The sequence below is a fragment of the Phodopus roborovskii genome, unplaced genomic scaffold, assembly GCF_943737965.1.
Source record: "Phodopus roborovskii unplaced genomic scaffold, PHOROB, whole genome shotgun sequence".
Taxonomy (NCBI): domain Eukaryota; kingdom Metazoa; phylum Chordata; class Mammalia; order Rodentia; family Cricetidae; genus Phodopus; species Phodopus roborovskii.
This window is the reverse complement of record NW_026126578.1, coordinates 10,152,154-10,296,332: the sequence shown is the minus strand read 5'-3', so window position 1 is coordinate 10,296,332 and position 144,179 is coordinate 10,152,154. Positions and strand designations below refer to the sequence as shown.

At 45.8% G+C, this 144,179-nt stretch overlaps 2 protein-coding genes across 5 annotated transcripts; one reads left to right on the top strand and one right to left on the bottom strand.

Annotated features, from left to right (window-relative positions):
- Positions 1-13,058: 13,058 nt before the first annotated feature.
- Csgalnact2 (chondroitin sulfate N-acetylgalactosaminyltransferase 2) lies at positions 13,059-33,296 on the top strand. The gene is made up of 7 exons (XM_051203553.1): positions 13,059-13,908; positions 16,319-16,535; positions 18,175-18,276; positions 21,439-21,617; positions 22,829-22,923; positions 26,580-26,661; positions 31,260-33,296. The coding sequence occupies exons 1-7, from the start codon at positions 13,248-13,250 to the stop codon at positions 31,550-31,552; spliced, it is 1,629 nt and encodes a 542-aa protein (XP_051059510.1). The 5' UTR covers positions 13,059-13,247; the 3' UTR covers positions 31,553-33,296.
- A 14,316-nt stretch (positions 33,297-47,612) lies between these two features.
- Rasgef1a (RasGEF domain family member 1A) lies at positions 47,613-129,959 on the bottom strand. 4 transcript variants are annotated; one of them, XM_051203636.1, is made up of 13 exons: positions 129,816-129,959; positions 57,963-58,163; positions 55,594-55,716; positions 54,211-54,348; positions 53,251-53,472; positions 52,813-52,887; positions 52,368-52,460; positions 51,841-51,943; positions 51,683-51,762; positions 50,692-50,883; positions 49,755-49,878; positions 49,444-49,516; positions 47,613-49,263 (listed from the first exon to the last, which is right to left on the bottom strand). In XM_051203636.1, the coding sequence occupies exons 2-13, from the start codon at positions 58,155-58,157 to the stop codon at positions 49,239-49,241; spliced, it is 1,443 nt and encodes a 480-aa protein (XP_051059593.1). In that variant the 5' UTR covers positions 58,158-58,163; positions 129,816-129,959; the 3' UTR covers positions 47,613-49,238. The 4 variants fall into 4 exon arrangements, with proteins under 4 accessions (XP_051059593.1, XP_051059595.1, XP_051059594.1 ...); XM_051203638.1 differs by lacking the exon at positions 129,816-129,959 and adding an exon at positions 129,376-129,499; XM_051203637.1 differs by lacking the exon at positions 129,816-129,959 and adding an exon at positions 129,310-129,473.
- Positions 129,960-144,179: the final 14,220 nt, after the last annotated feature.

Here is a 144,179-nt window from a genome sequence, read left to right as displayed (position 1 = left end):
TAGGCTTAACTAGCTTCCCTGCAGGATGGAATGGTCACCTTTAAAACATCCTGTGTCTTAGGGAGCCTCACTCCAAGATGGAAGGTTTTTATCTTGAAGGAATTTGCTACTTGACGCCATGTACTGGTTCCTTTCTGCTGCTATAATAAAAAACTGAACGAAATTGACTTGGCCAGAAAAGGGTTTGCCTGACTTTCACTTCCACATCGCAGTTCATCACTGAGGGAAGTCAGAGAAGCAACCAGACAGGAACCCAGACTCCCGAACTGAAACTGAGGCCACAGAGGAAGCTAGCTTCTTACTCACTCTCTTTCCATGCTTGCACTGTTTACTTTCATGTACACCCCCAAACCACTTGATCAAGGGTGGTACCACCCACGGTGGTCTGGGAATTCGAACATCAGTGATTAATTTAAAAATAAATGCCGTCACAGATTAGCCCACAGACCCATCTGATGGATGCAACTCCTAAGTTGGGTACTCACACTTGAGTGACAAATAGCATAACACCATGCACTAGGGACACTTTAACCAGATTCACATGTAGCCAATCTTCACACAAGTGCTTACTTACACTGCTAACTGGGAAGAGAGGTGACTAGTGGCAGCCTGCTGACACAGCCAATACGCCTTCTGTTCCAGGAAGGTTGGTACTGAACGGAAAATATCCCCACATGTCTTCATTTTACACAGTTCCGTTTGGGGGTTTAAAGTACTAGGGGGTGAAAAGGCCAGCTTTGATACAGTCAGAATGGCCATTCTGAAGCTGTAGGGTTTGCTTAGGATTTTACTTTCACAAGAAATCTTTTTTCTTTCTCTCTTCTTATGGTTCTTGCTACTTCAAAACCCAGGAAGTTGAATTCACTTATCCATCACGAAAGGGAAAAGATTACAAGCAAACAAACAAACAAACAAACAACTATGATGGAGCTGAAACTAGAAAGGGGGCGGGGCTTTAGATGTCCTTTTCTGTGTCATGTGTCCCCTTGCCTACGCTCCATGTTCCTACTTCTGAATTAATTCAAATAAAGTGACTTTTTAAATTTGCATTTAATCCTCACAGTTTTAGGAAACATGTATTATTGTTATTGGCTGCTAAATAGATAAAAAAAACTCAGAGTCAGAGGAGCTAAGTCCAAGTCGTCTAAGGGCTAAAACAACCCTGCAAAGAAAAAAAGAACCAGAGTTGCCTCTTGGCACCGCCACATTTACCCAGACACACGAAGGCCTTGTGTCTTACCTCTTACCTGCTTATGCTAGTATTCGAGGTGGTCGCAACCTTGAGAATATTCCCCGAGCAATCATTTGCATAGGAGCAAGAGTGGGAGAGGTTTGTTTTTGTTTTTCTAATCACCAAAATCATACAATTTCAGACCTTAAAACCGTTTGTTTACCGGACTGTCTACTTAAACGCCATAATTTAACTTATAAAGAATCTTGGGTCCAGTGAAGTGAAATGGCTAGCCCAAGTGCCATTAGCAGACTAGGGTCATTGACTAGTACTCAGCTCGCCTTGAGAACGCTCAGGAGATGTATGTGTCCCTAACATTGCACCCCAGAACATATAGTCTCTAAGTCTTCTGGAAGGGTTCTACAAAGCCAATCTATCATTTGGTCTGTTACTCTAAGTCCCTGCAGGAGCTTCTTTTTCTTCCTTCCTCCTTTTTGGAGGTCCACAGGCACTCGGTTTTTGTTTGTTTTTAGATGAATCAACACTGTTAATTGTGGAGCTTTCTGGGCCTGGCATAGGACAGAAGGAGGGATGGGCATGTCCTGGCTGTAAAGTGCAAGCCGGGCCCTGGAAGGCGGGACTTGGCAGTGGAAGGCGGGGCCTGGATGTAGAGGGCGGGGCCTTGCCGTGGAAGGCGGGACTTGGTCGTGTAGGGTGAGGCCTGGTCGTGAGGGCGGAGCCTGGACACTGGGGGGGGGGGGACCTGGTTGTGGAGGGCGGGGCCTGACTGTAGGAGGCAGGCGCGCGCGGCTGCGCCACACCCTCGTTTCCCTCATTTCCTCGCGCGCGCCGGAAGTGGCGGTGCTCCGCGGCGGTGCGCCGGGCCGGCCAGCGCAGGGCGCTGGCCAGGTGTGCGGTTCCCCAGGGCGGCGGCGCTGAGCGGCGGGCGCGGTGAGTACCGCCCTCGCCTGCCGCGCCTCTGGGCGGGCGGCCGACCCCTCCGATGAGCCCTCCGGGACGGGACGCGCCCTCCCGAGTCTGGTCCGGTTTCAGGAGACCGCTGCTGCCAGAGACCGTTGGTTCGCACGTCAGTTGTGGGTTTTTTTTTAACCCTTTCGCCATCGTCTCTGCTGAGTGGCTAAACTTTTTACTGTGGGGTTAAAAGCGTGCCCTGGCAGCAGCCCTCCTGGTCCCTTTTAAAGATGCTTTTGAAGTAGGAATCCGTGACCCCCAGAGCCTGGAAAAACGGGGAATTGTCGGAATGAGCAGATAGTTTGGAAAAATTACTGCGTTTTTGAGCAAGTGGCTGTGTAATTTGTCGAGCACCCCGGCGATGCTTGTGTTTGTGGTGATGGTGTTGGCAGCGTGACAGTTAACTTGGCTGCAAATCTAAAGCTTTCCCTCTTAAGCCCTTGTTAAATCTGGAGGTGTCTTTAGCCTGCTTTTGAAATGTGTGTGCAGTGTCTTGACAGTGCGTGTTGTTGAAGGCCCCCTGGGCCCTTACGTCTTTGTAGATGAATGCTGTCTTTTAAAGGTGTATTAAAATAGCACCTTCGGTTTGGGAAGTGCAAAAAAGTGTTTTATGGCAGGAACATTTTGTATTACTATCTGCTACTACTTGCTTAAAAGTATGTGACTAAAAGAATGCAAAAAGGATGTTGGATTTCCGGTATATGTGGCTTAGAGGATTTGAAGCAAAACAACCAGCTTTGGTTTCAGAGAGATCACCTTTTTTCCTTTTTCACCTCTTTTGTGGAAATTTAAAATACACATGAAGTCAGCAAGTATGTAAAAATGAACTGTATAGGCCAGTGACTTTACATGTTCATTACAGCGTTTCCTACCACACACATCAGATTCTAACTGCAGAACATTTCCAGAGTGCTCTGCTTCTTCCAAACCAGTTGTACCCTTGTCTCTCCATCTGTATTCTGACTTCTCTCCTCAGCCTTAGTTTGGTTATTTTGAACTTAACGTTAATGGGAGTTAATATGTAGTATTCTCAGAATATTGCTTGTGGAAGTCACCCTTTTTTTTTTTTTTTTTTGGTATGGTGTCATTCATATCATGGAATGGTTGTTGATAGGTCTTTTGTAGTGTTCCATTGTGTGGTGTGACTGTCCTGTTCATGAGCATGTGTGCTTCCCGTTTTGTGTATCATGTGTTTTAGGTATTAAGAATGTTGTGACATTCTTGTAAATGTCTTAGTGAGCATATGAATACTTTTCTACCAGCTGTAGAATAACTGAGACATGCAATGGGGGGGGATTACATCTTAACTAACACAATGGACTCTTTCTTTTAAAAAGGTAACAGAATCTCTTTAACTATTACAACAGTAAAGGCTGGTTTTAAAAGTTTAGCTATTATGAGTTAAGGCATGGTTGTGCACGCCTTTAATCCCAGCACTCAGGAGGTCGAGAAAGGCAGATCTCTGTTAGCTCCAGGCCAACAAAGAATATACCCTGACACACTGTCTCAAAAAAAAAATATATATATATATATATATGTGTGTGTGTGTGTGTGTGTGTTTGTGTGTGTGTAGTCATTATAGTTATTATTTACACTTTGTATTTACACCAGTGACAGTCTTCTTGAAGACTCATTACATTTAATTATCTTTTACCCACAAGTCAGTTAGAGCAGGTTTGATAACAGTTAGGTAAGAATATATTACTCAAGTTAGTGGTTGTTAGGGGAAATGTGGTAGCTGTCAGAGGAAATGAAGCAGCAAAGGATATAACTAAAAATGGATTGGAGAATCATGAGATTTCAAGACAAAAAAAATATACATATGGTTACTGTCATGCAACACAGGTATTAGGCATAAGTATAAAATTGAATTAAATTAATTATAAGGTTAGTTTAGGATGTGAATTTATTACAGTAGTATAGTTATTTCCATAACAGAACAAAAATCACTAAACATTTGTAGGAAATCAGATCGTGTAATTTGGGAAAAATACAAGAAACAATAGAGAGAGAGGGAGAGAGAGAGATCCATCAGGAGACAAAATATTGGTAAACATCAATCAATCCTTCCCTCTCTAATTTCTGGTTTTTTTCTTCTATGGCAAAAGGATATGAGAGTATGACCTTTCAAAGGACTCTTGGAAAGAAAGTTACTTGTGCTAGCAGATCCTGGTTGCCACTCTCCTACCAACTCACAGAAGAAACAAAAATGTATCAAGAAAATAAGGATATTTCTCAAAGCAGAAGTGTATGAGTTTATGAGTGAATTGATACACCAAAACTCTTAATATTATTGAAGACACACTTAGATACTGCCTAATAAAATTTATGAACTATGGAGATAAATATATAATTTTATAAGCTTCTAAAACAATGTTTTGTGTATTTGTAAAGGAATAGAAATCAAGATTTCCCAACATTGTATGACAGTCGTGTAGTGTACTAAAGAGCCCATGGTAACAGGGCATGGTCATGTATGTGTGTAATCCCAGCACATGGTAAATTTGAGGATCATGAATTCAGGGCCAGCCTTGGCTTTATTAGGAGATTCTGTCCCAGAAACAAAATCAATCAAACAAACAAAAATGCCCAAAGGACTATTTTGAACTTGGAATCTTACCTTTAAACAAAATCATTTCACCCACATTCAGTAGAATATACAGGATATACTGTGTCAAAATTAAAAAAATAGGAAAAAATTATGTATGGAATTCAAAGAAAACAGTGAAACATTTCTTAGCTTCAAGTTGTATATAAATTTAGCTAAGAAATTTAAAGGTAATGTTAAGGATTTTTTAAGTGTTTGGTTTTTTTTGGGATTTTTGTTTTTGTTTTTGTTTGTTTGTTTTTTCATTTCAAGACAGGGTTTCTTTGTGTAGCCCTGGCTGTCCTGGACAGCCAGGCTTCAAACTCAGAGATCTGCCTGCCTCTGCCTCCCAATTGCTGAGATTTAAGGCGTGTACCACCATGCCCAGCCTGAATTTTTAAGTCTTTAATAAACTGAAGCAAAGTTTTAGTGTGGCAGTTAGTCAGCTTTCCATTACTGTGATAAAATATTTGAAGTAGAAGGGTAAGGTTTTTTTTTTCTCGAAGTTTCAGCTTGTGTTCACTTGGCCCTGTTGCTCTGGTTCAGTGGCAGCATTGTCAACGTGGTAGCAGGAATGTGTGGCTCACCTTGGGCCAGAAAGCAAAGAGTGAGGAAGTACACAAACTTCAGTATTCCCTCCAAGAGCACAGTGCCAAACACCCGAATCCCTTAAGTGGTTCGTAATGATTGTGCTACCTCCCAGTAGCATCGTAGGCTTGAAGCCAAGACTTTAACACATGGAGTTTGGTGGCACATTCCATATCTAAGAGGTAGCAATGGGAATGTATAAAGTAGTTAAAGGCACATTAGAAGCTCGTCTTGGGCAAGGAACATTAAAGAAACTGATTACATTCAAGGAAATTGAGGCAGCAGTTCCATTTCAAGGATTTGTGTTCCAAGTTAGGCATGTAAAAGCCATTCATGGCCAAGATGCTTAATAGTGGCAGAAATTTTGGAAGGACACACACAAATTGGTGGGTTGGGTAGAAGAGAGACTTGTCATTCTACACCCCTAATTCACATTTATTTATTTATTTCAAGACAGGGTTTTTCTGTGTAACAGCCTTGGCAGTCCTGGAACTTACTTTGTAGACCAAGCTGGCCCTGAACTCACTGATTCACTTGCTTTTTGCCTCTTGAGTGCTGGGATTAAAGGAGTGCCACCATGCCTGGATACATTTAACCTCTTTTATCCTATTCATTTACTTTATGATATTTTGTAGAACAACTTTAATCCCAGCACTTGGGAGGCAGAGGTGTGTTATGAGTCATTTTTACTGCCGGCCTAGTCCCAGAGCCGCACCAGCCCCAATAACACACTGAGTCACTGTATTTGATATAAAGCTGTTGGCCAGTTACTAGTTTCTCATCAGCTAGCTCTGTCTTAAATATTAACCCATTTCTATTAATCTAAGTATTACCGGAGAGAGGGTCCAGAGTTCTGCCCTCTTTCTGTCCTCCATGTTGACTCTCCTCCCTACTTCTTCCTTTCTCTTCCTTGTCTCCTAGTCCCGCCTATCTTGCTTTCCTATTGGCCAAGAGTGCTTTATTCATTAACCAATACAAGAAAGGTATTTATAGAATGACATCTCCCAACAGAGGTGGGTCTCTGTGAGTTTGAGGCCAGCCTGGACTACAGAGTGAGTTCCAGAACAGCCAGACAGGACTGTTACACAGAGAAACCCTGTCTCAAAAAACAAAACAAGCAAACAAAAAACTGGATGTGGTAATGTACAACTGTAGTTGAGCTCTCTAGGAGGCTGAGGCAGGATGATCATTTGAGTTCAGGAGTTCAAGCCCACCATGAACAACATAGAGTTGAGTCTTACGGAAAACCAAGACATACAAAATATAAAGTTTTAGAATAAGAGTTGCTCTATCCAACTGGTTACCTATTCTAATGTGACTGATGGCCTAAAAGGGGTTTTTACATTTTTAAATACCATGAGGATTATATAAAGTTCAGATTTCAGTGGCCCTTTCTGTAACTTCTGTATTGTTGGTGACTGCTACAAGGCAGAAGTGGCTGGCAGTGACCTAAAGTCTTTGCTTACCTCTGGTTTAGAGGCCAGATACAGAGCTCTCCACACAAAAACATTTTGTGTATGATGAAACTGACATTTCAAAAGGGTTGTAAAAAGAGTAATGAAACTTGCTTATCTGCTTGAGAAAGGAGGTGCTAATGAGTAATAAGGATTACTTCTGGTAGAAAAGCTAAAACTGAAAAGCCATGTAGGAAAAACTTGATAGATTTGACTGTTAAAAAATTTCATAATGGAAAGTAATACTTGGCAGTTATTGTACTTAATGCTTGTTGGGTTTTGCTTGACTGTTATAGTAGTACTCGAAAATAAGTTCTCTAATTATCCCCACTTAGATGAGGAAACTAAAACTGGTAGAAATGGAGGAACTTGTAATGTAGAGCAGATATTGGAATTTTGGCTATCCAACTCTGAAGCCATTTATACAATAAGAACTGAGAAAAATAATTTACAATATATTAATGCCATCTTATAGGTATTATGTGTGTTAGAAAGATCTGCTTCATTTAAATATTCTATTATGTAAATATAGCTTATTTTATCTTTCCTATTCTTTCTTTTCAAAAAATTGCTTTTATTTCATTAAAAAAAAATTTTTAAGTATATGGTATTTTGCCTATATACATGTCTCTGCACCATTAAGACCAGAAAAGGGCATTGGATATCTTGGATCTGGGATTATAGACAGTTGTGAGATGTTATATGAGTGCTAGGAATTGAACCCAGGTCCTTTGGAAAAGCAGCAACTATTCTTAACCACTGAGCCATCCATCTTTCCAGCCCTAAATTGCTTTTTATTTTTATTCTACTGTTACATAAACTTATCTTATGCATGTATTGTGTATTGATAATTGTGTAGTAAAAAAAATCTTAAAAGTAGAATTAGAGATTACTGGAAGAGTGTATGCATGTTCATTTGTTCCACAAAAAAAGGGTGCATAAGCACAGTATATTTAGTTTATCCTTTATTAAAGGGGTCATAACATCTTAGAAGGAAAAGTGTCTATCCAGGGACTGGAGAGATGGCTCATTGATTAATACTGCATCCTATTGTTGGAGAGGACCTAAGTTTGATTCCCAGTAACACACTGGGTAGTTTATAGCTGCTTGGAAGTCCAGTTCCAGGAAGTCTGGCACCTCTTACCTCAGGGGCACGCGCGTGCGTACACACACACACACACACACACACACACACACACACACACACATGCAATTAAAAATAATAATTTTTTAAAAACTTGGCTATCCAGGAAAATGTCCTCATTTTATAGAAATCCAAAGAAGTTAAATATTATGCCCAAGATTACATAACTGTTAAATGGCTGACTAGATTCTCAAACTCATTTTTATTTTACCACAGACTGGCCCTTTTTTTTTTTTTTTGCCATTGTTTGGCCAAATTCAAGTACTATGAGTATGGTTTTCTCCAGAAACCCCTTATCAAAAGGATCCATTTAGTGTTGTTCTTGGTACTCTGAACAGTACTTGTCATACAAGCATTTGTGGAATAAATGCTGCTTTCTGATGATCAATCCCTTTGTTTTTAAGTACTTAACATTTGTTAGTGCTTAAGAAGTAAATGGTTCTAATCTCTTTCTTTCCAGATATAATAGTATTGGGATATTAGTTATGTCTTCAGGTAATTCTGTGACTTTGTTAAGCTGTGTAAAAAGAGAACTCTAAAAAGATAGCTGTTGTTGGGCTGGAGAGATGGCTCAGCCATTAAATGCTAGGCTCACAACCAAAAATATATGAAAAAAATAGCTGTAGTAGCTTATGCACACTTAATCTTGCATTTGAGAGGCTGAGGCTGGAGGATTGCCATGAGTTTGAGGTCAGCCTGGTCTGTATAGTGAGTTCCAGGACAACCGGGCTATGTCGAGACATTCCTATCAAACAAAACAAAACAAAACAAAAAAACCTTAAAATTGTCATGTGAGAGTGTGTGTGTGTGTGTGTGTGTGTGTTGCCCTCAGAAGAGGGCATAGGTCTCCTGGAACTGGAGTTATGGGTGGCTGTGAGCCATGAAGTAGGTGCTGGGAACAGAACCTAGGTCTTCTGTAAGAGCTCTTAACTGCTGACTCATCTCCCTAGCTCCTCCCAGTATTTACAAGATCACTCCTGTATTGTTTCCAAGAGTTCATTTTGTTTCATTAACTTTTTGAGATTTCGTTAACTTTTATTTTCATGTTTGAACGTTGTGTCTGCATATATGTCTGTGTACCACATTTGCCCAGTATCCAAAAGGAAAAGTATTGCTCAGGAAAAATGACAATTTATAAAGGCACAAGAGGAAATCCTGCATTAGAATGAGGTGTTCAGTTTTAATTTGGCAAGCTGGAGGGGGCTTTTGATGGCTGGATTTACTTTGGCAGCTGGACCTTGGTAGTCAGCCTCAGGAGGAGGAAGTGGCCACGTAAGAGAATAGGCCTAGTTTTAGGAATGTAATCGGATGGTTTTTAACCAGGCAAAAGGAGTAGGGGAGAAGGGCAAGCCTGCCAGAGCCCTGCTCTCGAGAAGCCCAGTACCCCTGCAGTACCAGACCAGAAAGAGTGGCAGATCCTCACGGATGGGCAGTTCCAGATGGTTGTAGACCTCCATGCAGGTGCTATGAACAGAACCTGTCTCCTCTAGAAGAGCAAGCAGCCAGCGCTCTTAACCACTGAGCCATCTTCCCAGCCCCACCAGACTGTCACTCCTATATTTATTTCTTATATATGATGCATTTTTTGTATAGCCACTTTTATGGTAGAATAACTTTTATGTGTCAGATATTGTAAATTCTATTTTGTTGTGTGCTGAATATTTTATATTCCTATAAACTTGAAAATTATGGTATCACATGGAAACAATTTAATTCTTTCAGGGTTTATTTTTAGTATTTGTTAGCAGGAATTAGATGAATGTTTATAGTTATTTATTTCCTACTACTGAGGCAAGACTTTTTTGAATACCCAAAGCTCCATGAAGTTAAATCTTTCCAGTCTATCTGCTAGGAGCATAAACTATCCCTGGTTTTATGTGTTGGGGTTTGTATCCTCTAGGTTTTTATAGTCTTTTCCTTGGCTTATTTCGTCATAAGCCTACACTAATGAGCACCCACTCTGCTGAATACCCAGAGGGTACCTCTTTAGTCTCTGAAGTTGTATTCTTTGAATCCTTACTGCCTTGGACTTTTCAGACTATCAGCTTCATTCTGTCAACTCAGGAAATCTGCTGAGCTTTGCTTAGGCTTGCCTTCATGAATTACACACACACACACACACACACACACACACACACACACACACACACACACACTTAATATAAGAAACAAGTAATCACTTGTTTCTCATTTCTCCCAAGGATCACTACTCTTTATTACCTGATGTTCAACATCTGAAAAACTGTTGTTTCATGTTTTGCAGTGTTTGCAGGAGATGGGCTGTATGATTTTGGTGGTTTCAAAGATGTTATTCCATCTTGGGATGAAGTCTCTTAGTCTCTTTTTGAGTTAGAATTGATTACTTTGAAAAATTCTTTCAATTAACTCTAAAAATATTTGATTTTATCCTATATACCTTTAATATCTCATTTTCCTGTCACTACAATATTCTTTATCCCTTTAGGCACTTAACTGTGTTTAGAGGCTGGTTGATTTACCTGCAAGCTGTAAGTTAACATCATATGTGTAACACATAGACAGTGCACTGAAGATGGAATCAAGAGGTGTGTGTGTGTGTGTGTGGTAGGTGTTGAACCTAGGACCTCAAGCATACTTACAAATACTCTACCACTGAATTTAACTCTAGCCCTTCTAAGATTCTTAGTAGCTTAGTACGGTTATAATATGGTCTTGTGGTATGTAGCCAGAGATCCTTTTAGGAACTAGGCAAGTAAGATTTAATAAATACCATAGAGCTATGCAAGTACACTCTAACTAATTACAGCAGCCTTTCTTTTGTTTCATTAGAAAACAGTCAACTGCAACATTAAATCACACATAGGTTATAAAACTTATTGTTTTATTAAAATGGAGAAAGAATAACAGTTTTAATGCTTCCATTTAGTGGTTATATAACGTTATTTAAATCTGTTTACTTCTGAACAATTTTCCTTCTATAAAATGAGGCTAATACTAGCACTATCCTGAAAGGATTGTATGGAATATGTGAAAAATGGATCTTAAACTAGGGTATTTTAGGATTCTTTAATCACACCCAATTTTTACTATATTATGCATGGGAATCTCATATCTATATATCTATATGTACACACATTTAATCACAATGTAAAACTTGCTGCTACACATGATATTTTCTCATTCACTGAAAAATAAACCTTTAGTAGTGACCCATTATGAGTTATAGATCATCATACAAAATATATTATATACATAAAGGAAAAAAAAAACTATGAGATGACCTAATACTAAAAGGTTAATAGAACATATGTTGCTTTAGAGAATATTGTATGGAATGTTTGTTTTCATTTAAATGGACTTGGTTATATAAAATAAGAAAAAAAATAAGAACAGACAGATTGAAAAAAAAGAGAATATTGTATGGTTAAGTATGTCAATCTTTATTAACAGTTTTTGTTGTTGATGTTATTTTTTCTGGGTAGAGTCTTAATATATAGCCCTGGTTATCCTGGAACTCACTATATAGACCAGGCTGGCCCTGAACTCACTGAGACCCAGCTGCCTCTGCCTCCTGAGTTCTGGGATTAAAGGACTACCACCAGGTTTATTAACATTTATGAAATATTATGTTTCTATACTTTCAAATGTAGTTTTTCTTTTCCCTAACAAGTAGGCTAGTAATAATTTAGACATAGTAAAGAAATAACTCTCAGTTTATTTTTCAGTAATGGCACTCAAGTGGTTCTTTTGTTAAAGATTATGTTTCTAAGGAATGGTAAATCCTTAGAACTAGTATGAGCTTTGCATTATCTTTTAATTAGTTTGTTAAAACTTAAAATTCCCCTCTTTTTTACTCCAACATTTAAATAAAATTTAGAATCATCTTGTAAATACTGTCATAATAGAAGACACTTAGTGAATTAAGTTTTTCTGGAAAGTAGTTGTCATTTGGTTTACTAAGGTAACAAATGGCTTAGGGAAGTTAAGCCTATTGTTTGTGGTCTACTGTCATAAAAAGTTTTAATCTTTCCTAATTTTAATGCAAATCGCCACCAAAAAAAAAAAAAATACATAATGCAGACTTTTCTGCAGCAGGCACACAGGTTTTCGGAGTGACTAAGAAAGCAAATAACTAAGACTGATGTCCCTGCTGGTCAGCTGCCAGGGTTGTGCTGCCCTGGAGGAAACATCCCTGTGGAGAGTCCCTGCCCTGTTAAGCTATCCTACTCAGAAACCCTGGGATAGGTAGGTGCAAGTCCTCTTTGCAGCAGAGGCCTTCTTGCCTCCTCTTGCCTGAGTTTAATCTCCTGTTTCTAGAGTTAGTAATCCTTAGTTTAGAGGTAGACTCCAAGAGCTCACACAACTGGTTGGAGAATGAAAGGTAGCATGTGCTTTTGTAAATTTACCGGTTGTCTCAAGGCAGACAAACCATAAATCATTTGTGGTTTTTCTTTATATCAACTCCAAATCTTACAGAATTGTAAGGAATCTTTTGCTTTGTCATCCAGTGGAAAATGATCTAATGCTCAAGTAATCTACCAGAGGACTTTGGAATGTAAAAATGTTTTTAATGTGTTTTCCAGACATCTGTGACCTTATGAAATTGTACCCACCCCGCTTGATTTTTTTTTTTTTTTTTTTTTTTTTTTTTTTAGGCTCCCTAGATTGGTTGAGTTGAGTAATAGAAATTAATGAGCTAGATTGAATATAACTGGAAGAACTTTCTCTTGCAGTAAATCATTACTGTTACAATAGAAACTACTTACAGAAATCCAGTTCCCACATATTACATGCGCTAGTTGGAGAGTGGTGTTAATAAAGAGTTACAAGGAGCATGATTTTAAAATGATTTCATTAGAATCTGTGTTAAAAAAAAAAAAAAACAAAAACATGAATATAATTTTGGTGTTTCTTTGATCCAGGAGGTAATGAGTGTATAAACAAAGTTTTATATATAAGATTTTAGTATCTTAGATTGTATTTTTCCATTTTCTCCCAGTGCTTAGCAGTTAATTTAAACTGTACTAGCTGCCAGTGATTTGATTTACTTAAAAAAGCAAAATCCTGATTGACTCTGATCTGTTTCTTTCAGAAAAGTCACTACCCATATAATGGATTTTATAGATTAGATTGATTAGCGTGGATATCTGTAACAATACAGGAAATATACTTTACTACTCACTTCTGCAAGTAGTCATGACCGCTGAAGAAAGAATCTTTTTAAACTACAATGGAATTCATTTGGATACTTTTATGGAAATGCTAATTTTGTTTTTAAGTCTTGGTAGTTTTTTGCTAACGTTATGAACAAGCAACGAGCTTGTCTTGTTAGGTGGACACACAGTAGTAAGAATGTCTAGAAGAGGACCAGTTCTTCACAGCCGGACCCAGTGGCTGCTGTTGGGCCTTGCTTTGCTCTTCAGTTTGGTGTTGTTTATGTACCTCCTGGAATGTGCCCCCCAGACTGATGGAAATGCATCTCTTCCTGGTGTTGTTAGAGAAAATTATGGTAAAGAATATTACCAGGCCCTCCTGCAGGAGCAAGAAGAACATTACCAAACCAGGGCAACCAGTCTGAAACGCCAAATAGCCCAGCTGAAGCAAGAATTACAAGAAATGAGTGAGAAGATGAGATCTTTGCAAGAGAAAAAGAATATCGGGGCTAATGGCATAGGCTATCAAGGCAACAGAGAACAGACACCTAGTGATCTCTTAGAGTTTCTTCATTCCCAGATCGACAGAGCTGAAGTTAGCATAGGAGCCAAACTACCCAGTGAGTATGGAGTCGTTCCCTTTGAAAGTTTTACTTTAATGAAAGTATTTCAGTTGGAAATGGGTCTCACTCGCCATCCTGAAGAAAAGCCAGTTAGAAAAGACAAACGAGATGAATTGGTAGAAGTTATTGAAGCTGGCTTGGAGGTCATTAATAATCCTGATGAAGATGATGAACAGGAAGATGAGGAGGGCCCTCTTGGAGAGAAACTGATATTTAATGAAAATGACTTCATAGAAGGTAATATGAAAAGCGTGTTGATAAGATCCATGCAAGTTGTCGTCTGACCTCCACCTACATGCTGTGGCATGTGTACATGTGTATGCACACACACACACACACACACACACACACACACACGGCCACACACATGCACACATACACACAAACATATAAAAACAACTTCTACTATTTTGGTAAATTCCTTATGTTAGTATGAGAGAATACTAGTAACATATGCTAATATATCAATTTTTACCATCGTTCTAAAGCATTTACATTGTTATCCATTTAATTTTACCCAAAATTTGAAATGGCTTTTAGAAAAAGTTAAAATGAGATCATAATAAAAACAAGAATAAGAGTTGGGAAAACAGAATAAAACTAAGCCTAAATACAAGAATTTTAAGTTGAAGGGCTCTTGTGGGCCATGTGATTTACATTCCTTTCTTATCTGATGTTGATGTTCCTCTTATGTTTTTAAAAATGTATGAAGTAAGGCTCAAACTTTGAAAACCATTTGATAAGGAAAAAAATCTAATGCTGTAGGTTAATGGTGTTTTTCCATTCTGAGAGAAGCAAATGGTCACAGCATCAAAGGGGATACATAGTTTTACATTTGGAAACATAAAGCAGCACATTTACATGATATAGACTGCAGAGAGGAGCTGCAGTCCTTTATTTCTATTTGTGTGGGTGTTTTGTCTGCATGTGTTGCACCTCATCCTTGCAGTGCTTGCAGAGACCAGAAGGGGTCTGCCATATGAGGACTGGGAGTCAAACTCAGGTTCTCTAGGAGAGCAGCCAGTGGTCTTAACCTCTGACCTATCTCTCCAGCCCCAGGATATGTTTTCTGAGATGGTATAAAACTTAAAGGTCATGTAAATTTTAGATATTTGTTAATTGTTCTAAAAAGAGATAGTTGTATATCACTACCAGTGTCCATTTTAATGCCCACTGCTAGAAACTTAACTGCAATTTCGGATGTAAGTGTTTTTAAAAGTTCTTTGTTTTATTACATAAGCATTCTATCAAACCATTTTGTTTGACTCCAATTATCATAGCTGTCAGTTGTATGGCTTCTGAACCTATCAGGCAAGGCATCATGCTTCGCTGGGGCATTTTAGCTACCTTCTCCCTGTGACGACCTCTTTTTTCCTGCTGTTAAGTCATGCTAATTTTTTTTTCTTTTACTAGTTGTTTCTCTCAAAACTCTTCCAATTTTTTAAAAGGCTTAGTTGGGTTTTTTTCTTTTCTTTCTCTCTCTCATTGCTTTTTGTATTTCATGGTAGAATTGAAAGTTGCAGAGGAAATAGGGTAGTTAAGTGGCATATGACATGTCCTCATACCTACTCTGAACTATGACAGTTGTATTCTGCAGCTTCTGCTTGCAGTTTTCCTTAGCTCCTGTCCCTTTAAGGACTTCTCTTTGCCTGGATTATAGTCTGTCTCTTACTTTTCCTCCACTGTGCCAGGACTGTCCCTCTCCTAAATTAATTACTGGCAGCCACTAAGCAAGCTTCTTCCAGGCCTTGGTGTAAATATCATTCCTTCCAGGAAGTGGCCTCTAGCCTCAAGCCTAAAATAGTGGTGCTTTCTTTCTGTTGCTCTTGCCACCTCTGTAAGTCGTCCTCTGTTACAGGACTTGCTGCAGTAGGCGGTGTTGCTCCTATCCTAGTTGGTTGTTCTTTTTAGACTGTAAGCCTTAGGAGGGTTGGGGTAAGTCTAAACTTTTCGCTCCTGAGGGTTACACTTAAAACTCATATTGCCCAGTCAACCTCCATGCTTTCTTCCTAATTAACCACAGATCGTTATATTGAAATCTATTATTTCTTTGACTTTTTTATATATATGTACATATATATGTGTATGTATATGTGTATATATTTATATGTATATGCATGTGTACATGCATGCGTGTATATAAACATATATGCATACATATATACATAGTATGTTGTCACCGTTTATTTTTCTGTGTTCCTCACTAGACTAGCCCTTCCTTACAACTGAGACCACATGGTCTCTGTATCATAAATGACTAACACGAAGGCACTTGATTCATGTTTGTTGAGTTGAACCAAGTAATAAAAGTTTTGGGCTCAGGATTTAATATTACAGAAGTAATTTGTTTGGCACTATGGTAGTAGGGTCTGGTATTAAGGGGAAAAGTCATATGTAAAAAGGAATAATTATGATTGGATGTTATTTTGTGGATTGAACAATATACCAGAGCGAAAAGCTTCTTTTGTAACCCTTCTCTTACAGAGTGGTTGTTTCTGTCTGTGCATGGGAGTAGGTATTTTCACAACTAAATAAAGTCACTACAGTCTGGTTTAATACTTTTGATCCTTGCCTGAGTGAAGTCTATATTACTGTTGAATTGAAAACTTTGACATAACTTGTTCTTGTTCCAAACTCTTTCCTTTAGGCTATTACCGCACTGAGAGAGATAAAGGCACACAGTATGAGCTCTTTTTTAAGAAAGCAGACCTTATGGAATACAGACATGTGACCCTCTTCCGCCCTTTTGGGCCACTCATGAAAGTGAAGAATGAGATGATTGACATTACGAGATCAGTCATTAATGTCATCGTGCCACTTGCTGAAAGGACAGAAGCTTTTTCACAGTTTATGGGGAACTTCCGGTAACTCTGAACTTGCAGATGTGGCCAAGTTCTTTAATGCCATATTTTGTCCAGGGTTACTTAATCTTCACCAAGTATGATTACTTAGAATTATAGAAAAATTTCATAGGCTTTAAGGGGTATTTTTTAGATTTCTCTTTTTCTTAAAGCATATATAGTACATTATGTTTCTTGAAATAAATTTGAAGGTGCAACTGCTTAGAAACTCAATTTGATGATGTTATGTTTTAATTTAAAATAAGCTGGAGTTTTTGAAGATCTGTTTTACATGTATGAGCGTTTACCTTCATGTATATATGTGTACCACGTGTACAGTGTCCATGGAGGCCAGGAAAAGGCATCAAGTCCCCTAGAAGTAGAGTTCTAGATGGTTGTGAACCTCCATGTGGGTACTGGGAACCCAATCTGGATCCTATGCTAGAGCAATCAGGGATCTTAACCACTGAGCCATCTGTCTAACCCCAGTAAGTAAGCTGAACTTTGAAAAGCCAACTGTATTGAAGCCTAATTTATGTACAATAAAATCCATAGAGTCTGCTGGGCGGTGGTGGCACACTCTAATCCCAGCACTCGGGAGGCAGAGACAGATGGATCTCTGTGAGTTCAAGGTCTACAGAGTGAGTTCCAGGGCAGGCTCCAAAGCAATACAGAGAAACCCTGACTTGAAAAACCATAAAAAAAGAAGGAAAAAAACCCATATAGTCTAAAGATAACATAAAGAATATTTTAAGATTAAGTCATATTTTCATGACTTGAGAAATCTGTAAATGCACAAACCACAACAATGAAAATCCAGAACATTTCCCTCTCACAGTAAAATCTCTTGAGAGCAATTTGAGTTTTAAGATTGAAATGAACTTAAAAATTTAAACATTCAACTAAAAGTAGGAGAGCATTCTATCTTAGGAAGCAGAGAGCTTATTTTGCTGTTTTAAATTGCTAAGTGTTAACGTGAATGGAAAATGCCTTTTTGTTTCAATTTAGCAATTGCCATGTTTTAATATACCAGTTTTAGTTCTTTATGAGCCTAATCTTTATTTTCATACATAAAAATTAGTTCTATGGTAGAATATCCAGGAATCATACTTCAACTGAGTTGTGCCTGTTTGAAAAAGCTCCTGTGAGATATGATTTCCTACAACTTTTAAAAATTGCCTTTCTTGGCATTACTTTAAGAGGCTACATCATCCTCTTTCCTAAGTAACCTACATCGTGACAGTGATTCTTGGTGGCAGGTGTAATCTTCTGAAGTGTTCCATTTGAGAACAGTCTCTTAATCTGAGACATTTATTTGTTTGCTTCTAAACTGATTGAACATACTTCCTTAAATAGTTTTTAATTTGGTACAGAAAGAAATTCCACTGCAAATGTTCCAAAAATGTTTTAAAATATGGAAGTAAAGTAGCCATGGGCCCAGAAAGATTGTTCTCACTGACACAAAGACCATTTGCCTTTGCTGTAATACCTTCAACAATAGGGCAGGATCATCACTTTTATATTTACTTAATGCTACATGTGATTTCATTCAGTATTGATAGTGTCTTATTCACTTTCTTGCCAGAATGCCATGTGATTACTTTGTGAATGAGTTGTGCCTTGTATGTTTTCTTGAACAAACACTATCTTTCCATTCTCTTAGAGATGTTTGTATTCATCAAGACAAGAGGATTCATCTCACAGTTGTGTACTTTGGGAAAGAAGGACTATCCAAAGTAAAGGCTATCCTAGAATCTATCACAAGGTTGGTGAGCCACGAGCATGTTAGCATGTGTACAGATGATGAGAATTCAGGAACTGAGTGTTAGTGATTTTAAATAGGTATGTGAGCAGAGCTCAGTTCATAAAGTACTGTTGAACAAGGCTGAGGACCTGAGCTTGAGTCCTCGGAGCCAACGTGAAGCTGAGCTTGGCAACATGTGTCTGTATGAGGCAGGAGGATATCCAGAAGTTCACAGACAAGCTGACATATGCAGTGGCAACACAGAAACCCTGTGTCAATATGGAAGGCAAAGTAACACCCAAGATTGTTCTCTGACATTCACTTGCACACACACAAATGTGCACACACATGTACACACATACACATCATACACATATATCACACACACACAAAGTTTCCTGAGTGTGTGTGTATAGGTGGATGGTAATGATAGTAAATTTTTCACTTCACATGCGACTCTACAAATCTATCTTCCCTTAATTTCGAAGCAGGCAGCCCAGAATGATCAGGGTGTCCTATGATCTATCCACTTGCTGTATCTTGCAGGTTCTGTCTCCTTTTCTAAATCTAATCTCTGCTTTAACACTGTCTGAACTTACCTCACCTTTCTTCCCTCCTATACCCATGCTTCTGCTCTCCTCAAAATGGTGCTTGAGTCTCCTATGTCTTTACAACCCCCTACCTGAGTCTGCAGTGCACAGTACAGACTGCTTTGTTTCTGTTCTTTTACAGCCAAACTTCATGAAAAAGTAATTCTGTAACTAAGTAGCTCATGTACTACCTAGCACATAGCAGATGCTCAAAGATTTGAATGAATGAACTAGTAATTCTTTAGTAATTTTCCACTCTTTAAAATGAAAATTTTCTCTCCAAATTATGGGCCTGAATGTAAGACTCAGTTGCCAAATTCGACATTTTTCTCTGATACCCCCTTTGATGATTCTTTTACATGTGGTAGCCAGTCCTTCCTTCTGTAGATCTTTTATTGTTGTCTGTTTTTACTGTACCATAGACTGCATATCTTACATGGCTTTTTTTTTTTTTTTTTAAACCTTTCTGCTGATTATGAGCAGCCATTTTTCTTGAATCATTCAGCTAACATCTGTTGAGTCCCACCTACTATGATCCAGGTGTGCTGCTTGGGATTCTAACTCAGGCAGTTGGAAGAGTGGGCATAAACAAGAGTGTAAAGCCCTGTCCTGCGAAGACTCTCACAGCCTTGATGGACAAAACTATGACTTATCTTTCCCTCTCCAAATAATGGTAGCCCTCTTTCAGCTCAGAGGCAGACCATTTTCATAGGCCCTGCCTGGGCCTAGTATCTGAGAGTGAGTCAGTCTACTCTGTACTTCTAATTGTCTCTGCTGAGTTACTTTCTATGTGGGGCCTTTTCTTGTCCCTTCCTTGCCACTGCCACTGCCTAACCCCAGTTCTCACTTCCTTCATGCCCTACTTCCCTCTTTACTGCTTTCAGCCACCTACCAAGTACCAGTCATTTACCCTGGTGTATTCCCAAAATCACCTCCCTGTGCTGCCAGGATTCCTCTGTAGGAAATGGTAAAAACCTTGAGCCTACTTAAGGAGATTATATGCAACACAGAAGAATCCCAGAAATGAAAGGATTATTGCAAATACATTTGGAGAAGAAAGTAATCAAAATAACTTTGGGACCCGAAGGATTGGAATCAGGCACTTAAACACCGCGAAGATTTTCTTGTAGTTTTTGTTGACTTCATTCTCCTGCTGCAGGCTGTCTTTTTCCATATGGTGAAGGATATGGCTGTTGGTGGCTCTGGGCTAACATATTCTCAGCTTTGTCATCAGAGTTTCAGTAGAGAAAATCCCAGGGAAGGACATTTTACCCACCCACTACTCAGTCATTGTGGCTGAGTGGAGTGGTGGCTTCACAGTTGGCCACACACGACTAGAAAATTACTATTATTGGGGTAGGTAGAGTGAGGGATATTTTGTGATAAGTGCATCTAACCTGACAGTGGGCAGTTTCTCAGAGAGAAGGGAGAGATTTATGTACCATAAGATGGAGAAAGAGCCCTGGGTTCCCAGAACTTTTGGAGTCACTGTAAGCACGGCATGAGTCTGCTTCATTTGTCTCCATGATTACCCCTGCTGCACTTCTGTGAGAGCAGGCGTCCTCACATGCAATCCTATTCAGTGGTTTTCTAGCATTAGTACCAGCGGCACCTAGTGGACTCATTAAAGCAGCTAACTCCATCCCTTGCTTCTGAGACAGAGACTCTGGTGTAGCTCTAGAACTTACCATCTGATTGAAGATTGAGGGCTTCATTATAAGAACCACTGTACTAGCAGAAAACCCTGCTGACTCCTCCTTCCTTTGAAGATACTAACAAAGTTGTGTGCCCTGGGATGGATGGTGCTCCTCGGTAGAGCTTACAGTTGCTTAGTGTGAGCCTCTCATTATTTCCGTGTGCGTCATCTGACCCAGCTACTTTTGCTTCTGAGGATTATTTGAAATGACCTTTTAACTTACTTTCTTTGGAATCCCACCAAGGTGTAATTGAAGTTCCCCATCTGACATTCAGTTATTGTAGGCAGAAGCAATCTCTTCCCAGAACCACTGTTCATTCATTCAGCAAGTACGTGTTGAGCTATTACTCTGAGGGACACTGTGTCATAGTAATGAAAACAATCTATTTCGATGGTGTGGGGAGATACCCAAACAAACATGCCGATGATTCTGAGGGACACAGCTGAAGAGGATAGAGGCTAAAGAGCCTGCTTCCTATGTGACATCAGAGGATAGAGCCATCTGACAGAGAGCACTTGTCTGAGGATCTGAAAGAGGCTATAAGAGCATTCTGTGTGTACCATTTATGTGTAATGAATTACTAGTTACCAGAAGCTATGGCTATTTTTCCATGTATATATGTTTCTTTCACAGTACATTTTTAAGACCTCAAAAGGCTGCGTGCCTTTAAGATATCATACCCATTTAGAGTGTTACTTCAAATGTGTGCATTTGGTGACTATCTTTTCCTGATAACGAACAAACATGTGAAGCTTAATATTTCCTTACCCTGTGTGAATATAAAACCAACATAATAAGTTATTTGAAATATAAAATATATTTTGTAAGTTCTGTTGAAGGACATCAGAAAAGTTTTAAATAGAACTTACTGGCTCTTGTATGTGCTTTCGTTATAGTGAGTCTGGTTTTCACAATTACACCTTGATTTCACTGAATGAAGAATTTAATCGTGGACGAGGATTAAATGTGGGTGCCCAAGCTTGGGACAAGGGAGAGGTCTTGATGTTTTTCTGCGATGTTGATATATATTTCTCAGCTGAGTTCCTTAACAGCTGTCGGTTAAATGCTGAGCCAGGTGAGTAAAACTCTGTTAACAGCTGAGCGTGGAGCTTCGAGGAGTACTGATGTCACATTGACTGGAGGGAAAACAAGTTCTTATTAAACCTTAGGATGTTTTAAAAGTTATATTAGGCCTGATTTAATTGAAACAATAAATGGTAAATTGAAATGTTGAGGCTCTGATGTTCAAATCCTGTGTTTCCTTGGAGTCAAATTCCAGGGTTCTTTTGAAGGGAAGTAAAGAAATGCAGAGGGTTGGGTGGGGTGCTTGCCTAGTGTGTGCAGAACCCTAAAGTGGGAACCATGAGTGAAGGAGATACAAAAGAAGGTAAGTCTGGAAATTGATGACAGGGAAGCGGCTCAAGTCAGAAAGAGTCGCACACAAAGGTGGTTTAGAGGGGAGAGTTAGAAGTTCTTAGTCTCAGGAAGATGATGTGCCCCCCCACACACTCGCATGCTCATGCACACATCTAACACAGGCATGCAGAAGTCTGTGTGCAAGTAGTATTCGGTCTCCAGATTATGCATTTTAAAGTACATTGCTTTACATTGTAGATATAAAAGAAGTTTGTAAATGTATAAGCCTAACAAAATAAAGAGGCTGCTGTGTAGGTCCCTTGATCACTGCTGGATATTGATGCTAGCATATCTGTCTGATGCCAGTCATAGCAAGGGTTCCTCTACTGAAGTGCAATGGCCTAGTTAGCTGGTAAGGACCTTGAGTGCCATCAGTTTGAGTGACAAGGTCTCTCAACTTTCCCAGGTTTTGATTTAAATCTGTCTGCAGTTCGGTTTTATTATTCTTTATATAGTTATGCATTGCACAATATTCCAAGTGTTTACTGTTTTATTGACTGAAGAGTGAAAAACAGAAGTGTCTGAATTTTTTGGTGCTTGTCAGAGGTTAATTTATATGTTCCTGCTGAATGGGTGAACACAAAGAGTAATGAAATGGGTCGGCCACCTACTGAGTGCCTGTGAGAACACTTCTGTGTTCCTCCACAGGGTTGAAGGGAATCAGCATGCAACACCCTTAGTATGCTTTTTTACTGTTATTTTGCAGCTCCAGTTTCATAGTTTGACCTGTTAATGTGTTATAAAATAGACAATGATATTCTGTAACTTCAGTATTGATAAAATCACAACAATAAGAGATAAAAGTATACTAATACGAGTCATTCATTTGTAATCTCCTTGCATGAAATAAGCATGTATTTTTATTTATAGGTAAAAAGGTATTTTATCCTGTGGTGTTCAGTCTCTACAACCCCGCCATTGTTTATGCCAACCAGGATGTGCCACCCCCTGTGGAACAGCAGCTGGTGAGATGGTTTTGGTTATGAAAGCCTCAGTGATTTCTTCTGCTTTCCTCTATGTTTGTTGTACCGTAGAAATAAAGCACAGGTCCATAGCCTCTTTTACGTTCCCACCCCTATCAAAAGACTTTCATTTCTATTACTTTAGAAGTAACTGATATTGGCTGGAGAAAACATTTACAATAAAAACCCCCGAGTTCCAGAAGGTAGTGATTGTATAATCACAGTTCTGCCAACTTATTTTAGTAATACTAAAACTAAAATTAATTTTTAAATTCTACTAACTTGAAATTAAAACTGCTTTGCAGAATAACTTTAAGGGAATAGTACACTATTAGAAATTATGTAGAAAGTCATGAAAGGCAATGCTATGCATCAAGGCCTATAGTTATTGCCTAAGCTACACTTAAATAAGTTTTTTTTAATGAAATAAACTCACTGTTTGAGCTGATGTGGTTTACAGGGACATGATAAAGCTAGGATGTAGTCTTCCTGTGATTCATTCACCTGTTTGCAGGGCCAGCACTTTGTGCAACCATGTACAGAGCAAGCGTGAGCACACTCACAGTTCCCTGGATCTTATGTATAGGTCAGTATTGCTTAGGGATGTATGTACAAATGGGACCAAAGTGGCAAATAGATCACTCACATCTACCTAATCTCCTACCCCCAAATCTTTTAAAAGTGAATGGCTAGGGAAGGACAGACACCTTCTTCAGTAGTACAGCCACTGATGGGAAGCCTATGCTCCTGTAAATCTCTCTCCTCTAGAGTCCTATAAACAGCCCTAGTGAAATTTATTGGATTACAGAAAAAGAAAGAGGATGAACAGATGTGGGGTGTGGGGGGAAATTGGGGGTGAATCCAATCAAAACAAATTACATGTGAGAAAATGTCATACTGAAGCCTGTTGTTGTGTATAATTATTATACTGTGAATAAAAATTATTTCAATTAATAATTAAAATGGATACATGAGAATTGCAAAATAAGATAAAGTTAGCAGATACAAGTTTTAAGACGCTTACATATGATGCATAAGAGGGTGGGTAAGCTCACTCAGCAGGTAAGAGCCCTTGTTGTGTAAGCCTGACAACCCAGATTCCATTCCTGGAACCTGTAATAGGAGAAATGGTGAAGGATAGCATCAGCAGCAATCTCAGTATCCCTGATGTGTGTGATACCAGAGACAGGGCACCTCACCTACAGTCTCAGTATAATCACTGGAAAAGTTTCAGACAAACTCACCCTGAGGGGCATCCTGCCAAATACCTGACCATAACTTTTTAAAATTCAGTGTCATTAAAACTCTAAACTCAGTCTCTTTACTTGAGACAGAAACTTGATCTATTTAACATTTAAAGTGATACTAAAAAAAATAATAATAATAACCACATATAATAGAAAAATGAATTAAAAAGTTGACCGTAATTCGCAAATACAATTAGTCAACTTTTACTAGGAATAAAAGAGCTTTGTGAAATTACTTCTTTTAAAAATCACAGCCATGCACGTGAGTGGGACGTAGGCCAGTTGTCAGTGTCCATGATCAAGTTTACTGGAGCACACCCTACTACTCATTTGATTATTATTGTCAATGACTATTTTCACAATGTAAGAACTGTGACAGACTGTATGTTCTTTAGACCCTAAAATATTTATTCCATGGCTTTCTACAAGATATGTTTGTAGACTGTTGGCTACAATACTGCTCCCTAACCTCTACTAATCTTCTTACCAGCAGGCCTTTGTGAATTGTCCTTTTGTCTAAACTCTTCCCTTAGGATATCTTTACCTTGGTTCTCTTGTCAGTCAGATTCCAACTTCTAGCTTCATTTCTGTGGGAAGCTGTCTCAGTGCTCTGCTGTTTAGATGAGATACCTTACTTTAGCTCTCCTTACCATCATGTCCTTACCCAGGCCAGCATCAGTGGACCTAAGTACCATAGGTACTTTCTGTAACCCTCCTCCTTTGACTGCTGTTGTGTACTGTTATCTTGCAGAATCCCAGCCTTGTTACAGATGACTGTCACCCTGGCCCTATGGACTGACTGCATTCCTACTCCACACACATTCTGCCTTAGATGTCTGAGTCCAGGCCTCGACTCCTGGGCTGCGGGGGAGCCATGCATCCTACTTCTAAACCTACTTATAGTCCCTGCCCCCCCCCCAAGCCTTCACCTTCAACTTACTTTGTTTCCTATCTCATTTGGAAAAGATAAGCACCCAGTTCTTCTTACAAGCTCTGTCTGCCTTACTGCCCCAGCCTCTGTCCACTTCTTGTGGAAGAACTACCCCATAGGAGTGAAGACAGGACCAACTTCCTGGGACCAGCTTGCCCTTTTGTGGTAACTAGAGCTGATCCATCCCCCTTAACGAGGACTCCTTCAGCCTTTCTTCCTAACTGGTATCCTAGCATTTTTGCCTCTTCTGAATCACCCTAGGTCCTTGCTTACTGTATTCTTGCCTTCCTTTGTCATTCCTTCCTTTGTTGAACACTCTTTAAACAAAGCTCTATGGATGCTGCCCTCCTGGTGTTCAGTGATGTCTTCCAATTGTTTGCATAGCTTCTCCTCATTTCTTTCAGATCACTGCTCAAAGTTTTAGCTCCTCAAAGTGTTTTGTAAGAAACTATTACCTGGAATAGGCTTTTCCTCTGTTGTGCTTTCCTTTGTCTTGATATATGGCGTGGCCTTTATGAAATGAATATGTATTGTCTTGCTATTTTCTTGCAAATCCCTAATTTTGTGTTTCTCTACTTGGACTTCAACAGGAACAACTTTGTTTTAATACTGGTTTTCCTCATGGCAGAAAAGGATTGGGTAGTTTCAAGTTTCTATTTGTACCCTTCATCAATTGTTGGCACACTCTGTAAAGCCCATGGGAGATATTTTAGGGTTTCCAGACCAAATGGTCTGTAACTATGCAGCTTTCTCTCTGTATGGTGAAAACCCCCATACATCTTTGTCATGATAAAATTATTTATAAAGTGAGTGGCAGGCAGGAGTTAGCAGCCCAGAGCTGTAGCTTGTTGACCTCTTGCTTATGCCACATAAAAAGAACAAATTGTCTTTTCTACAAATTCCTAAGAGTAAGAAGATCTAATGTGCACAACAGCCCTCCCTTTTTAGCTTGTTGGTTTGAATTCTGTCTTAATACCTGTTAGCAATCAACTTATACAAAGTGGGGTGAAACTGTCTCACCGGTACAAAGTATTTATGGCCTGTTGAGAAGCTAAAACTTACAGACTGCATAGGAGCAAATAATTACCAGAACTGAACTACACCAAAGAAGCTGGGGAAATGAGTGCTGGCAAACACCCAAAGGTGTGTGTATAGAAGTGGCCATGGTACACTGTGGTATATGAACGTTTAACTCTTGTTCTGTCGTGAGTCAGGACTGTGCTGTTTTGATATTAGTAACCTCAGACTGAGCTCAGCACAGGGCTTGAGTTCAGTTAAAATGCAAGTGATAAGAACCCTGTGCACATGCAGATTGGAATATTTATTTGTTCTGTAAGGTTTTAACAGAATAAGTACATATGATCCTTTGTCAGTCGCATAAATGATAGAAAGAAATCTTTTGTAAATGGCTTGTTTAATTATTGATTAAAACTTCTAGTTATTAAAGATTAAATTGATTTTTTTTTCTTCTTTAACATAAGGTTCATAAAAAGGATTCTGGCTTTTGGAGAGATTTTGGCTTTGGGATGACTTGTCAGTATCAATCTGATTTCCTGGCTGTTGGTAGGTATCCATTACATCTAAGGATAGAACTTTGTAAGGCCTTTATTCTAGGCCTTATGGCATTTTCCCAAAAGGTATCAGATTTGAGTACTTTTGGTTAAATTGTAAGGATTATATCTGACATATGAAAGGTAAAGTGAAGTTTATAATTAATGTCTTGGATTAGTAAAAGTGTGGTTATAAAGGTAAAAACTAAATTTACTAGTTTCTTTAAAAACAAAACCCACATGTTAAGAAAACACTTGACTGCGTGTTACTGTTTTTGTTGTTTAGCGAGTTCTTCCAGAGCTCTCTAACTTTACCATGTGTCAGTAGGTATCACAGCCACAAGTAATCGTGGAATACCTAGTTAAAGGACTTCCTCTTTTTCATTTAGAGATGAAGCCCTTTTTAGTTTTCTGTTTAAGTTCTATGCAAAATCCCAGTTTTAAGACAAGGGGGAAGGGGCATCTCCAAAGTGGGAGCTGGAGAACTTGTCTAGCCCTAGTCCAAAGAAGTGGTAACGGTCTGGCTTAATCTCCTTCTTCCCCTCAGTTTCAGTCATATTCACACACACGCACACACGCACACACACACAAAGTGTCCAAGAGTAGTTTGGCAAAGAAAAGTAAAATGAATCTTGTTACTCCAGATCATTCAGTGTCTCCATTTCCATAATGTAGTGGGAGCTATAGGACTTATATCTGTGATATTCTTAATCCATAGTAAATTCAATTTATAATTAGCCACTTGTTTTTTTATCATTATAATACTCAAATAATGGAAAAATAAGAAACAGTGATAAAAACAAGTGCCAGTTCCCTGATTTTTTAACATAGTAAAACAGTAACCATTCACTATCTTTCAAGAATAGATTTTTGTACACTGTAACAATATTGTGAATGTTGTGAGGACTATGTTGACTGATAGATCACATGTGAAATTTACCAACTTAAAATGTATAGTTACCTAACTTACATAGTTATCAACAGTCAATTTAGACTGTTATCACCCTTAAAAGAAACCTTATGCCCATTAGTAATTATTTCCCATCAGTTCCCTCACTTCCAAGCCCATTAATCTACTTCTGTTGATTTGTGTCTTCTAAGCACTTAACATAATTGCGGTTGCACGATCCATGGTCTTTTATTCTTTCATAATAATGTTTTCAAGGGTTAGCTGTGTGACATGGGTACTTCATTCCTTTTTTTTTTTTTTTTTTTTTTTTTTTTTAAGCCAAATAATGTTCCACTGAATGATCATATCACATTTCTTCTGTCTGTAGAGAGATACTTGGGTTCTGTGTTTAGGCTATTATGAGTATGTCTGCTATGAACATTTGAATATTTGTGTGTACACTTTTGTGTAGATGTTTTTCATGCTCCTTCCTGTAGTAGAATTGCTGGGTTATATAGCGTGATGTTTCATCTTGAATATCAACTTGAAGAAATTTAGAACCACCAAGGAAACAAAACTCTGGGCATGTCTATGAAGGATTTTCTAGACTGTATTAATTCAGATGGGAAGATGCATACCAAACGTGGGCTGTGCCATTCCATGGGCTAGGGTCCTGACCTGAATAACAAAAACAATCTAAGTACAGGATTCACCACACTCCTGCAGCCATGCCTGCTGGGATGTACCCTTGCTTCATGTCAGGTATTAGTCACAGCAAGAAGAAAAATAATGCATCAGGAATTATATTTCACCTTTTCAGGAACTGCCATGGCACTTTCCAAAAGGCTGTATCTGTTCACATTCTCCTAGCAGTATATGATAGTGCTAATGTCTCTACACCCTATTGTTTATATTGTTATCTTGTTTTTAAGATTGATTTATGTATTTTATGTATATGAACGTGATGTCTGAGTGTATACCTGTGCCCAAGAAGAGGGCACCAGATCTCGTTACAGATGGTTGTGAGCCACCATGTGGTTGCTGGGAATTGAACCCAGGTCCCCTGGAAGAGCAGCCAGTGCTCCTAACCTCTGAACCTTCTCTCCAGCCTGTTATCTTTTTTTTTTTTTTTTTTTTTTTTTTTCATCTGTTACAGAGTTGAGTGTGTGTGAGGTAATATCTTGGGGGTTTTGTTGTTGGGCTGTTGGCTTAGGTCTCAGTGTTCTAGTAAACTTGTAACCTGTACTGAGAACTTGGTGCATCCTTCTTCCCTCTGCTTTTTCCGGACAGGGCAGCTAGAGGGAGGAGAGAGTTAGATGTTGTCTTAGTCCAGGCTCTGATTTAAAGCAACAATAAGAAACCCCAGCAGATCAGTTCTAGTTGAAGTTGCCCCTGATGTCAAGCTTTACAAGAACGGAAAGCTCTAGTATATTTCAGGACGGTTTCCCATCCCACTCTTGTACCTCATTTTGTAGACACCAGGACTTTAAAAATGGAGAGCATTTCTTTTTTCTGTTTTTTGCCCTGAGAACCTGGTGGAACTAGAGGTAACCCCTTTCCCCCTACTGTGAAGCCCTTTGTGGGTAGGTCCCTGGAGTCTAACTTTCAAACATGTCCAGCATGCAATTTGGGAATTGTGGGTTTTCCTGCCGTAGTACTGGCTCCCGAAGACATTTCTTCGGCAGCAACTTGTGATTCTTTGTACCTTCCTGTCTTTCTATCCAAGTTTCACCCCGTGACCTTACTTCTCAGAAGGCTCTAAGAGGAGCCTTTTTATCTGTTAGGACTGAGTATTGTTTCCTAAGTTTCTTGAGTGCCAGACTTAAGAAGCTCCCTTTGCATTTAGATTAAGCATCTATACTATCTTTAATATTTGAACAGCTTATTCCTGTTTGTAAGGAAAAAAGCAGAGTTGCATCACATTTAGCATTTAGTAATGTATGACTTTTAAACTTTATAGAGATTCAAGGTATGAATGTGAAGTTAAATCATATAGCATAATTTGAAAGGAGATATAATTTAAAAGTCTGAGTCTTAAAGAATTTTGTTTTTAGCAATTTTTTTCTAACTGTTCAAAAAACTTCAAGTACTCTTTTGTTTTCCTTCTTTAAAAAGTCAGTTGTTTGGGGCTGGAGAGATGGCTCAGTGGTTAAGAGCACTGGCTGCTCTTACAGAGGTCCTGAGTTCGATTCCCAACTCCCACATTGTAACCCATTACCACCTGATGGGATCTGATGCTCTCTTCTGGCCTGCAGGTATACATGTAGACAGAGTACTCATTAATTAATTAGTTTTTTAAAAATCAGTTGTTTAGCTTGAGCCCCGTTTTAAAAGTGTCTCCATCTCGTTGCCACCCACTACAGTTAGCCTCTACTTTTACTACTTCGTCAGAATTTTGCTAATAAGATTATAACATTTATGCTGCCAGGTCCACTGACACTCTCTTTTCTCTTTAATTCATTCATATGGAGACTGGACCTGGCTGAACCCCGGGCACAGCCTTTATCTTTTTGAGACAGGTTCTTGTAGCTCAGACTGGCCTCAAACTTAAGACCCTCTGCCTCTGCCTCTGCCTCATGAGCGTTGGTATTATAGATGTACACGACCATGCCCAGTGTTCTTTGAATAGTTTTCTTTTTTCTTTCTTTTTTTAAGTCCCTAATTGAGTGACATGAACCTGGCAACTTCTTCCTTGAATAGACTCTTCAATTGGCTTCTGTCTTGGCACCTCTTCCAGAGTTTTCTCCCTTGCCTGAATTTACTTCTCAGCCTCTTGCTGATTTACCTTCTTCTGCCTATGCTTACCTCTGAAACTTGGCATTTATTATTGTTTAAATGTAGGCCTTATTTTTCTTCTGAACTCCTTCAGCTTCCCTAAAGAAGATGTAAGTAATGTTTACTCTTCCTCCACAGACCCAAGGATAAACTGAGGTACAATCCACCACTGCACTCCATTGAATTCCTTAGGCTTACTTATAGGCCAATGGGGGTTGCAGGTCAGAGCACAGAAGACTTTAAAGCAGCCACACTGGAAAGTTTACACCCAGTATATATAGATAGACTCCCCCATGACCAAGTCTTTTCTACACTGTGTATTTCTGTGCCCTCCCAGAGGCCACTTGCAGTTAGGGCAGAATTGTATATCCCTGGTTGGGATACGGAGCTGGATACTGCAGTGAAGGTCCCACAACCATCTCTGTTCCTCCTGTGAGGGAAGGTCAGGAGCCAGCAAGTTGAGCTTTGGTGATCTTTTGGAAACAGGGTCAGCTGAGCTCATGAAAGTGATGGCAATATGACCCAGAGAACAATTCCACATAACAACATCTGTGCACCCAGTCTTTAACTTCTGTCTCCAAGCATCCATTTCTTGTGTTTTTCCCTATGGAAAATTTTCTATAACAAAGAAAACCCTGTTTCTTGAGGCATAGAAAAAAGTATGTTAATGGTGGGGATGTGTTTATATTTCCTTCTCCTTTGACTGTCTGTGGAACTGAGTGATCTTAAATATTTATCATGACGGTGATGTTCTCAGCTGCTGATGTTACTTGTGTAGTCTGAATGCCTGCTGTTACTGGGATTTCCAAACAGGAAGTTATCCTTCTATGCTGTCGTCTTTGTGCTATACCATGCCATCTCATGTGAAGCGCAACATTTAATATGAAGATACTGTCTGTGCTCTCTCTGCCTGTCAGACGCTTGAAGTGTCAGCTTTGTTCCTGCAGGTGGATTCGACTTGGAAGTAAAAGGCTGGGGTGGAGAAGACGTTCATCTTTACCGGAAACACTTACATGGTGATCTCATTGTGATCCGGACTCCAGTTCCTGGTCTTTTCCACCTCTGGCACGAGAAACACTGTGCAGATGAGCTGACGCCTGAGCAATACCGGATGTGCATCCAATCCAAAGCCATGAACGAGGCGTCTCACTCCCACCTAGGAATGATGGTCTTCAGGGAGGAAATAGAGATGCATCTTCGAAAACAGGCGTACAGAACCAACAGTGACACCGCTGGGTAACAGCCACCAACACATGAAAGTCTGAACCACAAGCCAGCATTGTTTATTCAGCCTTAATTCAAACCCCAGATTCTGTGCCTCTTGCAGAGGGGGAAAACTGTTTATTTTTTATGTTCTTTCTGATTTTTTTTTCTTTTTACTTTTTTTTTTTTTTTTTTTTTTTTTTTTTTTTTTGGTTCAGCTTGATATAAGAAGAAAACACAGGTGTTTTGACACAAAGCAGTCTTGTGAGAGTACTGTGGTAGAAACAGTTGACATAATGAAATTTGGAATTTTTCCAAAATAGTTTGAAATAGAGTCTGCCTGGTACCTGTGTTCTGATTGGTTCAGGTATGCTAGGCTGACGTTGGGTTGCTTGGCACGTCTATAGGAAACAGAACATTGGCTCATCATGCTGTATAGGCAGATATCACCTGTGAACCACTAAGTCGATCATTCAACTTCAGTTTTTAAATGAGAGCTTTTGTTGATCACATGTAGAATATTTTTCACAGAGAATAATTGGCACATCTGGAATCTGCAGTCCATTAAGAAGATAGAAATCAAAGCCCCTTAACTTCTTGTTGCTTTACCTCTAAATATCTTCTTTAAGCCAATGACTACAGTAGACATAGTTTAGACTCTACTGCTTGGTGATAAATAAAATATATCATAATGTTATCATCGTGTTCAGAATACATAGTCAAAACTGCAGCAGATGTTTTGAACAAACAAGAAAATACAGAAGCTTTTGAACAAAGCATTTTATTACAATACAGGAGAATACCTACATTTGGGAACATCTTTTTCTATATGCCAGACCTTCCTGAAGAGGCATAGAAGATATGAACATTATAGTGAGGGGTTGGATGGCTTTTGTTTTGCACTGTCTTATTTAGCATGGGTATATATATATATAGATATAGATATATTTATTTTCTAATGCGTTAATATTTGCCACAACTGTATTTGCATTTGTATTATACTTTAAATTGAAGGAGTTTCATTGAAAAAAGTGGTTCAATGCATTATATAGTAAGATCACTCTGATTTTAGAAAAGGGAAGGAAAGTAATCATAGAAATATGGATTATGGAGTACTTTAAATATTATGTACAAATTGAATGTTATTTTAATTGAAGTGTAAATTATATTAATGAGATAAGAAGAATGAGAAATTATATTCTAATGAGACTGTACTATAATATTTATCACATGTGGATACTTTATCATTGGGCCATTTACTGAACAAAGTAAAAGGCATGCGTAATTTTTTAACCCTTGACTTTTAAAAGGGACCTACTATTTGTATATAACCCATGAAAATTCAGAAAAATCTTTTTTTTTTATTCAATAAGTCATACACTTTCAAATGTTACAAATGCCAAACTTCTAGGTGCTAAAGTGAATCCAATTTCATAATAACTAATTGTTGCGAATTCTAGCTTGGATGGTGTTTAGTTTTTTTGTTTTTTTTTTGTTTTTTTGTTTTTTTTTAGATATATAAAGTGCTCTGTACAGAATAAGAAAAGCCAGCATATCCTTTGTACACATTAATTGTGAAGACCATGAACATGGTGTTTGAAATTAGGGAACTGAATTATTTACAAAGGTGGATTTGGGTTGGTTTTGAGATAATCAAATGATTTTTACTTTAACTCCTATTTTTTAAAACTAGCTTTTAACTAAAGATATAAGCTAGGCAATGAGAGCATTACTATATTTTTTACATTAAGTGGTACCAATAAAGTATTTTGTTACCAAAAGTTAAATGAAAATGTGGTAAATTAATTTCTTTCTTATTTAAAATATCATAAGTTCAAAAAGGTACACAGTATGCAGTTGTGACATTAAAGAATAATAGAGCAAACACTCCTGACTAACCCCTTTTGTGGTTTTTTTCCAGTGCTGTACACATCTCACTCAATCTGAGTTTTGTGATGATTTGTCAGTTGATTTTCTTCATAGATTTCCCAACTCTGTATATCTCTACTGTTGAATTTTTGAATTCATATTATTTTGTTATATATTTGCCAACTTTTATAAGGTATTCTTAATGTTCACCCATAGTGATATCCAAATTGGCTCATTTTTATTATTGAGTAGCATTGTATGACTATGCTATGTTGTTGATATGGTACTTCAGGTTTTTATACTGTTGGTAGCTTTTGGTAGTTTATACTTTTTACTGTTTTCTTTTGCTGTTACAGGCAGTGGTATCATGAGAGTGACTGAACATGTCTCCTGTCAGTGTGGCAGAATTTCTGGAGGAGTAACTCCTTGTATCATTAGTTGTATGTATATTGAACTTACTTTCCAAAGTGACCACTTTACAGCGCTGGGTGGAGTTTACTTTGTCTTTTTGGTAGTGCAAGAAATTACTCTGTAAAATCAAAAAGGAAGGATCTTTTTGGAATTCTTTTTACAAAGCCATGTTACCTTGATACCCAGGCAGACAAAGACTCATTTAAAAAAGGAAAAAGAAAAGAATAATTATAGGACAGTCGCCTAGATCAGTAGTTCTTACCTGTGAGTCTCGATGCCTTTGGGTTTATAGGGCCCTTTCATAGGGGTTGCCTTAGGCCATCCTCCTGCATGGCAAATATTTACATTATAATTCCTAACAGTAGCAAAATTACAGTAATGAAGTAGCAGTGAAAATAATTTTATGGTTGGGAGTCAGCACAACATGAGAAACTGTATTAAAGGTCACAGCATTGGGAAGATTGAGAACCACTGTCCTAGATGAACATTGGAGCAAATTTTCTCATTAAAGACTTGAAAACTAATTTTAAAAAATCATCCAAAATGGTCAGGTCAACCTCATCCTAGAAATGCAGAGGTGGCTCAAAATACATAAATCAATAAATGTAATCCACCATATAAATACACTCAAAGATGGAAACCAAATGATCATCTCACTAGTTGCAGAAAAGGCCTTGACACATTCAATATCCCCTTATAGCAAAAGTCCTGAAGAATCTAGAGACACAGGAAACATACCTCAGTCCAATAAAGGCAACAGCAATATGCATCAAGCCCTCAGTTAATATACTAATTGGAGAAAAATTTGAACTATTTCCATTAAAATAAAGAGCAAGACAAAGATGTTCATTCTCTGCACTCTCATTCAAGAATAGGCCTTGAAGTCTTAGCTACAACAATAAGACAACAGAATGAGTTAGGGGATACAGATAGAAAAGGAAAGCATTGAAGTATCCTTATTTGCAGATGGTAAAATTCTGTACATAAAACCCCCTGAAAATGCCACCAAAAAACATCTGCAGCTGATGAACTTATTCATGGAAGAAGCAGTGTACAAAGGTGATGCAAAAAAAAAAAAAAAAAAAAAAAAAAAAAAGCCTTCCTATATACCAACAACAAACATATAGAGGGAAAAGAAAACAATCCCATTCACAATAGATTCCAAAACATTTTGGAATTAGTCCAACCAAGGATGTGAAAGGCTTTTAAGACACTGAAGAAATAGACAATACCAGAAGGCAGAAATAACTCTCATGCTCATGGACTGGCAGGGTAATATTGGAGGTAGCTAGCTGTAGCATGAATAATAAAAACCCAGAGACAGATGGTGGGGGTGGGGGCGGGGGGCTGAAAGATCAGAGAAGCAAAGCAGCCAGGGCACTAGAGAGTTCTCACCTCTACCAGTGCTCAGACCAAAGGGGCCATCCTGTCCTCAGTGGCTGCAGACTGAATACCCTGCTCTCCTATCTTCACCCACCTTATGTTCCTCTCTAGTGCTGGGATTAAAGGGGTGCACCACCGCCACCCAGCTTCTGTGGCTAACTAGTGCGGCTGCTGGGATTAAGGTGTGTGCCACGACTGGCCTCTATGAATGTGACTAGCTTTGCACAGTGATCTTTAGGCAAGTTTTATTAGATCATTAAATATCACTTTCTCCTTTTTGTCCAAATTTTTAAAAAATTATAACTAATATAAGAAAAAGTATATACAATAAGTACAATAACTATATATAATATATACAGGCAATAAGTGCATCAACAGTGGCTAGTCCATTAACAATTGACAAATTCAGAGAAAATACTCCTTATCTGTTCTGTCTTGGTGAGTCCAAAAGGTTATACTTAATTCTCTTTCTATTTTAACTTGCATTACCAAAGCTATCTTTTAATGTCTTTCAACCCTAAACACTTTACACCTCTTTAGTGAATTTCTTTTCTGAATGTAATAACAAGGAAAACTATAACTATAAAGTCTTCAACTCCATCAGAGACCTGAGAAGGAAATAAAAATAACTGAGTAAGCAGGAAGTGAAGCAAGCAGCTTCCAAAAAAATGTGAGAAATGACAGAAGCAGCTAGCAGCTTGGACAGTCACTCCAAGGTTCCTCTGCATCCATTGGGTCAGCCGCCTTCAGCCGATAGGTCTAACATATCTGACAGACTTTTCTATGAAGCAGAATTTTTGATGGACTGTAATGCCTTGTCTTGGCAAGGTATTGTACAGTCACTCTCTTGTGTCCTGCTTGTCTGATTTGGACAGCATACTGTCAGCAGTTGAGGCAAGGGCACATTCTTGCCCACTGGCTTACGTTTGCCACAAAGAAAGTAAACTCCATGTGGAATTTCTTCAGTGCCCATCATCCTCTCTAAAGTATATGGGTGCTGCCAGAACAGACATGTCTCATTGTCACTAAAAAAAAGAACCTGTATTATTAAAACATCTTAAATGACATATTCTGTAGATCTCTGAAGTGTTTGAAGATGATTTCTCTAAAGTATATCTCCCTTGACCTTGTAAACATACTTAATATGACTACAAATTCAATTGTAATAGGTGACTAATTACTAACCTGCATTTCCCTATTATCCTACATAGTTGATATCAATAACTTTCAAGGACTAGAAATTTGTATTACATTGTTAAATAAGCTGTATAGCTACAATACCTTGAACAAGATTAGAAATGTATTACAGTATGTATTAACAAATTTAATCTCAAATTTGTATAGATGTACAAAATTTGAATACAATATACAAAAGTCCAGTCCCATATGAAATATTTAAAGTAGTAGTTGCTTTTTAGAAGTTGATTCAATGATCCTTTTCATCTTACCTAGATCCTCCCTGTTTTCTTTTCAGAATAGGTTCAATAATCTACCATTTTAGCCTATCATAATTGTATCATCTGTTTCTCCCTTTTTTCTTTTCAATACAAGAGTCCTGGATCTAATCTCCTTTGTTTAGCTTTTTTCCTGACCATTACCAATAACAACTTGAAACCATCCCCACAAACAGTAACAAAAATCCAAAACCCATTGAGTGACCAGAAACCACCTATCCCATCTCTTGGGAATGTAGGTGTCATGTTCTTAAATTTACTTTCTGCTGTCTCTGGGGCAATAGCAGCTTTAGGGGATCCTGAAAAGAAAAATTTGGGTTAATTGTCAAGTGCTGGGAGAGGTAGCTGTATCATTTGTTGTCCAGTCTCTGTGTAATAGGAAAGTATGGGTCTTTTCTCAAGTCCTGGCTAGAGAAGTCTGTGAGGCTGGATCATCTCAGCTGGCCTCCTCAAAATTGTTCTGAGCAGTTTGTAGTCCAAAACTGATCTTTAGTTGGTGTTGTTCAGCTTAATGTTGTTAACATAGTACTGGTGAATTGTTGTGGGGTCCCATCCTCCTTTTGGAGGCTTCAAAAGTCACTATTAGGTGTGTTCATGATTCACTGCAGAAAACCGATAGACACACAAACCTGAAATTATGTACAGGAAGGTAGATGAAACCTTTTTCTAGAATTAGTTAGTACTCTGAGAATTTAGAAAGCAAAGCCATCCACAAGCCATAGAAGCCAGGCACATACCTTTAATCCCAGCAGCCAGAAGCTAGGACTCAGGATTAAGAGGTAGACAGATCTCCATGAGTCCAAGAAGTAGATGGATCTGAGTTCAAGGCCACCCAGGGATACAGGAGATTGAAGAGTCTAAAAGAGTAACAGATCACACATCTAAAGGGGTATATGCACTGGAGGGGTATAAAAGACAGAAGCAGGGTCTTCAGTATTCACTAAGAGGCATTCATTCTCCAGCCGCAGTAAAGATAGGAAGGCATAGAGTCTCGGGATTCTCCAGCCACACTGAAGAGAAACAGTCTTGGGTTTGGTGGAGCCGGGATGTCTTTCAGCAGAGGTGACAGATAGTGGCAGCTGCTTTGCTTTTCTGATCTTCATCTTGAAGTTTGAACCCCAATATCAGTCTCTGGGTCTTTTGTTTTTCATGTTACAACTCTGTATGACCATTTATATTATGAGAAAAACTTTAAAATACATATATATTAATCTTATACATTTTAGATAATATTTATACCTCAGGGAAAGCTTCAATGAGTCAAAACCAAAGGATTATGAGATGAGCAGCAATACAATAGTCCCTTAATTTTTGTTTTGTTTTTGTTTTTGTTTTGTTTTTCGAGACAGGGTTTTTTTGTATTGCTTTGGAGCCTGTCCTGGAACTAGCTCTGTAGACCAGGCTGGCCTTGAACTCACAGAGAGCCACTTGCCTCTACCTCCTGAGTGCTGGGACTAAGGGCATGTGCCACCAACACCTAGCTTCTGTTTTTCTCTTGTCCCATATCAGGTGACTCTTCTGACATGAGACAGAGATTTTGGATTTTACTTTAACAAGCATATTTTGGTTTAGAGGAGAGAGCCACACTCTAACTCCAAAGCCAGCTTTAATATTTAATTGGACTGGGACTACAAAATGACCATTTGTATTATATGGCTGTAGAGAATGGCAGAAACAATCATGTGGTAAGATTCATGGAATTGTATCCTGTTGGAGATGTAATATACTAATAGGCCAAATTACTCTTTTTCTTGGGACATTTTTTCTGGATGACTTGTCTGTCCTTTTTCTTTGGATGTCTCATTTGTCCAGTGGTCTTCAGGTTCCTTAGCTGGGTGTCTTTATTCTCCTGAAAAGACAAAAACAAAACCCTTCCCCAACCCTAATTTTGGGGAGGTTGTCTTTTGGCAAGTTATATCTGATAAAATGAAAAACATTTGTTAGTTTTATAGGTTAGTTTATATTAAATGTCAACGCTGCTTAATTAAGTAACATCTCTTCTAATTCAGAGGTCTCTCTTGTTCAAGTCAAATCTTTATCGATTTTGTATCCATAGCTTTTCTTCAGGAGACAGGCGCTCAGTTTCTTTTTAGCTGAGAAGTTGAGTAGGTAAGGTGACTGTGGTTTTGCTCCTTCATCTCTCTGATCTCTCAGCATTTTCCCCTGTATCTGACTCTGGGCTTTTATCATTGAGACCTATTAGAACTCATGTTACAGCTATCCAGCCAAAGCAATACACAGATTTAGTGCCATCCCAATCAGAGTTCCAATACAATATATGGATATCTCTATGGAGAAACTGAGAGAAGAACCTTAAATTTCATAAGGGATCACAAAAGACCCCAAATAACCAAAACAGCCCTGAAAAATAAAAATAATGCCAGAATTATCACCCAACTTTATTTTATTTATTATTTTTTTAATTTCATTTTACAAGCTTTCAGCGTCAGACTGTGACGCTGAGACATCTAGCTTCATGGACTGAGCAACAACCATAGTATTCCCCTCTTCAGTGTGAGACAGCCGATACTGTACTACCTGAACCACATGTTATAACCCAATCTATATTTATAGCTACTCTGTCAGTTCTGTTCCATTACAAAACTGACTAATATAGGCACAGTAGTGGCATAAATGTTATGGGGATAACAAACCACTTTCCAGCTGGGATTAAGGCTTGCTCCACAGGGGGAAACACATGCCTAGTACTGAAAACCTGGCCAAGAACGCTGTGCTGGGGAGCTCACACACCTCAAGGGTGAAACTAGTACCATTATTTTGCTAAATAGAAATATTGTCAAACTGCCCTCTAAATCTGTAACTCTCTGCACATAGATTAGTCCAAATTCCATCAGAGAAATTTCTTCATGCCGGGAATGGTGATTAATGCAGAAACTCACACTGGTCCAAGGGAAGAGAAAAGGTGACTGTGGATACTCAGCCACATGTGGGGCATCTTTGCCACACCCCCTTCCCAAGGAACCATCATGGAAGAAGGGGTGCAAGGTTGTAAGGTGACATGACAGGACCTCTACGGTCTGTGAACTGAGACATCTGAAGTTGCCTTTATAAGGGCAAAGCCAGTCAACATTCTAGCATAGAACAGAAAGGAATTCATGAGCCCCACCCTAGCTTAGGCGCTGCCGTGAACAACTGATGGCTTCTGGGGAAGGGATAGTCAGTTTTCTTTAAGGCTGTGTCTCCTACTATGTTGACCATGCTCCTGAGAATGACTCCAATGTCTAGAATTATATGGACAGAACCAATGGAATCAATGGGTTATTAAACTTAAAAAAATAGAAGATATAAATTTAAAATGGAGCAGGGAGGTACGCAGGGTGCAAACTTAAGCATGGCCAGCAGAGGCTTCTGGTATGCAAAAGAAGGAAGCTACTGTAAGGCAAACAGAGCCAGAAGGCACCAAACACTTGTCCAGTACAGACTCATGGGGCAATGGCACACACCAGGATCTCAAAGCCATCCTCATATGGACAGCAGATTGGAGACCAGCCTGGAACATATGAGACCCTACCTTCAAATAAATGAGCAAGAAGTCAGAAAGGCCTTAAATCACCCAATGAAACACTCCAAAGTCTTAGAAGAAGACTTAGAAGAAGAGAGAGGGAGGGAGAGAAGGAGAAATGGAGGGAGGAAGAGAGGGAGGGAGGGAGGGAAGGTAGGTCAGAAAAGAAATTAATGAAATGCAACCTAAAAGAACAGTACATATACTCAGTCAAAAGTTCTAAAGACTGTACCGGAAAATTTTTAGAACTAATCAGTTTTCTTTTTATTGTAAAAAAAAATTCATACAACATTCTGATCAGTTTCTCCTCCCTCAAGTCCTCAAAGATCATCCCCATCTCCCTAACCACCCAACGCCATGCCCTCCCTCTCTTTAGAAAACAAAAAAAAACAGATTTTTTAAAATGAAGAATTAACAAGAAATGCAAACAAAACCCATAAAAACACAAAATGATTATCATTTTCAGAAAAGTGGTAAAATACAAAATTTTCCTACAAAGATCCATAGTTTTTCTTTTTTATCTTTTTTTAAAATTTTAAAACAGTCTTTTCTCATTTTACATACCAATCCTAGTTCCCACTCCCTCCTCTCCTCCTGCTCCCCCCACCTTCCCCATACACCACCCCCATCCACTCCACAGAGAGGATAAGGCTTCCAATGGGGAGTCAACAAAGTCTGGCATGTCACTTTGGGGGAGGACCTTAGATCCATAGCTTTTCTATATGACCAAAAAAAAAAAAAAAAAAAAAACTTTCAGAAAAAAAGAATTTGGGGGTGGGGGAATCCTATTCAAATAGTTTAAAAAGAAAAGCCTAGGAATGACTCTAATAATAAAGGGTGGAAGTCTTCTGAATGAAAACTGGAAGATGCTGAAGAAAGAAATTGGAAAGGACACGGCAGTCAGCAACCCCCCATGTAGGAGAGACTGCCGCCAGCCTACCCAGCGCCCAGGTGCCCAGACCAGCCCTCATGAGCATGCCCAGCAGGTGCTTCCTCCCTGAGCCAAGCCCGCCTCTATGCCTGGAGACTGATGATGAAGAGACACCTGACCAGAGACTCCAATGAGAAAAGGACAGCACAGCAGCAGAGTCAGCGCCTGAGCCAATGGGACCTCGGGAGGGGGTATAAAGGCAGGCCTACCTTCCTTAATAAACGAGTCTGCAGCACACTCTGCTACTCACTGACTCTGGTGTTGCATCTTCTCACCCCCTCCCCCAAGGGGCGTCCGAGCAGAGTCTGGGCTTGTGGCTCTCATGCTGGCTGGCATGGGCCTCGACCCCACTTGAATCAGGGTGTATTCTTTTGTTCACTCACTATGGCTGTGTTTTGGACCCTGGATCTTCTTGCCTTTGTTGCTGGCGGTACATTGGTGGAGCCTACACCGGTGCATTTTGCTTTTTCTGTCAGCACCCTTTCGGACTCTGTGCTTCAGCTCACCCTCTTTGGTGACTTGTGAGGTGAGTTAGCCCCGAAATGTTTCCTGTCCTTGGTCCTCACACGGTGGTCACGGGGAGCCTTCTTTTCTGTCTTTTTCTTTGTGTCTGTCTGGTATCCCTGGTGCATTAGGGGGAACATCACTACACTTAGGTACGACACACTTCCTGTTTTTGTTCGAGTCTGTGTCTCCTGCTATTAAGAGAGTGGGAGCTCACCCTGGCACTGTAAGAAGCTTCAGGTGAGGGCATTAAAATCAGTATTAGTCACCAGGTGCCTAAGGTTAAGAGGGCAGATCTGGAGGGTTTTGGGGATAAGGCCATGGTGCTGGCCCCCTGGATTTCTCCCAAAAACATGTGGGAGCCTAACCTCTGGATGTGTGTGCTCTTTCTTGCCGAAAAGCATGAGGTTGACTCAGGAGTGACCCCCGTTTTCCTATGCTTAGATTTGGGTTATTGTCTTACTACTAATCATTCTCTTTAAGCGTTTCCTACGGTGTATTTCCACTTCAACACCCAGAACGTGGCCCTCCTTGGGAGGTCTCTTGGGCCTGGCTCATAGGAACTCCTGAGGCATCAGTTTGACAGGCACCCTGGTGTGCTTCCCAGAGCTGTCATCCTTCCAGGGCCGGCAGTCACTGGGCAGTCAGTGACGGCTGTGCCCAGATCCTTTGACTCTTACAATCTTCCCGCCACCGCTTCTTTCATGGTATTTCCTGAGAGTTAGAAGTGGGGGTTGCGTTGTAGAGGTGCCTGTTGAGGTGGTCCCTCATGGCCATTTATTCTGTGCATTTTGACCTGCTGTAGGACTCTGTGGTTGCCTCAGTCAGCTACAGAGAAGCAGAGGCTTTGGTGAGGTGTGAGACCTACACTTACCTGTGGGTAGAAGGGTGAGCATTTAGAATGCAGTTAGATATATTGCTGTAGGAAAGTGACAACAGTCGGCTCTCCTCTAGGGTCAATGACCTCTCCAGCCACAGGTGGCTTGGTTTACAGTGCAACCTGTGGAGTAAGCCTTAAGTCTAATTAGATAACCATTGGTTACCCCAAGATATAAGTGCTCCTAACAAACCTCTGGAGATCTTGCCAGGCTAGTCATTGTCATGGTTACAATTTTTACAGCTGAATAAAGACTATTAATTGTTTTCTACCTCAGCAGCTGCATAGCGCCTTCAGATTCTGTGAGAGCTAGTTCTCAAGGAGGAAGTTTCCAGGGCAGTTCATAGTTCAGTTCCTCTAAGTCCTGTATCCAAAGTATGTCGTGTCTTCAACAGTAGGGTCTTACAGCCAAGTTCTGGGAGGCAACCAAAGGCAATGGCAATAGCCTGTAGTGTTTCAGCAGTTTCTTGGACCCTCTGACCAACAACTGGAAGGGGCCTCCTTTGCCTGGTAGTGGAGATTTTATTAATCTATGATTTTGTTTAAATTTTCACTTATTTTACACGTATGAGTGTTTTGGCTACATGAATGTCTATGCACTGCATGCAGATAGTATCTGCACAGACCAGAAGAGGACGTAGGGTCCTCTGCAAAAGGAGTCACAGATAGTTGCGAGCCATCATGTGGGCTCTGGAAATCAAACCCTGGTCCTGCAAGAGCAGCCAGTGCTTTTAACTGCGGAGCCATCTCTCCAGCCATGGTCTGTAACTCTCAGGAGCATTGTCGCCCAGCGTGGTGTAACTCCACTGAAATGGGGGTGCACACACATACACACTTGCACATTATATGTGTATTTTAAAGATTATAAAAGCCTGTTTTCCTGTGGCTTTTTCAGACTTCCTTAGTGACATTTGTCTCTCCTCCCTCCCTTTCCTTTTGTGTATTAATCTCCCTTCTCTCCAGTTAAGCTCCTCCCCCATTTTCCTCTTCCATCCTTCCTAGCATCTATGCCCTATTTTTTCCCTCTGTAGAGCTGCTGCCTCTCATTACTTTCTACTTTGCTGTAGACAGAATTTTCCATCCTGCCTGGTCCTGTAGCCATTCAGTCCCAAATAAACACACAGAGGCTTATATTAACTATAAACTGTTTGGCCTAATGCTCAGGCTTATTACTAACAAACTCTTACAACTTAAATTAACCCATAATTTATTTACCTATGTTTAGCCACATGACTTGGTACCTTTCCTCAGTGAGGCAGTCTCATCTTGCTTCCTCTGCATCTGGCTGCAACTCTGTCTCTGCCTTTGCTTTTCCCAGAATCCTTCTAATCTGGTAGCACCACCGATACTTCCTGCCTGGCTACTGGCCATCAGCATTTTATTAAACCGGTAGGAGTGACAAATCTTCACAGTGTGCAGGAGCATTGTCCCACATCGTTTCCTGACTTCCTTGTTTGCTTCCAGTCATGTATTTCAATCTAAAACTTCAGAGGTCGGGCCCACGAGTAAGAGACAAGATGTGACTTTTGTCTCTTTGGGTCTGGGTTACTTTGCTCAGTATAATATCTTCCAGTTCCATCCATTTACCTGCACATTGCATGATTTTGCTTTTCTTTACCTCATAGAATTCCATTACATATATGTACTATATTTTCATTATTCATTTGCCAATTGAGGACATTTAAGTTGTTTCTGTTTCCTGGCTAACACTATGAGTAGCGTAATAATGAACACAGCCGAGTAAGTAACTGTGCAGTAAGTTCGTCCTTTGTACATATGCCAAGAAGTGGAACATCTGGGTCCCATGTTAAACTGTATTTATGGCCAGTACTTGGATAACTCGCCACACCAGTTTTCAATCCCACCAACAGTGATGAGGGCTCCCCTTTGCCTACAGCCTCACCAACATTTGCTGTCATTCCAGCTAGGGTAAAATAAAACTTCAAAGTAGTTTTAATTTGCATTTCCCTGATTGCTAAGGATGCTGAATGCTTTTTACGGTATTTCTTGACCATTTTTATTTCCTATTTTAAGTACTCCCTGTTCATGTTTATCACCCATTTTTTCTGATTGGACCATTTGTTTACTTGATTCCTTGTTTTTGAGCCTTGCATATTTCCGGATATTGTATTCAGTGTTTTGCATATACAGTTACTATTGCGGTAAATAAGGATCAGGATAAACAAATAGACCAAATAGATGTTTATTCAGGGAGAAATAACTTACAACCTAGACAGATGAACACCAGGAAATTCAACCCGATCCTCTCCTGTCCGAGTCACGCCAGAAAGACAGCGCCTTCCTGGCCCCCTCCGACCTTCCTCCTCAGGTCACCTCCGCCCATCGCTCCACCCCCCCAATGGGCGTGGTCAGTGCTACAGAAGGACTATCTCACTACAAGTTACTAATCTGAATGTCTAATTTAAGGAACGTTTTCCTCTTCCAAAATATAAAAGAATTTTTTATGTCTTCTTTTAGACTATTGTAATGACGTTCAAGCTTTCATGTGTAGTCCATCTGGAAATTACTTTTACATGTAATGTTAAAGGTTAAGAGCCCTTTGGAGTTTCTTTTGATGAAGACCTACTGATAGCAAACCCCATTTTAGTTTGTATCTTATTTTCTCTGGTTTAAAAATAATACAGTTTTAAAGGAGAGACAGTTCTAGGCTTCTTTTTCTTCAGCCATGTGACTTTCGCTGTCTGGGTGTGGGTTTCAGGTCCCCTCTGCTGTCAACTGTCAACGATGTCCCTGGCTCCAACACTCACCAGCTTCCCTGGCCATCTCCAGATCTCCATCTCTAGTCTCGCCATCTCTATTCTCTAGCTTTCTCATCTTCTACCCATAGATGTGCTTTTCCTGACCCTGTGTGAGCTTCTTTTGGCTCCTTGGATTTTTGTCTTTTATTAGTTGTGAAAAATTCAAACACGATCTTTGCCCGATTCTCTCCTCTGATAATTCTGCTAGCCTGTTCTAAAAATAGCCTCCATGTCCCATGACCTTATTTTCCAACTTTGTCCTTAGTTGGATTCTACTAATTCCCTCAAAGTTATGGCCAAGCTAGTTTGAAAAATAACCAAATGGAGCATCTAGGCGTGTGGCTGCTGCTCAGTGATGGGCACCTGTGTAGCATGTGTATAGCTTTGGGTTCAGCCTCCAGTGCTGCAGGGTAAACCCAAACAAGGCATCCCTCACTGATGCCACAGTAACCAATAATCAATCATGCAACGTGCAACGTAATCAAAGTACATTTAGCAGAAGTTTAAATGAAGGTTAAAAGCCAGTTTAAAAATTGGAGTATATGTCAATGGTTTGGTTCTTTGGGATGGTGCCATTTGAGGGCCATATTAAAACCACATTCTCAGTTGTAGTGATATACTATTTATTATTTATTAAAACTTGCCTGAAAATTCAGAAAGCAAAATCAGCCACAAGCCATAGAAGCCAGGCACACACCTTTAATCCCAGCAGTCAGAAGCTAGGAGGTGGTGGTACACACCGTTAATCCTAGGACTCAGGATTAAGAGATAGAAGGATCTCTGTGAGTTCAAGGCCACCCAAATCTACACAAGATTGAATCAGTCTGAAAGAGAAGTATAGCTCATGCCTTTAATCCCAGCACTAGAGGGGTCTAAAAGATAGAAACAAGGATTCAGTAGGAGGCATACTGAAGCCACACTGAAAATAGGAACATTCATTCTCCAGCCACGCTGAGAAGAGGCAGCAGTTTGAGGTTTGGAGAAGAACTCATGCATGCATCATCCCTTTCAGCCTGAGCTTGAGGTGAGAGCTAGTGGCCGGCTGTTCTGCTTCCCTGATCTTCAGCTTGAACCCCAATATCTGTCTCTGGGTCATTTATATTTCCTGTTACACTCAGTTGCAATTTTGTTGGACTGGTGTGATTTGTGCTCCAGACCTTGGGAAAGGTCATTGATGTGTAGTTATAAATTATCAGCAGAAAGTTTCCCTGTCTCAGTTCAGTGACAAGCCTCAAAATAGTTTTCCTTGACTCCCTTACTCAAGGCAGAGCATTGCATTTCAAGGCCACTGTTACACAGCATGGTGTTTCTGTTTGTTTTGGCATGCCAGTGATATGGGCTGAGGTCACATGTGTCTTGGGTTTTCTTCCTTCTCCCACAAACCTGAGCGTGTGATTCCTATCTTTAAGGGAAAATCTGGCTTCCACATCGTCCTGTCTTCTGAATCCACTTGTATTTATGGTGCTTATATAACTTTATTAGTCACTTTCAGCAGGCAAGAACTTCACTTTCCATGGTGCCAGAAATAGAAAAGGACATAATTTGCCTCCTTACCCCCTTGATAGAATTGTTTACCCAACCATGCTGAGTGTCCTGGTTATATTGGGGTTGATACTTCTGGAAATTTTTTCTTGTTGGTGGGGTGGGGAAGGTTTCCTCACCTTACTTATATTATCATGACTTCATTTTTTGAGAACAATGATAGAAATTATGTTAACATGATCTAAACCAATCTGTAGATGAGTTAGAGAAACGTATTTTAAATTCTCCCGTATAGGAGATATAGTGGTCTGATTTAACAATAGAGTGAATCCTCCATAGTGTGTCTTTCTGTTGGTCTTGTGGAAATGAGCAGAGTTGGTACTGAAGGTGAGCGTGAGGTTCTTTGAGAGCTGTGGAGAGGCCCTCGTCCAGCCTGGGTTGTGTTCTCAGTGGGAGGAGGAGGCTGAAGACACAGGGGTTTGGCTTCCCACTCAGGACCCAGGTTTTCTGTCAACTGACCAAGCATTGAGTGCCCTACAGTGTAATAACTACAACAAATGGTCCAATCTGAGCTATGCCTGGCAGGCTGCTTTACAGGGAGGTATGGCAGGTAGGTGCCTGCAGGACACAGACAAAAGATATGATTGACATTATTAATGAGAAGTCCCTAACTTATATGATCATACACTGCTTCCTTGGGTGTAATCTTGGAGAAAAGCAGGATTTCAACACTCATCCTGTACATCCTTTCCTCATCTCACATGAATCCATTTGTCACCATGTGATTCAGCGGCAAACAAAACTTTCTGCCTCTCCCCCCGTCCCCCCTGCTTACAGTGGGTCCCTGCAGTACCCCCCAACACCCCAACTCCAGTCTCCTTAACGCACACACACAGGCAAGGGAGAAGAGCAACATGTTCTTTTATTGATGCAAGTACATCCAGTCACACCACAACTGACATCCTGCATATGGTACAGCTTTATACTCAGAGATCAGCTCCAAATACCAAAACATCAAATGAAGGGTGCATCAAATTGGGGCAATGAAATAGCAATGTAGACACTTTCTCAAGAAGGTACTAGAACCAGTGACCCCTGAAGCACACACATGGACTGAGGCTCTTAACACATGTACAGAAAATGTTCTAACATTATATTCCAAATATATATTCTCAAGTGTCCAGCCTTTATCTCAAAGACATAAACAAATCAATATGTACTATCAATATACAATCTGTACTAGCTAGAAGGTCTGAAAAGTGCAAACACACTGTGACAATACAGTGTAACTACTCGGCTCCCCAAGGCTGAGGGTGGCCACCTAGCCCACATCGCTATGGCCTGGCTGGCCATCTCCAGGCTGTCCTCAGGACCTCTGGGAATGGGACTAACCATTCCATATTGGGCTTCTTGACAGGCAGCTCCCATCCAAGCCAAACAAATCAGTGTAGATATCTCCAGCTGTCTGAGGGACAGAGTCACCCCACCCATGATCAGTAAGATACAGGGTTCATGCCAGGAAATCAGACATGAAAGATGAACCATACTCCCCTGCTTGGATCAGAAATACATCACTCCATGTTGGACAGTTTGCTCTCCAGCGTGGGGGCGCTCCCTGGCTAACCCACAGGGGACCCCCTGCTGGAGGGAGGGGGGCTATCTGCCACACACCCACTCTGCTTTCTTTGCCTTTGCACTCCAGCGTCAGATGCCACCTTCTGTCACTGTGGCGCCATGGCTCAGGTGCAGCCCAGAAGCCTGACAGTGCCCTTCCTATGTTGCCTTAGATTTTTCTCTCTTCTAAAACACAATTGAAGAACAATTTGCCAAACATATTCTCACAGAAAATATGTTGTCCGGCCTCCCCTTGCCCCTCCCAACCCCATAAATCCCTGATAAAGGAAAATGAAAATGTAAACTTTGGAAAGCCCATATGTGAAGGTTCCTTTCCAGAAGTGTGCACACGAGACCTCCTGGCCACTCCAGCCCTTCCTGTGGGAACCTGGTGGCCCAGGCTGCTGAGGGTGGGCTCCTGCGGCACAGGACAGAGCTGGCTGCAGCTCCAACAATGGAACAGGAAGACTGGACCCCCAGTACCCTCTAAGGCACTAACCCCAACATCAGAGACACTGGCTGGAGAGGCGTCCGAGCAGGCAGGGCTCACATTGGTTTTGGTTGGGTTATTTTAAATTTTTTTTCATAGGATGTTAATCATCAAAAGTAGAAAATAAAAATCTACATTTCATTAGAATAAGATGTTACCATGGTTACCATCTCCCATGATACTCTTTCCCGCCCCTCCCCAAAACAGGGCCCTGCCCTGTTTAAAATAAATAACAACAACAACAAAAAAAAAACTTTGTAAGTGCCAAAGGCTGATGCATGGAATAATTACCATTTTCTTTTTCATAAAAGTTATATACAAAATGGACCCCAACCAGTGAGGTCTCCTACTCTCTCATCCCACATCTGCCACCTTCTGAACCCGGTTCGCTCCTTGTGTTTCCTCCGGCATCTGCAGGCTGCATCCTTAGGCTCTGTTAAGGAGAGTGGTCCTGAAGATGGACAGAAGGAGCTGCATCAGGCTCCCTGAGCAGGCCCGGGAGGCCCACATCTCTGTGAGAAGAACGCCCATGTCCAGCCCAGTCTTCAGCATCCTACCAAACCGTCCAATGGGAAGGCTGGCTCTGATCTTGCCACACCTCCCCCAGCCTGGATGTGCCTGGCATTCCTACCTGAGTGCCTTCCAGCTGTCCTTCTCCATGTGGTTCTCAGGCCCTTCGCTTTCAAAGGAGGCGATGAAGAGAGCTGTGGAATGGAGGTCCCCTGAGAGCCAGCATCCCCGCAGGTGGGTTATAACAAGCTTCCCCCTCCAAGTCAACGCGAGGCCCAGGAAAATGGGACTAGGAACTCTAACCGAACCCTGACTGTTTCCAAGGGCCACCTTAAGAGGTCAGTGGGCCCGGGTGGGTATGAGAGTAATTGCTGTGTACCTGGGGAAATGGGTACTTGGGGAGGCAGTGTGCTATCAAAGAGATAGCCTTACCTTCTTCGCTGTAGATGGGCGCCGTGAGCAGGTAACTCTGAATCTTCTTGTCCTTCTCGAAAGGACACTCTACCTGTGTCCATGTCATGAACTCATGGATCTGTCTGGAAATTTCCCAAAATTTCTAAGGGACAAAAATACCAACAGGATGTTCTAACTGTCCCCTGAAAGAACTTAAAGCCAACTATCAGAGCCAGAGATATGGCTCCCTTATCTGTCTACTGCCTTTGTTATTAGTCCCAGCAGAAGGAAGAGGACAGTGCCAGCCTGGCTGACACCATGGCAGCTTGTACAACATCAGAGATGGCAGAGGTCCCTGAGACCACTCTGCCTTGCCCTTTGCATAGGCCATCAGGCTGCAGCCGGGACCTAGAAGACTCCAACCTGAGCCATCCCCTAGCCATACCTGGCACAGGGCACCAGCAGGAGAAGCTTCTTCTTACGACGGCATTGGTATGGATGCACAGGACCCAAGTACCTTACTTAACGTACCTTACACTTCCCCAGGTACCTCCTGTTCTGCTCCTTCCCATGGCTAGCTACCCTCACCTCAGCCCACCAGGCTGGTTCCTCACTTCCTCTGGAATTCTGCTCAAGTCCCTTCTTACCTAAGTCCCTCTTTACCCCCAAGTCCCTAGGGATGGCTGCTCCTCTGCACCTTAGTAGAGTCGGCACTGGTACCAGGACCCTGTGGCAATAAGCTCCGAGATCTGCTATTCCCCCCCCCCCAAAAAAAAAGACAGGAGCTGCACCTCAAACCTTAAGGCTGAAGAGCAGCCCTAACCCACCTGGTGCACCGAGCACAGAAGAACCTTCTAGACCTCAGGCAAGGCCTGGACACCAGCCCCTGCTACAAAGCCACTGCCTGGTAGCTGTAGTAGCACAGGAAGGCTATGCCTACCCCACCCATGCTGGGACCTCAAGGGGCCGGGCTCACTTTGAAGTTAATATGCCCATTAGGCAGGTGGTTGGTGTGGATTTTGTGCAGAAAGTAGATGTCCTTCACAAAGAGATTGAACACGGGGATGACAATCTTCTCACGACTGCTGTTGGCTGTCTGGGACCTCTGTGTCGCCCCCTGCAGGGCTGTACGATAGTTGCAGAAGTTGCTGGAGGGGTCCATGTGATGCTGCAGGCACAGAGAAGACAGAGTGAGCCCCTCAAACCGGTGCGGGAGACCCCTCTGTAGAGTATGAGGTGACAAGTGGAGAAGGCCTGGGGACCCAGCAATCGACATGAGGGGGGAAGGCCAGAAGTAGCCCTCAGCCCCCAGGCCTTGGGTGGCCACACAGGAGGGTCACAACCCTGCTTGCCCAGCCGGTTCTGTGTTCCTTCCATTAGAGCAGTGCTTTTCAACCTGTGGGTCACGACCACTTTAGGGGGTCAAAGACCCTTTCACAGGGGTTGCATAAGACCCTCAGAAGAAAACAGATATTTACATTGCAAATCACAACAGTAGCAAAATTACAGTTATGAAGTAGCAACGGAAATAGTTTTATGTCTGGGGGGTCACCGCAGCACAAGGAAGTGTATTAAAGGTCACAGCACTAGGAAGGTTGAGAACCGATGCTTTAAAGCCTGCCTTTGCTCTACTACACAATGGACACCGCTCCATGAGGCACAAAGATTAAGCTGCCTAAACACAAAGTAGACTCTGACCAAGTGCATCTATGTAGAGCTTCAGATGACTTGTCAGCCAGCCTCCGGGGACTGAGGTGGCCCAGGGTCAGGAGAGGCTGGCTGCTCAGTGGTCAGTGTCACTTGGGTGTCACTCTCACTCTTCGGGGCTCTGACTCCACCCAAAGCAACGAGGCCAAGGAGAGTTCAAGTGCCCACCACCGCCAAGGCCGGACCCAGGAAAGGCGCCGCCCCCTGCTGCTGAGGACCCTCTGGACAACACGAGATGAGAGAGGATCGGATGCCAGTACCTCCAAGACATCAAACTTGGCTGTCTTGACTTTGGACCAGGTTTTCTTCAGCCGTGCCACCGGACTGAGGTTCATGCCGGCTGGAGGGACATGGAGCAGAGGTCAGGGCATGGAGAAGCAGGTGGCACAAGCAAGCCCACCTGTACCTAGACACTCACATATGATGGCCATCATGGAGTTGAAGTTCCCGATGTTGAAGCATTCTCTGGCCACATCAATGAAGAACTCCAGCATGCGGGTCCGGTGTTTCTTCTTTACCACCTGGAAACAGTGAGTCTGCCTCGGCGTGGAGCCACCGAGGGATCACTGGGCAATGATTCAGGGAGTGCCTCGGACGGACTTAACTGCCCCGGACCTACGGCTGCATCTCCGGAGGCTAGTTCTATGTCTTAGCACTGCTGCATCCTCACCCACAAAAGGAATGATGTCACCTGCCTCAAAGGCCGAGGAAGATGAAACCCACTGTAATTGGCTTTAGCTCTGGGTACAGGCAGAGCACTCCAGGGATAGGGTCGTTTTGTAAAAGAACCATTGTTGTATGTGCGCTTCTGCTGGCAGGGGCAGGCTGAGGTCCTGGCAGTGGGCACCATGTGTATTTCCTTGAGACTGAGGGTAGGAGTCAGTCAGCCTTGCAGAGATGGTGGGCGGGGCCATCTTACCCAGATCCGCTTTGGTACAAACTTACCCGGCACACCTCTGTAGCCACCAGCATGCTCAAGCAGTTGAACCAGTTGTCATAGGCCTCTAGACTGTAGGTCTTAGTCATGTCTCCTCGGCACTAGAGGGACAAAGCATATCATAGGGAGCCCTGGGGACACTGCTTGGACAAGTCTGTCATTGTGGCTGGTGAGGTCCCAAGGTCAAGGCATGACCTGGTCCATGCCTGCCTGTTCCTTAGCTGTTCTGACAGGCTAACCCACCAGTTCAATGACACAGCACTCTGTAGTCACCACTAACCCCCATGAAAGGCCACAGCCACACCTATTGGGTGGCATGATTCAGCAGCCAAAGTGCATACCACATACTTAAGTGAGAGCTGCACCCAACCTGTGTGTGTGTGAGCAGGGGTGCAAATGCCAGACTCAACTAGGCCAACTACCAGCCATAGCTCCTAGATTGCGCCCACTCACCCTGTGATTGTCCAAGGAGTCCATGTGGCTGATGATCTGCATCAGGTCCTCAGGGCGGATGCTGCTGACCCTCTCCTTCGGCAGGGGACAAGGAGAGAGAGGGTCAGAGCTTCAGGGGACTGTGAAAGAGACTGCAGGAGCAGAAAGCCTGCCCGGGGCAGACACTATCTCCTCCCAGGCCTCTCCTGTATCCTGGGGCCACCACAGGCCAGTGTAACTGTCCCCCTCCTCCTCATACAAGGATGCTACACTCTTACAGACCCAACACCAGGCATAGACATACCCATTGCTCTAGTAGATGCACAGCTAGACTATGGCAGTAGTATCACAGCCCAGACTGACCAGCAGGGAGGTATCCTTACAGCACTGTGTTTAAGCAATGCACGTGTGGCCCAACCCCACCCTATACCATGCAACAGAGCATGCAGCAGTACTGACCAGTTCGACGTGAGTCAGCTGCTGGGCCAGCACCAGGGGGTCACTGCACACGCCCAGGATGTCTTTCTGGGCGGCTGGTGGCTTGGCCTTAAGGATAGGCCCTTTGTCCACAACTGGTGACCGGAGCTTCTCCCGAAGCTCCTGGAGCTGGCTTCGGGCAGCCAGGGACAGCAGCAAGCTTTGTATCATTTGGGCAATGGCTTTCTTCACTGTGCCGTTCTCCTGTGGGGGTGAGGGGCTTCATCAAGGAGCTGAGTGCATTGGCAGCACGGCCACCGCCACAGAGAGCCCCGCCTCAGTTATGTCTGACCTTCAGTTCCCATCCTATCGAAGCCTGCATGTACCTTAGGCCCCTTGATGGCAACGTGGGCTACAGAGTGACTCCCAGGGACTGCAGGGACTTAGTGGACTGTCCTGCTAGGGGAGGAGCAGAAGGTAGGGCTAGGGCTTGGTTTGTGGGTCTGAAAAGAACTTTCCCAGAGGTTGCCAGCACAGCTCTCACTCCCTGCCTCCATAGCGGGATGAACTCAGAAGGCGCCAGAAAGGGTTTTGTCCCTAGGCAGGGTGTCCCTAGGCTCACTGGTTTCAGGAGTCTCTTCCCAGGCTTCTCCACCCGGCAAACAGGAGCTGCTAAACAAAGGGTTCTCCATCCTGGGGAGAGGCCCTACAACTCCTCAGCTCTGTCTCTACCAAGACCAAGACATCTGGGAGCCAGGAAGAGCAGACTGGGTCCTAGAATTGCCCATAGATTCCCACCCAGATGTGCGGATGCTGAAGGCCAGGGTGGAGTCAGGCAACTATAATGCAGGTCTATCTAGCCCATTGCTGACCCGCTAAGTCTGTGGGTGCTACCCTCTTGGAGGAAAGGGGACACATATGAGGATATTCTTGTAAAGATATCCCACACTCACACCAAAAATAACCCAAGAAGCCTGGCAAATGACCAAGGGAGGACCTCACCTCATCACACTGAGTGACACGGTGTGCGATGGCCTTCAGCTCAGCCATGGCCTTTTCATCCTGGAAGTCATAAGGGAAGGCCTCTGTCCACTCCTTCAACAACTGCACAATCTTGGTAGAGAAGGACTTCAGTTTGGCCTGGGGCAGTGGGGGATATGTAAGACTCCCAAGTCAGAAGGAACCATAGGAGGCAATGGCACAAGTTACCCTTTGCCTTAGGGCCATGCCCCTCCCCAAGGCCTGTGCTGGGCATGCCTTCCCTGTATGCACCCACGGTTTTGCCAGAGCCACACTACAATATGTGGCTGTCATTTGTTATTTCTCTGATTCACCTTTAAGAAACAAAACGCACCACTACCATGACAGATGAGTTCTGCTTGCTATATAGTACAACATTAGCCATAAAAATGCACACAACCAAGGAGAATCACATTAGATGCAGAACGGCTCTGCCCCTCTCTAAGTACTGGGAGGAGGTCCTGCCCTGAGCAGAAGCCAAGGGGGACCTTACATCCAGCACTGAGATGGAGGGTGGTGCTGGTGGGCTGGACAAGGCTGATTATTCTGTTCAAAGTGTCTGTGTACCCTCTTCCCCAGGGAGGAGACCAGAGAGTGCCCACACTGGACAACACCCCTGGCACACCCAGGCCCACGTTGTCTTATCATCACCACTGTCCAAAACAACCCATAGTATTGGCTTCAAGTTCCCTATTGCTATTAGGCCTCGCTCTCCTCAGCCCCAGCTGCAGACTCTAGGCTGCACATTCCAGACTATGACAAGACTGATGGGGTATAGTGTGTCCCATAAACCTCCAGCAGAAAAAGGCTGGGCCACAGGGCATGGATCAGACTGCTCTCTGATACAGACCTGCCAGCTCCCGCACAACAAACACACCACCCTTTCTGCTATACCAGACCCTGAATGGGCATCAGAGTGATGGTGGCTTCCTGATGATCAGTGTCTCAATCCAGAAGGGCCAAACAGTCCTACTGTGATTACTGAATGTTCCCATGTGGGTAGTTACTATCCTGAGGACATAACCACCTGATGCCCACAGAGATGGCAGTGACTAAGACCCCCTCTGGTGTTTTTGTTATAAGACCTCATTTCATGGAATCGGGTACTGACAAGGAGGCCAGGTATCTACGGGGCCCGCCCCAGGAGGGTGCAAGCAGCCATTAGTCCCAGCAGCTTGGAAAGGTTCTTAGCTCTAGGTTACACCTTTAGACCTGAGGAGCCACTCCTCCAGGCTGCAGTAGGACCAAGCTGCTCTGCCCACACTGGGCTCCGGGCTGATCCATACCATGCCCTGCCCACTTTCTCTATTTGCTGCCTCTCCCCAAGCTAGGAGACAGAGGTCCATCATCCCTTTGGTGGCTTACCTTCTCAGGCCCAGCCTCTAGCTGTTGCCTCTGCTCCAGGCAGATCTGCCCTACTCGAGCCAGGAGGTCATGAGGGGGCATGAAGACTCGAGAACTCAGGAGAAACGTGAAGATGTATGTCCTCTGAAGGAAGGAGGGGGCGAATGATAATTAGATTGCTTCTGCAGGCATGCTCAATTGCGCTTGGCCTGGCCTCTCCCAGGCCATCACTCTGTCCCCTTTGCTCACATGGTTTCCTTTTGCTTGCACAACTCTGCTTCTTTCTACTTCTATGTCTACACACGTAGGAGACTCAGCTCTTCTGGAATTCTCCACTACTCTCTGTCCTACTCCAAGATGGGGATTCCCCGGGTTCATGATGTCTGGTCCAAGCCAGACTGAAAGACTTAGGTGACACAGCCTGTGGCCAATGGTTCTCATAGCTTGTGTCCCATGGGTCAGTTGCTGTAGGATCTTCATAGACGCATTCCTGTCTGTGGGCAGGTGGGTTGGGATCCTCTGTGGGCCTCTAACCCACTTGGGCATTGGTCCATTCCCATTTGGTTGGTATAGGTTGGACTGTCTAGGTCCTTAGGCCCCAACTCCAAGCCCATAAGATGGGAATTTACTGGCTCTAGCCTGAGGCCAGCTGGGCTCAGTCAGCAGGGAGTACAGCAGCCTGAAGCAGCACATGCTCATGCCATGGGGGCATGCAAGGCTACTCGAGGGACACTGGGTGTTCCTCTGACCCTGTAACCTTCTTGTGACCTGTCCCAGGCTGTCCCAGGCATGGCTGCACAGGTACCCAAGCAACAGGTAAGACTCTCAGGGTCCAGCTTTCAGGCAGATGACTCAGACATGTAAGGAAAGCATAGTGTGGTCACACCAGGGGCTCCTAGCCATCTCCAAGGAGTGGGGATCTTGTGGTGTGTTTTCATGGTATGCATGTGTTCAGCATGTACCTGGGGACAGAAGATCAGGCACTCTGAAGAGCAGCTAATGCACTGTGAGACTCCCACCTCTACTTCCTGACCTGCTACGCCCTTCCTGGGAACCTGTAGGGTGAGCATCCCAGAGCATCCTAAGAACGGGGCGACAGCATGCTGAGATCCTCCCTTGGTTTGGCACAAGATCATGGCTCCATAGCATAGTCAGGGTTGAGGGGCTGTGGCCCTAGCCCAGGCTGCTTCAGGACCTAGGATTCCTCCTCCCAGTCTCTGTCCCAGTCTCGCAGCAGCCATTTCTGTACCGCCATCAGCCCTAAAGAGTCTCTGACAGGGCTTACAAGACAGATGGAAAGAAGGACAGGGAAGGTTTGTCTTCACAGAGTCCAGAGAGGGTGAGGATGGCCTTGCAGGTGGAGAAGTCAAGCTGGCCCTTCAGAGGCAAGTAGAGGGGCTGGAGAGATGGCCCAGCAGAGCCCTGGCTGCTCTTCCAGAGGACCCATGTTCAATTCCCAGCACCTACCTGGCAGCCCCTAACTGTCTCTAACTCCAGTATCAGGAGTTCCAGACACGCACAGGCAAAATTCCCATATATATACAAAATGTTAAAAAGGTAACTGGGCATAGCAGCACACGCCTTTAGTCCCAGCACTCAGGAGGCAGAGGCAGGTAGATCTCTGTGGGTTTGAGGCCAGCCTGGTCTACATAGTGAGTTCCAGGACAGCCAGACTCACATAATGAGACCCTGTCTCAAGAAACCAAAAACAGAAAAGGCAATGAGGGAACAGCCATTCCACCTACTGTGTATCTGACCACCAGGAGCCTGAGTGTCTGCCCTGGGACAGATGGACAGGGGCTGCTCAGCTGGGACTAGCCTGCAGAACCCCTCTTGCTAAGAGATGTCACCCATCAGAGGTGGAAGGAAAGCCAGACATGATGAGACACTGTCTTCTCTGTTCCCAGAATGCTCGACGTCACCTCAAATTGGTGAGGAAGAAGGCTTTGAACTATTGATATCAGGGAAAGGGCTTTGGCGTTCACATGCCTCAGAGAAGGGTGGGTCTTCTTCCTTTGCAACTCCTGCTTCGGCTCAGGGTTGGGCTCTAGGAAGTAGTCTGGCCTACCAGGTCACAGGACCCCCATGCTGGCCTTACCCTTCAAACTTTCTTCCTACAGGGTAGGCCCTTTGTATATCTCTGCCTCCTCTGTGCCCTCCTTCATGTTCCCCTGCTTGGGAGCAGCAGAGAAGTCACTGTCTTCCTCTCGATGAGACCTTCGTTGCAGAGCAGGTGATGAAGGCCCAAGAGGCAGGGTTAGTCCTGCTGCTCTCTCAAACTCTACAGCCCATCTGGGAGTCCCTCTCCTCCTAGAAGCAGCCTTCCTTGGATCCCAGGGTAACCCTCCCTGTTACTTGCCACACAGCTCCCCCAGAACCAAGCCACTCACATCAGGATAATAGTCCACCGTTGGGACCAGATGCTCCATCAGGGCCTCCAAAGATCCAGAAGTGAGGCGTCCATCTTGGAAAATGAGGTCCCTGGAGCCGCTGCTGGCCCCACCTCTTTCCCCCATGCTGGGCTGCACCTGTCTGTTACAGTTGGGCCCAAGGATGCTCGAGAAGACCACAGATGTCTGGGGCATAGCTTCCTGGGGAAGAAGAACAAGGGTGAGCGCTCTGTCCTAGGTGGCTGGCAGCCTATACACATCTATCCAGTCTAAGTGCACGCATGGCTGACTGGAAGCCCCAAGGAGAGGTTGTTGGGCAGCTTGGTGGTCTCCCAGGCTCTGCAGATCTGACGAGAATTCTTTTAACACCCACTCTGTGCACACCATATCTCACTCCAGGGACCCTGACTCAGTGTAGATTCCCTGAGTCCTAATCATGGGCCTCCTGAGATTATATCCAGGAGGAGAATAAACTCTAGAGCAAGTACAGGGAGCCTGTGGTCAAAACAGCCTGAGTGATGAAGTGTGAATGATGGATGTGGCTTGACTGTTGGTCGTTAGCTATACAACGCCTGAGGATAACCAAGGAGTATCCTTAGGGCAGCAGATGCCAACTTCTGGGGTTGATGCATGGTGAGGCTAAAGGATTAGTAGGGACAGTGGTCTGAGGACTGGGCTAATTCATGTGTGCCAGGGTACCACATGCTGCTGCTGCTGCTGCTGCTGCTGTGCGGCTGCTAGAGCTGGCAATCTGCTCTGAGAGGGCAGCTAAGGGATATTGCAAGAGAGGATTGTGGAAGCTGATTGTCTGGTTTTGCTGGAACACTGGGAGGGCTTGTCTGGTCGAGTAGCAGCAGAGAGGAGGGGAATGGAACTGACCTTGGATATTGTAAAGAACTATCAAGCCTGAGCCTTTTACCAGCACAACACAGAGCAACAGACAGGGCCTGGGGAAACGCCTGGAACTTGATTTTGGACATGTGAAAGACAGTGATGCAGGCAGGGCAGCATCCTGGTGGGATTGCTGTGTCCTTGGACTGCTTGCTATGGATGGCCTGCCCTATGAGACCCCTACCTCACAAGCAGCTAAGTCTCTGCTGAGGCAGTGGCAAATCAAAAGCCTCCTGAACTTCATTCTCCCAGCTGCCTCAAGTAGCCAGCTGTGACGGTTTGAATGAAAATGGCCTCCATGGGCTCATATGTTTGAATACTCGAACCCCATATGGTGGAACTGTCTGGTGAGGACTAGGAGGCGTGGCCTTGTTAGAGGAGGAGTGTCACTGGGAGTGGGCTTTGAGATTTCGAAAGCCCACACCATTCCCAGTTAGCTTTCTTTGCCTTGCGGTTGAATCTCAGCATGTGAGCTCTCAACTGCTCCATGTCTGTCTGCCTGCTGCCAAGCTCCTCACCATGGCAGTCATGGACTCCCCCTCTGAAACCGTAAGCCTCACATAAACTCTTCTGTAAGTTGCCTTGGTCATGGTGTCTTATCATAGCAATAGACTAGTATTAGACACACCAGCCAACTAGAGATCGGGACAGGGCAGTATTTGCCTGGGAGGTGCTTGTGAAACCTGATCCTGAGTGCCTATCCTCCCCACGTCCACTAGATGGTGCTATCTATACTGCTAGCCTCTTGTCTCATCCCCCGGGAGCAGGTGGGCACAGGGCACTGGCAGCTGTGGGCAGATGGAGGAGTCAAACCATCCAGCCATAACGGAAACTACAGGCAGAACCTGCAGAGTTTGGGGGTGTGGCTTCCCTCCAGCACAGCACCCACCTCACAGGCCCAAAGCCTTCCCTTAATCAGAGAAGCCTCATGCTGAGAGGGAACCTGTTCAGAAAGCATATTTCCCCTGGCTCTGTGACCCTTGAATAGTCCAAACACAGGGCTTAGCGCCAGCAGTGTGAACCCACCACACGGCAGAGCCACACCTGCCTCAGTTTCTCCACTATGCAAAACAGATGATAACCATCACTGCTGATTTTCATTAAACTATTGGCTTTACAAAGGGCTACCGCCCCCCCCACACACACACACAACACTGTATGGCAATGACCTCTCCCAAGGGGTGGTAAGAAGTAGGCAAAGACCCCAGCTTACCTGGAAACCTAAGGAATTCTTGGGGGCAAAAATGTTTTGCCACACACGAGTGCAGGAACTCGAGCAAAGGGGAGAAGCCCACGAGAATGCACCCCTTAAAGTTCAGGCAGTCAGCTGCCCCATGGCTGGGGGCCTCACATGTTAGGGGCACATTATTTTCTGGCCTAGCCTGCCTCTACTGCATCAGAAACAGAGAAGGGGAGGGGAGGAAAGCACGTGGGACTAGGAAGATTAAGTCAGGGGAGGAATAGAAGATGAGAGAGAGAGAAAGAAAGAGAGAGAGAGAGAACATAAAAGAGGGAACCGTTATAAGATTGAAGAGAAAACTGAACCTAAACAAATGTCCAGAGACCTACAAGAGTGACTCCAACTAACAGTTTCAGCAACAGTGGAAAGGCTACCATAAGTGCCCTTCCCTGATAATGAGATCTGAGACTAACTTATCCACCATCATGGAGCCCTCACCTAGTACCTGTTGGTAACAGAAGCAAGCACCCACAACTAAACAGAGCTGAACTAGAATCCAGATGCAGAGAGGGAGGACAAGACCAGGCAGCAGAAACACACAGAGACAGCTGACCTGAACAAGGAGCAGCTAACGGGCCCCCAGACTGATAGCTGGGAATCCAGCATGGGACTGACTCAGACCCCCTGAACATGGGTCTCAGCTAGAAGGACTGAGCAGCCTAAGGGACCGCAGACAGTGGAACCAGGATGTATTCCTGGTGCACAAAAGGACCTTGCGGGCACATACCCCATGGAGGGATACTGCCTTAACCTAGAGACAGGAGAGAAGTCCTAGTCCCTACATGTGGAGTTGGGGTGGGTGGGAGGGGAGGGTGGTGGGAGGGCATGTGAGGGTGGGGAGACAGGGAAAGAGGAAGGGAGGGAGGGAGGTGGAGGGAACTGCGATTGATATGTAAAATAAAACTTAAAAAAAAAGAAACACAGGGCAAGCTACATGTTGTATCCCAGTAAGCTTGCCAGGGACCCCAGGGTCAAGTCTGTGAACCCTGACTTGAGAAAAGCCTTCAGTTTTCAGATCACAGAACTGAGGCCAACGGAGCTAGCATGCGGTAAAGAAATCCTAAGATCTCCAAGTGCAGCCGGACGGCTCCTCCAGGAAGTCTGCCTGCCTTCTTCCCCATGAGGCCAGGATAGGCTGGATGTTGGCTTTTTTAGCTCTACAGAGGCTGCAGGGGCTTGGGGCCGGAGGTGTTATTGAGGGTGGGGCTTAGGGTGGTATAAGCTCTACCTCCCCCCTCACCCACGCGGCTCCCGTTGCGTCCCCTGTGGCAAGGTTCCTGCCGGGGGAACCAGAGCTGAGGCCTGGGTCTCCATATACTGTGAGTCCTCTGTTACAGAGGCCACAGTGAGATTGCTGCCTTTAAAGAGAGAAGCCTGAGGAACTGGTAGGAGTCCCTGGAGCACCCACAGTTCCCAAAGGGATGAGACATCCAGCGCTGGGAATCTGAAGTCTGAAGGAATTGCTTGGGGAAAACACATCGAAGAAGCTAATACTCAACTTCGTAAATGACTGTAAGGGGTGGCACCAAGTCGTCTCATTTATTCTGCACTGTCATACCACTCTTCCCTAAATGCTCAAGTCACAGCCACAGGATCCCACAGACAAGTGAAGGAGGCCAGGATGCAGCGACAGTAAATGCAGGAGGGATCCTCAGCTTTTGGGAGCCTCGGGGCAGAGGAAGCGCGCTTCTGGGTCTGCTAGTAAGTCAAAGATCCCCTTACAGGATGCCTGCACCAAGCCCCCATCACCTGCATCACAGCTGTCAGTGATTGGGATCACTAGCGGGTCAATGACACCAATGACACACCGAGCCCGCCCATCCTGCATGGATTCTCTATAACGGCAAGCAGGGTCCTCCACAGCAGCAAGGGCACCTGATCTGTGGGCTGAATCTGTCTCTGATCAAGACACAAGGGTGACTTTTGTGTGGGTGAACAGAAGGTCTCTACCCCCTGCACATTCTAGCCTCCAATGCCTTGGGCCAGCTAAGTGAGGTTCCTGCCATGGTGGCAATAACTAGCACTGTGCAGGAGCTGTCACACCATTTGGGGGCAAGCTTGGCCCAGGCATTTCCTGGGGGTTTCCTGGTACAAATGAGTATCAGTAAGTTCCTAGCTGCATCCAGACCCTGTGAGGCTGAAGCCATTAACGAGGGCCCAAGAAGCCCACAGGCCAATCAGAGGGATCCTAGATAGCCCTGGACTGGGCTGGCCTCTGAAGCTCACCTTTGCCTCTACCCCTAGTCCAAAGAAGTCAGCTTGGGCCACACTGCAGTCCCCATATGCATAGGGAACAGACTGTACCCAGCTGTCTTTACCATTCCTCACCCCTTCTCCATTCGAGCAAGAAAACAAGCACCTCCTAATTACAGACCTAATCAACCCAGTAAAGCAAGCGCCTCGTAGCCAGACAGAGCAAGTGACTCACTGTCTCCTTGCAGACAGCCCTTGAAAGCTTCTTGATTCCCACATAAGCCAGGTGGTGTGAGGGCAGGTCCTAGGATCCAGGCTGCAAGTCTACTGGAAGGCTCGCTCCTGCCCAGAGGTGAGAGAACTGTTCCCATGCCTGGGTTACCTGGCTCTGTGGAACAACCACTGGGGTGTCCTCCTAGCCTGAAAGGAATTGAAGTTGCGGGAGCAGACCATACCCACTACCCACTGCCTTCAGAGCCGCAGAGACCTTCAGTCTGGGGTGGGCATGGAGGGCTGCCTGGCAGAGGTGAACCTGAGAACCCTTTGCTAGCCACTGAAATGGATGAGTTTCAGGATAGCCAAAGTGATCACGTCTAGGGACTCCCTTCACTACAGCCTTACCCTTCCCTCGAGGCTCAGCCACGGTGCCCACTCAGCATCCTTCTGTTTCTGATCAGGAAGTGGTCCCTGGGCCTTGCTGCCAGACTCAGCTGTCCCTCCCGGGACCAGCACAGATGGCACATGCCTAGGGTGTCCCCACCTACGCCCATCCGGGCCCCATTTCCCTACGTCCTCTCCCATGACCACAGGTCCTATGGCCAGGACGTGGGAGACAGCTTGGGATGTGGGTTCAAGAATATGCCCTGTCTCCATATCTGTGATAAAGCTTCTAGGCTTCTCTGAGCCTATTCCCTCAGCCGTAACCAGGTGGGTTTCTCATCCCTCCTCCCTGGAAGGCTAAGATAGACGAAAACTGATATGTCTGCATTCCTGGAGCAGTCAGATATGACCATGTGACTTGTGATGTACCCTGTTCAGTGGTTGTTCCTGATTCTGACCATGGCTGCTAACCGGAGGCTGCAGAGCCCTCAGCACACACCACAGCTCTTGCCCAGGTGTGGTGGCACAAGCAGCCCCATTCTGGTGACGTACATCTGGGCTGCGGAGGTGACACCTTGCAACTTTTACACCTGTGTGCACATTTCAATCTGCGGGTGGGGGCATAGAGACCGGTAAGAAAATTCCACCCCCTCACTCAACTACTCAAACACTTCACAGAGCTCTGCCAAAGACATGGTGTGGTGTGCGAACACATTCCTCTATCTCTCCCCTGGGACCACACTCCCCCCACCCCATGAAGTGTTCACACATAGGCTTCCACTTCAGCTCTGATCTCTGGGGAATCTGGGCCCAGAGGAGAGCAGTCATTGCTTTGTTTCTGTGCCCCTTCAACATCCAGAATATGCTCATGTTGACAGCTCCAAAGCGTCAGGACAGAGGGGTGAGGAGCCCCACACCTAGCCAAGAGCCAGCTTCCCTCTTGGCAAGCCTCAGGACCACACCTGCAGACTGCAACATGGACACCTGACTGTAGGAAACGTAGTAGGGGGTAGCATGGAGGACGGCTTCAAACTCAGAACAAGCATGTGGAGACATGAGCCAGGTGGGCTGCAGAACAGAAAATGGTAATGGCCCCAGATGTGGAGATACCTAGCGCAAGCGTGTGCTGGGGTTCGGCCCCAGCACAGCACATCAGCAGCGGGCACCCTGAGAGAGGACAAGGGCAAGATTCGGCAGGTGGCCATGAAGAAGGCCCCCTGTGCCAGTCTCCGCAGAGTTTAGTGTCACTTTGCGCATAGGGAGCATAGAAAGTGCTGGCTCTTGCCACTGGTGTCCTGGCTACCTTCCCTGCCCGTCGGCTGATAAAAGGCCTGAGAAAGGGCTTTTTTGGCTTGCAGTCGGAGCACACAATCCATCATGGCAGGGAATGGCCGCAGGAGCTTGAAGCAACAGGTCACATCACATCCACAGCAGAGAGGCAGAGCTTGCAGAATACTGCCCCCACTTACGGACTCTAGATGCGATGCGCTAAGCCTCTGCCCCCACCCTGCAGCCCTGGGACTGAGAAGAGATGCGGCTATGGAGAGAGGGTCCAGACCAGCGGCGCTGCCTGATAGCACTCTACAGGCTGTGGGGCATCTTCACGACCACTCCTGTACTTGTCCAGGCCTGGGCCATTGCTCTGTGCCTCTCCTGCTTCCGGTGCTGGGGTGCCCAGGCAGGGCAAGAGCTAGTGGAGAAGCTGGGTGCAGTTTGGTCTGTCAGTGGTCTCAGTAAAGACTCAGCCCCTTGCTGCCAACAGTCAGCCTAGTTGGACCCCAGTATGGGATAGATGCTGACTATAGAGCAGGGTCAAGTCACTGTGCTACCCACGAGCAGCTGCTGGCCTCACACCCGTCCTGGAGCCTGCACCCAATCCTGTGGCTGCACCCACGCTTTGGGCATATTGTCAGGAAACACACCCCCATCATTTTCCTGTCAGTCTCTAAACTTGATGCCTCAGAGGCCTAGAGCAAGGCATGGGGGAGGGGAGGGTCCCAATTGGTCAGCTGGGACAGAAGGCTTATCCTTCAGGATCTCGAGGGGAACAGTGAAGCATGTTCCTGTTACCAGATTCAGAAAAGAAATTCACTAAAGAAATATACAGTGTATAAGGTGAGAGACATAAAAAGATAGTTTCGGGTTGGTAATGTAAAGTTAAGGTAGAAAGTGAATTTCAACCTTTTGGACTCACCAAGATAGGACAGATAATTGAATATTTCCTCCGAATTTGTCATTTGCTAAAAGACTAGACATTGTTGATGTATTTATTGCCCTATATGTTATAGTTATTGTATTTACTGTATATAGTTTTTATTATATTAGTTATAACCTTATTTTAGACAGAAAAGGGGAAATGTGATATTTTGTTTGTGCACTAACAAATAAAGCTTGCCTGAGGATCAAAGGGCAGAGCTAGCCATTGGTTAACCACAGCAGTCTGTGCAGACAGACAGGAAGTGATATGGCTGGGTAGAGAGAGAAATATAAAGTGGGAGGAGGCAGGAGCTCAGCCCCTTTCAGGCGGAGTTGGCGAGGTAAGGTGTGGCTGTGGCTGCTCCTTTGTCTCTCTGGCCTTTCAGCATTTACCCCTATATCTGACTCTGGGTTTTTATTATTAAGACCAATTAGAACTCATGCTGCATGTTCCAATGGACAGATCTGGATCCTCAGACTTCTGAGGTCCAGCTGCCTGCTCCTGGCACCAGCTCTCTAGGGCATGTTCCTACCCAAGGAAGAGGCTGGGGTCAGCAGTATTTGTCTTCCCAGTACACCTGACCCAAAGTGAATACAAAGTGTAACTCTCCATCCCAGAGACACCAAGGGGACAGCTTGGATGGCAGCACAGAGGGACAGCTGGCTATCAGGCTGACCAACCCCTTCCCAGCAGAGAATAAGATAACACCTTAAGAAAGGGACAATCTCATGCACAGCTGGGAAGCAAAGAGCTTCTGGGGCAGGATTGCCAAGCACAGAATTACAGGGCCCTCCCCAGATTCTAAGAAATTTCTAAGAAATGTGAAAGTAGCTTTTGCCTAATCTTGTTGAACTTTAAATGTCTGTTATTAGAAATTAGAGGAAGCCATGAGCTAGGCATTGGTGTAACTTGACTCACATAAGTGTGATCCTCCTATAATGCGGAATGCTCCTTTCTCAGATGAGGACACCAGGTCCTGGTCCCCAGGACTTGCATGCAACTGCTCAGGCTGGCAGTGATGTGCAGGTAAGCCTAGATCTGCCTCCCTGGCCAGCCCTCCAACATCCCCTCTAAGTGTCGTAACAGGAACAAGACCTCCTCAAGAGCATGAAGGCCCAGATGAAGGCTGACCCTCTGCCCAGATGGATGAGTGGGCAAATGTATATTCCTGTAGCAATGGTTTTAGAGGCTCAGGCGCTCCCAGAAGGTTGTCCATGGGCCCCAAGACTTCTGAAAAACTAGGACAAAAAATGGCCCTGAGGGTGCATTTTGCATAAGGACCCAGGGTTCTGTCAGAAGGTGCAGGGGAGGCATCAGCCAGCTCCTTGCCTCTGCCAGTTTGGGGAGGGGGTCTGCTTGCTGAGCAGTGCCAGGCTTCTATTTTTTAACCTACTCAACAAAAACGGAGACTATTTTTAGCTCAGCAAGCTGCAGGACATCACAATTAGCAACTGAAAATTACACATCCTGCCTGTCTCTCCTCTGCTGGCTGGGCAGGGGTGCTCCAAGATGGAGCTAGGGCCCAGCCCTGTGCCCCTACCTTCAAGGGCACAAAGCCAAAAGGGCAGAGTCAGACACCACAACCGAGTCTATGTTGGCTGCTTGGACTTAGGTAGAGGCCACATGAGCCCAGCTCTGCCAGTGACCCTACAAAATGGCTCCTAATCAGTCTTCCCAGAAATCATTTGCACTGGGCTGGGGCAGTGAGTGAGGTACCAGAGCTTTTACTCCTTGCTCATTAATGAAATGTGTGTTTGGATGCTCACGGCATACACAGCCAGCTTCCTGGTGCCAGTACAAACCTTTCTGTAAGCCTTCAGTGGGCCAGAGAATTTGCATCAGAGGTTTTGGGTCCCTGTCACATCTCCCGGAAGGCTGCCCTCGGGTTGTTGACAGGGCCACCACTCTCTAGACTACAGAGATTCTAAATTGTAACTAGGGGGAAGCACAAGGCTTGGTGTGTTGGGTGAGGCAAGGAGCACAGCTCCCCTACAGACTCTGCCACTCCGCCTTGAAGGGAGAGGCAAAAGAGCCAGGCATCTCCTGGTTTGGAAACTACTGGGCACTCACTGGGGGCAGTCATCCCCCAGCAAGCACACACCCTTCCCCACCTTCTGTCTATCTTTAGGGTCAGTGCCTTCTTGCCAACAGGAGGCAAAAATGAACCTTACACTGCTGGGCAGTGGTGGGGCACACCTTTAATCCCAGCACTTGGGAGACAGAAGCAGGTGGATCTCAGTGAAAAAGAGAGAGAGAGAGAGAGAGAGAGAGAGAGAGAGAGAGAGAGAACCTCATACCTCCTCTCCAGCCAAAGTTCCCCCAGGACAGTGCAGAGGCAGGGACCTCCCCATCATCTCACCTGGCCCTCTTCGTCATCTACTACTTCCTGACTGGGTTCACAAACCAGAAAAATTGGAGAAAGGAGACACTGGTCGCCATCGCCCCAGCCTCTCCCTCAATAAGATAGGATCTTGCCGGGCATTGATGGTGCATGCCTCTAATTCCCCGCACTCAGGAAGAGGCAGGCGGATCTCTGTAAGTTGGAGGCCAGCCTGGTCTACAGAGCAAGTTCCAGGACAACCTCAAAAGCAATACATGGAAACCCTGCTTCAAACAAAACAAAACAAGACAAAAGATAGGATCTTATAGGTCCTAACTGCTGGAGCCACACACAGCATATGGGCAAGGCTTACAAGTACAGCCTGGATCTGAGCTGGCTAGGAGAAATCAAACACACCATTCTGCAGAGAGACAGAACCTGCTCTGTGACATGTGACAGTGAATTGAAGCACCTGGCTGTTTTGACAAGCAGGACACAGACATGGCTGCCATGCTACACAGACTGAGAGCTGATAGTCACTTCTCCCGGCCACACCTCTGGGCCCTTCTTAACACCATGCGTGTAAGGCAGCCTGTTGGCCTATGGGGCAGATGTAGACACAGAGGTTGCCTCCAATTCCAGGCAGGTGGATCCCTTGACCTGTTATACACTCTGTCCCAGGCACGGGGGCTCAGACTGGCTGTGACCTAGGGTGACCACTTGGTTCCTGATCATATTAGGGGTATAGAAATAGCATACCTCCTTCTCTGCACATAGGCCCCTCAAACTGTCACCTTCTCACTTTGACACCCTGTGGTCTCTACAGCAAGGAAGTTCTTGGGAGAACAAGGCTGTCCCTCAATCCAGTGACTGGGCTGTGGGAGCTCCAAGTCCAAGGGACATGGGATAAGGCAATGGACCAGACATTGGTCTCCACGTAAGCCAAGCTTCAAGAAGTCATGTTCACAATGCCATAAAGAAAAGTGACATTAGGGGCTGGTGAGATGGCTTAGCAGGTAAAGGCACTTGTGCCAAGCCCAAAGATCTGAGTTTCATCAGTTTGATCCCTGGGACCCACACCGTAGAAATAGAGAACAGACTCTTGCTAGTGTCTGACCTCTGCATACATGCCGTAACACATGAGCCCCACACGTGCACACACACAAAAATAAATATCATTCATTTAGGAATAAAAGGTTACATTTGCCTTCATGTGCTCTTAGGACAGGCCAGGGCCTGGCGCAGGGTAGCAGGCTGGGTTCCTACAAGGAGGCGGCTGCCATGGGAACCTGAGTGCCAACCGCAGCACCTCCTCCGGTGCCTTCTCCACACAGGCAGGGCCTGAGCACACCCTGATAATTAAAGCTGTTACAGTCCCATGGTTTGTTTTCCCTTCCGAAACCCTTTCTATTACCATATGTACTATGAATTAACTAGAGGAATCTTGCCATCGCCACACTCCTAACCATGTATTCTGCTACGTCAGAGATTCCTCCTTGCTTTCCACTCCCCCACTTGCTCTTTTAGTCCATCAGCTTCTTCTGGTGGCTGCTCGGGGGACAGAATGTCATTGTCCACAAATGACTACCCCATTATTAAGGTTTGAGAGGCGTGGGGTGGGAGCAGGTGGGATTTCAGAGAATCCCTGGCCTTTCCCGGCAGGCAGGGAGGCTGCAAGCTTGCCTCCCACTGACCCAGGGCTTGGGCAGTTGCAGCTCGTGGCCTCTGACTTTATCCCTTCTTCAGCTGGGTCTGTAGGGTTTAACTGCCTCCCCTGCATGCAGTTTGGCTTCCGGGTCTTGGCCTTTTAGAGCCAAACTGGCCACAGACATGGACAACATGGGTATCTTAACAACTGGTTGTTCTCTCTCTAGGATTTTTCCCAGAGCTAAGGAAGAGGGGGAGAAACGGTGTGGCAAGCCATTCTTACCGGGTCCTCTTTCCTAAACAGTGTCCCCTGAGGGATGCTGGAATAGGGTGCCCTGCTGCTGGTCAGCGCCTAGTGTGGTGGCCAGGCCTCTTGCCTGGATGCTATAGGAGGATGCCTGTGCACACTACTGACAGCTTGGTCCAGGCCACAGCCCTACACAGGGATCATGGCATAAGAGGCAACAAGCTGGCTGGGTCCGAGGTGAGAGTCCTAGGGAAGCTGGGCCAGAAGGATGGATGGGATGAGGATGGGATGGTAGGGCCAGTGCTTCTGGGAGCTGTCAGCCACCCTCCATGGCTGCCTGTGAATGCTGAATATAGAAGAGAAACAGGGGTCCTTTCAATTTTAAATGACACATAATTAGACTGAGGAAAGTTTTTTTTTCCCCCTTTGTGTTCAAAAACAAATCATTCCACTCACTTGAGTTTTCATCTTGGCAGGTGTCCAGAGACACATCCCTGAGACCCATATGGCTTGGGAACAAGGAGCGTTCTGTGTGTCAGTGAGTGGGAAAGGTCCGCCAGGCCCTAGTTCAGTGGCTATAGACCCTGAAACATGTCCAGAACACATGTCTAAGTGTCCCCATGCTGCATACACAGTAGCATTCCTGTGTGTCCAGGCCCTGGGGGGGGGTCTGTCTGAGGCTGGTGGCACAGCCACCTCTGCCCGTCCCTAGGGCAGCTGGCATCACTACACCCTGTTTTCCAGGGGGGAAAAAAAAGCACAAATGTCCAAAGGGCTGAAGCCATCAACCCAGGACTTACAGCTCATAGGTGATGCCAGGGTGTCTAAGACCTGTGAGTGTGACCACCATCATCAGGGACCCCTCACCTGGCCAACAGTTAGGGACTCTTGGAAAGGGCGGGGCAGCCTGAGGTGAAAGCAAGATGAAGTGGGCGGTTCCCGGGAGACCAAACCAGGTTGGACAGCCCTCACAGAAATTCTAAATAAAACGTGATTATGGCAAAGGAAACCGAAGGAAGGATTTGCCAAAAGGTGAATAAATAGATTTAATTGAAGGGAGTAGAACTTCTTAAAGGCCCAGGGCTGAAGCAGGAGAGTCATGAGTTCCAGGTCAGCCTGGGCCACACAGTAAGACTCAAGTCACACAACAACACCACTTTCCCGGGACCGGGGTGGAGGTATGGCTCCGTGGCCAGTACTTCCCTAGATGTACATGGCCCTGGATAGGGAGGGAGAGATCTCCACCCTCTGAAAATTCTAATAAACAAAAGGATGGGAAGATGGAGGAAGGGGGAGGAGTGGGAAGAAGCTCTAACTCCACTATGTCACCTTAAATGATCTAGAGCACTTTGAACTGGAATCTTTCTAGAAAATACAAATAACCAAAGGAGACTAACCACGTTTAGAATGAATAGGCCAATAGCTGCAGAACACATTAGTAAGTCGACAGCCAACTGAACCTCAGGAGGAAACGAGACCAGGTCCTGGCTGGGAGTTTCTAAAATGAAGAGTTTTGTGTGATATTTAAACTACGTGGAGCCAGATGTGGTGATGCAAGCTTTTAATCCCAATAGTCTAGAGGCAGAGGCAGGTAGATCTCTGTGAGTTCAAGGCCAGCCTGACCTACACTGTAAGTCCAGAACAATAAGGACTAAATAGAGAGACAATTTCTAAAAAAAAAAATAAAAAAGGAAGGAAGGGAGGGAGGAAAGAAAAGAAAAGAGAAAAGCAAGGCTAAATAAATAAACTACTTCAGCTACATACCATACAGAAAAGCTTTGCTGTTCATCGTATGAAGCTAATATAGCGAAGACCTCCAGATGTGACCAACATCTGTAGAATGGAAGTGTGAAACGCCCATAAATAGAGGTGAAAAATACACCAGGAAACAGCACAAATCGATAAATGAACTCAGTAACATTTTAAAACACAACAGAGCCTGACCCAGCAGGACTTATTCAGGAAGGTAAACCAACACCTTAACACGCTCAGGAGGCAAGACAGCTGATGGCTGTGCTAGCTGAACCACCCAGATGTAATGGAACTGCACATCTGTTCTCACTGAGTCCATCACCAGTGAATGCAGGATTGGGCAATGACAAGTGGCTGCATGCATTACAGGGCCAATGGCAGACTTAGGGGAACACTGCAGTCCTCAGTGCAGAGAGGGCAGAGCAGGGATGACCCACCCACCGCCACAAGAAAATGTTGCTTTGGATCTTTTGAGAAACAAAACTAAAAATCAAAATTAGAAGGCACATTAGAATGGAGAAGTGATTCTTCCTTATGGAGATAATATTAATTTCTTTGTTTTAGGAAACTAACTTAAGAATTTATTCAAGATAAAACCAGAGAACACCTCTAATCCCAGCACTCAGAAGCAGAGGCAGCTGGATCTCTGAGTTCAAGGCCAACCTAGTCTACAGAGTGAGTTCCTGGACAATGAGGGCTACACAGAGAAATCCTGAAAAACCAAGAACAAATTAAAGATAAAAATAACGAGTTTGGTGATCAGTTTTCTAGTATATATTCATTAAAAATCAAGAGCTTGCCCATTTCCAGTTCCCCTGAGTGCAGGTCTTCTCTCTCCTTCTCTCTCTCTCTCTCTCTCTCTCTCTCTCTCTCTCTCTCTCTCTCTCTCTCTCTCACACACACACACACACACACACACACACACACACAAAGTAGGACAGGTACCCGATGCCCTTCTAGCGGCAGTGGGATGAGGGTGGTATGTATATTGGCATGATTCTGTGTTACAGTTTGTCTTTAAGTAACTATGTTTGTTTGTATGTACATCTGGGTTTACCTCTGTGTGTACCTATGTGTCTGTATATCTGTCCCTGGCTGTATGTCTCTCTGTATCTATCTCCATGCCTCTGGTGCATCTCTCTGTGTATCTAGGAATATGTATCTGTGTCTGTGTCCTGGTTTGTATATTTCTGTGTCTTTGTGTATCGATCTCTATGTAACTATGTATGTGTATATTTCTCTTTATCTGTGCATCATTGTCTGTATATTATGAGTCTGTGTCTGTCTGCCATCTGCATACTGCTATGTGTCTCCCTCTGTTTATCTATCTATATACCTCTGTGTGTGTCCTGTGTGCTTATCTCTGTGCTTGTGTATCTCTGTGCATGTGTCTTTGTGTATCTACATGTGTGTTTCTCTCTTGTCTCTATTCATGTGTGTATCTGTGTTTTTCTCTTGTGTTTCCATATATATATATATATATATATATATATATATATATCACTATATCTGTATGTCTGTATACATATCAGTGTGCACGTGTCTCTTTAACTGTGTGCATCTTTCCCCAGACCTCCCAGTTTCTTCGGGCTCCACAGCTCAGAGACCCACTGTGTCCAGTAGGCCTGCACTGTTACCTGCTCAGCTACCCCTGGACATGGACAGACAGACACACACACATACACACAAAGAGGGGGCACAGAAACATACAAACATAGAGAGAGAGAGAGAGAGAGAGAGAGAGAGATGACCACCCTAGCCCACCTGGCTGGGCTCCAGCCTCCTCTGAATGAGGTTGGCTCCTCCTCTATGGCATATGGTGGGGAGCCAGGGAGGGCATAGGGCTCCTCTTGCTGCAGTTTGTGTCTCGGCAGCCTTGATTTCATCAATCAATAGCTGTCCTTGGGGAGAGAAGCTGAGAGGACCCCATGAGACCCCTCACTGGCAGCCCTACTCTTTGGAGCTTCTCAACCACAGAATTCCTCTGACTCACACTTGCAGGCCCCATGCAGACAGGGGCAGTATTCCAGGCAGTCACACTGACATTTGGGAAATGCCGGAATCCAGTCCCAGCAGGAAGGCACACTGCATCTGGGGCAGGGCTGTTTCCCCAAAGTCTATTAACCAAGAGCCAAGAGGCCACGGGCCAGGGGCCTGCAGAAGTTCCATCTTCTGTCCTCCCCCAGCCCTACATCCTCATACTTCCCCCATCACTCACCCCAGGGTCACTTGGGGTTTTCTAGTGTCCTTAAACAGTTCTGCCTCTGGGCTTCCCTTGCCTGGGGACCTCAGATAGGTCTCAGAGACACAGACAGCCTAGAACCTGATACAGCAGAGGAACCCTGGAATCAGCCAGCTCTGACTCCTGACCTTCTGATTAAACTTAGGCAAGCTTTGAGTTCTCTGGGCCTCAGTTTCTCTGGATGTAAAAGCGGGACACAGGACTAGACCATTTCTACTCCTTGTGTACTCTCCCCCCCCCCACTCAGCTAACGAGCCCATTTGTTTCTCAGACTATGCTGCCGGAGAGACCTCAGTGTCTGCCACCAAAGCAGACTTTGTGACAAATCTCCTCAAAGCTAAGGGTCAGTGCTGGGTGCCAGGGAGGCCCAAGGGTCAGAAGCAAATGCAGGGAGAGGTCGGGGTTTCCTGGAGATGGGTTTTGAGGTGAGTTTCCAGGGATGATCAGGGGTTTCCAGTGAGGACAGGAAAGCGGGGAGACTCCTTATTGTCCCTGCAGTCCAGACAGACCCGGGCTGCCCTGGTCACCCTCAGCAGCTCCTGGAAAGGGTGATACCCAGAGTGTGGACAGCTTCCACAGGCAGACCCTGCACATGCACATGACTCTTTCCCAAGCAGCTCCCGGACTGCCCCTCCCTGTTGTCTCCATGAGTCTTGGGCTTGTGATCCAACAGAGGTGCTGTACCCCTGCTCCTGGACCTGCCAATCTTGGGCTCCAGCACTCACGGGGGCAGCTGACAGGAGAGCTGTGCCCACTTTCTCCCAGCCCTGGGCACCCCAGGGACACCACAACCAAAGGCTGTAATCCTCAGCTGCCTCTGATGAGAAGCACACACACAGGGTCACAGTGGCTTGGGTCCGCAGGATAGGGGCAGCAAGCACAGCTGGAGGGCACGGGGATGGAGCAAGCAAGCCCTTCAAGCAAGCCCTTCAGACTTCCCTGAACTCCAGAACGCACACCCTCCAGCTACATTTCATGCCACCCACACCATCCCTGCAGGATTGTGGAGTTTCTGGTCTCTGCTGAGGCTAATGACCCCTACACCCCAGCCCAGCCCCTAACGCCACAATGCTATCACCTGCAAGGCCTCTTCGTTGTTACATCAAAACACGCTGAATCACCCCTGTCTCATCTACTGTCTCTGTTACTAGAGTCTAGGCTCCCTGATCTGTCTCCTGGATAGTCCTGTTATAGTCATCTCTGTCCTTAGCCCCCATGAAGCATCTAATGATGGCCTAGTGGCCCCAGACATAGGTATCCCTTCTAGGACCATAGGGCCATAGCCTGTCATGCTGGTCTGCAGTACTCCCAAAAGCCCAACCTCGCCCACAGGTGGCTTTCCCACCTGGGCCTGCCCTGCCTTTCTTGGATGCTCCCTTCCCTTCCACTTAGCTCTTCCCTGCTCTTCTCCAGCAGGGTCCCTCTACACAGAACATCTCGGTGGCCTCCCCTGGCCACCCTGCCAAAGACTGGCACAAACATCACCATACACTGTAGTCAGCTCTTGAGCACAAGTGTGCCATGCATCCTTTCCTGGGGAAGCAGGCTGTCATCACCCGTCCTGGAGAGACTGGGTGGGGCACATACATAACCCCCTAGTAGTTAGTAGAATGATGTGTGGCACTGAGCTAGAACACTAAGACGCCACTGCAGGGATGTCTGCTCTCTGTCATATGACCATATCCACCTGCTTCCTTAGCATGGAGTGTGGGGCAGAGCAGAGGCCACCCGGGGTGGATGCCAGTGGAGGAAAAGCACCTGTGCCATGAGCCACTGACACCGAGCGTTTTGTCCCTGCAAAATAACCAGCACCCTCCCTCCTAACGCTCTCCTGGATATACTGATCCTCTCAGAGTCCTCCCTCCTGATGCTCTCCTGGGATGCACTGGTCCTCTCAGAGTCCTCCCTCCTGATGCTCTCCTGGGATACACTGGTCTTCTCAGAGTCCTCCCTCCTGACGCTCTCCTGGGATGCACTGATCCTCTCAGAGTCCTCCCTCCTGACGCTCTCCTGGGATGCACTGACCCTCTCAGAGTCCTCCCTCCTGACGCTCTCCTGGGATGCACTGACCCTCTTGGAGTCCTCCCTCCTGACGCTCTCCTGGGATGCACTGGTCCTCTGCATTCATCTCCCATCCTTATCACCATGTAACATCCCCTGCTTTTTATCTACAACAGTGGTTCTCCACCTTCCTAATGCTGCGACCCTTTAATACAGTTCCTCATGTTGCAGTGACCCTCAACCATAAAATTATCTCGTTGCTACCTCATAACTGGAATTTTGCTACTGTTATGAAGCATAGCACAAATTGCTGATATTCGGGGTATCTGAGTTGTGACCCCTGTGAAAGGGTCATTTGACCCTAAGGGATCGCGACCCACAGGTTGAGAACCACTGACTTAGTGAAACCCAATGAGCTCCATGAGAATAAGGACTGAGGCCTGCTTAGCTCCCAGAAAACCGAAGTGCCAGCACACAGTAGGTGCTTAATGAATGTGTGTTAGATATCCTGCATCTTCAGTCCATTAGTGCTGGCTCCCTAGTCCCACTCTCCCACATCACTACTGGTCTGCATTGGGCCGGGTCTAGCCTCCCCCAAGCTAAGGAGCCCTGAAACACTATATTATCATAGTGCACCTGAATCTCCCTGACCATCATGGCTTCTACGGAACAGCTGTGATGGAACAGCAGCGGTTTAGTCTCAGAATTAATTTTAGGGTAATTTGCTGCCTTGCCCACACTGGGCACTCTTTAAACACATGGCATTTGAGAAGGCACAGGCACAGCCTTGCCCCCACACCTGCCTCTTAACGGCTCTCATTTAAACCTCCCATATATAAACACGTCCTCTCTCCCGCCCACACATCGCACATACAAGCACACACCTCCCACAAGATCAACCACTCCATCCCAGGCCGCCCCCTCTCCAAGCACTTATGGAGTAAACAGTGGTTCTGAGCCCAAGGGTAGGGAAAATTCCAGGGTTATCACTGCTCTTTACAAGTCTGTCCCGTCCTGGGCAGCCTTTGCTTTCTCCTGACCTCCCCCCCACCCCCCACCTCTTAGGTTTTCAAGTGGTGCTTCGCACCAGAGTGTCTGGAGTCAGCACAAATTAAAAGGGCAGCAGCTGCGCCCTGGGCGAGGCCCAAGTGGCGGCAGGTGTCCGGTAGGAACAGAGGAGAGAGTTGCCCTGGCTCTCCTGTGTCAGCCCCCTCCTGATCTGGCCCTGGCTTCCCAAGCTGGAGAACATAGAAACCTTAGCCTTGCGATCCTGCTGTGGTCAAGACACTACCCTGGAGCGCTGCAGACCTGCTGTCCCCCTGTCCCACACTGCCACAGCCCTACCTGAGGCTCCAGAAACATCCTGGCTGCTGCTCCCGCTACCGACCCGCAGGCGGCAAGGAAGCCCGACTCCCAGGTTGAGCCAGCGCCGCCCCTGCGGGGGACTTCCCTCCAGGCCACTCCCGACCAGGGCGGGGCTAGCGAACCGCTTAGACAGGACCTTGGGAGGGGCAGATAGTAAGCGATGCGGCCAGGGTGCTCAGAGCTGGGTTTGGAAGTGGCGTAATGGAAGGGTCGAGGCTCTGTGTGGGGTGGGTTGTGCTGGTGACATCCAGGGAGGACCCTAATCTCCTCTTGCTGGCCTCTTCCTCTTCTCCCTGGAGACCGAACATTACAGAGCTCCCCTGACAGGTGCTCACTCCACACAGCTCTGGTCTGAAGCGCCTTGAATTCTCTGTGCTCCCATCTCCTGAAGCAAACACCAGGGATACAGCAGTGCTTTTGTGGAAGGACTAATCTGAGTGAGCACGAGAGGTGCGCATGGCCTGTGGCACAGTGAATCTCAGTCTGGCCTCGGCACTAAAAGGAATCCTGCCAGGGTGGTCGCTCTCACCTTCGCCTTGTGATGGCCTCCCACAGCTGTCCCAGCTCCGAGAGTTAAATGGCAGAGATGGACTGATCCAAGAACACCCACCCTCTCTGGGGATCTAGTACTACCGAGGCAGAGGTTGGGAGGGCAGGGAGAACTGGGCCAGGTTCTGGGGGGTGGGGGGGTCACAGCTGGTCACTCAGGCCACACTGGGGAGCTGAGGGAGACTCTCAGCTGGAATCCATGGCACCAGAGGATCCCCAGGGGGCGGAGACAACCCCACTCGGGCAGGCACCGTGCCTGATGGACACTGGTGACCCAGGCCGTACCCAGCCCAGTGAAAATGCCTAGTGCTGCCACCCCATCCTGCCTGCTCTCTGCCCAGCAGCCTGGAGAACTGCCCTTCTCTCCCTCCCCTCTTTCTTCATCAGCTCCCTCACCCCACCATCACAGACGTCAGTCAGTAGGCTGCCTCTTGGGTAGTGAGTTCTGTCTGGAGGAATTCGGAATGCTGGGCCCATTTACTGCTCCCCCCCACACACACACACCAAGACACAAAGGCCTGGAGACACCGCTGTCCTCCTGGAGACACAGCTGTCCTCCTGGAGACACAGCTGTCCTCCTGGAGACACCGCTGTCCTCCTGGGCCCTACCTCTCCTACTTCTCTCCCAGCTTGCATGGAGCTGGGCCTCACTTTCCTTCTTAGGGGCGTCAGACCCCATAGTGTTTCTTACATCCTGGACCAGCTCCACAGATGGACTGGGAGGGGGGTCACAGCTTTTACACTTCCCCTCTCTTCCATCTCTCCATCTTGTTGCAGAGGATGCAAAGCTCACAGTGGCCTCTGCTGGTGGTTCCTGGTGTGTTAAGACCCACCTAGACCTTCCGATGCTGGGACCTTGGAGACACTCCATAGCTTCAGATTGCTCTAATACCAACAGGAGTGAAACGGAAGTCCCGTATCTGGGGTAACTGCCTCTGCCTTCTTTAGCCCTTTTCCTTGACCCTACAGCACATGCAGGTCCTCAGAAGACAATGGCATTTCTCACGAAGTCCACATGCACAGTCAACAATCCTGTTGCCACCTGCTCCAAAGCAAGGTTTCCCCTATGAGCAGGACAGTTCTCAGGCTAGAGGAGGGAGGTGATGGTTGTGGGGCCCCTTGATATGTCCCAGTGCTGCCCCAGAGTCATTTCCTGTAGTGCTCACTCACAAATGTCATCAGCGATGTCAAGATGGTCAGTGAGATAGATCCTCCCCAGCCCTGGGAGGGGACAGCCCATCTAGCCCCATCTCTGGCAGACATGGATGGGGCTGTCTTTGTCACAAGTCTGGCCTCAGCATTCGCATATGCACCAATCCACATCCGTTCCAGTGTCCAAGGGGTGAGGGAAGCTGGCAAGCCAAGGGCTGACTCCAGTAAGGCGTCCGGCTTTTAAAGCTGTATGTGAACCTATCCTGCAGCAAGAGCTTGTGGGGCCTGACCCAGGACACCATTGCCCTTACTAAGTTTAGGAAGTGGAGGTGTGATGTGGTCTGAAGGCACCTGCTGGGGTTGTTGACAAGGCACAGAGGAGGAGACATTCTCTTCTTGCTCCAGACAATGGAGGCTGTGTATGAGGCCTGGAACAGTCCTTGTCTATGAGAAACTACCCAGTGGATAATGGGACAAAAGGCAAGGAAGCCTGGTTCTATGATGACAGTGACCTGGGCCATTGTCATATGCCCAGGACAAGATGCTAGGCCCTAGTGTTTTGTCTGTCCTTGCAGATGTTGGGACCCCCATCAACCCAGGTCATGTCTGGGCACTCTGTGTACAACCTGCAATGTCTCGCTGATGGTCATAATGACAGTCTGAGTCCTGGGGCCTTCTGATGCTGTCCCTGCTAAGGACCTCAGCTCCTCTAACCTGGCTTGGCATGGGATGCTCCCCCAGGTGTGGGGCCACTCCCCTTTAAGCAACTAAATGCCATCTCGGCAACATATTTTAAAGGTCAGCTTCCATCCTGGCACTCTTTCCTCATCACTGAATTTCCTCCTTGAGTTACTCAATCTAACGTTGTCTTTCCACTTACTTATTGGTCTGTCTTAAAAAAGAATATGAGTGCCACAAGAGTAAGAGCTTTATCTGCTCACTGCTCAACCAGTAACTAACATGTCTGTGCACAGGAGCATAGGGGAATCCATCTGTGGAACATATATTATGTATGTACTTGTGTGCATGTGGGCACTAATGTGGAGTTGGATGTGGACAGTAAGTGGATATAGTGACCCTGATATATGGATACAAACAGAAGTGGATTTGAACATAGCAATGGGTAGAAATACAGTGAGTACTGAGGATATGGAATAGGGGCGAGGATATAGGATGAGGGATGGGATACAGATGAGGATGTGGGGATAGCCAACACAGAGCTCAGATTCACGCTACGTAAGAACTTGAGTCAAAAGCAGCGGAAGGCCCTGTTTGTGCAAAGGAACAAAATTACGAAGAGTTACTTCATGAGAGGACAGTAAGTGTAAGTCGTTGGAGTTTATTAGTCATCAGACAGAGAGAAACTAAAAAAAAAAAAGCACAGTGTGAGAATCCTACACACCCACAAGACTTGTAAAAATGAAAAGGCAGAAAAATGCCAAATGCTGGCAAGGAGGTAACAAAACCATGACTCTGAGCGGGCAGGGGCAGCATGGCTAGGGCAGCCATGAGAAGGAGAGCCTTGTGGGAGCCGAGCATGTGCGGGTTGTGCGGGTCTAAAAGCTCCACCCTGGGAATACAGACTTGGCAGAAACACTCTCAGACTCACACCTAGAGGCATGTGAGCACTGTCTGTGATGGCTTCCAACTAAAAACAACCCAGGCCTTCTCTGCAGAGGCCTGGATTTACACCTGCTTCCGTGTGGCGTTTCCAAACAACAGACTCAGCGTGACATTGAGAACAGAGACCAACCACCACAGTTGGGTGGGTCTCAGCACCATGTCTTAGAGCAAAGAAAACCAAGCACATACATCCTGAGCTAGAGTCCCAGGCACGTCTAGCATGAACCCGGCAAAGGTCCCTGCTGGGGCAGGAGCGGGGAAGAAAGGGAAGGGACCCTTGGAGCTGGGAGCCCATCACCCAGGTGTTTACCTCACAGGAAGTCAACACGCTGCACTCCCTGACTTAGACATGAACTATTTGTTCCACTTCATCTTGTAAGCTACAGTAAGAGGGCTGGAGGAGGAGAACTGAGAAAGAGCCATGGCACAGCAGGTAGAACTGCCTGAGCCCCAAGGCCCTTCCAGTCTGCTCTTGACCACATCTCCGACAAGAAGGTGACTGACCGGAAGGCAGGATCTCGTTGGGCACTGGGACCCTGGCCGCCTCTCTTTGTCCCCCAACAAGCTAAAGACCTTTCTTCTCTCCATTCCTCCCATCTCCTCACCCCCTTCCTTTATCTCATTCCCTATCTACACACTTCCCCTGAACATTTTCCAACTTCACAGTAGTAGTTTTACCATTTTTAGTTTTACACTCAGTGGTGATGTATTAGTGGCAGCAATGTTTTAAGTGTATATCCATATCCTGCGTGGCTTGATGGTGCTCGTAGAGCCATTTGTTTTCTCCTCTCTGAATTACACTAGGGGTTGAGCCTTCAAGAACAGTTCGTTCAATAAGAAGGTCTTCAAATAAAGCAGGAAGTGATAACAAGACAACACAGACGCAGTTGCAACAGAGAAACTCAAGACATGTAAATAAGCAAGACAGCATGACTCCTCCAAAAGTCACAACTCAGTGATGGAACTCAGGCTTGTAAAATGCTAGATGGAGGTTTCAGAGGCTCAGTGGATGACCTGAGGACAATGAAAACAAGTGGATTAATTCAATCCAGGCCCTGGAGAAGAGAGTCAGCAGCACCGGGGGAAAGTTCAGTATAGTAGAGGAGGAAATTAGCATTATGGGTAGGGAAAAAAAAAAGTCAGCAACATAGGCAGAAAGTCAGCAAGAAAACTGAAGTAGACAGGGGACATCTAAGTTTTGAAGAGTAAAAGCTCCACGAATCAAACAAGGCCAGCAAAAATATGGCCAATAGGCTCAAGCTAGGAAAGGAAATAATGTCGGGGACGGCAGGAAAGCATGAGGAGAAACAGTATATTCAAACATCGAGAGGAGGCTGGGGGTAATCATAATGCCAATGTCTAAGAAATCTGAACGATGACCAAAAGGCCAAACCTGAGGATCTTTAGAACTAAAGGAGAAACTGAAACAGAAAGTACAGTAAATTTATCCAATGGCTATAGCAGAAAATATCCCAAATCCAGAGAACAAATTTCACATAGGAACACATGGCCAGAACCTCTCCATGACATGACAAAGTCAAGATGTCTAAGACACAAAGCAAAAAGATCAGACCAAGAGCTGTGAAGAAGGCCTGCTCTGGTGGTACAGGCTTTAGTCTCAGCAGAGGCAGACAGAGTTCTATCAGTTTTGAAGGCAGCCTGGTCTACACAGTGAGATTCTGCCTAAAACTACATGCATGCATGAATGCATACATACGTACATACATATATACATACATACATACATACAAATGCTATAAGGTACTTTTCACACTGTTAACAATTCCCAACATTCCTATAGTCCACACGAAGGACTCCGATATATCCGGATCAATCCTTAGCAAAAAGGATTATCACAATACCTGATCTCAAACCGTATTGGAGAGCCATAGTGACAAAAAACAGTGCTGTGCCGACCCCAAACCAGACACAGACATACCAACAGAATATAAGACCCAGAAATAAATACATAGCAGCAGCCACTGCGTGTTTGACAAAAGTACTACACAGTGGAGAAAAGATAGCCTCCTGGATGGCAGCGTAGACCGAGGCAGTGAGGACAGCTCTCAGTGCTGGCGGTAAACATACCCTCGTCATTTTGGATAGATGGCGGCTAAAACAGCCGTGGCTTTCATTTCAACAATGTTGATGTTTAACAGATAAAAGACTCATGGCCAGAAAAAGATAAAGATTTACAGTAAAGACACATTCTGGAAAAAAAGAAAGAAAGAAAGAAAACCTCTAAAGTTTTACAATGTGTTTTAAAATATACCTAGCCTTGAGAGCGAGAAAAAAACAGAATAAAGAGGTTTAAAAAAACAGAAAGAGAGTAGCTGGGTGTGATGGCACATGCCTATAACCCCAGCATTTAGGAGGCAGAGGCAAACAAATCTCTGTGATTTCTAAGTGAACCAGGTGTACAGAGTGAATTCCAGGGCAGCCAAAGTTACACGGAGAAACCCAGTCTCAATAAATGAAAAAATAGAAGTAAAAGAAATAGAGTAATAAAGAAAAGCCGCATAAAAATGGAAAATACACAGAGTCTGGATACTGTATGCTATTGTGTTGTCCTTGAATTGCTCAATTGCTAAGGAAGGAACAACAACTGCTAAAATATGCTTGATTATCAATGCTGCTGAATTAATCCAATTTATATATTTAAAAATGCTTTGACTTCAAAATTTAAGTCTAAGGACAGGTTACTGGGAAAAGAATTTCTATTTTTCTATTTTCTATTTTTCTTTCCACAGAAAATAAAAAGCTGTGGATTCCTTCCAGACTAACATGGTTTGATCAAGCAAGACTCCCTGAAACAGTGTCCCAGGTGATCCAACATTCAAAACAGCTGAGACAAGGCAGCCTTGCAGACCACTACAGTCAGGATTTCTGCATCTTCTTAGGATCCCAAAACAGCATGCCCTACCAACAGGAAGCAATTTGGAAAGAACCACACCCAAATTCCCAAATATTGTCTATAAATGTTTGTTTTCATTCAAATGGGGTAAGTTATAAATGGTTAATGATCACAACCAATCTCTTTTTAAAGGCAAAAAGGGGGTTATGGTATAGAAATGAATACTTTTGTTTTGGGATGGATTTTCCTTTATTGATACAAATTTAAGGTCACCTTTGTAATTTCTCCTCTTGTTTAGGTATTGTGTTTATATAGCTCATTTAAAAATGTAATGTGTAATTAAGATGATAGCCATCTATAATAGTCAAAACTTATAGTTAGATTTTCTTAATTTATAGAGATATATTTAAGACAGATAGATAATTTTCAAACCTTTCAAAGACCTTCAGAATATGGCATTTAAAATGGTTTAGGGTTTTTCTTAACATGAGGCACAACTGCTCCTGGCAACACCAACTGCATCAGAAAGGAAGGTGGACATTGAAGAAATGCATTATGGTGTTTACTCCCACTATGGCAAGATTAGCCATTTGGGCAAGATACTGCTAGTGTCTGGACTCTGAACTGTTTGACTTTATGCTGTATAAACTGGACATGCAGGACCCACAGAAATGTGACTGCTAAAACAAGATGGACAGTGCTACAGGGCTCCTGCTTCATGGAAGAGTCTGCCAGACAGTCTGCAGGACACAGAGAAAAGTGACTGACAAACTGCCATCACAGGTGGAACAGTTTGAAATTTCCTGCTTTGCTGAGGAGTCTGCCAGACACACTATGGCCTATAGGCTGAAGATGGAACATTACAGAAGAACTTCAAGTGACTGACCAGGCAGCAAGTTGTCCCTGTCATTTCTAGAGTTTATATATTATCCTTCTGTGGTCTTTGATGGTGTTGAAGACAGATAGTTATGGTTATAGTTTTCCTTAGTTAGGATTAAAGATAAATTACATATAAGACTTTAGACTCACAAAGATAGGTTAGATGATGGGATATTTTCTTTAAATCTTGCTAAATGTTAATGGACTAAATGTTGTTAACTATAGTTCTTATTTAATAACTGTTTTGTTATATATTTTACTACGTTAAAGTTAAAACCCCCTTTTAAAGGGTTTTAAAACAGAAACTTTTAACTTTTAAAACAGAAAAGAGGAGATGATGGGAGATGTCATTCTGTAAATATGTTTCTCTTATTGGTTAATGAATAAAGCTATGTTGGCCAATAGGAAAGCAAGAAGCACGGGACTAGGAGACAAGGATGATTCTGGGAGATGTAGTAGAGTCAAGATATAGGGACTTGAGAGAAGAGGTCCAGACCCTCTCTCTGGTAAGATAAGACCACATGGAAACACTTAGATTAATAGAAATAGGTTAATATTTAAGACAGTGCTAGCCAATAAGAAATGCTAGTTTTATATCTAATACAGCATCTCTGTGTATTATTTGGGGATACAGCTCTGGGACTAGGTTGGCAGGAAAGTGCTCGTAACAGACACCTCTCAAAAATAGGATACAGGGACTGCGGAGATGGCTTAGCTCGTAAACCGCCTGTCTGCAAGCATGAGGCCCTGAGTTTGGATCCTCAATACCTATGCAAGAGCCAGGTTACAGCAACATGCACCTGTAACCTTAATAAATACTGTGGTGGCAGATACAAGTGAATTCCTGAAGTGCAATGGCCAGCTAGTCCAGACAAGTCAATGGGCTTCAGCTTCGGTAAGAGAGTATCTCAGAGAATAAGGACAGCAATTGAAGAAGACACCCGACACTGACATCTGTCCCCGTATATATGTATACATACATACACATGTGCACAAACCCACACTCACAAGTACATATATAGCATTCGTGCACACCATATCACCACATACAACATACCACACACACACAAAAAAAAATTTAAAGTAAAATTAGAACAACAACAAACCGTAAGGGGAATGCAGTCAGAATAGCAAGCACCAAAAAATCACACAAGGGGCTGGACAGATGGCTCAGAGGTTAAGAGCACGGGCTGCTCTTTCCAAAGGACTTGGGTTTGATTCCCAGCACCCCCATGTCAGCTCACCACTACCTGTAACTCCAGTCCCCAGGGATCTGACGCCCTCTTCTAGCCTCTGAGTTCACTGCATGTCTGTGCTGCCATCAAAACACCCACGTGTACAAAATAATAAAATTCTTAAAAGTTAAAGAAAGAAATCAAGTGATGGGCCTGGAGAGATGGCTCAGTGGTTAAAAGCTCTTTCTGCTCCTGCAGAGGACCCAGGTTCAGTTCCTACTGGGTGGCTCACAAACAGTTCTAGGGGATCCAATATCTTCTTTTGACCTGTGTGTGCACCAGCAACAAATACTCCTGAGGATGTGGAGGAGAAAGACCATAATAAGTCTCTGGTGGGGTGGTAAACTAGTACAGTCACTGTGAAAATCAGTATGGAAATTTCTCACAAAAAACTAATATGTAACTATCATAAGAGCCAGCTACACCACTTTTGGGATAAATATTTGAAATACCCTAAATCAACATTCCACAGAGACATTTACATATCCATGTTTATTGCTGCTTTACCCACAGTAACCAAGAAATGGAGCCAACTTAGATATCTGCCAATAGATAAGGCAAATGTGACACACATACATAATATCATTTTGTTCAGCTGTAAAGAAAAAAGTCGTCTAAAGAAAGTGGACAGAACTGTGGGTCATTACATTACGTGAAATAAGCCAGACTCAAAAAGACATAGTTCATGTTTTCCCTCATTTGTGGATCCCCAAAGTTAGATGAGACAGAGAGAGAGAGAGAGAGAGAGAGAGAGAGAGAGAGAGAGAGAGTTGTGTATGCACGTGAGCGTGTGTATGTGTGTGTGTGTGTGTGTGTGTGTTCATGTGAGAGTGTACATGTTTAGAGACCAAAGTTCAGCCTCCAGCATCATTCCTTGAGTGCAGTCCACTTTGTTTTTTGAGACAGGGTCTCTCACAGATTAGACTAGGCCAGCTGGCCAGTGAATCCCGCAGATCTGCCCATTTCTACTTCCTCAATGCTGTTACAAGCATATATCACCACACCCAGCTTTTCTGGAACCAAACTCAGGCCTTCACACTTTGCATGGCAAGCATTTACTGATTGAGCTATCACCCAACCCCCTCTTTTTGTTACTATTTCTAAGTTTTAAGTATTTTAGCATTTCATACACTAATACTGTATTTATATCATTTACTTCCTTCCCTCTTCCCCCCCAACTCCCCCAGATCCCCCAAATTCATCTCTCTCCCTCTCTGTCTCTGTCTCTCTGTCTCTGTCTCTCTCTTTCTCTCTCTCTCTCTCACACACACACCAACCTACTGAGCCCATTAGTGTTGTTCATATGTACTTATGTTTAAGGCTGACCACTGTGGTTGAGTTGGGATTGGAGAACCCATCATGAGGCTTTTCCCTGGAGGAAACTGATTCTCTTTCTCTCAGCAGCCGTTGGTTGTCTGTAGCTCTTCATCTAGAGGTAGGGCTTTGTGAAATTTTTCCCCCATCCACGTTGGCACATTGACTGGTATAATCAATCATCATGCAGGTCTTGTTTTGACAAACACATTGTGGGATTTCATGGGTACATCATCCTTGTCTCATCTAGAAGATGAGATATCAGGCTGGAGCCCTGGTCTTCTGGGAGTTGCAATCTTTGCGTCCCCTCTTCTGTGATGGTTTCTGAGCCTTGGGTGTAGGGTCGCAATGTAAATGTACCAGTTGCGGCTGGGCATCCCACAGTCATCATCCTCTGCGCGTTAGGCAGCTGAGCATATCAGTAATAATTCTATGTGCTGCAGAAAAGAAAGCTTCTTGATGAGGGGTAAGGCTTCTACTTCTCAGGCTGGGCGGCTGCACAAGCTGCCTGGCCCCAGGTAGACCTAGATGTTCGGAGACAGCACCATCAGTGGGGACCGCACCCCTTCTTTTTTTTGAGACAGGGACTCATTATGTAGCCCAGCATGAAGCCCCAGCTTCAGCCTCCTGAGTACAGGGATTACAGTTCTGTGCCACTGAGCCTGGTTCTAACAATTTTTTAATACACTAAAAACATCCATAAGTAAATAAATACATAAATGAGAAAACTGGCCATGGAGGCACATCCCAACTGCAAATCTTTACGACTTTAGGTTAGGCAATGTTTTCTTGAACATGACACCCAGACCATAAGCAACAACAACAAAAACAAGACAAAAAACACCCAGGTAAATTGGACCTTACCACAAAGGACACTATTTAGGAATTGACTGAGGCAAAGTAGCACACATCTATAATTCTGGCACTCTGGTGACCGGTTCGAGACCACTCTGGGATGCACAGTGAGATCCTGTTGCGAGAGGAAGATGGGGGGAGGACAAGAGAGGGAGAACAGAAGCGAAAGGGAGAGGAGGGAAGAGGAAAGAAGAGGGATAGAGTGTGGGAGAAAACATTTGCATACTACATATGCCATAAGCTCTAATATGCAGAATATAAAAAGAACTCTTAGAATGCAATAATTGAAAACTAGGTAGCCAACAACAGAAAAACTGTTGTTTTGTTTTGTTTTGTTTGTGTACACAATGGATTGTTTTCAGGCATAAAGAAGAATGAAGTCACTTGGTTTGTGGGAAAATGGATGCAACTGAAGAAATCATATTACACTAATTAAGCCAATCTCAGAGAAACAAATACATATTCTGTTGTTTGTTTCTAGATTTTATAGAGCAACACAAAATCATGTGTGTACATATGGCATGAAAGTAGAAGCCAAAACCACCTAGGGACCAGAAGGGGCAGGGAGAATATGTTCAATGAACAATATATACAATATATACCTGTGCGGAACGTCTTTATATGACACGAGACCATGTACAATAAGCATGCACAGTAGGAAATTTAAAACAAAATAACTTAATGATAGATACCACAATTAAAAATGGGAAAACTGAGCTGAAAGTCTGTTTCTCCAAAGAAGATATACACAAGCCTGATAAATGAATGAGAATTGCTCAGTAGCATTAATTGTCAGGAAAACGCAACCCCACAACCACAATGAGGCGGTAGCTTACAACCGCTGGGACAGGTATTGCCAAGAGACAGATAGTAACAAGTGATATTGATGATGCTGGGACACAAAAACTGCTAGTGAAGATGTGAGGATGTGCAATTGCTTTGCAAAACAGGCTGTGAGTTCTTTATACCATTAAACAGTTATCACAGGATTTGGCAAGTCCATGTCTACATATATATCCAAGACATTTGAACATATGCCCACACAAAAACTTGTATACAGATGGTGAGGGCTGCTGGGTATGAGAAGGGGCGGTGGCTGCTAATGGATACATAGTTTCTTTTTTATAATAAGTGTTCTGGAATGTGGTGATAGTTCTGCTTGTAGATACACTAAAAATAAATCACTGAATCAGTCACTTAAAAGATTTATGTTATACAAGTCCGTATCTGTACCAATTGTTTAAAACAAACAGGTAAGGGCTGGAGAGATGGCTCAGAGGTTAAGAGTACTAACTGTTCTTCCAGAGTGGGTTCAATTCCCAGCACCCTCATGGCAGCTCACAACTGTCTGTAACTCCAAGATCTGACACCCTCACACAGACATACATGCAGGCAAAATGCCAAAGTACATAAAATAAGAATAAACAAATGATTTTTTAAAAACCAAGCAGATAAGACGATGGCTATCAGTGCACTCCCAGGATAGAACCCTAATAGTTGACAAGGACCTGCTGTGGACTTAATTAGCATGTATTTATTGATGAGCGAGAGCCAGCTTATAAGGCATTCTTTTTCTTAAAATGCCTCTCTGGGAGCTTCCTCTTTATTTAGCTGGCTTGTGGAGGTGTTGTTGATGCTGTTTTCCTTCTCTGTTTGGTGATGATTATCTAGTTAGTTTGGGCCTTGGACTGTTTTGGGGGTAGCATTAAGACACTGTAAATATAAACACCCAAGTCCTGGCCCTGAGGCTTATATGGTGAAAAGATACTAAGTAATATGCACAGCAGTGGCAGCTAGTGCTGTGGAAAAAACAAGAGTGGGCAGGGTGGGTCAGGTACTCTGTTTATACACATGGGTTCAGAAGCAACCCTTGTAGGTTCAAGGAAACATCAATGCAAAGTCCTTGGACAAGAGCACTTGGTCTACAAGTTAGCAATGAGGAAGCTATTATTGCAGAATGGACTGGGGGAGCCAAGAGGTGAGAACAGCTCCTGGTGAGATTAGAGGCCAAGATACAGGTTTGTATCCATTTAATTATGGTTGTGCCCCTAACACATCATTCCCAAATTCCCAATGAACACATGAAGCCATGGCCAATGGCAAACTCTATGTACATCACAGTTGACAGCTTCTCTTTGGCATAGCTGAATTGGGGACCACTACTCATGTGATTTAGGGCCACTAAATAAAATGACGGTGATTTGAACATTGTGAAGCGAGACAGTCTGGCAACTGGGGTGACTGTGAACAGGCAGGGACACACAGGTCAGAGATAACCCACCTCCCAGGAAGAAGAGGGGCGGAGCCAGGTTTCATTACCCTTCGTGGGGTGCAAGCAATTTAAGATAGGAGCTGTGTGTTTAGGGCATTGTTCACTTAATGGTTTTGGGATGTGGGTGACCAAATAAAAAACACCATAGGACAACTACAGATGAAGGAGCCTCCCTGGGCCACTGTCTGTTTACTTGTGACCAGAATGTGTCCTTTCTCAGTTCTGAAAGCTGGAAGTCTGAAACCGAGTGTGAGCTGGGGCAGGTTGTCCTGCGCTCTGGGAAGAGCCCCCCACCCCCACCCCCACCCCCACCCCACCCCGCCCATTTCTCTTCCTGGTCTCTAGCATTGTTCAGTCCTTGGTAATGCTTGCTTGCCTTCTGCTGCCTCCGGTCTCTTTTTTGTAGAACACCAAATGGCTTTAGGGTCTTCCTCAGCCCAGGGTGACTTACTTCACTGTATCTGGTCACACACCAAAGATCCCATCCATGTGTTCCAGACAGAAAAGATTTGGACTACCACACATTTTTTTAACCTGCCTAATAGGATTTATTTTTCTGTTTCTAGAGATGGTATTCGGGTCCTTGCATACACTAGACAAGCTCTGCCCATGCCTCCGCTCCGTCAAACGCCTGATGGCTTCGTACTGCTCCAAACATGGAGGGCAGGGTTTCCTCCCCACTGCTGCTGGGTAACTCTGCTCCAAATGAATCTACATGTCAGAAGCCTTCCCTCCTAGGAACACCCCAGATGGAAGCCCCGCTGTGGTTTGGATCATCCAAGGACTGTCTGCCTCTGCCAAGCAAGGTCCACCTCACCCCTCTCAAAAACAGCTGGTCCATCCTTTGCTATTTTTAATTATCTTGGATTTCTTCCATGCGATGCTCTGTACTGCCAAAGAAAGTTTGGAAATATCTGCCATGTGCCACATTGCCTCAATGGATGGCATGAGGAGTAAGGGACCTCCACGTGCATCCCCCCCCCCTTGGGACTCTGGCCCAAATCACTCCACAGTCACAGATGAAGAAGGACCAGGAGTGCCTCTTCTTAAAAGGGAGCTCACAGACCTGTGGGACAGGCCACAGTAGGGGACAGGGTTCCCCCAGTGGATTTGCCCCCTTAGGTTATTAATAGACTTTTGCTAAGAATGGCCCTTCATTCACAAGTACACTACCAGTTTGCTTTATATTGGCATGATAAACGCCACGACCAAAAGCAATTTTGAAAAGAAGGGGTCTATTTGGCTTACATGCCCCTAGCACAGCACATCATCAAGGGAAACCAGGGCAGGAATGCAAAGCAGGAACCTGAGGCAGGAATTACAGCAGAGGCCATGGAGGGGCCCTGCTTACAGCTTGCTCCCATGGCTTGCTCGGCTTGCTTTTTATACAACCCAGGACCACCCGCCCAAGGATGGCACCACCCCCAGTGAGCTGGGCCTTCTCACACCAATCATTAATGGAGAAAATGCCCCATAGATATGCTCACAGACCAATCTCTGAGAGGGCATTTCTCAATTGAGGTTCCCTCTTTCTGGATGATCCTTGCTTGGGTCAAGTTGACAAAAACTAACCTGTGTTCCATCTCAAGATGGTGAGTCATATCCCAACCATTGGTGAGGCACAAAGGCATTAGGTCATGGGTCTGAGGGAGGTCTCTGATGAGGAAGACTAGGAGACGGAGAGGCCTCAGGTAAGGCCTTGTCAGAGTCAGGCAGTGGGTCAGAGTCTACCCTATTGGGAAACCACCCCTCCCAGAGTGCTGCAAGTCACCTATCCAGAGGTGAGGGAATCCCTGGGACAAATGTCCTTTCCACTTCTCCTTAAGTCTGTGACCTTGCATGGGTGATAGCTGGCAGGCCCAAACTGTCCCATTAGAACTGCAAATGCCCAAAATAGATCCTTGCTCTACACTAGGTTTCTGGTCCCAGGGATATACATGGTCCTTAGGCACATAGCAAGGCAGGATCCTGTCTATACCCTCCAACTGTATAGCCATCAGAATGGGAAAGTCAGCATCTATACACAGCTCAGGCTGGCTGGGATTGCTGAGGATTGCCAGTTGGGGAAGTTGGTTCTACATCCCTCAGAAAGAGCTTGCTGAGGGGCCCCTGGCAGCTAGCATTAGGCTCCACTAGCCATCCACGGAGTCCAGGACAAAGGATACTGTTTTGAGATATTTGATTACACTGTATAAAGATATGTCACTGTGATTGGTTTAATAAAAAGCTAAATGGCCAATAGCTAGGCAGGAGGTATAGGTGGAACTTCTGGACAGAGAGAGTTCTGGAAAAAAAAAAAAAGAAGGGGAGTTGCCAGCTGGGTGCAGAGGAAACAAAACATGCAGGAGGAGCCACAAACCACAAGACAGCATATAGTTTAATAGAAGTGGGTTAATTTAAGTTATAAGAGCTAGTTAGAAACAAGCCTAAGCTAAGGCCAAGCTTTCATAACTAAGAAGTCTCTGTGTCGTTATTTGGGAGGTGGCAGGACAGAGAAAGACTCGTTACAGCATACTCCTGCAGCTTTACCACCTCCACCCCAGGGACACGTAAGGATACCAGGATCTCAGCACTCCTTATCCAGGTGATGAAAGATGTCCCTGGGAACAATCATTGTGTGGGTTCCATGTATATTCTTAAATCAAGCTGGTCAGTGCCCCTGAAGGAGACAGCGCAAACCCTGTAGCAAGGTCTCATGGGATGAAGGGACTGGGGCTTTGGCCCTTGGAAATGTAGCTTGGGGCATGCACCTAAGACATCAAGCACAGCCACTAGGGGAAGCCACTCTCTTCCCCGTTCACAAGGATGTCCTGCGGGGAGAAGTCAGTCTTCAACCCAGGGTAGGCTGAGCAATTGAGGATTTCCTGGTTCCCAGTTGGTGGGGGTGATGCACTGAAGATCCTAGACCAGGAGGGGATGACTGTGAAGGCACCAAAAGCCAGAAATGCCCCAGGAGAAGCCACGGGGAGAGGCCAGATCTGCAGAATGGGGCCTGGGTTCACTCTTCTGCACACCAATTTCTAAAACTTGGTTTCCTTCCCCATTCTAGTCCTATCAGCTGATGCACCGCAGAGCAGTGTCCCTGTGCATCTGGCAATAGGTCTCTGCTGTTCCTTGTCATGCTCCCTGCAGTGAGGGGTCTGCATGCAGCCTGCCTGGACCTGTCAACACAACCCAACATCTTGAGCAGCCCCCTCGCCATTCTGCAAGATGAAATGTTAGCTACCAGGAGCGCTTCAGGAAGTACTACTTCTGCAACAGCTAGAGTACCTTCCAGAGCAACCTACACACACGAAAATAAAAGGCCACACAGATTGACTCAGTGGTCTTTGTTTGAGCTGAGGGAGAGGTGTGGGTGAGAGATGCAGACAAGTGTGAAAACAGATGTCTACTGGAGCCCACGGCACGCTAACTCACATTTACGGCGGTCAGAACCCTGTGAGAACCCTGAACAGATGATGAGCCGGAAGCGTCATTCCCACCAAGATCAGCAGGAATCTAGGCCACCAAGTGAGTGCTCTCTGGCCTAACAGGGGACCAAAACCGAGGCTCCCTTCTTGTTGGCTCACATGGGTAGGGTGATGCAGGACAAGGACTCAAGCCTGTCATGCCCATAAGTGGCCATGGGCCAGCCTCACTTTCTTCAATTCCCTCCTCTTTCTTGTTGGATCCAGAGGTGGGAGTCCCCACAATACCGACTACCATGCTGAATTTGGGAGCTGGACTCAGGACAGGTCTCAGCATCTCTACCCCAAGAGGTCCCATAGAGGACCAAGCAAGACTCCAGAGTCAGGCTTTGCTCAGAGAAAGAAGTCTTCTCAGAGAAGTAGTTCCAACATGCCTAGCACAGGACTGGGTGTCACATGATCCCAACTGTGCAAGGAAGAGGGTACCTAGACAAAGCCATCCAGGGTTGGGACTCGGGAAGGACTGCAGAAGACAGGGCACATGGCTCCATCAGGTACCAATATCATCACTGCGGCACCGAGACCACTGTGCCACTGTCCATGAGGGACCATGGGTATACCGTAGCAGTATTACAGCGCTCCCTCCCCCACTGCCGGCCACTGTCAGGCTACGGCCCCTTTGGGTCTGTGGGCTACCTGGCTTGCTTAGCCTTGCTTTACTGGAGCTGAGCACAGCAGAGGAACTGGCTTTGACTCCAGCACACTCCTGACGGCAAGCATCCATCCTGAAGATGCTTAGCCTGAATCAGACTTTCCCAAGTGGCTCTTCCTAACCATCTCCACTATCCTCAGTGCCTCGAGGCTCCCAGTCTCGATGCTTCCCCACCCACTCATCCATCTGTCCTCACCCAAAGCCAAGTCTGCTGCCAATGAGACCTGTAGCTGACCCGATACACCACAAGTTCTAAACCTGCGGGTTAAATGACCCTTTCACAGGGGTCACCTAAAACCTTCAGAAAACACAGACATTTACATTACGATTCAAATCGGTAGCAAAACTACAGTTATTAAGTAAGATCAGAATTAATTTTATGGCTGGGGGTCACCAGTTTGCAGCGTTAGGAAGCTTGAGAACCGCTGCTCTATACACAAAGCTATCCCTGTGACGCTTGAGCCCCTTGTGCCCCTGATACAGGAGGTGCTGACCCAAGTGAGTCACTCTAGTCACACCACTAAGTGTCTATGAGACTAACAAGTCTGGAGGACACTGCTGCAGCTCAGCGACACGGAGCCGCTATGTGCTATGGCACGCTTTCCGTGGAGGCTCACCTGAGACCTCCCGAGTCCTTGACAAACCAGGGAGGGCAAAAGAAACAGCCCCTTCGTGGCACAGGAGCAATCACGTGAGTGTCATTTACACGTCTCACTGGGTGTGGTCACCTAGGGCCCCCGGTGTAGCTGTCAGCACTGCACCATGGAGAAGGGAGAAGAGCCTGGGCCCAGCCACCCCAGCATTGGGTGGAGACCCCCTCAATCCCAGCCCCTCACACAACTGGAAAACCCAGAGACTTTCCCGCTGGCCAACAACTTCCAGGCATCTCAGAGGAGACAGGGTAACATCAGTGTTCTTCAGGCACTCTTGGAAAGCCCCAAAGGCCACTGCCTGGTCAGTGCCTGGTCAGTGCCTGGCAGAGGAATGCCTCACCCCAGCCAGCCACTCCAGCCAGCAAGACTGAAGCTCAGTTGAAGTGGAAATGCCTGGAGGGAAGTGCACCGGATCTGGGAAACGCTCCAAAGCCACTGCCCTTCGTGGCCATCTTCCAGGAGCCAACACCCTCTTGTCCTCTCACCAGCCTGCCCGTCATAACTCCTTCCTGCCCAACCCACAGCCACTTCTCTTGTATGACTTCCCACTCTGCACCTGGACACCTTCGAGGATGTCCCAGACAGCCAAACAGGTTGAGGCAGGAGAGCCAATTGGAGGCCTGGCTGAGTCTCAGAGCTGCACCTTTGTGGGAAGGCTGGGGACAGCCACATGCATGGAGCAGGAGAAGGCTCGGGGGGGGGGGGTGGTGTCTCTCTCACATCTTGCAGCTCTTACCTAGGCCTGAGGGGACTGATTAATGATTACCACTACACAACACCATCAGTTGCCCCTTACAGTAACTCCTGTGAGTTAGACTACCTGCCCACTTTATAGAAACACAAACTGAGGTTGGAAATGTGAAAGGAATTGTCCAAGGACACCGGCCTGAAATTAAAACCAACCCAGAGCCTGATGCAAGAGGTAGAAGGCTCAACCTTTGGCTAAGGACAAAAGCTGTTGGGCATATGGCCCTTCCTGAGAACTCAGACTCGTTGCTGTCCTGGGAAGAGTTTCTGGAGGGAAACACAGCTCTGGCCACACCCAAACAAGTCTGGACCAGCATTACACACCAGCAGCACTCCTGGTGGCCAGGACAGTCTGCACCTGCCTGTTATCTTCTGGGAGCCTTCTCCCTCAGTGTTTCCTGGGTAAGGAACGGCATCCTGCAGCCAATCAACAGACGGAGGGGGAGAGGGAAAGGAGGAAGGCCACTGTCATGCCACTGCAGCTTTCCATGTTGCTTGGCAACAAGAGGAAGCAGGAGTGGGTCAGAGAAGAGCCTGGACCACATGTGTACCATCTCCTCTGTGGAGTGGGATGTCTGTGTGGGATATCTGGACCTAGAATCTGGGGGACAGTGCTGAGAATCTGAGAGTGCCTGGTGGCCAGACAGTCTCCCAGGAGACCACAAACTGACACCCCCAGCCATGGGCAGCCTGTTTTACAGCTAGTTTTTACAGAAGCCATACCTAAGACCCAGAAGGGGCAGCCCATGTAGAGGGCAGGGAGCAGCAAAGACGGGCTGTACCCACCACCAGTGTGCCTCCTAATTGCCTACTGGGAGTGGCCATGTGGGCCGGTGGTTCTCTGGCCTTAGACAAAAGAGGAGTTGGGGTTGCCACATTTTCCAAAAGAACAGAAAGAAGGGCGGGTACACCATGCTGGAAAGGCTCTGGGGCACAGGCAGCTGCTGAGACACAGGCAAGGGCTGAACCTCCACTGGCCAGGTTTCACATGACCATTCCCTGCCTCCTAATGGCAGTGTACACTGAGCATCTCCAACCTGGTGACCCACTTTGCAGATGGGAAAGCTGAGGCAGGGGATACTCCACCACTTTTGCTAGGCCCAGACAGTCTGTGAGCTTTAGCTCTGGGCTGCCCCCACCAAGCAAGGCAGCCCGGAAGCTCTATTAGGGTGCTAAAGGCAAACTCCAACACCAACCTGCCCAGGGCCTTGGAGCAGGAGAGGATAGAGACAGAGAAAAGGTCTTTCCCTGTGGCATGTTGGCAGAGCTATGTCATCACTCCTAATCCAAGAGACAGGGAAAGACCCTCAAGGAACTGATCAACTTCCCGGGAGGAAGGGTAGGAGAGGATGGAGTGCCCGCCCATGTGATAGACCTGGCAAAGGTCCCTGGGGGCAATCACTCCTCTGCCTCAAAGCTTTCTCACCCCATGCTGCACTCTGGGGCCCTTGAGCTATGAATAGCTAAGTGTAGGCACGAGTGTAGGTTGTCTGGGGGAAGGGAAGCCTTTCTCCAGCCTCTGCTGTCTCTCGAGCTGTTCTAGCACACAAGTAAAGCCTGAAGTTTCCCGATGCAGAGGAAAGAAAGTGACACCCAGCTTGCTTTGAGTTCAAGGTGGGAATTGTCTGAAGTGCAAACGGAGGTGGCTAGGAGTGGGCTAGCTGGGAAAGCTCCATCTCTGCATAGGAAAGCGTCCTCTGGTGCTGGTGACCCTGAGAGGCTTCGGCTGCCTGTCTGGAACCCACCTGGCCACAGGAGGCTCATCCTTGCTTTCCTTGGAGCTCTCAAGAGGAGACGTGTGAATGTGCTGCCCCAAATATTTGTCCCCATATGTGAACTCTGAGGCAGGGACTACTAGGGTGGCAGGACCAGGGTCTCTCTTAGCCAGATGAAACCTCTGACCTTAGAAATGCCCCTGCACATGCATGCTCCTTCTATGCATGCTCCTTCTACGGCTTTGGGGTGGGAGAGTGGGGGCTCTGTGGTCACAGTTTGGCCTGCACATGAGGCTCTGGGTTCCATACTCAGACCATGGAGAAAACAGAGAGGACCCCCTACCTCAGCACTACAGTGTTTTCCAGGTAACAATGAGCAGCAATGGAGGCTCAGCTCACTGGGGTAGAGGGCTGGCCATGAGGACTCTATGGGGGGGTCTCAGCTCACAAGCCTGTTTGTCTCTCTTCTTCCTCCCTGCTTCCTGCTTTTGTTTCTGCCCCCATTGTGCCCTGGGCATCCTCCACTTTTGTTTCACATTCTAGTTACGGTGACATAAACAGGCTAAGGAAAAAGAACATCCCATTGTGTCCAGATATGAGAAAAGTACTCTGAGTACATATCATGCTTATTTACAGATTATAAATTAAGTTGAGGGGCCAAAGCGCACATTCACTCCAGGGGATATGCTGAATGCTGGATCTTGTGCAGACAAGATAGGATTGGGAATTAAGGTCACAGGGTATTGAAGAGTGACCTAAGGCAGCTATTCTGAAGAGGCTCCCCTCTTCCATGGTCACAAGTGAGGAAGGAGAGGATACAGGTAGTGATCACCATTGTCACTAAAATCACTCAGATGACTAAATTGTGATTGTACCCATTGCAATCTTTAATTCACGAGATCACCTAATATTTTTCCTGCACGCTTGTCTCCCCTAAATATAGACTGGAGGATATGAAGAATGCCCTTGGGTCAATCAACGTATTCACAAACCAACAAAGCAGAAGGCTCCACGGCTGTGAGCAGACCCTGGCTGGACTGATGGGATGGTTTCTGGGTGGGTGAAGCTTGAGAGGCAGGGCCAAATCCCTGTTTTTTCCATGTGCTTCACAATTTCTGCCCAGTGTTGTCAATAAGGAAATCACCTTCAGGAAAACCCCCAGACACAATGGAGAGGTCAGAAGGTACAGCAGAGACCATTCATTGCTGTAGGATCAGGAGAGCAAGAGATGACGCTGTGGTGCTCTCAAATCAGACTGCCATGTTTGTGCTCTGAACACCTGGGAAGATTCTTCTAGGTTCTCACTACCCATGGTGTGGGGTTGAGGCACCAAGAGTCGCTGATCCCACCTCCTTGGTCTCCCCCTGGCCTGGTCTCTATGGCCAGGGCATCTTCCGGATGGCAGAAGAAGTGGTATCCTAGTGGTCAAGAATGTCCTTGCAGATGGCCATTGGTTGTGCCCTGGACCTTTCTATCCTGATGATCTTTGGGACTACAACTGCTTTCCATGCCAATTAGTCAACCTCTGCCTCATCAGGATGGCTCTGGGCTTCCTGCTTTGCTTGCTGAGACTGCTTTCCATGTTACAAATACCATTTGTTGCAAACTTGAACCCTGGGTTTCATGACTGCACTGATGTATAATGGGAAAGTGGATGTGAACAGCCAGTTTCTGTGGAGAAACAGGCAAGTAGTTGACAAGTAGCAGTGGCCTGAATGCAGGCCCTGCAAGTGTCCGAAACCTTGCTGGTGGAGTCTAAAAGCACTCATGAGCTGCATGTGACCTGTTTCAGTTGGGTGACATTAGACTTGGGGCAAGTCACAGGTGTGGATCTTCAATCATTGGGAATTGCCTGCCCAAAGGTCTCCAGTCTGGTCTAGGGCACTGGCTAGGAATATGATAAGCACCAGAAATAAACATTTGAGAGAGGACCAAGCTGCCTGTCAGCTGTAGCTAACAATGGGCTAACCCGCTTGGCTCCAGGATTGCTACAAATGACTAACACTTGGGGAATTCCTGAGTTGGTAGGTGGATGGGTCCAGAATGAATAGATAATCCACAATGGATTAAGGGGCTAATCCTATCTGCCTCCTCTCTAACCTGGCTCTGTCTTCAGCTCTGTATCTCGAGGGTGTTATTGATCACTGGGAAATATCTTACCTTTGGGTCATAGGGCACAGGAGGCTGGATCAGCTGCTCCATGAACTTGGTAAGAGGGGCTTATGGAACCTCCTGGAGCTTTACACGGAAAGTGGTTCTTACAGAAAATCAAGTGTTTTGGGGACTGGTGGCATTAAATACCTCAGAATACAAACAGAGCTATAGAAGACCTGGGCCTGAGTCCCTGTGGCCAAAGACACAATGGCAATATGACCTTCTAAAGGAGGAAAACGGAGATGGCAGTGGACTGAGCCGTAGGGAGTTGTGGAAATCCCAGTACTTGGTCCAGCCTCTCCTGACTAGGCCACACTAGCTGCTCCTATTGACCGACTGGACATGCCCATCCAGGTGGACTAGGGAATGTGGGTAGGGAATGGGCAATCCTGACCCAAGACTTCTCCCTCTCCTCCATATTGTTGCAAATGAGACAAACTGGCTCCAAGATGCCTCCAAAGTTGCCACTCATCTGCTTTCTCAAGAATAAGATCCTCAGTAGAATTAACACTGTAAAAAGGACCATACTAATAATGCATCTACTATTCCAATGCAATTCCCATCAAAATTCCAACACAATCTCAGATCTTAAAAGGACAATTTTCAGCTTCATAGGAAAACATTAAAAAAAAAAACAGGGCAACTAAATCAATCCTGAATGATAAAGGAACTGTGGGAGGTATAGCTATCCCTGACCTCTAAGTGTACTACAGAGCTAAACAGAATGGTATTGGCACAAAAATAGACATGTTGATCAACAGGATCAAATTGAAGAACCAGACATAAATCCACATACCTATGGATACTCAATTTTTAATAAAGAGGACTGGCACACACAATGGAAAAAAGAGAGCATCTTCAACAAATGGTGCTGTGTAAATTAGATGGCTACATGTAAAAGACTGCAAATAGATTCATTTTTATTACCCTGAACAGAGCTCAACTCCAAATAAATCAAAGATTCCAAAAGGAGAAGAAAAAAAAAAAAACAGACATACTGAACCCGATAGAAGAGAAAGTAAGGGATAGCCTTGAACTCATTGGCACAAAAAAAGATTTTCTGAATGGAAAACCATTAGCACAGGCACTAAGATCAGTAATTAATAAATGGAACCTCATGAAACTGGAAAGTTTCTGCACAGAAAAGCAGCAGCCTACAGAATGGGAAAAGTTTTTTTTAACCAATTATATATACAATAGAGGAATAATAACTAATATAGATAAAGAACTCAAAAAACTGGATATGGAGAAAAATAACAGAACTTAAAAATGGAGTACAGATCTAAACAGAGAATTCTCAAAAGACAAAACTCAAATGACTGACAGATACTTAATGAAATGCTCAACATCCTTAGGCAACAGGGAACCACACCCATCCTCTTTCCTCTTACACCCATCAGAATTACCAAGATCAATAAAACAAATGACAGCTCATGCTGGCAAGGATGTAGAGTAAGGAGTGAACGGTCATCCATTGTTGTTAGGTCTGCAAACTTGTACAGTCACTATGGAATTTACTGTGGCAGTTCCTCAGGAAGAAGGGAACTGATCTACCTCAAGATCCAGCCATTACACTCTTGGCCATTGTCTTAGCATTTCCATTGCTGTGAAGGGACACCATGACCATGGCAACTTTTATAAAGGAAAACATTTAACAGTTTCATAGATTCAGTCCATTATCATTACAGCGAGACATAGCAGCATGTAGACAGACATGGTGCTGGAGAAGTAGCTGAGAGTCCTACATTTTGCATGCAACAGGAAATGGTCTGGGTGTCACACTGAGGGAAGCTTGAGCAAAAATGACCCCAAAACTCACCCCCTCCCAGTGAAACATTTTCTCCAACAAGATCACTCCTCCTAATAGTGCCACTCCCTTTGGGGACCATTTTCTTTCAAACCACCACAGGCATATCCCCAAAGGACACGTCATCCACATCACAGAACCACGTGGTCAGCCGCTGCTCTATTCATAGTATTCGGAGATTGGAAATAACCTAGATAAGTGGATAAAGAAAATGTGGTATATTTACACAATGGGATACTACTTGGCCATTTAAAAAAATAAGTTATGAATTCCACAGGTAAATGAATGAAATTAGGGAAAAAAAAAAACAACCTGAGTGAGGTATGGTATGTATTTGCTTATATGTGAATGTTAGCTGTTAATTCAATGATAACCAAGCTACAATTTGCAGAATCACAGAGGTTAGGCATAAAGTGACTATCATGGATAGACAGAGCAACCTAGGAAAGGGAAACAGAATAGTTATGGATGGACAAGTTGAGGGTACTGGAATAGGAAGGTCAAATGGGGAAGGGGGAAGAGGAGGACAGGAGATGAAATACAGGTAGAGACAGCTAAAAATTAAGGGACAGTAGAAGGGATAGTATGGAAACTTAATACAGTAGACGCTTCCTAAAATACATACATATATGAAGGCAATAAAAATTAATCAAGTAACAAAGCCCCATCTAGACATCTCTTGTCACCAAATGAAGCTTCCAATACTGACAGTTATATTTAATTGAGTTGTTGGCCAAAGGGGTCTGATGGAAACCCCCAAATGACCCAGGCCATTGCCAATGCTTAGCGTGGTCTCCAAAAAGAGTCAGCAAGGCTCTGTTGCTGAAGACAACACCTCATTGAATGTGGAGAAGTTGAGCTGGTGCCTACCTAGAGCCTTCACCACTACTGCTAGTTTTCTTTATACAGGAAGGTACTCTGCATGTTATCGAAGGAGAAATGTAGACAGCAACCCAGCTACAAATCTGTCTATCTACAATGGTGTCCTGCCTGCAAGACAGGCTAGGGCAATGGTGGCACAAAGTTTGTGGGAGTAACCAACCAATATCTGATTTGAATTAAGGCTCACTCCATGAGATGAAACCCATACCCAACACTACTTGTGTGACTGAGAACCTGAGACTAGATAGCCCAGGAACCTAGGGGAAAACCAAACACTACTGTTTTGCTACAGAAAAGCAGCAATTAAAAGACTACTAATGGCACTCCGCTATACTCATAGATTGGTGCCTTGCTCAGCCATCATCAGAGAAGCTTCCTCTTGCAATAGATGGGAACAGATGCAGAGACCCATAGGCAGAGAATGAGAGACCTTGGAACACTCATCCCTAACTGGGATGTCTCCATCAGACCCCTCCCCTCAGGGCTCAGGGAACCCCAAAGAAGAAGAGGCAGAAAGATTGTAAGAGCCAGAGGGAATGGAGGACACCAAGGAAACAGAGTCCTCTAAATCAACGTGAGCAAAGCCCATATTAGCTCAAAGAGACTGAGGCAACTTGCACAGGGCCTGCATGGGTTGGCACCAGACGGAGGCCTGGAGCTAAAAGAAGTGGACACATTCCCCCATCCCTAACCCAGAAGCTATCTCCAATTGATAACCACTTGAAAATAAAAAATTTAGTTTTCTTCAAGGGAGTCTCACTGGGGAAACAAATTACTAAGGTCAGGCTGCATGCCCATCACTAGATAGCCAACAGTCAATGAACTCAATGGCATCTTTGGAGGGTCTCATGTCACATCGGGGCTTTCTCTTTTCCTTTCTTTTTTTTTCAAAAAAAAACCAACTTTCTCTTTTTTCATGCTTTTTGTCTTTTGTATGTGTATCATGGCTTCTATTTTGTATTTTTATGTTATTCCTGGGAGTGAGAACAAAAGGGTCTCTGTGTCCACAGCTATTTCTGGTGGCTTTTCTTGGGCTCTTTTCCTTCTGTTTGTTTGTTTTGTCTTATTCTGTTTGTTTTCTGTTTTATCTTACTATATTTCATTTAATTATTATCCCTTGGAAGGCTGTTTGTTTTCTAATGCGAGACAGAAGGGGATGGATCCAGATGGGAGGGAAGGGTAGGAGGAACAGGGAGGAATAGAGAGGGAGAAATCATAATTGGGATGTATTACATGGGGAAAAACTTTTCAATAAAAGAAAAAATCAAAAAGACAACTGAATAAGATCATCTTCTGGTATGGCTGTTGAGCCCACCAGAAACTGTGCATGGAAAAAATTGGAAACGATTGTCACAGTCTTCAAAGAATTAAGAGATACAACTTGTAGTTCCCAGGTCACTCTGCAAGGGGATTGGTGTATGAATGGGTATTACAGTCTGATTATATGAGTCTTAAAGCCATGGCTCTTTAGAGAAAAAAAAATTGGATAAAAATTTAATTTAAACATAAAAATTTAATAATTATAAAAAATAAAATACAATTTATTTTTTTAAAAGGAATTAGATCCTCATATATTTCAATAAAAATAACCTGACTTTCTTTTGTCAAGAGGCAGGGCTCCAGTATTTCTTGGGATGCTTTCCTTGTAGGAGATGTGTAGAATTTGGACCCACCAATACTCATGAAGCTTTCTTATTCATTCTAAAGAAAAGGGAAGGTATTCCAAGCTTCCAAGCAGTCAGTCACCCAAGTCTCACCGGGTCTCAGATTTGATATTGGTAAATGAAGATACTTCTGCCAGCTTGATCCTTCTTGATCACGGGTGCTCCCTGCCACTCGCCTATAGCCTTATAGAGCTTAAATACTCTAAGAGGAATACTTATTAGACCCTGTTCCCAGTGCATACTCCAAGAGATGATAAGATTCATCTGGACAAACCCATACTACTCAGACAACTGCTTCTCATTGGTGATTTCTTCTTGATAAGAAAAATGCTACCCAGCTATAGGCGATCATGACCTTCACTCAGTGCAACCCTACAGCACCTACCTGCGGCCAACAGAGACAGGCCCACTATTTTAACCTAAAAATAAAATGATGGTTAAATGTCTTCCCTCTGCCTCTCTAGGAACCTAGAAGGGACCTCAACTATCATCAAGGTCTATCAAATGCCTGAAAGCAAACCTGGGTTCATCACTCTCAAGAGCAGCCTTGGACTCATTACTACTATGTAGGCTTCTCTGAGAATGGTCGCCCTACTGGGAGCTACATAGTGTCTTCTGGCATTCTCCTCTCTATTCCTTCAGTCCCTCTGCCCCTACATATGGTCTACATAAGGAACTCTAGACAGCTTGCCTGCCAGAATTTTACTGAAATCCCCAGAACTTGCCCAGGAGCTTGCCTTATGCAATCAATCTCTCTGTCTCTCTGAATCTGTGTGTGTGTGTCTGTGCCTCTGTCTGTCTCTATCTCTCTGTCTCTCTGTATCTGTGTGTGTCTCTCTGTGTCTGTGTCTCCCTGTGACTGTCTCTGTTTCTTTGTCTCTTGTGTATCTCTGTCTCCCTGTGTCTCTGCACGTGTGTCTCTGTGTCTCTCCATATCTCTTTCTTACTGAAACGCCCTAGGCTCCACCCTCCTCTGAACGTGAAGCAGCTAGAGCTGCCATTGGCCCCTCCCCTGACAGCAGTGAGTGTCGATCTCTGGGAGGGGTGATGAGAGAGTTAGAGGGACTTGGGTAGACAAGGAAAGCAAAAGTGGTTTCCCTAAGGCGGTGGCTCCTTGTTCCTGGAAGAGATTGTGATGAGAAACATGGGAAGGCACAGGATCAAGTTCTAAACAGGACCAATAGAGGGAGGGAGGACCCAGGGGCCCTACAATACTCAAGCTAGCCAGTATTTAGTTGACTGCCAGCCTTAGGCCTCTTCCATTCCCAGGGAGACAGCCACCACTTTCCCTTTCTTCATGACTTGGCCTTCTGGCTTTCCTGGTCTTTAAATTCTTTGTCCATTCCAGAAAACAGACTGAGCAATCTCCTAGTCATCCAGGAGCACTACCGTTGCTTCAGGGAAAAGGCTCGGAGTAACAAGAGGTAAAAGAATGAAACCTGATGGCCCAGGCAAGAGGCCCCACTAAACAAACATAGGCACCAGCAAGAGGCCTGTGGAGCCTTTCTGTCTGGCCAATTAGCCCCTCACCACCCCTCCCTGAGTCTCTTATCACATCCACCAAGTGGTCCCTTCTTGCCAAGTCTCAGGCCACTTCTTGTATCAGGCTCTTAGAAGAAACTAGATCAGCCCTCTGCTGCCCTCAGTAGCCTCTGCACAGGCCTGTTTGGGTGATGCCAAGATTTTCCCATCTGAGACTTCCCTCAGCATCTCTCTTCTCTCTGCTGTCAAGAACATAGCATGGAACCAGAGAGGACTTCCTCCAAACCCCCTGGCCTGTTTCCTGTGCAAAACGGGCATGGAGAAGTCTTTTAGCCCAGCATTGGCATCATTATACAAACATCCTCACCCACACCTAGTTCCTGCTCCTACCCGATTGGTCAGAACCAGAGGCTCCTCCGAGGAGATCCGCCTTAAAATGCCCCAATATAAACAGCCGATATGAACAGCTTTCAATGAGCTGTGTGCAGTCACAACTCTATCTGCCACTCTGGGGTGAGCAGACAGCCTGCCAACTGAAGTCCCAGGGCCTCAGAGAGGTCTGGAAGAAGAGGAGAAGCGATTGCAAGGGAGGACTCCACCCTGTCATTTCCTCCTTTCTCTGGCTCCAGGAAATGTCCCCAGAGGTCACCACCAGACTGAATTCAACTTCCTTGGCTCTGGAGTTTGGGTTCCCTGCAGGAAGGGAGTGAGTTAGGGGCTCAGCTGCAAGGGAAGGGTATCAGGAAGTGGGGTGGGAGAGAATGACAGGGGAAATAGGAGCCTGTCATTGCAGAATCTGACTGGTCTCTTACCAGCTGAGAGGCAAGAACTTTAACACAATATGTGCTATAAATGCTGCTGACACCAACTTAATATTCCTCTCACACATAGATCCTTTTGTTAAGATATCAATGACCAGGCCTGAACACATTTGGCCCCGTACAGGACCTCATTCCTTTCCCAATCTCAGACACTATAGTGAAGGTGTCCTGCCTTCCTGGGCCCTATGTACCTGCTGTGCCTTCCTGTACCCTATGTACCCAGTGTAAGCATGTCCGGTGCCTCTTGGGATCCACCCAGTGATAGCTTTCAGCTCCACCTAAATCCTGCATATGACTGTTGCAAAAACAATAAACCATGACTCTCTCAAGGGCCTGTACCCACACCTGAAAGTGTCTTACTTTCTCTGAGCACCTATTTTTTCTTCTAATCCTCATGCTTAAGCCTGTATTTAAAGATCTTTAGTATACCAGATGACAGTGGCACACATCTTAATCCCAGCACTCGGGAGGCAGACGTGGGTGGATCTCTGAGTTCCAGACCAGCCTGGTCTACACAGCAAATTCCAGGACAGCCAAGGCTACACAGAGAAACTCTGACTTGAAAAACCAAAAAATAAATATCTTTAATAAAATCTCCTATTATGCCTCATAAACTTGCTAGTTCTCAAGTTTTTTTTTTTTTTTTTTTTTTTTTTTTGCAATATTGAAGCCAAGAATCCTGCTTTGCCCTGAGTTGAGGTCCCCAAAATTTGAGGGGAACCCTTGAGGCTGGTCATGGTAGCCGTGGGAAACTATGTCTTCTTTACCTGTACCTAAAACACTGGCAGAAGGGGTGCAGTTGGGGGCATAATTGCCAGCCTGGGTGGGTATAACACAGCACAGTGGCAGGGGGCTGGCCAGATGAAACAAGGACAAAGACTGCATGTGTGGCTTGGGCAGGCCACGACCCAGAGTCATGGGGACTTGATGGGACTTCAGTGCAAGCCCTGGAACCTGAAGGAGCATGAAAAAGTCCCCACTGACAGTGCCAGATTCTCAACAGTCAAGCTCAGGCTGGACCGGGAGAGCATGCCAGATGCTCTGCCGCTGCTTAGACTGGGATTGGAAGGCAGGGCTCAGCAGAGAACCCAGGCACAGAGCCTTACCCTCTCTGGTAGGGACGCAAAGTGAGCACCTGTTTCCTATGGGTAAGCAGAGGTGCAGGAGGCAGTGCTGAGTGTAATGGACGGGGCTAGGAGTGGAGTGGTGCCTACTGGACAGGGCTGTAGGTGACAAATGTTGGACACTGCTCTACCTGGGACACCCTGACCCCAAGCAATGCGGCATCACAGCTCCTGGGAATTTCCACACCTACCCAGAACCCTGGAAGCTTGAAGGGCTCACCTAGAAAGAAGGTAACTGGTAAGGAACACCTCCCAGGCTCTAGGAGGTGGCAGCCTCCTACACAGGCTCACTCTTTAAGAAATGACCCTCTTAAAGCCTCAGTAGGCACTGACCACCTTCACAAAGACCCATCTTCAGATCTTAAGGCCCATGCCAGATGTCAGGATGGTGGCTAGGTCATAGTCAGCCAGGTATACCCCAGACCCTACCCTTCCCAATGAGGCACATCCCACCAAGTGTCTATGTTCCCTGGCTACAGGCAAATCAGGAAGAGAGGACAGGCTGTGACTCAGGAGTCTCTTGATGCCACCTCTGATCTGGTCATAGTTGCTTCCTGAAGCTGCTGGGTCCTCACACAGGTTTGAATTCAGTCCCTGAGGGTCATAGAAACCCAAGCTCCAAAACTCCTAGATGCTGATTATAATAAGTCTGGCCTAATAGATGAACTCAGAAACGTGGCTGTGGTACCATGAGCTCAGAGTGATAGAGTAACACACAGGAATGGCCTCAGCAGTAGGCACAATGACCTCAAGAAGTCACTGGCCTCCCATAGAGGACTTGAACACAGCTCAAATAGGTACCACAAGAATACAGTGATGCTATCTGCAGATTTCTGCACCATTATCATCACCATCATCAGTGCAATCTGTGTGGTGTGTGTGTGTGTGTGTGTGTGTGTGTGTGTGTGTGTGTGTGTGTGTGTGATATGTAGGTGAGCTTTTTATTTTGCTTTCAGACAAGGTCTCATCTTGTAGCTCTAGCTGTCCTGGAACTTACTATGTAGGTCAGGCTGGCCTCAAACTCACAAAGATCCTCATTCTTCTGCCTCCCAAGTGCTGTTCAGCAAAACCAGACAAGGCTGGGTGGTCCTAAGGGACAGGTGGGTCAGGTAGGGAAAATAACCTGTGAGAAGCCAATGGGGTGGCCTCACCCCAACTGGAATGTATAAAAGCCCAGCCTTGTGAGCACAATACCAGCCAGGACCAATCTGTAAAGCCATAAAATCAAGATGGAAACGAGGGCTCTTATGTGTCTAGATTCTGCCCTGGAAGGTCCTGTTGGTCAGCAATGCCAGAGATGCCTACTCATTGCCCATAACCTGCCTAAGCATCACAGCACGGTATGGCACAGTCCAGATCCCCAAGCCTAGACAGACAATGTTATGCTGGGGTCTGGGGTCCCAGTGATGCCAACTCACCCTCCATGTTCCATGCAGCCCTCAGCCTGGGCCCTGGGAAAGTGTACTGAGCAAGTTCCAGAGTGAAATTCATCTCCCATCTGTACCTCATTTCTGGCCTCAGCCCTATATAAGTCCCACCTCTCCATGCTCTAGATCTGGTGTGTCCTGTGCCTGGAACTCTGAGAGCAGCAGCCATCTGCAGACTAGGAAGTGATCCTTGTATTCTCAGTAATACAAGACACCTCTGGTGTCCATCATGGGCCTTCTTCATCAACCCTTGGATAAGAGCATCAGTTACCTGTCTTAGAGCACAGAGAGCTCATATCCACAGGTAAACAGGAAACACAGGATGGCTACAATGTAACCCATGTCCCCAGCAGGCCTCCTACCCCACATCCCCTTCACCTTCCCACATGTGCAAGCATTTCTGCCACAGTGATACCTATCTTTCTGGGGTAAACCTTCCCCAACGTCAGGTTACTCTTCAATACACAAAGACTGGTGGGAAAACAAGTTAAGTAGTCTGGTGATTTGAGTAAAAATGACCCATACACAGTTACTATGGCCCCACAGATACTCTGTCTCTCATTGGTGGCATAGATTTGGAAGGCTTACAAGGCGTAGGCTTGTTGGAGAGGTGTGTCACTGGGTCCAAGCTTTGCAATTTCAAAAAGCCCACACCATGAAGGTAGGGTTTAAATGAGTCTACCAGACCCAAGAAAAAATGATAATTAGGTGTTTAGTAGGGAAACACACAGATAAGAGTAAATAACCACCTTGGTCTTCCCGCTCCAGAAGATGCAGTCTCTCCCCTTCCGATGTTCTCATCACAACCCAAGAGAACTCAAGCCAGCCCCTCCTCTACATTATAAGGGGTCATGTCTAAACTTCAAGCCATGCGCAAAAGGTGTGGCCACCACCACAAGTTCACTGGCCAAGCAAGATGCCACTATAATTCCTCTTTTGTCTAAATAAGTTTTAAATCTGATACAAAAACTATACACAATGATAACAAATATCAAGGATAGTCCAGGCGAAGGAAAGGTAAAAAACATACACGAATTTAGACCTACAATCAGCAAGAGCAATATTAAGCCATAAACATATACTAAATGCCCAGTCCCAGCATGATGGCATATAACAGAGATTGCTCGACTGCTGTCCTATTCTGGGAAGTCTAAGTCTTATACCTAATATGTTCTACCAAAGGTAAGAGGATATTAGCTGTGACTATCTAGTCTTCAACATCATCAAAGACCTAAGAAGGAAAAAAATATTACTAGGGTAAGCAGAAGTGCAAGCGTGAAACTTCCTAAATGAGCAAGTAATGACAGAAACAGCAGGCTACCTGGACAGTCACCCAAGGCCTCATAGTAACATCGGGGCAACCAACTTTGGCTAAGGCCTGGAGTATCTGACAGACCAGTTCAGAAGCAGGAAAATCTGAAAGACTGTCCTACCCTGACTTGGCAAGGTTCAGCAGTCTCCTTACCTCCTAGTTAGTGCTCTCTATCTCTGTCATAGTCATTGTGGTCTCAGGATGAAGGCTCTAAGCTACTGCTCCAGCACCATGCCTGCCTGCTGCCATGCTCGCTGCTATGATGGCCATGAACTCTAACCCTCTGGAACCAAGAGTTCCAAATTAAGTTGCCTTGGTCACAGTGTTTTAGCACAGCAACAGAAAACTAAAAAGGGTGACAACTTTGATATTTCCAAGTTCATGTTAGTGCCAGTAGACATTCAGCCAAAGTGTCACCTTCAGTGAACACACAGCACAGCACAGCACAGCTGCCAAACATGCGAGTCTCCCCATGCAAGAAGACTGGCAGGAAAGATGGAGCATGCCTGGGAAGGTCACAAGGGGGACTCAACAGAAGAGTTATGGGAACTAGAAAGACTGGGGTGTCAGGGGACAGTGCTTTGGAAGGCACTGGGTGCTTATTCTGTCCTTTCCAGTTAAATGATCTCTCCTGGTGAAGGAGAAACATCACTCACAGAGGAATTTTTCAAATGCATTTGGAAGGAATGAGGAATGACAGAATTAGAAGGAACCATCTTGCTGAGGATATATATATCATTGGGAGGGTGCTTGCCTAGGCTGTGCAAGGTTCTTGGCTGGATTCCTAACACTTGGGGGGAGGGGCCTAGAATGGAAAGGTATCATCTTGCAGTCCTTCATGTGACTCAACTCAGTGTTTGCCACTGGTTTGAACCATCAGAACAGGAAGCAGGAAACCATGACCGTCACCACCCCTGACACACTAGATCCTGCTGAAACACCTCATGAAGGGCTGAATGGCACCACAGAATACTCTGGATAAAGCAATGTGAATAGCACAAAATGAAGACTGCAGTTGATGACAGACACTTATAATCATGGCATTCAGGAGGCTGAGACAGGACTCTCACTCAAAGTTTGAGGTCAGTTGGGGCTATAAGAAGAGTTCCATGCAAGCTGGAGCTTCAGTGTAAGGACATATCATGAAAGAAGGGGAGAAAGAAGCAAAAGGAACAGGAAGGAAGAAGAATGGGTACACTCACCATTACTGGCAGATGCACTATAAGGGTACCATCTTGCTGAGGATGTATCTATGGTGTTAGGTACCTGCACTATTGACCTCTCACTGTTGCCTAAGTGAATCAATGGGGCATTGTCTACAGACCTGGCAACTACCTTCCCTGAATAAGATGCTAAGTAGGGGATGCTGATAACCCACATGACATTCTCTTTGCCTATAGACCTATAGCCAGACTCACAGGCCCCCAGACGTGAGATACACAGTGTGACTCAAGAGAAGACCACTACTTTCCTAAAGAACTCCTGGCAATTATCCTAAAGAGATCTGGCAATTATATATGGCTGTGCCACAATGGTAGCAGGAATTGAAAACTAACTCAGGCTGAATTTATGGAATTAATGTTGCAGCACACATAGTTTTAAAATGTGCTACCAAGTTTTTATGTTTTATTTCATTTTAAGGTAACATCTGGATGGGCAGTAGTGGCACACTGTCTTCAATTCCAGCACTCAGGAGGTAGCTGGTAGATCTCCGAGTTCAAGGCCAGCCTGGTCTACAGAGTGAGTTCCAGGACAGCCAAGGCTACACAGAGAAATTTTGTCAAAAGAAAGAAAAGAAGGGAAGGAGGAGGGGAGGGAAGAAAAGAAAAAGAAACACTGTCTCAAAACATAAAGTGGAAAAAGAAAGAGAAGATGCAAATTAATAAAATTAGAGATGAAAAGCAAGGCCACAATAGGTACCGATAAAATTCAAAAAATATAAAGGATATTCCTTTAAAACTTATAGTCCACTTCATTGGAAAAGCTGAAAGAAATTGCAAACTTCTAGGTGCATATGACCCATCAAAGTTAAACTAAGACAGGAGAAATAATATAAGTAGACTCATAACAAGCAACAAAACTAAAGCAGTAATAAAATAATCTCCCTGCTAAAAACAGTGCCATCCAGATGGCTTGCTTCAGACTCCCACAGACCCTCAAAGAACTAGCACAAGCTTTCACGAGCTATTTCATAAGACAGGAACTGAAGGAATACCACAGGCCCTTTTTACAAAGCCAGTACCACCTATATGCCAAAACCAGATTTAAACACAGCAAAAAATAAATAAATAAATTTCTGGGCCAAACTCCCTGATAAACATAAATATAAAAATTCTCAATTGAAGCCCATTCCACGTAGAGGGATACTCTCTCAGCCTAGACACATGGGGGAGGGCCCAGGCCCTGCTCCAAATGATGTGACAGACTTTGATGATCCCCCATAGAAGGCCTCACCCTCCCTGGGGAGCAGAAAGGGGATGACATAGGGGATCAGTGGGGAACAGGGGAGGAGGGAAGGGAAAAGAAACTGTGTTTGGCATGTAAAACAAGATTGTTTCTAATTTAAATTTTAAAAATTGTATTTAAAAATTCTCAATTAAGTACTTGCAAACTGAATTCAAGAACATATGAAGGGTCATCAAGATAGCCCAGCAGATGGCTTACCACACAAGCCTGATGACCAGAATTCAATCCCTAGAACCCACAATGGAAGGAGAGAATCAACTCCCCAAATTATTATGTTCTCTGATATTCATTCATGTTCTATGGTATGCATGTGCCTATACATACATACATACATACATACATACACATACATACATTCATAGGGAAAGAAAAGGAAAGACAGAATAACTCAAAGTAAAATAAAAATAATGTACCATTCACCATGACCAGGATGGCTTCATTTCAGAGACGCAGGGATGGTTCAACATATGTAAATCAATAAGCAAACTCCACCACACAAACAGACTCAAATACAGAAACCACATGATCATCTCAGTAAATGCAGAAAAGGTCGTTGACAAACCCAACAACATCTCTTCATGATTTCCACTAAGATCAGAACCAAGATACCAGGGTCACTCTATTCTATATAATGCTTGAAGTCTTAGCTGGAAAAAATAAGACAAGAAAACATAAGATACAGATAGGAAAGGAAGGGGCTGGAGAGATGGCTCAGCAGTTAAGAGCACTGGCTGCTCTTCCAGAGGACCCAATTTCAATTCCCAGTGCCCACATGGTAGCTCACAACCATCTGTAGCTCCAGTTCCAGGAGATCTGACATCCTCTTCTGATCTCCTTGAACATAAGGCATGGCTATAGTACACAAACATACATGCAGGCAAGACATACATGTAAACAAAAAGTCATAATTTAAATTTTTAATTAAAAACAAATAGGAAAGAAAAAAGTCAAACTCCCCTTATTTGTGCCACCGTCAAAGACTTGAAAGAAGCAGAGTCATTGGTTTCCCCGTGTGTTTACCTCTTAGGCAGTCTGGACAAAAGGTGGCTCAAACTTGGGTATCCTCAACTGCAGCTGCTATGTATACCAGATGTGATATCCTCACCTGGGTTGATATCCTGATTCCTGGTATGCAGCTACTGATCTTGCAAATGCTTTTTTCTCTATACCCACCCAGAGGGACCACAGGAAGCAATCCACTTTCAACTAGCAATGCCATCAGTATATCTCCAATGTTCTGTCTCAAGGATGTATAAATCTTATAGCTCTAGATCATAAGTTAGTATACTGAGATCTTGGCCACACCTTTTTCTTCCACAAGTTATCACTCTAGGCTGATAAACTAATGACATTTTGCTGACTGGACTAAGAGAGCAGAAGGTAGCAACCATTTTGGAGTTGCTAATAAGGCAGCTTCACATCAGAGGACAGGAAATAAACCCAACCAAAATTCAAGAACCTGTGCCACAGTAAAACTTCTAAGAGTCCCGTGGTTTGTGGCATGCAGGATAAGTTGTTGGACATAGGGCCTTCCACCACCAAGGAAGAAGCATACTGCTTAGCAGACGTTGGATTTGGTAAGCAGTACATTTCTTATTTTGGATGTGCTACTCCATCCCAAACATCAAGTAACTCCAAAAGCTGCTAGTTTTGAATGGACCCTAGAATAGACTCTTCCACTGGTCCAGGATGCTATGTAGGCAGTTTTGCCACTTTGGCCGTCTGATCCAGCAGACCCAGTGAGTCTCACAAGTGTCAAAAACAGCTGGGAATGCTATCTGGAGCCTTTAACAGGCTGCCATGGGTGAATCACAACAGAGATCCTAGGGATTTTGTATGAGAGCCCAGCCATCATCTGCAAACTACTCTTCCTTTGAGAATCAGCTCTTGGCTTGCCACTGGCTTTAATACAAACTGAGTACTTGATAATCAACTACCAAATTGCCATGAGACTTGAGGTACCCTGCATGAGCTGGGTTTTATCTGACCTACAGTTCATAAGATTGGATATATACAAATAGCAACCCATCAACAAATGGAAATGGTACACACAGGGTCAGGCTCCAGCAGGTCCCAAAGGCACAAATAAGTTATACAAAGATGTGGCCCACATGTGTAGGTCACTACTCCTGCCATAATGCCTTCTCTAACAAGGCATGGACCTACAGCATCTTAAGGGGTACTCTATGACTAACCATGTAAAGAAGAGCATAGGGCTTGGTTTAGGATGGTTCTCTACAATACGCAGGCACCATCCAGCAGTGAGCACTATACTATTACACCACTCCCCTTGACAATCCTGAACGATTGTGGTCAAAGGAAACCTTCAGGAAAAATATCTAGATGTGAAAACTATATCCTGATGTATGGTTTGGTTGAATGGTTGAGGGCTTAGAATATACATGACTGAAAAAGTGGTGAGAAAGATATTTGGGGGAGGGACATGTGAGTAGATTTCTTTGAATAACAAAGGGCATGAATATATTTGTATCCCATGTAACTAGCTGCTTGCTAAAGGGTGATCTCAACAGAGGAGGACTTCAAACATTAAGTAGAAAAGATGCCCCTTTCTGTAGACAATAGCCAACCTCTTTCCCCCAGCCACATCATTGTCCAACAGGGTCACCAACAAGTGGCCAGGGTCACAGGGATGGAGGTTATACATGGTGTGAAGTTTGATCCAGATTGTCAACTTGACAGAATTTAGAATCATCCGGAAAGCACATTTCTGAGTGTGCCTATGAGAGTGTTTTACCCAGGCAGTGGTGGTGAACACTTTTAATACCAGCACTCAGGAAGCAGAGGCATGTGGATCCCTATGAGTCCCACGCCAACCAAGGTCTACATACTGAGACCCTGTCTCAAAGAAAAATAAAAAGTTCCCACCAGAAATGGGCCACTGAACGGGGAAATAATGGGCCACTGAACGGGGAAATAATGGGCCACTGAATGGGGAAATAGTGACCTTAAGGGATCATGTACAGTAGATACATGCGGCAGGACGGGGTGGGGGGGCAGGGGAGGTGAGAGGGCGGGGGAGGGGAGCAGAACAAGGAACGGGGAGAGTGAGTGAAGGGGGAGGAGGACCGGTTGCTGGAGCAGAGGAAGGGGTGGGAGAATGATAAGGATGTTTGGAAAACCCACATGGAAACATACTATAAGTTCCGTGTGTGTGAGTGTGTGCGTGTGTGTGTGCGTGTGTGCGTGCGTGTGTGTGCGTGTGTGTGATGTGTGTGACATGTGTGAGTGTGTGTGCATGTGTGTGCGTGTATGCGTGAGTGTGCGTGTGTGCACGTGCATGCGTGTGACGTGTGTGCACGTGTGTGCATGTGTGTGACGTGTGTGTGCGCACGTGTGTGTGACATGTGTGTGCGCACGTGTGTGTGTGACGTGTGTGCGTGTGCGTGCGTGTGCGTGTGTGTGATGTGTGTGACATGTGTGAGTGTGTGTGCACGTGTGTGCGTGTATGCGTGAGTGTGCGTGTGTGTCACGTGCATGCGTGTGACGTGTGTGCACGTGTGTGTGCATGTGTGTGTGTGCGTGTGTGACGTGTGTGCGTGTGTGTGCACGTGTGTGTGCGTGTGTGTAGTATAGTTTAGGTAAATATAAAATAATACAATCCTTTGAGGCTTCTTGGTGTCCTTTGTCCTTCCTCCCTTCCCCTCTTCTGTATTGGCCTTTCTCCCCCTCCCCAATTAGAGCCATCAAATATTTTCCCATCCCCCTTCATATTACCCAAATCCGCTATCTCCCTTCCCTTATACCCCTCTTTTGTGGTTTTTGCAGTTACTCCATGTGGTACACTCATACCTGAAGATTTGAAGCTTGGAACGGAACGGATGATGAAAGATAATACTCTTTCTGGGTCTTTCCTAGTTCTCGCTCTTTAGCTGCAAATTTCATGTTTTTTTTTTTTTTTTGCAGCTGAATAGTATTCCACTGTGGATATGAGCCACACTTTCATTATCTATCCATCTGTTGAAGGGCAGGTTGTTTCTATTTCTTAGATATCACAAGTAGAGGAGAAACGGACATTGCTGAGAAATGTGGACCAGTAATCACACTGTGAAGTAGAGTGTCGTGTCCTTCAAGAATAGGTCCTGAGTGGTGTAGATAGGTCATATTGGAGGTTTACTTTACACAAAAGCTGTAGAGTATCTAATAACAACCCCAATATGAGGCATGAAAAACCTCCATTCAGGTCAGTGTGATCGAAGGTACTCCCAAAACAATACAGGCTATTGCTGCTCCCGTTGGGTCACAGGAGCCCCTACTCCTAGATGGAGAGCTATTGACAGTTGGTGGCTGCTAGGGAAGGACAGCCAGCTTTCTCCAAGAATGTGGTCCCCGTTAGGTTGACCGTGCTGCAGTGGATGGCCTCACACTCCTGCATCTATGGGAAGCACTGAGTAGACTCGGGGGGTTACTCTATTATTAAGGGAGACATGAAGTTGGGAGGGAGATTTGGGGAGAGGATCTGGGTAGAGTTAGAAGAAGGAATGGGGGTGAACAAGATCAAAATACATCACATACATGTATAAAAATCCTCTAAGAATAAATTTAAAATATCACTTTAAACTGGTGCCATTTTATGTTAACACACTATTGAGTAACTAAATAATTGTTTTAAAAGGTTTAGCTGAGAAGAGAAGGCTGAGCTTGAGTGTGTGGACCCTGTCCAGTGGGCTGGAGTGCAGGACTGACTAAAGAAAAACTGAGCTGAGCACCGCCATTCATGGCTCTCTGTCTCCTGTCTGCACGCACAGTGTGACCACTGGCCTCATGCTCTGGCTGCCATGCCTTCTCTGGGGTGTCAGACTGCACCCTCAAACAGTGAGCCAAAATAGCCCTCCCTTCCTTAAGTTGTTTTTGTCATGACATGAAGGAAAGTAACGAACATGCATGGACTTCCATTCGCCAAGGCTGACCTGCCTACAGATGCTGCCAGCGGTAGACACTGAGTTCCTGGTGTGCTGCCATTTCCTGGGTGACCAGCCACTGAGCTGGTGGCAGGGAGACTGCACTGTGCCACTTCCGTTGCTAGAGGACGGTACTATGTGCTTACTGGGACAGACACTTGTTCCAGGTGTGGATTTTCCTTTCCTGGTGGAAATTCTTTCACCAAAACGACATCGGTGCAGTTACAGAATGTCCAAACAAGGAACTGATTATAAAAGCTAGAGTGGGCTCGTGCCTGTGGAATGCTCCATTCTTGTCACAGTCCCCACCAACCAGAGGCAGCTGGCGCGATCTGTGGGATGGCCTTTTAAAGATGCAGCCAGTGTGCCAGCTAGGTGGCAATAGCTTGGAGGGCTGGAGCGCGGTTCTCCTGAAGGCTGCATATGCTTCTCCATTTGCCAGGAGTGGAAACGGGACTGAAGGTCTGTACCCCCTCCTAGGTCACCAGCAAGGCTTTTGCTTCCTGTTTCTGAACCTTTGTCCTCTGCTTGCCTGGAGTCTGGACTCCAGTTACAGAAAGGAGAATTGTGATTGCCATGGTTATTTCTGTCCTGTTTTATTTAATATGTTTGTAGGGACTGGAGAGATGGCTCAGTGGTTAAGAGCACTCCCTGTTCTCCCAGGAACCCACCTGCTGACTCACAACTGCCTATAACTCAAAACGCAAGGGATGCTCTTCTGGACTCCATGGGTACCAAACATGCACATGAAACAGGCATACATGTAGGCAAAACACTCATGCATGTAAAATGAATAAAAATGTTTAAAAAACATCATAGATTTCATATGAAAAGGTCAGTGAGGTATCTCATTAGGAATTTAAAAACTGGAGAAGAGTATGTGTGTGCACATATTTGCATATATTAAGCAGAAAGAAGCCTGTTTTCTTCCCCTCCTCTTCTGTACATCACATCAACTGAGTTGAGATCCATGCTTAACTATTATTAAATCTATATAATTTGTAAGATATGAAGTATTAAAAGAGTAGCATTCCTAAAGAGATTGCCATCTATTCTGGAGGGATAATTAATGCATTTTCCACTGTACATGGGATAGTTAGATTATATTAAGTGGAAGACAATGTTGTTGTCTTCATCTGGACATTAAATACAAGGCATCGTGATTGGGAATCAAACTGACAGGGAATCCGTGAAGGTTGATCTGTCATCTTGATGGGATTTGTATCAGCCTGAGAGACACACCTCTGGGCATGTCTATGAGGGCGTTTCCAGAAAGGATTAGCTGAGGGAGGAAGTCCCACCCTTAACAGGGGGCTCAGGTCACCTGGCTATCTCCACTTCTTCTCTCTCAGGAAGTTCCTGTACCATGGACCCTTCAGATTTCTAACAACTAAATACCAGAAACTCCACAGGCCTTTGGCAGCATCTTGAGACAGATGAGACATCTAGCTTTATGACTGAGCAATTGACAGGCTTTCTGCCTCTCCGGAGTGCACACTGGACTATCCAGCAACTGCTATAGTAGCCAAACCAAGAAATCCCTTTTTAATAGATATAGATATAGATATAGATATGATGTATGTAATATGCCTCATAGTGGATATTCCTCTATAAGAACCCTGTCTAACACATCCATATTCACCATCTAAAATTTTACCCCTGTTGGGCTAGGCAAAGTGACTCCTATAATTCAGGAGTCTGAGGCAGGAGAGTTGAATGTTCAAGACTAGACTGGGCTATCCAATAAGACCCCTGTTTCAGAATAAGTTTCAATTTAGAACATGGCATCAGTACACTAATATACAGCCAAAGCAAGGAAGCAAATGGGAAGGTCTGGAAGTAATCCCAAATGTGTAGCTGAGTATGGGGTAAAGGTAATACTTGGGTCAGAAAAGAGAAGTTAGTTATCAAGAGGCACTGGGCACCTGGGTAGCCATCTGGAAAACATAAGCTGGAGCCGTACCTATGGATCAAACAGTCCTGTGGAGAAAGGAAATCGAAAGCCTATGGAAAAGCACTGTAGAGAAGACCGTCTTGTTTGTTTAAAAGCTCTGAAATTACAAGCAGGCAGCTGAGTATGACCCACAGAAGCTAATTTCACCGACTTCATACCCAATATGAATGTTTTTAAAACTCCAAGTCAGTTTGAAATAATTGGTTTTGCTACCTGTATTTTAAATGTCTGCAAAAATCCAGACACACAAAATGAAAACAATAAATTGGGGGAAGTATTTGTAACTCAACTTCAGAGGTACCTGTTTCCTAATATTAAAAGATCTTATATCTGGGTGTGGTGGTACACAATGTTTAATCCCAGCATCTGGGAGGCAAAGGCAGGCAAATCCCTGGGTTAGAGGCTAGCCTGGTCTACAGAGAGAGCTCCAGGACAGCCAGGGCTACATAGAGAAACCCTGTCTTGGAGGAAAAACAGAACAAAAACGAGCAGGCAGCCATGGCGGTGCACACTTGTAATCTCAGTCAGCACTCAGGAGACGAAGCAAGACCAACACCGTCTAGATAAAAGAAACCAATAATACCACAGTCTGGCTGAAATCTTTGTGCATAATACAAATACCAGGTAATGAAAAACAGGTAGACTTTTTTTTCCAGTGCTGGCAACTGAACCCAGGACTCCGCATGTGCTAAGCAAGTGTTTTACCACTGAGTTCTATCCCATTCCCAGAAAGAGTTTAAAAGCAGGAAAAGATGTCCAATCCAATCCATTACATGAGATATGGCAACTAAAACTGGAATAAGGTTATCTCATTCATCAGACCGGTAAGGAGAAGCAAGCCCCATGCACATTGGAAATGGAGTCTAACAACTTAGAACTGTTATGGTGGATGGTTTTGCCAAAATTTTGCAACATGACAAACGCACTTTCATATCTCTCCGTTACAGAGGGGCTACTCGAAATTGCATCACTGTGAAATGAAGGCACATAGCCCCTAACAGAGCTGCTGCCACGTAGACTGAAGTAACACATTGCAGTATGTACAGACCAGGAACGTCCAGAGGGGACTTCCAAAACACAAGGGCAGTTGGGGCCAGCCTGGGGACAGAGAGCCTACCTCCACAGGGCCCGGCGTTACTTTCCGAATGCTGTTAAATTCAATGCTAGGACCTGCACACTAAGGGGGGGGGGGCAAGGGACTGCATGCTCATGCTGGCTTTGCACCAATCTGTACTCAGACCCTGGGAAAGTTGTTCCCCTCCCGTCCCCCCAGCCCCACCCTCCCACCCAAAGATCAAGGATCAGCTGGTCTTCTTCAGCATCTCTCCCTCTGCTCCCCTGTTCCTTCCAGACTGCCTCTCCCATCAGCTTCAAGGGGTGAGGCATAGGGAAGGAAGCTTCACTGGCCTGTTTCCATGGCAACAGAAGGAACAAGAGGCAAGAAACTCAGGCCAAGCCAGCTCTGCTGCATCCTCCCTGAATACTGAGCTATTTCCCCTTTGGAACTGGAAGGCAGGATGCAGGGCTTCGCCGCCTTCTGGTTTCCCACCCCATGGATGAACTGTGAGGGCTCCTACTACCAATTAATGGGGGTCCTGGGGCTTTGGAGGAGTCAAACTAAACCTGGAATCCTGAACCTAAGGCCAGCCAACCCAAGTCCCATGACAATTGTCAGATCCTCTCCCATCACTCCGCTCTTCAGCGACTACACTGGTGGGCAGTCTGTGCTCCAGCAGCACTGACTCGTTGAAGGTTCATCCCCAGATGTTATTTCAGCCCACTCCAATAACCCCGAGAAGGCCTGGGCACATTTCACAGATGTAAAAATTGAGGCCCACAAGCACAGAGAAACTCACGCAAAACTTTACACGTTTGTCGGCAGAATTGGGACTGGAACCTAGTGGTTCACTCTGCAGTCGTGGCTAAACTTCCCATTCCTGCTCTTCTATTTTAACTCGGCTCCCAGGAGACACAGGGTGCCAGCCTCTTCCCCCTGTGTTTTCCAGGGTTGCAGCTCTGTACCTACTCTGCTGCACGGGTATGTGGGGGCAGCTGTCCAGGGCAGAAGGGAGGGAGAGAAGGGAACAGAGCCAGCCAAGTGTGCAGCCACCCACAGACACACCCACACATCACAAATGCAGGCCTGGCTGCTACTTAGCGAGGCCCTCCTCAAGCCAAGGCGGTATTAGAATGTTTCTATGGCTCTGTTGCCAGGATGTACAAGCACACTTCCCTCTCACACTCCCACACCACTACCCCCTCCTTCCCACCAGCACTGTCTCCTCCACCGCTATACCTAGACTCATCACCGCCACCATCACCAATACTTTCACCATTACCACCGTCTCCTCCGTTACCACAACCATCATCACCCCATCATCATCCCTGCCATCACCAGCATCAGTACCGTTCTCAACAACTTCATCACAACCACCATCATCTCCTCCACCGCCGCCATCACCAGCACGCCTGACATAACCACCACCGTCTCTGTTACCACTTCCTCACCAACACTTCCGTCATCCCTTCCGCCGGGGCCGCCACATTCTAGACACACTCTAGAAACATGCCAAGGGCTTGAAGTAAACTGTCACCGTTAATATTCAATCCCGGGAACAGAGTCACTCTCACCACTCCTAGGGGCTCAGAGCCATCGAAGGCTTTTCTTGGGGCCACCTGTGTGGCCCAGCAGCCTGCAGCCCCTGTGTAGCTTTGCCCACTCCCAGCTTCTACGGTGATAACTCTGTTTGAAGACTGCTAGCCTCCAAACTTAGTACCCTCTGCTACCACCACACAGGATAGGACAGGTCCCCGAAGGCTGACAGGCCCCCACTACAAGAAAAGTTCTGTTCTTGCCTCCCCAGCCCACCTACATACCATGATGAGGTGACAACAGAATGTCACCAGTAAGCCGAGGTTGAGAGGCCAGTGGCCAAAAGACATGGAAAGGAAGCAAGGCCAGACATCTGCAGGGAGAGGTGACGGGAGCCATCAACATTTCCGGGTTCTGGAGGGCAGGTAAAGCTTTCAGCCCCGCCCCCACCCTAGCCAGAACCACCAGCCTTGAAACCCTCAGGGCAGGGATGTGGAGACAGCTGTGCAGAGTAGGTGACAGGTAAGGCAGGGAGTGGTGGTGTATATAAAGAAGGTGGTCCTCCCCCAAAGAGAACCTAAACATGCTCTGAGGACATCAGCGGAAAGGACAAGGGGGTCTGGCTCTAAGAAGAGTTCATAGAGGGTGGCCAGGCTGCCCTGGACTGGTGTGGAGGAAGCTTGAGGGGAGGGGGCCAGCATGGGAGTGGGGAGGAGGATGGAGGACACAGCTCCCTGTAAGCTGGCCACAGTCTCTTCCAGAGTCATGGGACAGGATGGCCATGTGGCCCAGTGGCATGGCATGGGCCACGGGAAGCAAGGGAACAGAGCAGTTTGGAGGCTGGTGTTCCCCAAGAACTTTAACAACCTGGCTGCAGGCCACGCATATGAAATTTGGCTCTTGCTCTGGATCTGGCTCCTGAAGTCATGAGGTCAACTGTGATGAGAGAAAATGGCAGGAGCTGAGGGGGTGTGGGGCAGGTAGAAAGAATGAAGGACAGAGCCTCCAAGGTGGCTAAGTTGGAAAAAGAAGGGAGGAAGAAGGGAGGGAGGGAGAGAGGGAGGAAAGGAGAGAGGGAGAGGAGGAGGGAGGGAGGGAACAAACAAACAAACAAATAAATAAAATGAGCAGGGTAGATGGATGATGAGATGCCCTCCTGCACTGCTCAGTTCGCTCTGACAGGATGGTGGCCATTTTCAACTGCTGCTCCCAGCCCAGTGCTGAGATAGGGCAGGACGGAATGAAGTCCCCTGTCTAGGACACACATTCTCCTTTTGCAGTACCAGCCCTCATGCTACATTCGACTGTTTATCATTTCTACACTACAGAATAGTGTCTGGGTGTGGCTGGGGGTTTACTCTACCTAGATTTGCAAGGGGATTGGTGGGCCTCATTACAGCTCCCCCTGCTGGCCTGGGAAGAGTGTGGTTACTGGGACTGATGGACTCAAGGGCCTCAGTCCAACCCTTTACCTGCTGTTCACAGCCGGGTAGGCCAGGTCATCACAGAGTTGAAGCCAAGGGAAGCCATGAGCCAGGCTGGAGAGACTTCTGGGCAGATGTGATGCACTCTGTCCCCATGCCCCATAAAGTCCCGTATCTCAGAGCTATGGAAATGGGCTTATGCCTGGTAGATGTCTGGTGCTCTGGGAACCTTCACACTTAATCTGCCTGACAGATGGTATAGGGGTGTCTAATCCTGAGGTGAAACAGCCACTTCTAGCCCTGCCAAGGAGATCCCATCCTAAGCAGGGGCCTGAAATAAACAGGCGGCCAACAGAAGACACCTCCCTCATCTTTCATGACCAATCTGACATGCCACTTCCCTCAGGGACACCAGCTATGCTGCAGCAGATCCTGGAGGGACTGCAATGCATGCTGCAGAGACAGAGCTAGACCAGTCGGTCTGCCCCTTGGTGGTGTTGGTTTAGAGAGATTCGTGGCACACGTGGTAAGGGGGATTGCAGGGAAGTGGCGGGTTTGAGGTGGACTGCTAAGCACACGTGATTACAGAATTGGACATTCTCCCAGGCTGTACATCCATATAAAGTTCCTTGCCCGTGCCATTATACCAAAGCCTCAGCAGGAACAGGGCTGGTCCGCTCTGGCCAGCCACACCACCTTCCTGTCTCCACTCTCTAGCCTGACTAGGGCTTGTCCAGACAGGCCTCACTGTGGCTCTTCTGCCACAATGTTCCTTACAGCTTCTTATCTCAGCCTCGTCTCAAGACACATCTGGGACCTGGAGCTGCAATGGCTGCTGCAGACCACGAAGCAGCTTTCAGATCTCTAGAGTCCTAATGCCATGAGGCAGGAAGCTCTCCAGACACAGTTCTAGCCCAATGCCAGAGAGAGGCTAGGGCATTCCATACTCTGTCAAGCACACCTGTGCCCCTCAGGCCTCATGCCAATTCCCAGTCTCTCCACTAAAGGGGCTGGGAGGAGGCACCTGAACATGGATTTCTCCTCAGAGAACATGGGATCTCAGGGTCAGCGGGTGACCTATCTCCTTCAGTGTCGTGACAGCCATATTCCCAAGATACTATTCATTTTATTTTTATTAATTATCCCTAAGCTCCTCAGTTTTCATTATTCTTCCTAGACTCATGCCTATGTGACATCAAATCTTACCAATGTTCAATTGTTTTAGAGTGGTCTGTTCTAGTTTTTCTGGCTCTCACAACTGTGCTGGTGATGAAGGCATGGTATGAAGAACCATCCTTGATTGCCATCCACTGGGGTGTCTTCACATCCATTTGCAGCAGCGTTCACTAATGTGCCTGCTGCTTGCTGATCAGATGCTTCTACACCTGCAAGAGCTCCATCACTCAGGGTGTGGCCCGGGTGACGACATGGGCTCATTAGTGTCTTCCCTTTAGACCACAACTATGCAGAAGCTCTCCCCCACCCTGTGCTGCCTGTCCACTATCAGCCCTGGCCAGCCGTGCCAGATTGGATCACTTTTGACACCTCCTTGGAAGTCTTTGAGGTCCCTCAACTCCTTACACGTGGCAGGACAAATTGGCTCAGGCGCCTTCACAGCAGAAAGGTTCCATACTTTGGTAGGGTAAGCAGGCTCCCAGGAACCCCAGGACCAGAGAAAAGATGGGCTTAGAGCATAGGATGTCCTTCCTCAAAGTGCAGCTGTCTGGAGGGACCCTGGACTTCCTGGGCAGTGGGGGAAGACCTAAGATCTCCTAAAAAGCTAACTGTTCACTTGCTCTCCCAGGAACTCCACTCTTCATTCATCCTGGGGGGGGGAGACCCACTACTATTAGCAATAATAAAATAAATAACTGACATATTCTCCTTGCCTGATCTGCATCTCAGTACCCTAGGAACTCCCCAGGTTCCTTTGTAAGCCTCCAGCCTGGTTTCCCCACTATCCTAGCTGATATACCCAACCAACCTCAGGCAATTCTCTCTCTCAGCCCTCAGAACAGAGAACTGGATCTTCCCATCAAGGCTCCCCTCACAAGTTCAGGGATCCCACCCTGTGACCTGCTGGTGGCCAATGCTGCCTTACCTCATTTACTCCAAACCAGGCTCTGAGGTGGGGAACAGAACTCAAAACCCCAGGAGCTGGAGCACAGAATCTCTGCAGGGAAAGTACGGCCTATGAGCATGGGCTTCTACAACAAACTACAGTAACTCATCTTAGAAAGTGTCTGGGGTGAGGACTGGACATATTCCACACCTCAGGTAGGAGGCCTTCCTGTGCCTGGCCCTGTGTCCTAGCTACCGCTGGAGTCACTCCACTCACATTGGGTGGCTCTGGGTACCAGAGGCCTGTAAAGCAGAAGGGGTCAGGAAGTGCCTTCAAGATCTGGGTGACCTCAGTGAGGAAGGGGAAATGTGGCTCTGCAGATATACTCATCAGAATGCACACCCTTTCCCAACACCCTCAGCTTCTGGGTGAGCCAGCCTCCTCCACAGAAGCTAGTCTTTGTTAACAGTGTTGTCATGGCAACTGCATTCAGGGAGAACACTCTCTTTAAGGTAGAGTCTGAGGGGGATACTTGGAGAAACTGAAGTGCTGGTGATAAACAGGGGACTGCCCCCTGGGTCTGTCCACACTAATCCTTCCTGGGCAGGCCTTCTCCCCACATCCTCTATCTGTCCGAGTTTGAAGTCTATTCCTCTCTCCTCTACCTGAAGGCAGAGAGCACCACTGAACACAATGTTCTGAGACGCAGATCTTACCTCTTCCCCACTATGCCCAGCAACTCAGAGAAGTCATCAAAATGGCCAGGGTCCTGGATGGAGATGGGAGTCCAATAGGACTGAGATGAACTGAGCTCTAGGGAATCACAGACAAGACACTTGGGGACACAATGCAGAGGCCTGGGGCACCTGTGCATCATGCCTGTACAGGAAGACTCACCCCCTTCCAAAATGTTAATGGCCAAGGGGAGACCTAGCAGAGGCCATGTCTGAGGGAAAGGGTATCATAGGAAGGAAGCCATTGAAATTTTTCAGGCTGGAGAATAGAGAGTTCAATAAGTAGAAGGGGGTTCAAGAGAGGTCTGGGGTGGGCTAGGCTAGGCTGACTGTTACCTCAGTGAAAGAAGGGACTGCAGCTGGCTGCTCAGATGATAATAATGAGGCAAGAGAGGCTCCGGGACAGGATGGCAGTGGATAGGACCCGTGGTCACCCAGAAGAAGCCAGCAAACAGAGAAGGCATGCTAAAAGAGCCCCAGGTTCCGGGGCTGACAGGAGTTGGGGTCAGCTCAACCTGAAGAATGGAAGTTACAGTTGCAGGGAGGACCTGGGTCCTCAAAGAAACACTGAGTGTCCTGAGACAGGAAGTAAAGCCACGGAGAGGCCTACAGAGAGGTCCAGAGAGGTCCTAGGAAAAGAAGGACCGAGAGCCAGGCAGCCAGACTGGATACAGAGCATCTGGAAGCAAGGACAGTGAAGTCCATCGCCTCTGCAATGGGGCTCCCGGCTGGAAGGGGTGTGTACCAGATGGGAGTGGGCTGGCAGTGAGTGGGAAGTGAGAATGCGGAGTAAGCAAGCAGAGAACACATCTTCAAGTCAGCCTGCCTGGAAATGAGGGTGGACAGGAGCTGGAGAACATGAGATGAGAGGAGCCCCATGCAAACCCCTTCACCTCTGAGGAGCCCCGTGCAAACCCCTTCACCTCTGAGGAGCCCCGTGCAAACCCCTTCACCTCTGAGGAGCCCTGTGCAAACCCCTTCACCTCTGCAGACCAACACTTGTTAACCTGGGCACTGAAAGCACCTCATGTTTCCAACATTGTGCCCTACTGTTGGGCAGAGCTCCCACAGCTGTGTGTGTGAGCGTGTGTGTGTGTGTGTGTGTGTGTGTGTGTGTGTGTGTGTGTGTATGTTGCAGAAGCCCGATTTCAGGCCTCCCTTTGAGGAGTCAGCTACTGCCCAGCCAGCTCAGGAAGACCAGACAGGCTTCCAAGGCTCTGTCAGCTACCCTGGACAACACTGGCCAAAACCTGGCCCCAAGCCAGAGTGGTCTACAAGTGGGGAGGAGGGTGGCTACACATTAAGTAACTTATATCACATCCCAGCACCAACCAAGAATTCCCTGAGGAAATTCTGTGTCAATTAAACGATGAAGGAGCGGCTTCTCAGGCCAGGGTCACAGGAAGGGGAGTCCTAAATCATGCTCCCGGGCACCCGTGTGATGGGAGGTGTTTATTCAGAGATAACTGTGTGTCATCTGTGTCTCCCTGTACGGGATCCCTCCTTATCATCCTTAGTCAAGGTCAGTCATGGATAACATTTACACCCCAGCTTCCTCACCTGGCAGCTATCACTGTGTGATGCCTAAGGCAACCAGCTCTCCCTGAACACAAATTCCTGAGGCCCAAGCCCCTTCCCAGGCCTAAGCCGAACATCCCGGCCCTTTGAACTCTGCCTGCCATGCTCTAGTCACACTGTGGCCCTGCTGATGCCAGCCGACTTTCCCAAATTATATCCCAAGATGGCTGTATGGAAACCTCCTGCTGACCCAAACACAACACTCTGCCGACAAGCTCATAACAGCCTGCCCACTCTGAATTGGGCCAGGACATTCCTTGTGCCTAACTTTTAAACATATCAACAGTGCCAATCTCTGGGCCCAGAAAGATGTGAGAAAAACATATAACCAAAAAGAGTTCTACACGCGTACCTCAGTCAAACCCCCAAAAGGCCCAGGGACCAGAGGTCACCCGGGCCCTTCCCCCACAGCCATCACCTCCAAGACACCACACAGAACCCCTGCCTCCTCCCCCGGCAGCACACTGCTTTCTTATTAAGTGCACACTCATAGGCAGGAGGGAGGTGGGCAACTAGAGCAAAGGAACCTGGGAGGCAGCCTGGAGTGGGCGGAAATCACACAAGGCAGATTCTGGAAGCTCTGAGAGAAAAACAGCCAGAGCAGACCATGGCTGGAGCAGATGGCCTCAGGAGGGAAAGTGGGAAGGAGGGAGGGAGGAGTCCCTCAGAGAGCAGAAGGTAGGGACCTGGCAGAGAGTCCAGAGATGCCCTGACCAGGTCTCCCTCCGCAGCAGGGCCTCTCGAAGACATGGGCATCACAGTCCACTGAGGCTGGCACTACCGTAGTAAGGAACTCAGTGCCTCCTGCCTTGGCAGAGCATCTTCTTTCCACCTGCTTTGCAATGTGGCTTCTGTGAGACAACAGTTCTAAGGTCATCAATTCCACCAACCTAAGCTATTCATTGCAGGTCCCTTTGCTGTGGTTCTACCACTGAAGAAACAGACCATTCCAGCATGTTCCTACTTCCATTTGATTGCCTCTCCAGGACCCAGGCCTGCTCCTCACCTGTGTCCCGAGGGGAGGGGCCTTATGCAGGAGCTGCTTACCATCTCAACAAGGCCCTCACACTGCCCAGCATTTCCCCCTTCTCTTTTCTCTCTTCCTCCCTCTCCTCCTCCCCTTCCTCCTCTGTCTGCAGTTGCTAAGTTACACCAAAAGCCGCTCTGTTCTGTGTGAACGGTTCCATTGGCACAATTTGCCAGGTAAAAGGCAGCCATCCACTGGCAGCAGGAAGATGCATCTCAGAAAACAAACAAACAAACTCCTGCATGGTTTTTGGGCTAGGCCACTTGCACCCCTGCCTGGGAACATCTGCTTGGGCTCCCAAACCCCAGGGGACATATGCAAGAGAACACAGATTCCACAATTTATCATGGAGTCTGGTCACTCTCTTCTCAGAAGCAGAGCCTGTGGTTCCAGGAAAACACACACACACACACACACACACACACACACACACACACACACAAGCTGACAACCACCCAAAGGGTTGCAGAGCCACCACAATCCACAGCCCTAGAGGCAAAAAAGGAAAAGAGGTTGGACAGGCAGAGAACCCACTCTTCTGTCCCCAGACCACACAGCTAAGAGTCCCTGATGCCCTCCCGCTCTGGGCTGGGTACTGTGGTCCAAAAGGGGTGTCACTGAAGATCAACATGGAAATGCCCCCAAGGAGTCATCAGAACCATGGTGTCATTCTGTTGAAACCATGTCTCAGAGCGGCCTGCAATCTGCTGCTCATGGCTCACAAATCAAAATATGTGGTCTCCCAATTTCCTGACAGGATAAAAGGTCCTGTTTTGCTGTGGAGAGAACCCGAGACCCAGTAGAGTAGGTTCCGTGCCCACAGGGGCTGGGATGGACAAGAAAGAATGAGCGGGGAGTGGGAGAGCCCTGGGAGATGAAGGCTCCTGTAGGCCAACCTGACCCTGATGCCCAGGACCATCTAAGTCTTTCCCTCGTCCCACAGTGGGATAAGGCTAATAAAAGCAGGGGACGTGAACAGAAATGGGGGTTCACTGTCCTGAATAGGAAAAGAGGGAGCCTGGTCATCTCCTAGTCTCACGCTCCATGCAGCTCCCAAAAGACAGCCTCTTGTCCATATCCACTACCTGCAATCTCTCAGAGGTAGCTTGAGATGCACAGAGATGCACCCAACAACACAGTGCCTGCTCAATCATCAGGGGGCACACACGCACAAACACACACACACACACACACACACACACACACATACACACACACACCACCACCACCACACCACACCACACCCCAGCTGTACCTGCCAAAGTCTGCGCTCCCAAACGGTCCTTCAAATGACCCCGACCCACGGGACAGAGGGACGCACCTCACCATGCCCCTGGTTCTCTACTGTCAAATGCAGTGCTTACGCCCCAATTCCTTGCCAAACAGCAAGTGCGTGAGATGCCACCCCGGACCCAGAATGCACAAGAGCAAATGGAAACTTCCAACTGCGCAGCCCTACGCTCCTCGGATCCCCGACCCCCTCCCCCACGCCAGGCCCTGGGCAGCGGACTTGCCAGTGGTGCCCACGCCTGCCACCCGGTGCGCTCCCTCCAAGCTCGAACCCGCCTCCCTGTGCGCGGCAGGTGCAGGAGGCACAGGGGTCCCGCCGTCCAGCCCGGGGCGGAGTTCCAGCAACTCCACGCGGGGCTCCAGGTCGCCCCACACGGTGCCCGTCCCCGGACCCACGCCCGCCCGCGCTAACGACCCGAGGGGACGGCCCGCCGGAGGACCCGAGGGGCGCGCGGGGCTGCCGCTGCCTACCTCGGTCCGTGCCAGCGTCGCTCCCGCGCCGCCCTCGTGCCGCAGCCCGGCCCCGAGCAGCGCGCGGCCGGCGCCGGCGGCTCATGCTCGGCGCCCCGGCCCGCGGCTCCCGCCCACCCGCGGCCGCCCCCGCGCTGCGCCAGCTGCGGGCAGAGCAGCTCCCTCCGCAGCCGGCGCCCGGGAGCACGAGCGCGGGGAGCGGGCGGCGCGAGAGCGCGGGGAGCGAGCGGGAGGGCGCGGGGAGAGCAGCGGAGGGTGCGGGGCGAAGGTGCCGCGGGAGAGGGCGGGCCAGGCTTTCTCTGAAAATGGATATGGCAGCCAACAGCCCCGAAGATGATGTGTCTGCCTCATTAAAACCCATTTGGTGACTCTAAGGGAGCTGCGAAAATGTTTATCAGCGGTACCTGGCGGTGAACGTGCTCCCTTCACCCAGTCACTCATCCTGCAGGGTTGGTAGGCTTTGGGTTCCCTATGGGCAGATGAGTAAACTGATGCAGGGGAAGTAAAGTGAACCTGCCCTGCATGAGCTCAGAGCTGGCAAGCATAGGTCAAGGCTCCAAAGTCACCTTGAGAGAGTCTGTGGCTCCCATTTTTTCCAGAACCACTGGGAAGGGCCCAGCCTTCTGGCTTCCAGTGGGTCCAGGGTCCAGAATGGCCAAGGCAAGCAGCCAGACCCAAACAAGTACAGCACAGCTACGCCACAGGTGTCAGGTTTGTGTGGAAGATCTCAAGGAGCCCCTTGGCACCTCTTGAAGAGAACGAAGACCTTTCTTACTCATTCGGTGAGTTTCTGGAACACCTACTATAGGCTAGATGTCAACATTGATCTGGGCACTGTGATCAGCTGTGATGGCCCCTGCCTGGTTGGAGCTGGCATAGTCATAGCAAGTAAACAGAAAAGAACGATGTCAGAAACAGTTCAAGCCTTCAGCAGCTACTGATCCCTGGAGGAAAGGACAGCAGGGAAAGGAACTATGGAATGCGGTTGTAGCCCTTGAAGGATTTATTTGGGATGAACCAGCTGGTCTTTGATGAAAGGGCATTTGAACAAAGATTTGTAGGAGTGGGAAGAGTGAGCATCTCAGGCCGGTACAAGGCCATGTGCAAAGGCCCTGAGGTCCAGGAGGCCAGAGTGAGAGGAGCGGAGAGGAGACCCTAGGATGAGCCAAGCGACGGAGCAGCTGACCCAGTCACCACATTCTTAACACAGAGAGGGAGCTGCTGAGATGCTGGAGGGTTTACCTAGTGATCTTATGATCTCACTTTTTCAAAAACACTTCACAGAAAACGTCACACATCTACTATGATGGAGATCAAGGCTAAAGATACAGCTCAGTGGTATAGAGCTTGCCTCCTATGTGTAAGACCTTGGATTAGATCTCCACTGATGGTGATGATGATGGTGATGATGGTGATGATGGTGATGGCGATGATGAAGAACAAGAGAGTTAAAAAGTAGGCATGGCATGCCAAAGGCCCCACCTTCAATATGGCTCATTTTAATTTATCTATATCTCCTCCCACCATTCCCTTTACTATTTGTTCACTTGATGTGAGCCTTAAAAAACATTCTCTAAGTATAACATATAAGTAAAAGTAAATGTGTGTTCAGTAGGCTTTTTAAAAGAATACAGCAATTCAGTGACTACATTAAAAGGCATTTGCACCTGGATTTGCATTGTGAAAAGATTTCCTTTCTTTTGGTTCTTTCCTCCCCACCCCACCCCTTACCCCCACCCCATCTTTATTGACTGTTCAGTTTGCTTTTTTATTTAAATTTCTTCATACACTATATTTTTATCATGTTTCCCCTCCCCCAGCCCCTTCCAGATCCTCCCCACCCAACCAACTTCATGTATACTCCTTTTCTTCAAAAACAAAAATCAAAGCAAGCAAATAAAATAACAATAAGACAAAAATGTCCAAATGAAACAAAATAATCCCATAGGAAAACAAAAACATGGAGTCCATTTTGTGTTGTCCAACTACTCCTGGCATGGGGTGGGGGGTGGTATGGTACTCCACTGGAGAAAACTGATTTTCCTGTCCCTAGCAGGTATCAATTGCAAACGGAATCTGGGTTGGGGATGGAATTTTGCATCCACTTCCTCTTTTCAGGGGTGGGCTTGAACTGGTGCAGGTCTTGCAGGTACTATTACAGTTCTCCAGGTTGTATTTGCCCCCATCATGTTGTGTCTGGTAGGCTGTTTCCTTGGAATCACTCCCATTTTCCTGCTCCGCTCGGAGTTCACCACTTCCTGCTCTTACAATCTTTCTGCTTCCTCTTCCGCATAGATCCCTCACCCTTGGCAGGTGAGGCATGATGAAGACAGTCCATTTAAGACCTAGTGCTCTGAAACCTCTCTCTCTCTCTGCTCGTTGTCTAGCTGTGGGTTTCTGTGTTAACTGTGGGAAGGTTTTCAATGACAGATCACTAAGGGTGTGTGTGTGTGTGTGTGTGTGTGCGCGCGCGCGCGTGCTTGTGCCTGTGTGTATTAAACCCGGAGCTTCACACAGGACCTCAGCATTGTTTTGCTGAGCTATGTCACCAGTCTGCCTGACTTTTGTCTGAGGTGAGGGATCTTACTATGCTGCCCTGGCTGGTCTAGAACTCCCAAATTCAAGTGAACCTCCACCTAATCCTCATAGTAGCTGGCACTATAGGCACAGGCTCCATGTAACCCAGGGTGTAGGGACTCTCATCCCAAGTGCTGAGATTAACAGGCATGCTCCACTGTGCCTGGCTTGTTCTTAGTGTTATTTACAGCTTAGGATGTATCCTATTTTAGGAAACACCCTGTGTGCCCTTGCAAAGCATGACTAATCCATACACATCAATTGGGTGGGGCTGGTAAGAGAAGTCCAGACCTAAATTGTTACTGGATTGGATCTCACATTCTGTCAGTTCCAGAGAAAGGGTTTCTTAAAATCTCTACTGTGGCCACAGACCAGAAACAACCCCAAAACTCTTCAGAAGACGGATGGGTAAATAAATGCAGTACACACACACACACACACACACACCCTGCAGGGTGTGGCTCAGTGGTAGAGCATTTACCAACCACACATAATGTCCTGGGTTTGGAGCCTCAAAACAACTCACATACCCAGTTTTCTCTCATCCTTCCAGGCTATCAGGAGTGGAGCTTGTCTTATGAAGCCTCACTCTCCTGCACCCTAATATCCCAGCCTTGTCCAACATTCTTTATTTAAAAAAAAATGCAGTACCCCCAACTACAGGAGAAGAACCTGACTTAACTGTTTCTTGGCTGCGTTACATGAAAGACGCCAAACTCAGAAAAGTTCATCTGCACAACTCTTCTTAAGTGATGGCTTAGAAAAGAGAAAATGGCAGAGATGGAAACTGATCCATGGTTTCCCAGATTAACTTAACTAGCGTGGCAGAAACTTTTTTTTTTTTTTTTTTTTTTTTTTTTTGAGACAGGGTTTCTCTATGTAGCTTTGGAGGCTGTCCTGGAACTAGCTCTGTAGACCAGGCTGGCCTCAAACTCACAGAGATCTGTCTGCCTCTACCTCCCAAGTGCTGGGATTAAAGGCATGTACCACCAATGCCCCGCATCGTGACAGAAATCTTTAGGGATGACAAACTGCACCTGCCTCCTCGTCAGTAGAGCTGATCACATGAGCCCATACACCAAAAAGAGCACATTTTTCTGGGTGTGACATAATTAAAAGTTATTTGCAATTATTATGAAACAATTTAAACTTTCTTTCCTATGTGAACACCTTGCCATCTCTCTCTTTAGATACAATAAGTTGCAATAAGACTAGGTACATGCCCTCATATTAAGGCTGGATGAGGCAACCCAGTAGGAGGAAAGGGGATCCAAACAGCAAGCAAAAGAGTGAGAGACAGCCCCCACTCCCACAATTAGGAGTCCCACAAGAACACAACCATGACACATATGCAAAGGGTCTCGCTCATACCCGTTATAGACACCCTGGTTGTCAGTTCAGTGTCTGTGAGCACCTATGAGCCTATGTGTTTTCTTGTGACCCCAACCCAACAACATTCTACTGATGGGCTCATAGCAGTCTGCCTGCTCTGAATTGAGCAGGGACATCCCTTGTGTCACCATGACTACCACTCCGGCCAGCTGCCAGCATTGTGGTCCCAGAGGCATCAGTGGTTCTCGGGGTCTCTGGTCCCTGCCCAGTGAAGCTTCCCCACTTCCGTTTCAGCTCTCCCCACTTCCGTTTCAGCTCTCCCCACTTCCGTTTCAGCTCTCCTGACTTCTCTGCCGCCTGTTCAGCTGTGTATTACAGTCTGTACCCTCACCCTGCACTTCATCGCTCCCTTTGCCTTTGGGTCTGTCCCCTGGCAGTCTCCAGTGACAGATGAACCCCACTCCACCTTCTCCACATGCCCCCTCAGCTGTTTGAGGATTCGCCCCTCAGGCATCCTCCGGAACCCCATGTTTTTACATTGTGAACTATGTCCTACATTCACAAGGATGTGTGAAATGTCTGTTTATAGGCTGGAGAATAATCAAAATGAGAACGCCCACAAAAACCACCATTTGAGGTAAGAAGTAGGGCACTGCTGCTTCAGAAAGGCCTCTTGGGTCCTTTGGCAAGGACTTGCCCCTCCCCAAGTCTCCTCCCTCATCTTGGCAACCATTCTCCTCATGTCACTGGATGACCCTTCCATTCCAGTAGCTATGGTGGTTTTTTAACTTTGTAAATAGGGTCCTACTCTGTATCATATTTCTGAACAGGTTGAGTGTCCCTAATCCAAAAATCTGACATTCAAAATGCATCAAAATATGATTTCCTTAAAATATCACAAGTGGAAAATTCCACACCTACCTTCCTGGGATGTGTTGCAGTCAGTCAAAAAGCAGGCACTGTAAAATATGGTAGATATTTCAGGTCATGTGTGTAAAATACGTATGGAGCATAAGTGAGCTTTGTGTCTTAACTTGGGTCCCCTCTCTTAGATATTTCATTGGCATAGACAAATACTGAAGAGTCTAAAAATATCCAAAATTCAAAACACTTCTTGCCCCAAGCATTTTGGATAAGGTATACTCAATCTGTGTTATCAAAACCAAATTTGAGAGCAGCCATCGCTTATTTATGCTAATGTTTGGTGCTCTGATGTGTAAGTATACCCTAATATGTCATCACCAAAAAAAAAATGACAAATAACAAATATCTCAGTAAATAGAGTGCTTGCCTAGGATTCCTGAAGCCTGTGGTTTGATTCCACAAGAACTGGGGATGGTGACACACATCTGTAGTCCTATCCCTTGGGAGCTGAAATCAAGGAACAGCGAAAGTTCAATGTCATCTTCAGCTAAGTTGGAGGCCAGACCCACTACATAAGACTCTGTCTCAAAAAGACCAAAACAATAAGAAAGTTTAAGTATATTAAGTAGAAAAATGCTAATTAGCTCAATTTAGCCATTCCATAATATGTAATTCAAAGCCAGGATATATCATAAATACATATAGTTTTTATCAATTTTTTAAAAATAGATACTTGTGCTGGTTGGTTTTTGTCAACTTGAGATAAACCTACACATATCTGGAAGAAAGAACCTCATCTGAGAAAATGCCTCCATCAGCTCGACCTGTGGGTGAGTCTCTAGGGCATCTTCTCCATTAATGATTGATGTGGGAGGGCCCCACTCCCTGTGAGTGGTGCCACCCTTGGGCAGATGGTGTCTAAGAAAATAGGCTGAGAAGACCATGAGGAGCAAACCAGCAAGCAGTGACCCTCCATAGCTTCTGCTTCAGCTCCTATCTCCTGGCTCCTGCCTTGAGTTTGTGCCCTGATGTACTGACACTGATGGAGTGTGACATGAGAATTGTAAGATGAAATAAACCCTTTCCTCCACATGCTGCTTTTGGTCATGACCCCTTAGCACAGTAATAGAAACCCTACTTAACACATCACTGTAATATACTTACTCAATTTACCATTAGTAGGTACTTCAGGGGCTGTTGTGATTTTGCTGTTTTTGAACAATGCTTTGTGAACATCTATACACTGAACTAGCATTCCTTGAACATCTGCTTTGTTCTAGGTATTGGGACAGAGCAGTGACCAAACAGTTGAAAGTCTTTCCTACACAGGCACTGCAGAGGTAGATGGCTACAGCATGCCAAACAAATCCACCATATTTATGTTATACATTAGAAGATGACAAGGGATCCCTGGGAACCAAATTCAGGGGAGAAAGGAAACATGACAGGGTGAGAAGGTGCACTGCTGGGCTGACAGCCACACAGGGACTTGGGGGAGGAAAGGATGCCAGCACCATGACATTCCAGCAGAGGGAGAGCCGGTGTGGACATATGGAGGCAGAGAAAGGAGGCAGAATATTCTTAGGTCTGGTAGTTTGAATGTAATTGGTCCCCATAAGCCCACAGGGAGTGACACTATTAGGAGGTATAGCCTTGTTGGAGTGGGTGTGGCCTTGCTGGAGGAAGTGTGTCACTGTGGGGGTGAGCTTTGGAGGCCTCCTATGTTCAAGGGATGCCTAGTGTGGCCACAGACTCCTGCTGCCCGCAAATCCAGATGTAGAGCTCTCAGCTCCTTCTCCAGCACCATGTCTTTCTGCACACCACCATGTCCTGCCATGGTGACAATGAACTAAACCTCTGGAACTGTGAGCCAGCCCCAGTTAAATGTTTTCCTTTATAAGAGTTGCAGTGGTCATGGTGTCTCTTCACAGCAACAGATTTCACAGGACAAATGGCCCAGACCTGACAACACTGTCCTTACCCCCAACACCCGCTACAAACTCAGGGGTCCCTGGAACCTCCCTAACTTCTGGCCAATTGACAGCAAATTTAGAATTCCCACTACCCCTTGAAATAGGATTGCACTTAACACAAAACTCTGGTGAGCACTATACGCCAGATCACAGCCTTACTGTAACAAAAGGATGAGAGTCAGGACCGGAAAAAGAGGACTCTGTGTGCAAAGCCCATATACTTCTGTGCCCAGATTGTGCCATGTATCCAAGGTGTCATTCCATGCGTGTGACCAGGACACAGCTCCTCCAATGCAGAAGTCAGACTGATGACAACAACTCCAGGGAATCTGCCTGAGGCTCCTTTCTGGTCCATTTGGGTATGACATTGCTGCCGAGGAACAAAGTACAACAATTTAGTTGACAATTCTTGACTGCTTTTATTTGTGACACTCGTTCCATGTAGCACGAGTTCTAATAAGTCTCAAAAATAAAAGCCCAGAGTCAGATATATAAAAGCTGAGAGATAGAGAGAGGAAGGAGCAAACCACAGCCATCTTACCTACTCAATTTCCCAGCCAAAAAGGCAGTGAGCTCCTGTCTTCGCCCACCTTATCACTTCCTCTCTCCACCCAGGCATATCACTTCCTGTCTGTCTGTACAGACCTCCAGACCTCTATGGTTAACAAGTGGCTAGCTCTGTCCTCTGAGTTTCAAGCAAGCTTTATTTGTAGATACAAGATATCACCACAATTCCTAAATCTGAACCAGTGTTCAGGAAGGTTGTGCAGAAGAACTATGCCTCACCTTCAGAAAGGCACAGAAAGGGAATGGCCACTTATAAGTTTGTTTGGTTTTTTTTTTTTTTTTTGTGAGTCAGGGGCAAGGAAACAGAATAATAGACAATAATGTTAACCTCTGGGACCACGGGCCTGAATAGAAATAGACATTTCCTCTTTTCAAGTTAGCAGGGGTAGATTCAGAGTCATGGCTTAGGCCACAAACAACTTGGTGGTGATATGCCACTTATCACAGAGCAGCACAATGGGACCTCCACAAACAAACAGCCAACAGGAATGGACACTGAACATTCCCCAAGAGAGTAGAGCATGTACATTTCTTTTGACTTGGAATCTATTCTTCTGGACCACACCCAAGAGGACGCTTATACATGAACACCATAAGAGGGCACATCCTCTCTGTGTCTGCTAGTTCTGAAAATAGTCCTCCATCCAAAGAGGCATATTTTGAGTGCCCTGTTGTGTCTCTTCCAAGCACATTCTGAGGGATAACAGTCTGGTCTCATATATGTTTTGAGTAACATATTTTGCCATAGACACCTTCTCTTGTGTCTCTCTCTGTTTTCTTCCATTTGAACACCTAACCTTTCTTTTCAAAAGATGTCTGGGACCTCTTTGGGTGTGCCTCCCAACTTCCATACAGTCTCTCTCTTCCCATTCAGGGCTAAGGTTATCTGCAGAATGAATTGTCTCTTTTTCTGGTCTGCATGTACAAAGCCCTGGGTTTAATCCCCAGAACACATATATACACACATACACACCTATATAAAATTATCTTCCAATTTGCCTACCCCAAGCATTGGAGTAAGACCGTTCCTTGAATGGGATTAGAATTTTGCTCTGGATAAGTTTGAGGGGGGTACATCTACCATGGCGGCAAGCCAGCTCCGTGATGATGAGAACAGATCTCAGTGACTCAGAAAGCACAGATGAGTCAGGAAGCATGGGTGGGCTATGAACCTCAGGGTTCCCCAGCCACCCACCCAGAGATCCACTTCCTCCAGCTAGGCCCTACCTCCCAAAGGATCCCCAGGCTCCCAGAACAGCACCACCAGCTGGTAACTAAGTATTCAAACACATGGGCAAGCTTAGAGAGGACATGCTCCATCAAAACCACAGACTCCACACTATCTCATAATATGCATTCAGTTCAAGTTTTAAAATCCCACTAGTCTTAAAAGCCTCAACACTAAAACTTTTTTTTTTTCCTTTTCATTTCCCAGTAGTGGGGATGAGAGAATTCAGACCATCCTCCGTGAGCTTTCCAATGGCTCAACAGGGATTTCAAACACTTAAATTTGATGGTATCTCTCCCTGCTTTGAAAAGTGACATTTTCCACCACATTTAGGAAGGGAAAAGAATTCCATTAATGTCAGCAGTTGGGAACACTTGTCCTTTGTCAAAGAAAGGTGGGTAGCATCATGAATTTCAATAACTCCTTAGAAGAATTTGCTGTGTGGTGACAGCAAGCCTCCTCCTGGTAGAAAGGACTCTCAGGGTCATTCTCCAGCTCTGCTCCAAGGACGCTGGATTTCCAGTCCAACAGATACGCAGCTGGGAAGTTATTCTACCCTAACAATTAGTAAAAAGCTGGACAAACCAAATAATAGCTTTGATGGGCTTGTTATCAGGCTTGCAAGAAGAAAGCATCTCTAGACTTGAGAATGTGAACTGAAAAGCCTTCCAAAACAGAAATGGGAAAGGAGTGAAAGGCTGGACTTCAGTATCTAAGAACAGTGGAACAGCTATGTGTAACTACTTATAATAGGAACCCCAGGATGAGAAGATAGGAACAGACACAATATTTAACACAAAACAAAACAAAATGACATCTTAAACTCCCCTAAGTTAATGTCAGAGAGTAAGCTATATATCCAACAAGTTTGACAAATAGAAAAGTATTAATCACAGCACTTGGGAGACAGAGGCAGGCAGATCTCTGTAAGTTCGAAGCCAGCCTGATCTACAGAGCAAGTTCCAGGACAGCAAGGACTATAATACAGAGAAGCCATAAATAAATAAATAAATAAACAAACAAACAGGAAAGTAGAGAAATGTAAAGCATGAAGGCTGCATCTAGATACAGCATGGTCAAACTTGAGAACAGCTTTTCAAGCCTTGTAAGAGCACAAAGAAGAATCAATTTAGGGGCTCAGCATTAAGAGTTCCCTTGGACTTCTCTTCACAAGGGGTTGGAGTACACTGAGAAATGGGTAAGTAGAAATCAACAGAAGCTTCTAGAGTTCTTGTTCTTAGTTGCTCAGATACGTAAGCCTATTGAACAACTATATATCTGACTATATGTGTTTGTGTAGCTGAAGACAATGACAACAGGGGACAGAAGAAGGGGCATGGCATGGTGAGGCATACCTGTCATCCTAGCACCCAGCAGGCAAGGATAAGAGAATCATGCCTGAAACCAGCCTGGGCTGTACAGTGAAATGCTGTCTGGGAAGCTAGGGTCGGCAGTTGCTCTGCGTCTATGGTGGAGGATGCTGGTCTGTTCAGCAGGAAGCCTTTTATAGATAAATCCAAAGTCACCTGACATTTGACAAGGGCAGATACCAGATTCGGTTTGCATATTAGCTACTGACAAAGCTTCGTTGCTCCATCAATTACATGTGAATGAACTACCCTGCTCACCCAGGTTTGGGAACTTGCACACCTCTGAGAACTAACACTCACCTGGTAACTACTCACCTTATGCTACACCTGCAGCATAAATTATTAAATGAAAACTCCGACATTTCTGACCAAATCAGACCTGATGTTTTTACTCCTGCTTGTGAGGAGGGACAACCAGCCATGTGCTAGCTTCATTCTTTGTGATCACAAATCAAGTACATCATTACACCACACCCCAGCAGTGACCCAAGGCTCCAGGCCTTCTCAGGTGTTCCTCGTCTGGTCTCATCCCACGCTCCTGAAATTCCTTAATAAAGGAACAGTGTGTGGTTCTAGTGGAGACTGGGTCAGGTCTTTAGGGATTCATTTTGTTTTTAAGACAAGGTTGACCTAGAACGCCTGGGACCAAGTGACCTTCCTGCCTCACCCTCCCAGTGTGACCCTGCAGACCTGAGCCGCCATGACCAGCTTGGAAGAATCCCGTGAGTAACCGAAGTGTCTGATGTGTCCATGTCCCACTTAACTTCCACCATTGGGTCCCGCTTTTCCTGTTTCCTCATTATGGCGCTGACAATTTCCATGAGAATGTGGAAGGACAAACCCAGGCTGAATTTCAGTTCCCCCTCCTGAACCCATTGGAAAGTCTGTTTTTTACAAGGCTCTTCCTAAGGTTGTGCACTTGGTGTCAGCTATCCAGATAACTAAGAAGAGAATCTGGATGCACAGCTCCAGGTCTCCACTTCTCATGGCTCTGGGAGAGCATCGATCACTGGGAACTGTCTGGATCCTAGTCAAATGTTTACAGACACCAGAGGCAGCATGTGGGAAGGGCGAATGTGTCTCTGAGGTTCAGTCATCATCTTGAGCCAGAAAGTAAAGCAGAGCCAGATGGTGCTGGCCAATGAGTTGGGGTTTAGTTGTTGCTTTATGTTGCTGTGCATTTGTTCTGGCAGGACTAGCGACCGAATCTAGGGCTTTGCATGTGCTAGGTATACACTCTATCCCTGATCCTCAGCCCCTTCCTCTTTTTATTTTGAGGCAGAGCCTAAGTCACCCTAACTGCTCTTGAACTAACTCTGTAATTCAGGTAGGTCTTACACGGATGACCCTCCTGCCTCACCTCCTGAGTATGTAAAAAGGGAAATGGGCTATCAGACAAGCATTAGTTCGGGGTGACAGCCATTGTTGTTGTCCTCCTACCCTGGGAAGCTCTATCTCCAACCAGCACTCTTCCAACTACCCTACAGGAAGTGGGTTCACACAGGGCTCAGCACAGGCTTCGGGAGATAAGGAAGAGAAAAGGAAAAGCTAAAATGGTTCCAAGCATCAGCTGCCATTAATACCCACAATTCCACAGTTGCCTCCCTCCTTCCCTTCCTTTTCTTCATTCATCTTCTTTAGACGTGGTCTCACTATATAGCCACAGTTGATCTTGAATTTTCCATTCTCCTTTCTCAGCTTCCCAAGTGCAAGAATTACAGGCATGTTCCACCACAGCCAGTCTAGTCCAACTCGATGAGGAGACTGGATAACCCATTCTCTGCCTTGGGGAGCTGGCTTGGGCGCTGAGGTCCTTGGAAGATCAGCACCAAGGACAGCAGCCAGCGTGGCCCTTGAGGAAACTCCTGGATGTCAGATGTTCGCCCTGAAGGCCCTTTCTACCAACATCAAAGGCAGAGATGTGGCAGGTGTCTTGTGAGACAATGTCCCTTTCTCCTCAGCAAAGCTAGAACTCTGTTGCCACTCCTTAAGAACTAGAAAGCCAAACCCTGGTGTGAATTGATGCACACAAAGGGAAAGGGATGGACAACCTCCCCTAATGTGCACCCCCCCCCCAGTGGTGAGTCCGTCTCCAGCCTGGTTCTGTGAAGGTTGATCTTGAGGACCTCCATCACCACATGGTTCTCTTATTTGGAAGCTCAAGGTGCTCCTTAGTGAAGGGGCTGCTTAGAGACCATGCAGAACACAGTTTTCAGGAAGGAGCTGGTGACTTGTCATTGGCCGCACCAGCCACAGCCAGTCTTAGTCCCAGCCATGCCACTCACTGGCTGTGCAAATGTAGGCAAATGCCAGGCTCTCCAAACACCTGGCTCAATGCCATTAAAACGGTATAAACTAAGACTACCTCTAGATGAGTGAAGTAACACACGTAAGACACCAGGAGAGTGCCTGCCAGCAATACAAACACACAAATATCCTTACCCAGTCCAACAGGGCAGGCACTCAGAAACTGGGACTTGAATAAAACACTTGTTAAAGAAGAATAAACTCCCGAGGCTGCAGGGGTTTGTGGGAGTCAGCTGATGCCCTGCCTGGGGTGGGGGAGGGTGCTATAGTTTGAATATGACTTGCTTATTCCCCCAAAGATCTGTGAATGGGACTTTTAAGGGGTGGGATGTGGTGGGTGTTCCCTGGGTCACACAAGAGTCCCCACTCCAGAGCTCTTCTCTTTTTCTCTCCACATAGTGACTGGCTTCCTGCCCCAGTTACTTCAGTTGTCAGAGGCCACTGCTGGATGCTGGAATGTCCCTGCCTCTGTTACAGCATTCAGGAGCTGGGGTGCAGCCGGCACACCTGCCACACCCCCTGGAGAACTGGATATAGCCTGGGTCACTCAGGAGCAGACATGTGTAACCACCAGGGACTGGTCCTTGTGGGTAGATGGTGTCACCAGGTCTGTACTCACCTCAGACCGGATCCCTGCCTGCACACATTGCTGGTGGGCGGGTCCAAGGAAGTAGCTTTTCAGCAGCTAAGCGGAACCCAGCACCAGCTGTTTAGGAGCCCAGGGCATTGGAAGCCAAGCTGCAGGGACTCTTAGAACTGTGAAGGAGTAGGTGCAGATGGATTGTGCTAAGAGGTCGGGTTGGAGTTTGGAAATACACACTGGGCTGTTTGGGAGCAGCCTCTGGAATCCTAAGCTGAGCACTGTCGGCAGTCAGCCATGGATAGTGTTGGGCCCTAGGGTGGTGCCAGACCAGGTTACATCACAGGGAAATCCTCACTCAAGTGTAGAATCGCGACTCGAAGCTGCTGCTTTTCTAGTAGTCCTCAATGCTACGGCCATCCTTAGTTCTCTGCTTCTCTATTCCTGTTGCTACCTCAGCCTACACTAGTGAAAGCGGCCAAGGAAAGACCCCCGAGACAAGCCTTTACTGGGCTTGGCCTTGCAACCCCAGGGTGTAGCACAGAGGAGGGTCTCACAGCCTTCTCACTGCCTTGCCCCTTAGTACCAATCACAGCAAAGCTCTCACCCAGGAAGCGCCCCCCTGTGGCCGACGTAGAAATGGTTCTGCAAATCTGTGATTACTAAACTAATTACTAAAGGGTGCCAAATAGCCCTTGAGGAGGGGGACAGGCATCTGTCTAAGGCGCAAGACCTCTGGCGATGGCATAGGGTACTGGTGGTTTGGTGTCACAATTGTTAATTGTGGTGGTGCCGCCCCTGGGCAGGCGGTTCTGGGCTAAATCCGAAAGTTAGCTGAATATAAGCAAGTAAGTAATGTTCCCCCATGGCCTCTGCTTTGTTCCTACCTTGAATTCCTGTCCTGGCTTCCCTGAATAGTGGATCTTAACCTTTTGAAAACAAACATTTTCTTCCAGGAACATAGAGTATTGCTGTGCTAGACATGATTGTACAGGTATGCAGGGAAAACTGTGCAAGCATTTAGAACTCTGGACTGGCCGCTAGAGCTTAATGGGCTATTGTAGGAGCTCTGAAAATATTGAGTTTTAGAAGAAGCTTGAAAGTCCAACAAAGACTCTTCTGGGGCCATCTATGTGACCTTTTATTATTATTATTAAGAATCTGAAAGTGGAGCTGGGTGGTGGTGGCACACGCCTTTAATCCCAGCACTGGGAGGCAAAGGCAGGCGGAGGTCTTTTGGAGTTTGAGGCCAGCCTGGTCAACAAAGTGAGTTCCAGGACAACCAAGGTTATTACACTGAGAAACCCTGTCTCAAAAAAAAACAAAAGGAAAAAAAAGAAGAAGAATCTTGAAGTGAAGCCTTCTAAGTTTAACTGAGAATGGACACTGATTTCCCAGGGCTGGAAAATCTACTGTGATTAATAACAGACCAGCACCATTGAGGAGAAATCTTCTGGGGGAAATTTCCTCAGGGTCATCACACAAAGTGATGGACCAAGGGAGACGAGGCCGCACCTCAAGCTGGTAGATAAACTTGGTAAAGTATTAGCACCTCTTTCATGGTAC

Coding starts and splice junctions, on each gene's coding strand:
- Csgalnact2 (XM_051203553.1), top strand. CDS start 13,248: ATGTCTAGAAGAGGACCAGTTCTTCACAGCCGGACCCAGTGGCTGCTG. Junction 16,536..18,174: donor CAGTTTATGGGGAACTTCCG/GTAACTCTGAAC, acceptor CCATTCTCTTAG/AGATGTTTGTATTCATCAAG. Junction 21,618..22,828: donor TCGGTTAAATGCTGAGCCAG/GTGAGTAAAACT, acceptor TTTTATTTATAG/GTAAAAAGGTATTTTATCCT.
- Rasgef1a (XM_051203635.1), bottom strand. Junction 52,461..52,812: donor ACTCCTTGGACAATCACAGG/GTGAGTGGGCGC, acceptor TTGTCCCTCTAG/TGCCGAGGAGACATGACTAA. Junction 50,884..51,682: donor CCAAGTTTGATGTCTTGGAG/GTACTGGCATCC, acceptor CTGTGCCTGCAG/CATCACATGGACCCCTCCAG.